Raw genomic sequence first — 144179 nt, 5'->3', positions numbered from 1 at the left:
GCTTAGATGTATGAAAAATACATCTTTGTAGTTATAGTGATAACTGTGGAAGGTCTTAGTGCATTTATTTACATTTATTTTAATATACTGATTCTGTGTTTTTGAGTAATGTGCTTAGAGCATGACTCAGTTACATTAAACCTAACTAAATAAAAGGTGTAATTGGTGGTTAGAGCTGTGCAATGAGATCAATGGGAGGAACCAAATAATTAGGTTCCATACAATGTTTTTCAGAGTTTTATTTTTCAGACAAATCTGAGCACAGACCTAACATACATTCTTTCAAATCCCAGACATAAAAAACATTGTTACGGTTATGAAACATAATAGTCTTAGCCCTGGAGTTTATAGCCTAGAACTGAGTGCCAAGTCTATATTTCTATCTGTGTTAACACTTTAACATCTAATACCATCTGAAATGATTGAAAACTGGTAGAGAAAAACAAATACCCAGGCCAACAACCAATTTGAAGAACAAATCTTTACAATTAGCTGCCAAAGAGGGGATGCTAACAGCTGGATTCTGGTTGAAGGAACTGGCCCACTGACCATGTGCACCAGCTGAATCCCATGTAACAACCCCTTACCCCTTTGCCTGCATGACACCAGGTACTTGAGTGGGTACCAGTGTTGAACATGACACTATATTTATCTTACCGATTTTTTCCTGACCCATATCGTCAAGATGCTTACATAGCTAAAACCTTTTCATAAAATTCTCACTCTCTCATATCTCAGTGCCAACATATATTTTTGTCTAGTTTTCACTAATGAACAGTTTTTCCCTGTTCATTTCCATTCAGAAAGACAGCTAAAAAATTATTTTCCTAGACTGTTATTTCACTCATCTTTCTCTCAGAAACATTCTCTCTGTAGCCTAAGTCAGGGTAAGCGATTTGTCTTTTCTTTTAAGGCGTTTCATAGCTTATCTGAGCTTCTCATTCAGCATCTAAAGGTCGACTCCTATTTTTAACCCGTTAATAATGCCAGTGTCTATTTTCCACTTGTTACATTTTCAAAAGAGCACCATAGTGCTTTCATCCATATATTTGGCAGAAGCGTCATTAAGAACTTCTTTAGAAGTGCAACCTATTTATCTTCATTGCCCTTAGATACAATGCCTACACAAAAATTGCCATCAACAGACTGCTGGGGTCCTGAGACGCCTGTTCCTCAAACTGATGAGTGTTGCTCTGGTGTTCTGTTGAAAAGCTCTCTGTAATTTGTTCTCTTTTATGGAACAGTCGAGGTCTATGGGGCAGGGACTTAGGGACTTTTACTGCTCTGTGTTTATGCAACATTGCTAGGACCTACAGTAATGCTAACAGAAGAATAATTAATAAGTCAGCATCTGGAATTATGACTGCCAGCGGGCAGAGTTATTTGCCACTACCTTATAGCTTATGGATAGCTATGCACAGGAAGACAACTTTTACAATAAATGGAAGATGACTTCTACATGATTTACCTGCTATCTTGAAGACCTGACCTTTCTTTAGCACCAAGCAGGGAGATCTTGTGTGATTAAAGGTGCCGTGACTGAAAACAGACCTAAAAAACTGGCCCCAGCCTATTTCGGTGGCACTGCTCCCTTCTAAACTTTCTCCCTCCTAATCTCTTAAAAATGTATGCATCAACACAGCAGTCTAGCAAGCCATTTTAGGAACTGATTTGATTGATGCTTCTGTAATAGGTTGCCAGTACTAAGTCCAACAACAAATTAGAAAGAAATGGGAGAGCAGGGGCACACACAGGGTCTACAGAGCAAGGGTCAGCTTCCTAAGTCTCACAGAGGATTCAGTGTTTCAGCTGGGGAATGGGTTTGATATACTGTTCTGAACTTCCCAGAAGAACGACAAGGGGATGTGAAGGATTAAACACATATTGGTCATCCACACCTGCCACTGTGATGGTAACAGCAGCCTCAGGGGGGCTGGCAACAAAATCTTTCCTGTCCATTATCATGCCAGATGCCAGAGGTAACTCTCCCTGGCTCACAAAATGGGTGCCAACAGCCACTCCTCCACCTCCAGCCCAGAGGGATCCCAAGGTGCAGCTGCTCTGCGGGTCCAGGCTGAGCTGGGTTTGCGGTAGCTGTGTCTGGGTCATCTACTGGAATGTCATCGGATGGAGAAAAACAACTTTATCCCTTGAAAAAAAACATCAGGCTAGTTTATGGAACAGATAGGGTGTGAATTCTCCACTTCATGGGGAGTACATGGAGCCAATCAAAGGTTGAACTGATTTTATTGCATTTTTTTCAAATTAGTGCAAGTACTGGAGAGAACAAAATGTTCGTGTTGTATGTAGATCAGATCCCTGTATGGAATTTAACAAGGGTACTGCCCTTCAAACTGTGTGTTACTGTCAGTTTCTTCACATCCTTCAGGATACTGTAGGACATTGGGGGGGGGGAGGGGGTTCCAAAACGGTAAAAGAAGGAAAAAAAAACTCTGCCATCACTTCTGGTGCCCCTGGTTAGCATGGAGGGTTGGATTGAAACCACAGGTGTGAAAGCCACCTCCAGCCCCCAGTCCTGCCGCCCTCTGTGCCAGGCGGGAGTCCTCTCCGCGCTCCGCGGTTACTGAGGAGGGGGTGTGCATGTGAGGGGGCAGCGCGGCCGTTAGCGGGGCAGCCGTTAGGGCCGGGGGCCGCGGCCGTTAGGGCTGATGGAGCAGCACGCGGCGCACAGGTGCGCGCGGCGGGGCAGGTGCGGCGGCGGCATGAGGGCCGCCCCCCCACACAGCGCCGCGGCCGTGTCCCCTCTCCTGGTGGTGGCCGGAGGTGGCTGCCGTTCCTCAGCAGGAGCTCGGCGGTACTGGGTTTGGAAGCGAGCGGGGAAAACACCGGGACCGCCCGCTGCAGGTACGGGGGAGCGGTTTGTCCGCGGGCAAGCGCGGGGGGGGGGGGGGGGGGGGGCGGTTGGAGGTACCCGCCGTGCTCTCCGCAGCCCCACGACGTGTCGGGGAGGCAGGCCTTTCTTTTTCTCGTTCCTGCAAAATGCTGTCGCCTTGCATGGGGTTTAAACAACCAAGCCACAAATAAATAAATAAATAAATACCACCAAAAAACCGACCCGTGCGGTGGAAGGGAGCCTTGCCCACCACAAATGAAGTGGAAGGCTTAGAAGTGCGTGAGTGGGCTTTAGTGTGAAATGATCATCCTGAGAGGTTTAGGGGGAAAATAATGGGGTAGCAAATGCTTTAGGGGTTTTCTGGTACTGGAGCTTGTCTTCCTGGTGTCATTCAGCTGGATAAAAGTGTATATAACTATATTAGTAAGTTTTATTGGAGAGGTGACATTAAATTTAAGATTAATAGCAATTGTTGCAGCTGCAGAAAGTAAGTAATTAAGTAATCTCTGGGTTGATCTTTCCACTCTTCTGCATGGAAGGGAAGTCCTGAGCGACTGTAGTCTGGTGGGATGGTGAAATAAAGGTTCTGGTGTGGTATGATGATTTTCACCAGGGATTTGCAAAGGACTGAACAGTTGTAGGGCTTCATCACTCATCTGTTGATGTTGTAAGGCCCATTTGAACCCTGTGTAGCATGCAATCATCACTGTTAGTGTGGTTAGGTATCTTTGTCATTCATACATGCTGGTGAATTATGAAATGGATCATGAACTTGAAGTGTGGGACATCTTCCAGGGTCTTAAAAGTAATTTTAAAAGCCTCAAAACATTTTCCAAGTTTTGCTGGCTGATAGGTCTAAAATTGTAATGTGTGAATTGAGACTTCCTTCTGCAGAATTTTTAGTAACTCTTAAGAAGGGATCATAGCAGGCAGATACAAGCAGGCCGAGATTTAGGGTCTGTGAGGAGCATTGCCATAAGAATCGTAAATGCACCATGTTTTTTCATTTTTTTTTTTTTTAAGGACTCATTCTGGTATATGTCAAGACAACCTTTTTCCCTTTTGAAAAAAATATTTCAACTTCTCCATAATACAGAGAATCCAGCCTGAACATAAAAATGAAATTGCAGTATAGGGAGCCAAGTCAATTCATGTGTGCAGAGTTTTTTGCGTTTTTTTTTTTTTTTTTTTTTTTTTTTTTTTAACTAACTTTATCTGTAAACTCCCAGCCCTGGAGCCTATTTGAAATAAGATAGGAAGCTTCAGTCTTGTCACAAATGCAGCTACAACTTGTCCTGGGGAAGCCTTCGTAATGGGGTCAGGTAAAGTTCAATGAACTACCAAACCAGCACTGTTTCAGAAATGCTAAGGTGCTCTTTCCACTGATCTCTCCACTCTCTCTGCCTGTTATTAAACTGGTAGTTTTTACAACATCAATAAAGAACTTTCCTACCCAATTGCCCCAGACAAAGGCCTGAAAGCTAGGTTTAAACTATGAAAACTTTGTGTTAGGTTCATTTAGATTGTTTTGCTGTGTCAAATACTCACTTGAGTTCAAAAGTTCAGATGAACCATGAACTTTGTCATTTCACAGCAGGCAGTTCTACAAATATAGTCGGAAAGTGAAAAAACATGCAATATTTAAGGTGCATTTGTTGTTCTGTGCAGAACATATTTGGAGTTCTGTGTTTGCAAAATCCTGCTTGATTTAAAGAAACGTTTAACCACTTAAAAGATCGAAAAAATGAACTAAATACAATTAAGCCAAATAATTCCTTGATCCCTGACCTTTTAGGCTTTCAAACCAACACATATTCAGTGACTAATCATTACTGCACAAACTAAACCCAGCTAATCTTCTTAATAAATTGTGAAGTCTTGTATGTCTCATGGTTTCAGTGATGGCTTTTCTCCCTGTCTGGAACACTGCAGAATATCAAAACAAATGGGTCATGGCTTCATATATTTGTTTAAGTTTGAATCTATGTCATCTTATGATACAGTCTTGAGATGGCAGGTTTTACAAGTGTATGTCAATTATAAGACTGTTAGGAATAAAAATCTGTCAATGCAGTTTTCAGCTACATATTAGATAAAAATGTGCCAGCAAAAACAGTTTGTATAAAGCCACTTTTTAAATCTGGAAACTTACCAGGCTGAAGAGCCTGTAATAAATTCAGTTTCTTTTCCATGAAAAGGAATTCCTTATACCTACTATCTCCTTGCTTCAAGTAGGTCTGGAGACTCAATCTATTGAGAATAAGCAACATTTCTTTTTCAGACTTAAATCTGGCATCAGAAACAACAAGTCTTGCTTTAAGTCTGTCATCCCTGACTGTTCAAAAATTGTGATTCATGGCTCCCAGAATTGCTACATATGTTTTAAATAAATAAATAATCAAACCCATGGCATCATCTGATGTGTATTTTTTTAATATAACATTTTCTGATTTTTACATTAGAAACAGTTGAAATCTTTGAATTTCTCTTTATGCTGTGTAAGAGCTTATAATTACAACACTTGAAAATTCTCATTTAAGGAAAATATCACATTTATGATTTTTTTTTGGTTAAAATTGCTATATTTGGTCACCGTATGAAGCATGTGTTCTTTGCAGAAGGCATCATTTAATTGTTGAAACAATTTGTCACTATTGTGTTACTCAGCAAAGAATAGATATAAACATAAGGAAGAAATTAGCAGTCATGTCCTTTGTGAACAACAAAGAGGGGAGAATGAGGAAATGTCAAATTTGGTGGACATCTGCAATAGTTCAAGATCTACACTGCCAAGCCAATCCCTCTAGTTCAGATTGTGATCAAGCTTGTGATGTGAGTTGAGATTGTTACAAGGATCATAACCAAACCTCCTCCCTCTTGCTTCTATTAAATGGAAAAAACTACGTGTTGTCAGAGTGCATTTCAACCTTTCTGAACAGTTGCAAGTGTTCATTGTCTTGGGCAGTTCTGCCACATTAGAAGAGGCTGTAGTATTTTAACTGAATGAACCTATTCCAGGAGTTGGTGGCCCTTATCTCATGGGGCTAGCTCTGCTGCAGCAAGCAGGAGCTTTCTTCCCACTTTCAGGTTACTGTAGGATGAAGCCAGGAAAGGAAAAGTTGAATTTTCCAGAATACAAGCAGTGCATCTTTATGGCACTATCTTCTTATTAATGGTATCAGTATTATATACCTCAGACCTTGTTTAATAGTTTGTTTATAACCTATTTTATGTATATGAATGTAATTCTTTCATCAGTCCTTTATGCTGCATAAAAATCATAGAGTGGTACAAAAAGCCTTAAGAATTCTAGGTCTAGGTGAGGATTGTCTCCTGTGACTTCTTGTGTCCTCTCTTCTACCACTTGTGGGGATGGGTTGGTGGTAGACTTGTTGCTGGAGGTGAAGGATGGAGGCTGTATTGTCACTGAGATTCTGGGCAGCCTTCTTTGATGTGGGCAGCGAAAGATCCCAGACAGCGGGCTGTGGCCCAGCAGCAGGGAGGTCTCACGCACAGATCCAAGTAATTTGGGAGTTCCATCCCTTCCCTGAAAGCTCTAGGCAAGGCCATGCAGGGGTACAACCTATGTATGGCTTCCCTAAAGAGCTGTATAACTTGAGCTGATGATAAAAGCAGGGTTTGTTGTTGTTTATTTGTTTTGCAGTGTATAGTTTGGGCCAAAGTCCTGTATAGATTTCTGAATGAGAATAGTTATTTAATACTAACATAGCTGTTCTTTGCCTCTAGTTGTTGAGGGTGTTTTTATTATCAGTTCTCCTAAATGTTTTAGATATTGCTACACAGTGCTTTTAAAGTATTTTGGAGTTACAAGGAGAAAACTGAAATACTAATAAAAGCAAGTGGGATGCACTTTTTGTTAGAATTTTCTTCCTATAGTTTGTCTCGGTCCTTTGTAAGTACTACACCATATTAATTTCTGACATTCTTTTGACTGAAAATAATTTGATAATTACCATCCATTTTTTCCATTCAGGTTGCTGTTAACTGGAGTGATCAAATCATTTAGTGAACAAAAATGGCTCTAGGATGAGAGAAAGACTGACGTTGATCTTGTATTCCTTGTGAAAGCTTGAATTGCTAGACTTCTCTAATTGTTTATTACAATTTGTTGTTTGTTATAAAAAAAAAAAAAGCTAGACTTATTTGTTATAATTGTAAGAATCATTTTATTTGTTGCTTACATTGATGTACTGGCACTGTATCAACATAAAAAGAAAGAACGCATGACTGTTTCAAGAAATATTAAAGTTGTGATTTGCTAATTTAAGCACCTAAAATGCTGTCAGTTTTTCCAAGCTTCTTGAGACTTTAAATGTTGGCTGGAAAAGCTGAAACAAAAAGTTGATTTCTGGTATTAACCTCTTACTGTCTTTTCATTTGGTGAAGAGAATTTTCAGTGCTATTTTGGCCTTTTGGCTCTGCTTGCAAGGTAAGTAAGATTGAAAAATCATTAAAGTTATTTCAGAAACGTTCTGTTTAGACTTGATGTAAAAACATTTAAAATATTTCTGGATGACAGTGGTGGAAAATTTGTACATTTTTTCCAAAGTGGTTGAACCATCACTAATTCAGTACAATCTTACCCATACAATGCAGTAGAGGTTTTGAGCTTCTTTTTCAAGTAGTATCCTTTAAGAGTAAATATTATTCTCACACTTTTCCTTCATTAATGTTGCATCACTCTGGTTGGTTACCAGATTAACCAGTCTTCGGGGGCTGACATGGAGCTTAAGTTACTTAAAATAAGGGCTGAGCAATAGAAAATCTGAGATGACAGAGAAGGGGCTTGCACGGTAGTACACTTGTTTATTGTATTGATAGCCCACCAAAAGATGTAAGAACCTGATACTCTGCACAAAAGTCTGAAAATAATAGAGTAGTATTGGTGTGATCCTAAAAGGGAAAAGGAAAGAGGTAAATTGGAGTCCTGACTCAGTGATTGTGGTCAAGCTTTGCACTAGTATGGGCAAAAAGCTGCAAGAGTTTCATTTTTGCCATTGGTGTGTAGGAGCAGTGAGATGTTCCTTTTGGTGACTTGCCAAAGCGTTTGTCTTTAACAGGAGTGTTCAAATACATGGCAGCTTACTTGTGAACGGCAAAGAAAAAACACGATCAAAACAATGGAAAGAGAAGAATGAGATTGCTAAGTTGTAGTAATTCATACAAGAAGTTTGTCTTGGTTCTGTCTGCCTTGGGATTCCCAAGTGTTTTCTTTGACATCCTGTTAAGGATACTGTCAAGAGGGGTCTTTGCTTGACCTTACAGAACTGCCATTTTCCTACTAAATGAGAGTCCCTGACAGCAGATTAGCCATAAATTAGCATAGTTCCATGTTTCATATCCTCCTCATCAGATCAGATAACTCACTGAGTTGTGGTTAGCAAGTCTAGTTCTTTGGGTTGTTTGCTGACTGCAAGACTGCGTTGCTTAGGCCTTCAGTGCTGCCTTCTGTTCTTCGATCACTTACTCAGCTGCTGCCCTCTCTTCTCCTATTTTTCTTCTATAGGCTTTTTTTTTTTTTTTTTTTTTTTTTACCCCTCCATATTCTGTTGGCTTTATGAAAGTGAGGAACTGTCAGTACTGGCTTCACAGCCCATAAAATATTCTGTGCTATTGATAGTTTTCACTGCAGTATTTTGGGAGTTGTACTGTTGTACGAAGCTGCCATGTGTTGGTTTATATACCCTGTGGAGCAGCCTGAGGCCACCCAGTAAAGTGACACTCCTTGCCCCACCTTGGTAGGCCATAAATTCAGCTGGCTTGTCCTCTGCCCTGGCAGGTTATCCCACCCCAGCAAAAACTGCAGAAGATTAACTAATTTGCTGCTGTGAGAATGCTGGTGACTTGTCACTGCTGCAGGGTTTCTGATGTGGCCAGTCTTGTTCAGTTAGTTGGTTTTGAAGAGAAGTTGAATTTCAAATGGAGCTTGTCAACATTTTTTTTTTTAGTTTGTTTCACTAAATCAATAGGTCTATCTATACAACTGAGGGAGAACCCATGAATGCAGACTGATGCACTTTGTTTGTATAGATTATAAAAAAAAAAAAAAAGCATCTTTTCAGGCTTTCTTGCAACTGCAAAAAATCACCCCATCTCAGGTGTCTTTTTATGCATTTCACTGCCATTTTATGCAGGCAACATATTTGTTAAGGTGTCTAAAGGACACCTTAAGAGCCTCAAAAGCAAAGCTCAATTGCGTAGAGCTTTCTTCTGGTGGAGGGCCTGTTCTGAAATGTTCTGTGCTAATAGGGACTCTTGGGTCCTTTTCCAAGCCAGAACTTCAAGATTTTCAGGATTTTCTGGAGAGAATTATCTCTACTTGCAGTCATATCCAGTAAGTATGCTAAGCTGTCTGCATTTGCTTGCTTACCGATATGCTCAGAGTAGGCTGAGCCATCCCTGTGCTCAGGATGGCTGGAGCCACCCCTGCTGTATGGCTGAGAGGCTGTTTCAGAACTGAGTGTTCTGTTAGGTGACATGGCCTTGAAATTTCATAATGATCAAAAAATAACTGTGAGTGACCTTTAAAGAGTCACATTTTTCTGGTGTAGTCAGTGACATTATCAACGACTTATTTCAGAGAAGTTTGGTGGGAATGGGAAGAAAACAGGCAGCTAACCACTTTCAAATAAATCTATCACATCTTCTACCTCCCTTCAGATGAATCCATTATATTCAGAAAGGAACTTTGATTCTATTAACCTACTATGTTTTTCTGTATTACTTATTTGAATTTGTTTCAACAATATTTATATACAAATATATATATATATATATATATATATATATATATATATTTCTGTTGAGAACACATATTTTAATGGGTAACTTTTTCCCACTAGCAACTTTAGTATACAGATCCTGGACTTGCCTGTCTTTATGCTTGTATTTTCTTTGGAGCTTTCTATTAGATTGATTGGTATATGAGCAATGTTAACTGACCGCCTTCCTCTGACTACTAGAAATGAAAGATTATGTGGTGATACTTTGTTAATCTATGTGGAGTAAGTATCTTTTGACTTTAAATATAGTTTATTACATAGGTTATTTGTATACCAAATTTGTATACAAATTTGTATACCATATATTTCTTTACCAAAACCAAGGCATACCCGTGTGTCATCTGCTAAAATCTCTGTGCTATAAATTCTGTAAACTCAAGTTCTGTGTGTGTTTACTTTTTAATGTTTTGAATAAGCTCTACCAATCTTCACAGGAATTGCTTCTTTGGTCAGTTATATTAGTGGACTTCCTGATGTTGTTTCCAACTTGAACTGGATAATGCTGTTCATACAGCACACTCACAATTTGTTCTAGCTCTGTGAAGTCAGTCCAAGGAAATCACTTTCTTTATATTATTCTCTGTGTAATTTGTAGCTGGATGCTTCTCAGACTCTAGCTGTTTCGCTTGGTTCACAATTCACTACTGACACTGATTGTCTGTTCAGCCTACATTTTATTCCATAGACATCTGAATTTTTTGTAGGTTTTGTTTTCTCTAAAAGCATAAAGTTGTGGCAGGTAAATCTGCAAGTTTGTGGTAATGCTGCAGAATCAGTATCTATTCCAGGTTCAGATGATGTTCTTTTTTCCTTTGCTGTTTGTTTTCTACATGCTTCTGGAAGGTATTAATTCTTAAAAAAATCATCTGTATTACCTGCAGTGTCACCTATTCACCTTCATATTAGCCTCATAAATACCAGTAAGAAATGACACTGATACTTAGCTGTTCTTTACGTATTGGAAATATGTTTTTCTCAAAAACACTGTATTTTAATGGAATGGTTTTCTGTCATAAAAACATGCAGAAAGCACAGCTAAGAAGAGACAGAACAGACAAAATGTCATTTTTATGCTACCTGGGATCTGGTTAGCTTCTGACACAGATGTGCTTGTAGCAATTTTGAATGACTGTTGGTCAGCTAGTGTGTGGTCCAGAACATGGTAGACTCGGCTCATCTTCTATATGGAAAGAAAACATACAGCTTTATTTCTTGGGCTTCTGTGAGGATGTCTTTATAGCAGCAGAGCAGCAGTGATCATTTTTGGATGCACAGCACTTGTATCTGTTGGTGAATGTGCAAGTATAGGACCTGGCTGAAATATATGTACTGTTTCCTACGGAATATTTCATCTTGTATTGGCACATTTGTGACGTGAGGGTATTAGCAGTATCGTAGAAGACCAGGATTTTTCAGATGGTCCAATATTTAAAGCAGTGCAGTATTATTGAAGTTAAGATTGGGACATTGTAATTTAGTTAAAAGACTGGATTCCTTGATGGAATGGGAAACCTGGGAAAACAGGGATTACGGCTTAGAGAAGTGAAAGAGGGGAAAAGGAAAAGGTAAAATTGGGAGTTGATGAGAAATTGTTTGGCCTGAGAGGATGGATTCATCATATGTCAGTGGCATTTTCAAATAACAATCTACTTTTTAGGTGTTCTTACATCTGTGATCTCTGCTCTGAAAAATCTCCACTTGCATTCTTTCATCTTACAGCTGGAATATTGAATAAGTGACCTTTTCTGACTCAGACACATTGTTTTCTCTGACCTCCTCAAATCATGGTTTCACCTCTGTTTGTGCCAGATGCCCAACTATCTTCCATCTCTCATTTCTCTATACCTCAAAAACTGTCCTTCATTCCTAGTTGAGTCTTTTTGTTAGTCTGTCCCAGAGCTGCTTTTCTCACCACTTGCCTCTCAGATAATTATAATTGACAGGCATTTACATTTTGTTCCACTTTAGGAAAGCAGCTTCCATATGGAAAACACATTTTATTTGATGTTTGATTTATCCAGGAGCTGATCTTAGTCATAATAACTGTTTCTCATTCAGGCTTGCTGCTTTTCTTTCTGTATTTTCCAGCTGGACTCTTTGAGGCATAGGAGGTCAAGTGACTTGTCCCAGACTATGAGTCAGTGCTGTGAATTTGGACTAGGACTCGGTATCCTAATGGCTCTCAGTCTTCTCTGACCATTGCTAGACCGTGCAGCATCTGTGAAAGGCTTGGCTCTGTGGAATAAAAGAAATTAAGAACACAGGGTTTGAATCTTTAATTCCCAGAATGTAGTTACTGAGCCTTGTTCAGATTACAATAAAAACATGTTTTTTTAAGTAAATAAACCATGTAAGAGCTTTTTGGGTTTGGCTTTCTCTCTTTTTCTGCCCTGCTAAATCCATAGTGGTTTTTTTTTGTTTTGTTTTTGTTTTTAAATCAGGGAAAGCATGAAGGAGAAGAAATGTAGAAATATTTGGCCTATGACCATGACTTAACACACATTTCTGACAGACTCCTTTTTTAACTGCATGCAATGGCAGTTGCGTGCCTATTCCATTTAATTGGAGAATACTGCTGTTTAGAGTTTGAAGGTCAAATCGTCTTCCTTATGTGTGATGCATACTGAGTTACTGAGTTTTCTCAAAGGTGCCTTCTGGAATGCTAAGGCTTAACCACAGCTAAGACAATTTGCTTTCAGAGCAGCTCCACAAGGTGACAGGGTACTCCTGCCTTTATGTGAAGTATGACTGAGGTGAAGGGAAGTTGGTGCAAGAATGTCTGTTAAGTTTGGGTCTCCAGTATGACGTGTGTAGACTTGATTTATGAAGGAAAAGAAAAAGATGTTCCTTATCCTTTGAAGGATTTTGATTATTATTGGCTGTTTGTTTTTTTTTTTTAAAGGAAATTAAATAGAAAAAATATTTGTGAACAACATCAGTGTATTTCCACAAGATGTAATTTCAAAGAATCAATCCCACAGAGACTTCTGTCAGATTTTTTGGGCTGACAGCACTTTAGCTTGTTGTCCTCAGTCACTCATGAAGCAGTAATTAATCTGTGGACGAGTCCTTTTGCTAAGGTCCTTTTTTCTGCCTTCCCCCCCATCCACTGATTCTTCATCCTGGTCTTCATACTGAGCTTATACATGTACAAAAAATGGTGTGCTGAGCCAAGTTTTTAAGTCCTTGTTCTTAAACGTGATTGCGCTAGGCATTGTCATCTGCATGTTTTGATGGGGCAAAGTTATTCTTCCTTTCCTAATCTCATTTAAGGGAGCAGTGGTACAATTGCACTGAAGTTCTCCAGAAGACTGTTCCAGGGCAGAGAAGAATGGGAGCATTCAAATTAATCAGTTGAGGATTTGCAAAATTATAGGCAGTTGATAATATAATGTGAAATATTGCATAACCTTAGCTTATGTTGAATCAGCTGTGAATAGAGAAGCTGACAATGGTATGTTGGTTTGGCAAGAGCCACCATTACATTAGCAATCTGGCCATCAGGCTGAGTTCTGAAGAAAAGCAGCAAGATTTGACTCATTGACTGCACAAATTTTGCTAGGTACCTGCATTCTGACAGTATTTCCTGTTGTCTTTTGACTAACATGCAGGCCCCTGACTGCCTCCACCTTCTTTGTTACCTCATATGTGATTAGGTCTAACTTTGCTTTTAGTTCAAAAGCACTGATAAGTGTCTCATCAACCCTTTGACTTGCATATGTGTATTGCTACAAAACCAATGGTAACCCCACTCCTGATGATGCATTAGGTAGTCCTTTGCAAAATAAAAGATAGAAGCTTGTCTAGTTTTGAAAGTACCTAAGTGTGATCATTTCACACTACTTTTGGTCAGCTAAGCATATCACCTGAGTCAATTGGTTCTTATGTCAAATGTTTTTGATGATCTTCAGAATTTATAACACAGTGCTGGTGTTCCTCTCCATTTTAGATGCTCTGTCCCAGGTAAACATAGCAGAATCAGAATTACAGAATTGTAGGGGTTGGAAGGGACCTCAAAAGATCATTGGGTCCAACCCCCCCTGCCAAAACAGGTTCCTTAGAGCAGGCTGCCCAGGTAGGCGTCCAGACGGGCCTTGAATATCTCCAGAGAAGGAGACTCAACAACCTCCCTTGGCAGCCTGTTCCAGTGCTCCGTCACCCTTACTGTGAAGAAGTTCTTTCATGTGTTGGTGCAGAACTTCCTGTGCTCCATTTTGTGGCCATTAGCCCTTGTCCTGTCCCTACAAACCACTGAAAAGAGGTTGGCCAAATCCCTCTGTCTCCCACACCTCAAGTATTTGTAAACATTGATGAGATCCCCTCTCAGTCTTCTTTTCTCCAGGCTGAAAAGACCCAGGTTTCTCAGCCTTTCTTCATAGGGAAGAAAGCAGATTGATGGGCCTTCCACCGCACATTTAAATTTAAAATTTAAATATTGTAAGCCTCTAAATAGGGGGGAGTACAAATGGTACTCCAACTGGCACACCCCTAAGAATAATTAGTAAAGAGGTTTAGGTCCAGTATAATTTAAGGTTGGATTGAAAAAATGGGCACATAAGGAATAGCATCCACATGCTGTAAGATTCCAAGGGAAATATTTCGAGGTTAGCAAGTCTTGTAAGATGTCTGCTCTTTGAAACACAGTCCTCATGGAAATTCATATTCTCATGAAACTTTCAACCAACAAACAGATGAGAACTGGAGCAAATCTGTCTGGTGTTGATTTTAACTGGAATCCAAGCCCTTGGTTTAGTATTGTGCAACTTCAGGGAGTCTGACTTGCATATCTGAAGTCCATTTTTCTGCTGAAATGTTAGGCTGAATCAGGGCATTTCAGATGAGGTTCTGATTATAACTCCTGTCTAACACACTTTCCATTATTGTGTTACACATAACTTTTTAACTTTTTTTTTTTATATATATATTTTTACTAACTTTGTTTAACAATTCATACCTGTTGCTGAAGATGAATGCAGAGTGAGGAAGTATTGTTGCATGTTGTGGAGATTTTGGGAGGGAGGGTGTTGGGGTGCAGGTTCTGTTTGTTCTTGTTTTGTTTAAACTTGAATTTGAACTCTGGAGGTAAAACTTTCCAAAGAGTATCTGTCCTGGGTACTTCTGGGACATAGACACTTGTGAAATGGAGAACAGCTGGTTCAACACTGTTAATCTCCATTTAGAGAATGCCAGTTAGTTATTACTCAGTCTTTATGGTGAAAAGAAAATATCATGTTTTTCAAATTTACCTGTTGTTTTTCTGCATTTGAAACTTTTCTGAGGTAGTGGAACTGAAACAGTACACACTGCAAGTATAACAAATGTGTTATGTAAGCAATGGATTTTTTAGCTCTGCAATTGTGAAATGGATAGTTTTAGTGCTAGCTCAGTCTGGAAAGATGAGCTACTCTAAATAGCGAATTACGATTCTGCTTACTTTATTGTGGAACTACAGTATGCAAACTTGCAGCGTAAACTATTGCATTCAAATGACAGCAAATGAGGGCAAGGGAGGCTTGCCTGGTTTTTCACCTGCTGCAGTGAACTTCTGACTTCACAGAATTTGTATAAAGTCTCAAAAACCATTAAAGTTTAACAGCTACTGGTCTTTCATCGTATCATTCGTAACAACCAGTGCTTGAAATACCAGTTTATCCCCTGGGTTTCGTATGTGCAACATAAGAACAAGATTTTATTTTCACTCTTTCCCATGTTGCTTTAACTCCTATTTAATAAAAATTACCAAACAGTAAACTGCTTTACAACACCCACTGTCAGCCTCCCAGAACTGTAGCTGTTAAGGAGATTAGAAACGTTTCAGTGTTTTTTGCTTGATTGTTTGTTTTTATCTCCCATCTTTCCTCTTCTTCTCTCCTCTATTCTTTCTGCTTGGAACATCTATATTGCCATTAATATTTGACATTGGCATTTCTTTTTTCCTGCACAGTACTCTACAAACTGGGCAGATGATAATTCTGCTTGATGCAAAAATTAAGGTTATGTACACATAACTCACATTCCCCATTTAATGCTGCTCTTACCTCTATTAGATCCTGCTCTTACCTCTTTGAATTTCCACTGTCCCATCTATTGTTCCAGAAACTTTGATCTTCAGGTTAGCTGCTGAACATAAGTAGTTTGCATCGAAGACTCTGCCTAATAACTGCAATAAGTTAGTAATGTGAGAAAGATAGGAAAAGCCTTAACCCGTATTACAATTCGTAGGCTTATTTTTTACTGTGGTCATCCTTGAGCTTTTTTCTGCAAAGAAAATCCTTTGGAGGATTTAAGTAAAAGCAAATGATTTCCACAAATTTTGCTACCTAAAATAATTGAAAGGTAAATCCAGCATGTTCTGGTATTGTTTTGTTCTGGGGGAAGGAGGAAGGTTGCTACATGTGCAAGATCTCCTCTGAAATGAGGAAAAAATCTGTGGGAAATCTGTTTTATCTTTATTGAATTTTCTTTTTAATCAGTTATGACATGGTGCACCAAGAATGGCTATTTCTCTCCCTCCTCCCCCGATGAATTCTTCAACAAGTAGCAAATTATTTAAGATAAATGTCTACTGCTGTAGACAGCTGCCAGAATAGAAGTGAAAATAAACTGGTGAAAGGAAACTGCCCAGTTCATGGAAAGGGCAGCAACGATATAGTGCAGCAAATCCATGACACTTCTGGATACACATGCTGAAAGACTTACCCTGGCTGGCCTGCTACAAATCTCCCAGTAATTCATTAAGGGGAAACGCTCCTTGCAACATTTCACTCCTATTTTAACACCCTTTGTCTTTACCTTCCATACTCACTGAGTTCATTCCTATGTCAAGTGAGCCTCAGTGAAACCAGTTTTTCATTCCTGATAGAGCATTCTGTTTTGCTGGAGTAGAAAGATTAGATGGATGCTTTTACTGTAAGTATTTTAACAGTCTGTGGTATTTTTCAAAGTTTGGGGTCAAAAGAAGGATTTGATCGTTGTGATCCAATAAATAATGTAGACTAAAGTAGCGTGACTAGTGACTGAAGCAGTGGTGAATGTTATCGTGTTTTGCCCTAACTTTGAGAGAGAGCCTTGAAGAAACTGTCATCCTCTAAATACAATGCAATCTGCTGTATATTAAGATGAAAAGATAAAAACATAGCCTGGTTCTTCTGATCTGCTTCAAATCTCTGAAATTACAGAATTAATTTATTTTCATTATCAAAGAGATGAATTTGCTCTAGTTGTTCAGGGAGGAATCCCATTAACCTCACTCTTGAATTTTTCTGAATGCTGACCACAAGATTTGACCTGTTTAAACAAAAAATCTTGCCATTTATTCCAGCTAGTATTTAGTTACATCAAGTGTCTCTATTCTTCCTTATGTAACTTGACTATCCTAAAGAAAGTCATAGCTGAGTCCTGGTTTAGTAATTTTGTATCTCTAAAACAGATCAGAGTGACGGGACAATACTTGAATTTACACAATAGTTTCTGAAATATGTTGGCAGAAACTTTGGTCTGGATAACCTGAGTGTATCCACAGAAGTATAAATGTCATCTTTTGCTCATAGTTTACTGTTTTATGAGAATAAGCAGAATGGGAGGGCAAAGTATAGGAAAGTATGGCAATACTGGTACTTCTGGTATACTTTTAAAAAAAATTATAATAGCATAATAAGGGCACAATGGAAAATTGGTGCATAATGGGATAATAGGAATTGATGTTGTAGCTAGAGCTAATTGGATTTTCTAAACAGCAGTGTGCAGGTCCTTGAGCATAGTTTGTGAATGGTTCTATCAAGAGAAGCTTTCAGAATGGTTTGAAAAAACATGCAATTCAAGAAGTCTGTTTTGCATTAGTGTGGCTCTACCTACAGGTTCTAGTTTTTTAAAGTCATGTTGTTGTTTCTCAGTCCATAATGTAGCTCATCGTTGATAGCCTTCTGTGGGGCCTCTGTATTTCATTCACAAACCTTTACAGTCTAATGGGATTTCCGTGGTCCTGAGATGTGTTTCATTGTGCATATGCACTCATACGTAAGTGTGCATGCTGCAGTCTTATCTCTGTAAAGAAAACTCCTCTTCAGTGAAGGTGTATAAATGAAGCATTATCTATCTGATGAATCTTTATACTGGGCCAAGAGTGGATTGCATATTCACCTTGGTCCCTGATACAGTAAGAAAGCTAACTGCTGTAGTTCTTCGAAGTTTTATTGCCTATTTCTTGTGTTGCTGTTGTTTTAAATGTGTATTTAATGGTACTAATCTGTGTGACTGAAGGTACGAGAAACTAGGCAGCAGTAACTTCTATTAACTCTTGTGGATTTCAACTTGGAATTTCAGTGAGCTGCTGATTCCTTGGTTTAACGCAAACGGTAGTTGGATTTGCTTGCTGTAACTTATGAGGATGGAAACATACAACGCTGTAAAGCAAAAGGAAGCAAACATTGTGTGCTTTAAATATTTTTTCACTCCCTGCATTAAGTTTGAGATATTAGCAGCTATTTATTTAAGTCTGTTCCACCTTTCTAAGTGATAAGAACATCTCGCGTTTGTTTGTGGGTGTGTGTTTTCTGTTTAGCTCTCTAAAAACATTAAGAATCTGTATTTGGCATGATATGGAAGTGCTATTCTTGACATTCTCTTTTTACACACATAGAATGTTATTAAAGTTTTATTTTAATCCTTACATTTTATCATTGCTGTTTTTCCTTTGTGATTTTATGTTGTGTCTAATTATTGTTTGTGCTGTTGTTAGTTTAAGTTTAAAAAAACGTCCCTGCTTTGTTGGATACATGCTTCTCCTGCTTGGTATCTTAACACATGCTTTGTACTTTGAGAGTAGAATGCAGTGACACGGTCTGAATTCCAATGTGAACTCACTGTACAATGTCCCTCTGGATGGTTTTGGAACCTGAAGTTTCCTTCTTGCAAGGTGGATAAATTCTCTGTGTGTTCTTGTAGAGACCATCCCACAGACCTTGTGAAATTGCAAGGCTCCAGAATCGTAACAGGGGAGAGAATTATTCCCTTTGACTTGCATGGCAATATCTATTTGCTTTTTGCCTTTTTTTTTGCTCTTCCAGCTCCTCCTTCTCTGTCTCTCTCACAAGGTTCTAGCCTGGAATTGTAGGCCAAGTTATAGATCTCTCTTCATGGAAGAATGGACTCTTTTCACATACATCTTTACCCAAATGACCTTTGGTTCATATCCATGTTGTGCTAATAAAGAAGGCAGTCGAAGATCTTCTAGCTTAAAAATAAATAAGTAAATAAAATAAATTCAAGAGGTCTTTAAATTAAGCCTGAAGAGCACTGCATGTTATGGGGCAAAATTTTCTAGAGGATATCAAAAAAATAATAAAAAATATATATATAAAAAAAAGCAAAACCCACCATTTCCTCAAGTATAGCCTATATTCTGATCTCAAATGTATGTTTACATTGCTTTCACACATACGATTCTTATGTAAACTTAAGTTTGTTTAAAATTGAAAGTTTTAATACATTAAAATACATCTGGAAGATCTCTTTGTGTACAAATAAGATGATGTATGACCTTAAAATTAGCATTTAATGCATTTCTATAATCCATAAATTCTATTTTTATGGAAGTAATCTTTTCATTGCTGTATGTGAGATGGGAGTGTAAATTATGTGTTCTTTCTACAGGCTTTAAGAATATGATAGAATTTACTCTTAAAGATACGTGTTTTTTTTTGTTTGTTTTTACCATTGAATGCATTTTTTGAAACAATATGTAACTTTTAATAGCGTGAAAGCATTTTAAGAACGTTTCAGCTTCAGAAAAAGGATCTTACTGAGACAATACTAAATGCTTTTCTATGCTCCAAGGCTAAAAAAGTACAATTCTATTTTTTAAAAAATCTCTTTTGGTAGGTAAAAAGATACATTGAAAAACTGTTACACAAATAAATCATTTTTTACAATTAAAGATTATATGCCTTGTAGTTTGGCAATTACATGCGAGCCAATTGTTACTTCTTGTTGACCATTCCTTCTTTGGTAAGAAGAGAATTGCCACCTTCTCTCTGCCACAAGTGCTGCTATGTTCTCCAAATTCAGACTGTTTGATTGTAGCACAAGTCTTATGAATTTAAATTTTACTGCTGGAGTTGCACTGCTCTTTGGGTATCAGGTAAATTGTTACTCCTCTTTTTAGCTAGAGGGTGATGAACAACAAGTAGAAGCATGTTGTTATTTCCATGATTTGAGATATCCTTGACCACAGTGAACAAATCATTCTGTCAATGGTTTAAGTTTTAGAAGTTCTGTTCTTATAGATTTATGTCCTGTGTCCTCAGTTCCCAGCCATACTCTAACTCCATTTTATGCTATAGAGTTTCCTTGCCTCAGACAGTTGTTCCTCTGTTGAAAAACACCTGTGACTCACATACGTTTTTGCTGCTAGTACAAGAAGCAGCAGCATGTCCTTAGTTGGTTTAGATGTAAGTGTACTTATTTGCTAGTTATTTCATGTGTTCAAATTAATCAACAAGCAGGCCATGCAGAATGGGTGGCTATTAAATAAAGGCTACTGTCTTTCAATGATATTGCTGGTGAATGCTTCTATACTCACTTTTTAAATTCATGAAGTATATATGAGTTTGAGATCTTGAGACTGGTACTTAGCTTTCAGAGTTTGCTTAATCCAGTTAACGGTAATAAAAATTATGGGAAAGAATGGCAGACATGCAAATAATACAATTGTAAGAACCTAATTTTATGAAAATGAATTAGAAAAGCATCTTTTAATCCAAAAATTATTCTGCTTCAAGAACACTTGATAAACTTTTAGCATCATTTGGAGAACTTCTCCTACCATACTCAATCACTTCAGCTATGGATGAGTCTTATAAAACAAAAGGGATTAAATGGCTGTTGAAGTTCTCTGCTCCTGTTTCAGCAGCTACTTTGTCATAATCTCTGAATTCATATTCCCTAGCAATAAAGAGTTTTTTATTCTTGTATGCTCTGCTGGAATTACTATCATTATTTTTATTAGTCCTTGTTATTTACATGTCCATTTGTTTTTTCTTCAAATACTTTGGTCTCTAAGCAACATTCTTACTGTGGAATCTGAGGAAATATTCACCCTTTGAGTTTATACCTCAGTATTCTCCTTTTCTTACTTGGTCCTAAACAGAGTTAAAAGGCTCTGAAGGAACCTATTTTCTTTCTTGCATTTTAGCTACATATTTAGGAGTGCTTTTCATATATACTCTGCAGCAGCTCAAAACAAGAGTAGGGTTGTCAGTATCATGTGAAAGGAGAATCCATTTCTCTCTGTAGGATGCTGAGCTTGCATGAGAACTTATGAAAATATGAACTCTGCAAATTTCTAAGCCAGATCAGGAGGAGCTAGACTGCTACAATTTTTGAAAGGCTACTTTACATAGAGAAACCATTAAACATTAGCAATAAAATATACAACTGCACTTGTGCACAGGCAGGTACCATTTTAATAGTCATTGATGATCTTTTCATGAAGATGTCTTCTTTGCATGCCATTTCCTTGCCTGGTATATAACGATGAAAACAGCATCTGGGATAACTGTGTTTGAACAGGCAGAAACTCAAACATGAAGCCACATGTATGTTTTTCTTTTTCTATTTGTGCAGTCCTAGAATATAGGAATGATATGTAGCTTTCCTTAATGTTATCCTGCAAAGGTTTGATTTGTTCACCAGCTTCTATCTCATGCAACAAGCAATTGAAATAAGGAGGGGGAGAAAAGGCCATGTTAATCTGAGTTTGGGGTGCACTGACAGTCTTTCACACAACTGTAGGCTATGGTGGTTTACCATGGAAAGCAGCTTAGTGATACAATGGCTGTTCCCTCCTTTCTTTCACCTTGACATTGAGATTGTTGTGTTAAACTTCAGTTTTTGGCCTGTACTTTCTGAATCCAGAAATTATGTAACTCATAAGAAAACCTAGACTCGAACAGTGATGAGCTGTAGTTAGGGGAAATGAAAGGATCCTTTAAAGGCAAATATTATTGAACCTATTGAACCACAAAGGTAAAGCAGTCAAAGGGGGGTCACATTTAAAGCCACACAAGTATTGTGAAAGGCTAGCCCATCTTTCAATTCAAACGCAAGTGTTCTTGATGCAGCTTCATTAGGAATTTTTAAATCATACTTCCAAAAGCCTGTGCTGTGCACAAACCTTTTTCTCATCACACAGACCTTTTAATCACTGGTTCCCTAGTTATTTCAGAAAATAGCAAAAATTGGTGTTACTTTCCAGGAGTTCATCCCTTGATACTCTGGATGTTGTCTACCCCAAAATTCAGATACCTTTGTTTTTGAAAAATGAAAGTACAGCTTGTCATTTGAAGGGCTTGAGCAACTTCCCTGTTGGAAACCTTACAGCTCCAGGAGTGAAAATTGCATAACTATGCAAGGTTTTTGCACATCTGCACCTTTTAAGTGCCATACCTTATTCCTTGGATTGGCACAGAGCGTTGGTACAGTCATAATTGCCATTCCTTGAGTTCAAAACAAGAATCCCAAAGCTAATTTTTAAGTAGAAAGAGGTATACAGACCTGTGAGATGGACTGTCTGCTTTACAAAAATATCTTAGTTTTGTAAAGGAAAAAAAAAAAAAAAAAAGGAAATAAAGTTTGTAATGCATAGTGCAAGAATGAAGGGACAGCAGCAGCAATGCTTTGCTGATTGTGTGTCTGCTTCAGGAATTCATCTTTACTTTAGGAAACATCAAAAATAGAAAAATGGGATGATACGGAGGAGAAGAATAAGAGCGAATCTAGTTGGATGTGAGAATAAAAAACATTGTGTATTAGAAACATAGGACTTTTTCTCCATTGAAAATGAAGGAAGAAAAATTGTTTTAAATCAGGAACTTGCAGTAATCCAGTGACACATGTTTTTTCTCCATGAATTGGCAAGAATTGTTACTAGGATAGGAGACCTGGAGAGGTCACTTCCATCATGCTATTTATTCTACCTCATGTGTTTTGCCCTTGAATGTATGGCAGGAAGTGTGTCCTGCCAGTCTTTCTGTGATATTTTAAAAAGGGCTAATCAACATGAAATCTGAGCTTAGTATACCTTGACCAGTGAGTTACTTTCTCATCTGGTAATGATGTGAATTACAGCAACTAGTAGAGAGGAAGGAGGACATGTGGAGAGCAACAGGTCTCAGAAATACAAGTTTCCAAGTCTTAGAGATGCATAGACTTGAAGAAAATAACTTTAGAGAACAGTGTATGCGGTAGTGGAATAGCTGCAGATTTTCTGAATTAGGTCACATGAAATGCTGAATTAGCTCATCCCTACCTCAGTGACTTCAGAGAGGAGCCAAGAGCCTGTTTGAGTTATCAGACAACTAACAGTTCAACCATGGAAGCAGACTAAAGGCACAGCCTGATAGTCATGTACCCTTTCACATGTTTAATGTTATTGTTACTTTCCTTCTGGGAGTCTATCTCCATCAACTAGTCCTCCCGTTGAGTGTGTCCTGGGAGATAAGAAGCTATCTACCCCTAAATTCTGGGCACTGACTCATCTAGAACTGGGCTCAGGATTCAGAATTCCTTGTCAGTTTTCCTTAAGGTGAGTTAGAAGTTGCCATAGCTTTGTCAGCTAGGTAAAATAAAACTCTCAGACACGTGGGTTTGGATTTACCTTGCTATCATCGCACTAAAGTACTAAACAAAGAAACCAAACCTAATGCCACTAAGTTTTATTGAACTTTTAGTTATCTACGAAACTACTGCTAGTAATACTCATGCTTGAACTTGGCTACTTGTTAATGAAAGAAAAGAAATAAATAGAAATTCAAGTACATTACAGTTTTAGAACAGCTCAGATTGCTTTGATCCAATGAGTGGCACTGATTTGAGATGAGGTCTCTGCAAGGTTCTGGGGAAATCTCATTACAAAATTCTCTTTGCTTTCATGATACTTCTGGATGAATGCTTGTTCCTGAATTGCATTATGCATATGATCAAAGGCACTCTTTTTGTTTTCTTGGAAACAGCTGGGTATTTAAAGGAAAGACAAGTAAAAGAAGAAATCGGTTTTAATTTTAGTCTTAAGATTTGAGATACTACTCTATTCCAGTTATTGAATTTCTGCAATACTAGCTGGAATACTAGCTGGCTACCTTGAAGAGAGGATGTTCAGTGGGAAACAGGAATATTTATTTATTCCTGGGGGGGGAAAGGTAAAAATCTGCAGGTTCATGCTTAGCCCATGATCATGAACAACAAAACAGTTTGTCTGCTGCTCAAGGGAGAAACCCTAACATATCCATGACGGTGTGTAAGACCTTTAGTAGAACATAAATGGAAAAGATGGAGCCTTATCTTAAAGGAATTTCTGAAGTGAGCATTCTCTGTTTAGTGAAACAGAGCTTTCAGATGTTCTGGGACTAAATAAGGAGCTCTTAATACACAACAGCAAATGCTAAAATATGAAATTAAGAGTGAGCTTCAATGAACTGCCATGAGGATTTCTTAGATGATTAAGAATCACTATGAGGAAATCTTGCCCACAGAGATTTACCTAGGATCATATGACAAGTAAATAGCTGTGCCAGGAATACAGCCTGGATCTCTTGGCTTCCAGTCCAGTGCCTTGTCCACTGCCAAAAACAAATAAGGTGATTAACAAAAAAGCATCAACATGGACTTTGGCAAAAATGGGAAGCCATAATATGTTCGAGATGACAAATGCCAGATGTCTGTTAAATTCACCTCTTAAACACATTCAACTTACAAGTACATTAACAAATCTCAGTTGGACAAATGAGCAAAAGTAAGGAAATGTAAATTTCCTAGGTAATCTTCTCTTAGTTACTCAGTTCTGTAATTCATACAAATGATTCCAGCTTATCAAGAACACTTGCAAATTAGATGGGGAAGAAAACATTTCTGTTGAGATCTTAGTTAATTGTGAGAAATTTTATGTCCAACCGATTTTAGTGATATCATTTGTTTGTTTTTTGTCTTTTTTTTTTTTTTTTTGGCCGTTTTCTATTTTTGGTTTGTTGTCATTGTGAGATATTTTTCATCATATTTTCAAGGAGCCCACCTGATTTACTATGTCCCTTTTAACTTGAGTTACAAAGTTTTAGAAGTTCAATAATAGTTTTTCTTGCTACAAAAAAATGAAGTTCTCAATGAAAAAGGCTTTTATATGATGATTGATAGGTCTACTGTATTTCTGGTTTTGAAATTCACTTTGTTCTTTTTTTTTTTCCTCCAAAGAATAGTGTCAATATTACATTCTATTCAGACAAGTCCACTATAGGTACTCAGATGTCAAAATGTTTCAAAAACATATAAAAAAAATAAAGAAATGAATAGAAGCTTCCTTGTTCCTTAAATTATTACTGTGTAACCCTGAACTGTAAGTGAACCCTTTTTGCTTATAAAAGAAGCAGCTGTTCATGCGATTGAAACCATGGTTCATTACAAGCTGACCTCAAATTCAGGAGTAAAACTTCCTCTATTTTACTACAACTATTCAGACGTGGACTAGAGATAAACAATAATCAAAATCAGGATGAAACTTGACTGGGGAACCCTCTATACTCTTTGGCAGAATTATAGCAGCTCTTGGATCACCAAGAGTGATATAATGTTAAATGACCCTAAAACATTCCCTTCTCAAATGCAGCAGGTCCATGCTGCCAACTCTGTAGCAAACAAAGGCTGATTGTAATGACTCCTTAAGCATAAGAGTATAGAAACGTTAATTATCACATTTTTTCACATTAAACATTTACAGAGAGTCAAGATGTAAATGGGTCTGTTTATGTTCATTTTGCATTTATTCTGGGGTAAATTGTTTTTAAAATAGATTTTCCATGTGTCCTATTTGAGTTTCATATCTTTCCTAAATGGTTTTGCTTCTTAACTATTTTTGTAGTTACGTTGGATTTTAAAACTAACAAAAGTAAGCTACTGTGACATGTCTCTTTTGACTGAAGACATACGTCTAGAATAATGTCATACCATTAAAAAAAGTAAACTAAGTTAATGCTCATTACTAGCCCAACTGTCTTTTATAAATGAAGTAGGGCAGTGACATAGTGCCTTGGATGTATGTTTCTTTCTATTGGTCTGCTGTGTTTGTTATCCCTCTTCTGTAGCTCCCTTGTTTGTTGTTGTTCAATTTTGAGACACAGCAATCCTTTCTAATACTAGTCATGACCCATATAGTGAGACTTAGAGATAAGATCTTTTACTATTAACTGGAGTGCCATATAAGATTCCTTGATTATGTACAAATAGCAGATTCTTTGTGAATGTGTTTGCCATGATACATTTAATTACATAGATTTGGGGTTAAAAGTTTGAGTCAGTGAAATACAGTATGCATCAAGTAATAATATTAATGATTCTTGTTCAGTAATTTGGAAGTTTTCCTTGTATTATATCTGTGTTCAGACAATTCTTTTGGGATCTGACCTCACTTAAGTATGGGGATTTAAAAATTCTGCAATAGGAATATATATCTGGGCTTGTAAAATGTGTTATGAAAATGTCTTTAAAAATTGCAGAAGGAAAAATTTGAGCAGTGTGGGGCAGAAGCTGTTCTCCTGTGTTTAGAAATCTGCTGGCTGGGGTTGTGTAATGCTGTTCTGAGATAACCTATACACAAAAGCTGATACTATCTCCCACTGATGGATAGTTTTCCTTATGCCTTATTCACCCACTGAAGTGCTTGTGGTGTTTGACTCTCATTATTAATGCATGAAATTGTTGATTACCCACAGATTATGAGAGGAGTTTTTTTTTTTTTTTTTTTTTTTTTTTCCAGAGATGACATTTAAATTGTTTGGTCTCTGAATCTTTGGGAAAGAAAAATCACTCTGTTGGAGTCTAGTTTTTAGGGAAGATCATTGACAAGCTAAAACTTCAGACTTCTCAGAAATGTTTTCTTAAGTTTGTTGGACTTTGTTTGCTCATAATGCATGCACTGTATGCAATGTCTTCTTCCCTGCTTTGTAGAATTCTGTGTCTTCTTTGTCTAGGTGTCTCCTGCCATTCCTGTAAATAAGCCAGGAGGATACCAGCAACCTTTCACATCAGTCTTAATAATTGTGCTATGTGGTTTGATCCTAGCACCTTCTGACTGCATTAGATTACTCATGCATGCTTGCCAGAATATCAAGGAGTCTTGCTTGGAGCCACATAGGGAAAGAGGCTAAACTAGATAGGTGGTGTTTGTTTAAAAAACTTTTCTTTCTTAAGCTATTACCCTACTGGTGCAAACTCAGCCATAGTCTAAATGGGGAAGATAAAGGAAAGGAAGGAGGCAGGCTGAGCAGCTGAGACTATGCTGTATGACAGCATCATGCTTAATGCTGACCATAGCTGTCTATTGCAAAATGACTACCCTTCTCTCTGTCCAGACTGTAGGGATGAGTCCACAAGCTGCATATATCCTGTTTTCAGTATCCTACAGTTGGTCCACAAATCTATTTGGCCCATCTTGATTGCAGCTGCTGGACTCATTCCATCTAGTTTTTCCCTCTTTTCTCATGTCTTTATTCTTACAGGCCTTTTTTCCTCTTTGTTTTTGAATTTCTGTCTTCCCTGCTTTCAAGACAGACTTTCTGATTTTCTTTCCAGTCTGGTCTCAGCCCTGGTGATTACTCATTCTATTTTTATTTTATTTTATTTTTCTGTTACAGTGTTAGTATTTTAGATTTGAAATATTTTTTCACTATTAGAAAGTGGTATTATGGTCATTAGCTAAGTATGTCTACCTTGAGTGTAGATAGTACTGACCATACCCAGCAATGATCAAGCTCCTCTGGCCACCACTGTAAGAAGAGTAATGGATGTCCTCATTTTCAGCACCATGTTTCCTTGTTCATCACCACAGAAATGTATCCAATGGACCCATTGCAGCTGTTTGATGTCAGCCATTTGTCTGTACTATACCTGAGCTCTGTGTGAGGAACTCCTACAGAAGGAAAAAAGCAGAGGCTGGTGAAAGCTTACTGCTAGCTCTGGCTTCCACTTAAGGAGGAAGTCAAGCTCGCCCATAATCTTTTGGACCTATCTTTGTGGTCAATTAACTGGTAGGGCAGCACTTCCACTTAATGAAGCTTTAATGGATCAAGGCAGCATGTTGTGGTTTATTACATCCCCTTGTTACCTGACTATGAAGTGAGTCAGCAAAATGTATCAGCTTTCCACAGGGGAGACTTGTTTCTTTTATAGGCATCTGCTCTGCTAGAACTATCTAAGCAATCTTACTGTTAAGATAGGGACCCCAATTACTTAGATGCTTTTGATGAGTGAGCACCCCTCTTGGTACTGGTGTAATCAGCAAATTACCGGACCTTTTGGATATTCATTGGGCACAAGCTCATTGGTCATCACTACTTGCTAAACCTCTAGTCTACTTATTCCAAGGATGACCGTGGGATTTTAGATAGCATCAGCTCATTTCAAGATTCTCTTGTGGGCTGTTTCTAGGCAGAGCAGGTCTTCTTGTATTTTCTATTGATTATTTCTGTTTCTCTGAGAATAGCTGAAACTTAGCAGCAGCTTCTGGAGGTACCTTTCAACAACATTGAAATACATCAGACAGATTATTGAAGAAATGGATTAGGACAGTGTTTTTCAGCTGGAAGAGATATATGAATCACTTGAAATCACTTCATCTGCACTTAAAATAGAGCCATGTCAGTTCCAAGAAAGTACACAGAGGATGTGCGCTCTATTAGGAGAATTGAAAAATGAACAGAATTGCCCAGTGAAATCAGTATCTTTAACCCTATAAATGACCTGAAATCATTAAAGATCTATGATCAGGAAAACTGTTTTGTTTCTTGCTCTGAGCATAGGGTTCAGAGTGCTCCAAAGCCAAAAGGAGCACATTCCCCTTGGCTGGCGGGAGTAGTGTCACCTCCTGGACCACGGTTCCTGTTGCTTACAGCATCCTGGATTGTCCTGTGTGTTCTCTTGTCAGTCCAGGTTTTAACAGGCTGTTGGTAAATATAGGTGACAGTGTGATGGTACAACTTGCAGACAGAGACACCAGCCTCCCTCTTCAATCTCTTAGATGAATTTGATAGATAAAAGAATTTTTGTAGTTTTAACCTTTCTTCCCCTTTTCAGTGGTTTGAGTTTAAAAAAAAAAAAAAAATGAGGTGTCAAATGTAATTTTTAATTTCCTGCCTATTTCATTTTAAGCCAGGTCTTTTTGCATTATTTAATCAGCATGATATTTTAATGTGGCTGGTGACAAGTGACTCTTAGGCATGTTTAAGAAACACAGAAAGTATCTGCAATTTAAAAAGCAAATGATGCCTTGCAAAATTGAAAAGTGTAAAGAGCAAAGTAGACTTGTTTTTCTCTATATTATTAAAAGACAATAAAAAAATGGTTATGTAAAAGCAGCCTACGGTGGACTTTTAAAAAATGACAAATATCATATGTGTTTGAAATATGCTAGCCCTTGATGTGGCTCATACAGATGAGAAAATGGTTTAAAATGTGAGGGACAGTTTTAATTTAAGAGACTTGTAATACCTGGAGACATTAAAAACTGGTAAACAAAAAAAGTTATCCACTGCTATTCATTAATAGTAAAAACAAAACAAAACTAATACATGCCTGTATCAAAACCTGCTATTAGGATAAAGCTTACACAGAATTTAAATAGCTGCTTTTAAAGTTAGCAGTAAGATACACTGTTTGATGTTCTTCATGGCCGCTCTTTTACAGAAGTTAGATTTCCCTGTGGTCATATTGGATTGACTCAGGAAAACATAGAGGGGTCTAAACATCTCAGAGGGAGGTCTTCTATTGCCTGATACAGAGACTGCTCACGTAGTGCCATAGATTATACCCTTTTTCAAAGAGTCAGAACAAAACTACCTCTCCATGACCAAAATCAAAATATAAGGTATCTTAAATGTGTTAGCCTTTCAGTACCTTCTTTGTTCTGGTACTGCACCATCTGCCACATGCTGCACTGTAATTCTCTTGAAGTATTTATTTCTGTAGTGTCTGCAAGTTTGTGCTATGTATGTTAGAAACACATAAGATGGTGAAGTGTAATAAACACCTTACAAGCCAAACAAATGGGATACAAAGGGAGGAAGGCCATTTGAATGTATTTATCCTTGTCCTTTTCTATTATTTTCTTTTGCCCCTTCTGCTGCTTTATGTAGTTACTCTATTTTCTAGCTGCTTTCTGTAGCAACTGGGCATTTAATTGCACACACATGACTTGTCGTCTGTTTTGTAACCCTTTCTTAATCTGTCATGCAACTTTTATGAATTTTTCCATTTACTCTTAGTTTTCTTCCATTTTCACACTTGTGTACATTTATTTCAGCTGTAAAAATAGTCTTCTGCTTCAAATTGTTTGGTTGTCTCAGGCCTTTTGGAGAATCACTCTCTAGCACGTAGCTTTTTGTTAAAAGTGCTCATTACTCTACCAGTGGTCTCACTATGCCAGAACTGCTGGGTGTCTGTTATGGTCATGAAAGATGTAGCTGAAGCAAGAAAGAAAACCTCACTGTGCTTACTCCTGGTTTACACTGTGCTTGCTAGTCCAGGGTGTCGCAGCCTGAGACATCTTTTACTTGCTTGCAAGAGCATGGACAGTGTGATCTGCATGTGTTCCCAAGCACAGGCAGCTACCCCCATTTTCAGGATGCTGGTGTCCCTAAGTAGAAAAGTACAATGGACTTTCATCTCTTCTGTGGTTGAAGAGAAGTTAGCAAAGAATGTAGGCGCTACGTTTTGCAATTAAAATATCTTAAGAGACAGATTATTTGCAGAGGAGGAGGACATAAAATAAATCATTCTGCTCCTGTTATGTTAGCTGGTATTTGTCTCTAATATGATTTTAAAAAATTATGCAGTCTATCAAGGAATACTGATAGCTGGCCCCCAAACTGACAAGCACTGCCGTGTTCTTCAGTGGCTACTCATGGCTTATTTCATAATTGCTTTGCCCCCCCCAAGCCCCACTTCATAAATGTTACACTATTCTGCAAACTGTCAAACTGTTAATGAAATGAACATTAATAGTTTTAGAAGTATCACTAAATGAACCAAAGAACTAGGCTGGCAAAGCCATGTTTCAGCTATAAATTCAAGATCTGTGAACTGGCTTAAATCCAAAGACTTTGTAGTTTTATGCTACTGCACTTAGGCTGCTTTTTTATTTTTTTATTTTTTATTTTTTATTTATTTATTTATTTTATAGCCACTTTTCTGCATGAAATATCAGGCTATGCAGGGCAAGGAGCAGTATGAGTAAAAGGGGTTGGATCTCAGAAGTCCTTAAAAAGATTTTACTAAGTTGTTGAAGTGAAGAGATTTGTCAGTTATCCTACATTATAGCAGTAGGACAAACTTGCTCTGACTCAGGACTCCTGGCCCAAAGCTCTGAACAGCAGGCTTTCAGCTCCTGAAGTTGCAAGTTTTGGCAAGGTCGATGCTTACAAGGTCAAGTCTATGTTCACCATGAGCAGGAAGCCCACAAGTGGGTGCAGTGGTCAGACAGGATAATTGTATCTGGTGAAAATAACATTGATATGTTTGGTGACCAGATCAGATGTACGGTGTTATGGTAAAGACTGGTTGGATAACTGAGAACTGTAATACGCATGTAAATAGCTTGTTTTCCTGACACACTAAGCATCTTGGGTTTATACAGAGGCCTACTTTTGTAGTTCCACATGGATGAATGGTTATGTATATTTTAATTTTATTTTTCTGTCCAGGGTTTTTTTAAGGAGGTGAGGTAATGGGGTTGTCAAGCATGTGAAAAGACTCAAATGCTGCCTTAGTGGCATTTGAGATCTTCATGTTTTTGTTTGCTGTTTTATTGTTGTTTGTTTTGTGTGTGCATGTTTCTTTTGGACTTCTAAACCCAAAGTGACTTGAAAAAGGCTTAGTCTTTAAAAAAAAATATTTTCCTTGACACATCTTAAAAATCATTGACCTTAGATGAGATTTGAAATACATTATTACTTTTTTTTTTTTTTTTCCCCCCCCTACATATTTATTTATTCATTCGTGCTGCCACATACTGCTTAGCTTAAGCAATGAAGTACTCGTACTCATCTTTGATGAGTTTAAGGTACCTTGCAAGACACTCAATCCATCTTTTCAACCAGTGGGCACTTAAAAATAAGAAAAGTCTTGTCTGATCATCATAATCTTGAATGTTTATGATAAGTGATTAAAGATTTTTTTTTCCTGTTGAACTCTAATACCAAACTTAATAGAACAGAAGAAGCAGATCATGGGGCCAGCCATCATCTTAAAAATGGAGGGAACATGTTACCTCTCCCTGGCTTTGCCGTTGCTGGCTGAATGCTCACTCCCTCTTGTATTCCTAGTCTTTATCTCAGTGGAGATTCCCAATCCTATTATCCTAAGGACATGTCTGCCTTGTTTAGTATCAGCCAAGGCTAGTATCATTGAACTTGGTGCATTTGCATAGTTCAGTATAATTTAGCACAAAGATATGACTCAGGTCCCAAAAGGGGAGGATAGTACTGATGATAATGTGGGGCTGCACTCTTTCTCAACAGTTTGTTTAGTTGAGTATGGCACTGGTTTGGCTATGGTAGTAGAGAGTTTTTGCTTTTTTAAATGCTCTTCTCAGGCAATGACTCATTAATTGTTACACTGAAGTCTCAGAGAAAGTTTGTTCTGGTGGATTAACCTTGGATCAGTATTTAAGAAATCTGGCTCCTCTGGTTTCTGACCTCTTTGATGACAATGAGCAAATCATCTTATCACCTTGTGCTTGATACTTAGCTAATAAAGCATGTTCATATGCACTGAAGCTAGATATCATTATTACACACCAGAGCCAAGGGTAAAAGTGTTTCACCAGAATGTGAGATGGCTTAGTCTGATGTGACATTTATCTTCACTCATCAGAAGTGTGATCTGTGGGGAGTTACCCAGGCCTTTGTTCATGAAGATAAATGTCAAATGTTATCTATCTCCATTCTCATATGGTGTCTATCACCATGGTATCTATGTGCCTCCAAAGCAATTAATGTACACAAATTTAGGTCTAAACCAGTCAGCAAATGATGATCATAAAGATGTCTTCTGACAATTTTCTGGCAGTGGCTGTTTGAATCAAATCTTTCCTGTTTCCTTTCATTCTGTATCAGACAGTGAGAGATAAGCTTGTTTAATTATTTGAGGGGAGGGGGAGGGATTAAAAAAGGATAGACTCAGACAGTATAATGGAATACTGAATTCATAATAAATTCTTTCCTTCACCTTCCTGCTAGTTTGCCTTTCTGCCCAGGAGGCTAAAGACATGTTCTCTCTTCTGAAGTCAGTCTTGGAGTAAGCACTGCCAACAAGACCAGGTGTAATTTAAAAATATTTATGCATTGTCAGTTCTGGAATTAATCTTTCTTAATTGAATTGACACGAACTCATGTCTGCAGGTAATGTAAACTGTCAAACACTCTGCCAGTGACAGCATGTTGGTCAGGGTGGTGAAGTTAATGAGAGATCTAAATTGTGATGGAATATCTCACTGTTCGCTTTGGAGCCTGGTGTTTATAAATGCATTAGTAACATCACATTAACTACAGGCTGCAAGACTCGTGAGTTCAGAAAGACTAATTATTTGTTTGTGGTTTCTGAAAGAACTGAGGATGAGATACTTGTACCTCAGAAACGTTTTGGTAGTGTGTTTGCTGCTGTGAAATCTCTTTCCCTTGAAACGTATATAATGGCATTTTTAAGTAGAATGTATTTCTTTTGACAAACTGTTCTTATAGTCTGGAGATACTATTTTAGAATACGCATATAAAAGCATTTATCAGCCCTCTCTGGGAGGGTCTTAGCCATTCCCACTGATCAATAGTTACAGCTGCTACAGTTACCTGTTAGCAGGGCATGTAGCAGTCTAATAATCATGCTTCCCTTTCCTTCCTCTCATGGCAGTGTGGAATTGCTGTTAACTTTCCAACATCCAGAGTAGTGCAGTGAGGATACTGTGTGTGTTGAAAGAGCAAAATTAGCAGATGAACCATTGCTTGTTGTAGACAACCATTTGTAAGGTATTCCCAGGTTCCTCCAAGCTTAGTGAAGTATGCACTCTGCATGACATGCTCAAGGGCTGAGGCTGCAGCCAAGTTTTTCCGAGTGAAGGTAGGAGCTTATGAATCCACAGCCTGAGTGATCCATCCCTTGAGAAAAATACTCGCTTAAGTGCCATAATAAATACTAGTAAGTATCACACTGCTTTCTGTGCTAATTAGAGTTCAGACCCTCTTTACTGTATGCAGGCTGAGCCCAGTGGAGATTTATAATGCAAACAGGATGGTGACTGGATTTTAAACAGCAAGGGGTTGATTAGGGCTTTTATCTTGACGTATGTGGACCATAAGAGAAGACCTGATTGACAAAAATAAAACCAAATTCAGTGATCCAGTCTTCCAGACCAAAGGCACTATGTTCTGTTCCTAGGTGGAGCCCTGGGAACAAAAAGCTAAAATACTTGAATATGAAGTGTCTGAATGTTTGATATGCAGACAGTCAGCCTATGGATTTGAGTGCAAGTGAATTATGTTTCCTTGAGACATACCATTTTTGCTTTGACATTAGTTAAAAGTACACCTCTTAAAGTCATGCACAGTTCTTCCAGAGATATGTACTTACCTGAAGGAACTAAGCAACACAAGTACAATTTTAGGTTTGGAGGTTATTTTTGACTGTCAGGAATGGTTAATAGCTGATTATCCACAATAAAAGTGGTAATGGAGACAATACAGACATCTGTGCAGGCAGATCTGCTTTGCCATGAGAAATGCACTGCATGTAAAGAACAGACAGGTTCCTTCTTGGTGTAGCTGTCAAAGTGGTGTTATATTAGTGAGAAACTTGGTGTGCTGTGATCTTTCTTGTTTTAAAGTCATGGATGAGTAGTAAAGTAGACTTTTGGAAATGGAGATTTTTGAGAAAGAGTCCTTTGATAGCAATCCACAGAAGCAGTCATGTTCACTGATAAATATTATTCTTACTAGACTGCCATTTTCTAGTGCGTTTTTCCTCCTAGAAATGTAAATTATTGGCCTTTTTCCTAATATATTTTTAGTTGCATCACAAAGCATGAAAATTCTCTGAAGACTCCATCCACATTTTTACAAGGCAGTAGTTCATATGGCATAATTCAATACACTGCTAATTTGTGTCTCCTTTTGATTCCTTCCCTGTTACTCATTCTCCTGCTTATTTAATGCAAAGATGAAAGCAATTTACAAATGGCTCATCTGAAAAATGCCAACCCAATAAGACTACAGTTCACCAAGATCTCTTCATGTTAGCACTTGGTTTCCATGTCAGAGTTTATTCTATGGTGTCATGTCTGCCAGCTATTTCCATATGTTTTTTCACTGTTCTCTTACAACTGGGGTAGTACAGGAAGTGTTAGAGTAGACCAGTTCAGGATATTCTGACCAATGTTTCACATCATTCTTCTGAGGCCCAGGTGATTTTCTGGTTGAAATTACAGTAAGATTACAGTAAGTAGTTTAATCATTTCACATTTTATAGGGTGGGCAATAGTGTGGGTAGTTTTTTATGTCAGATTTTTTTATTGTTATTTGTTATTTTATTTATTTATACTGTTATTTTTATGTTGCTATATTGTCAGATTATATATATATATATATATATATATATATATATATATATATATATCTGTACTCTTCAATATTTGTCCAGCCACGATCCTGGGCATAATCCTAGTTAAAAAAAATAAAAAGAGTAGCACTTAAATCAGCAGTTTGCATGACATGGCCTTGTCTGTATGGGCTAATAGAAACAGTTTCTACTTTGCCCAAGGCTGGGAGTAACTTACTTGGGTTAGAAACACCAGTAGTTAAAACACCTTTTCTAAATCAGCTAAGAAGGGACAGTGTAACCACTTCGTTTTAGGAGGATTATGCGTAACAGAAGATAATTTATTTGAGCTTGAAATTTCAGTTGAGGTAGCGTGGGTATGTTCATCTGTTGTAATAATGGCACAATGTACTAATACAGCTTGTAATCCTAGGGTCTGTACAGCTCCAGCACCACATGGGGCTTGTATGTTCTTCTGCCTAGTTCAGATGTAAGTTACTATTACTGCAGGCAATTTGGGTAGCTTTCTGCAGCTTTTCGTGGAAATTAGTATTTATGATAAAAATAACTTGCATGTTATTGTCACAGATGGGCAATAGATTTCTTTCTCCCTCTTTAATTCCTTTCACACCATTATATAATATATATGTGTGTATGTATATATATATATATAATTACATTCAAACCAAAAATATTGGAAATGAAATTTGGGAGTTCCAGTTTCCAAACCAGAAACTCAGCTTTTGAGGTAGAAGTGACATGCAGCAGTGGAAATGTGCAATATAGTTGAAGTTTTATGGAGCAGTTGGCCATATGCTGAACAATTGCTGTGGGAAGGTGTTTTAAAGGTAATTTCCTCACAGAAACCCTGCATCAGCATCTCTACTGTGTGAGCAAAGGTAAGGCTGACTGAATTGAAGACGTTTTCCTATGTGCTCCAGAAGGGACAAAGAGCAGATCAGCAGTTAGAACTGATGCTAACAGCAGAACTCTTCGATATTTTGCCAGGCTGGCCTAGCTTTTGCTGTGCCAGATGGGTTTGGGGTTTCAACTTTTTTTTTTTTCTTTTTTTTTTTTTTTTTTTTTCTAATTGCCTCGAATGCAAAAGTTTGCTCTTGGGTCTTTTGATAGTTTGGGGGCTACGTTTCTCTATTATTGCTTTGGGGGATTTCCATTCCATTTTCCTTTAATTTGCTCCTCCCTGTTAATCGCATAAGAGAAGCTTAGAGTGTTAAGTGAACAGATAATTCTTGGTCTATGTATATGAGCGAGAAGAATTTAGATTTACATGAAAATAGCTACCCTCAGGTTAGACCTTTACATTTGGAAATAAGCTCTTTTCAGGTCTATTTTCCCTCCATTGTTATGTGCTTTATTTAATGTGAATGGTGGATGTTTGGGGAGGGACAGCGGTTTGTTTGACTATTCAGATTCATTGGCAGGGTTTAAGTTGGCACAGCATGGATCAGAGCAAGATGAGTGGAGACATCTGATTTCTAATTAAAAACACACGCAGCACATATGCAATTGAACTAAATCAAGTAAATCCTTTCTCAGAGCTGATTGCTTCTACCTGTCTACTTTTTTATTTTATTTTTTTTTGTGTGTGTGTGTGTGTGTGTTTAAATTCTCAGCACAGTGGGACCATCACAATTTTATTTCAGGATTTTTAATGTGCAAAACAGATCCCAAAGGTACAACAGCTCCCCAGTGACAGAGCCCCTGTATGGGAACACCAGGGTGAACATCTGCCCAGGTGTTCCAGTACTTTTGTTTATTGTATAAATACTTGTTTCAGTCTATTTTTCTTCTTAATTTTCTAGTAGTATCAGGTACACTGTGCAGGCTTCCACATGAGGGCTGATGGGTTCTGTGGTAGAGTGTATGTGTTTTGGGCTAGGTGGATCTGATGTGGGCAGAATTGGTTTAGAAATTTCATTTCAGAATTTTCATTTCTACTAAATGGAAACTTGTAGTTGTGAAAAAAGCCCGCTGAAGTTGATCTTTTGTGCCAGGCCAGGGAGTGTCAGAGATTTAGAGTAGGAGCTAATAGCTATAGAGTTCCCAGAGGTGCTGAATTCAGTGTGTTTCCTGCACCCTACTAGAAAGAGCATGGGGCTGAAGTGAGGGCACTGATTGACTGTTACCAGTTCTCAGACAGAAGAAAACTTTCAGAAAACTGTCAGCTGTCTGAAGTAAACTTTTATTAGGCATGTTAATTAAAACAAAGGCTTCATGTATCCAGGAGAGCAGATTAATGTACAGAATAGTTCTGCAAAGCTTCTCCCCTTGAAATCAGGAAGAAGGGTGTTGGGAAATCTGGAATTTTGCTGCAGAAGCCCTGATGCTTTTCTCCCAGATAGTGATGTCTAAGGGTATGATACAAACTGGAGCTTTAATTGTGTCAACATACATTTATATCTGTCTTTTACATTTAGAGTAGCTGTTGAGTGTCTTAAAGGATTCTGTATCTCGACTGCTTAGTTGATATGTTTGCAATGTCTGTCCTCATTTCTAGTATGTATGGACTGGTGGCTCAGTACTTTTTTGCTGTTTGATTTTTGTTTTCCCATGATATTTGTCCTCCTATGAGTAAATTAATTCTTCTGAAGGTCATTCCTATGTGATAGATGTATTCTTGTCCACTGAGTTTGCCAGCAGTCCTGAAACAGAGCTTTGGGGCAAGGGGACCTGCTAACTGAGGACTTGGTTTGAGAGTATCTTGTTTGATGTCTAAATCAGCTTAAGATGCTATTCTGTAGGCCATACCCTCCATGATTTGTGTCAATACACTATAGTACTATGGTTTGAAGCAAATAAGAGGATAGTCACACATTAAAAAGAAACAAAAAGGGTGTAAGAAGTTGGTGGTGGTGGTCTGATTTTGTTGGTTGAGGGAATGGTAGTGAATAGGAATAAATAGTAATGCTGCCAGTATACTGTGAGGCTGTGGCTCCACTAGAATGGTGACTCTGAAGCTGATCCGTGGTCTTTAGAGAATTTTATTAATTGCATCTTCATGGTATTTTATCTGATAATCTGAGTAGCAAGAAGGAATATACACTCAAGGCAGGAAAGCTTGAGAATTCTGCAAGGAAGGGCATCTCTCACAGCTGTGAGTATATCCTGCTGCTCCCAGTTGTGCAGTGCGGCGTGAGTTGAATGCCTTCCTGGGGATTCCTGCCAGTACGCATGGCATGCAGTGAAGTGTAAGAGCTTGTTTGTTTTGTAGTGTTGTCCAAATATGTAAATGTAGGGAGGTTTTGCAGCTTTTTGTTCTTATCGAATTATATGGTCTGATGGTTTGTTCCAAGAGTTTGTTAAAATCTGCACTAAAATGTCTCCTCTAACCTTTTGTAATTTTTTTTTTGCCTTTTCAGTTTAAGGTTTTGAGGGGAAAGGAGTTTTAATGTGTGCACATGCATGGTTTTACATGGTTTTAATACATTCCCTGAATAAAAGCATCTGATTTCTATGTTCTCTACCTCTCTATAGCTTACTTTAGATATATTTTCTTGTTACTCTGTCACTTTTCAGACTAGTGCTGACCTCTTAATCTTTTCTTGTACACGAGGCCCAATTGGTTATTGTCATTGTCAACATTTAAATCTTTATTCCTTTTCAGTGTGACTTTTTTTTTGAAACCTCTGACAAAATCAAATATGAAGTTTGAATCTAAACTAATTATGTTGGATAGAACTTTGTAACAGTATGACATTGGTTTATTCATTGTTCCTTGTTTGATGATGGCCACTACTTTGTTTCTTTCATTTCTGTTTCATATTGCTCATCTGCATTGTTTCATCTGCTCTCACTGGCAGATCCGATTAGAGGTCATAGCTGTTTAAAGAGGTACTACTGAGAGGAGTTTAGGTGCAAATCTGTAATTGTTTCATTACTGCCTAACAGCAGTTGCACTTAAGGTTAATATAAACTCCCCAGGCACTACTAGTTCTGCATCTCTTCCTTTCTGGAAGTGTCTGTGTCTTCTTACAGCTGAGAAGCGTGACACCTAAGCTTAGTCATGGTCAAAAGATTCAGTATGTGTGAATGTTTGTGCTTGAGGCAGTACAGTCAGAAATGAGGTCTGTACAGGTTCGGTTCACTTCTCTGCCTGCAAGGTTTAAGCCTGAATCTGTTACCTGGCTGAGCGTGCCCTTACTGGTGGGGTGTTGGTGGGGACCACCTCCAGCACCACTATTGTGGTAGCAGCACTGATGCAGAAAAGAATGGAGAAGAGGTGGTTTGGTCCGTGGGTCCCAAATGGATGCTGGCACCTTGCTGCAGCTCTGAGCTGTGAGGTGGGAGGCTCATTGTCCCTCACTGATGATGAAGTAACTCCCCTAAAGGAAGTCAGTGAATGCCCCACTCCTCTGTGCTGGCACTTGTGGATCCCTTTGAGGTGGCTGGCAGTCCCACTGCTCTGTTCAGGGCATTCGTGTACCTCCAGCGGTGCTCTGAGTGTCCCAGTGCTTTTTGCTGCTAGTTGTGGCACCTGTTAGGGCTGGGAAAGGAATACAACTGCCTTGGAATCTTTCAAAAGCAATTGTAGTGTATTCAGAGCTTTTAGGTGGATTCAAGGAAGTATGTGTTTTCCCATCCTCTGTTCTTCATCTTGCGCTTGTCAACGGATTTCATCTGTTGGCCGTAGCAAAATCTTACAAAAGAGACAAACTTTTGAAGGGTAGATTTGTGGTCAGAGTGCTGTTGGACTCAATGGACACAGTGTCTATGTTCCCTCTTTTTTTTTAATATGAATTTTTAAAGAACTTTTATATTTTTCCTTCTTTGGAGAATTTACTTTCTCATTCAGTTGCCTGTCTATATGACAGCTTTCTTCACACACAACTTTACACAAGTGTAAAGCCCTGAGTATTATTTACTAGCAGAGAAAGCTTATGCAAGATTCAGAAATGAGTGCTGCAATCTAACTATTTGGTTCTGCTTTCAAGTTGCTAGTAGACACTTTGTCATCTAGTGGCACAGAGTGGAAACTTTCACAGCTGCAGCACTAGTCAATGGGGACCAGCCTTCCTCTTTCAATCACTTTCTATTTGTATATATTTGTATTTAAATTATATATAATTATATAAATATGTATGTTATATAATACCAATATATATAATATATTGATACATTAATATATAAAAATTATATATATTTGTAGAATTGGGAAGTCCCAAAAGCATTTACAACTGTGCTTGCTAAATACACTTTGTAGCAATGGACTTTGATGGGATTGTGTTTTCTCTTAACTATTAAATAATGTTACTGTTCATATGTGAACCATATTCAAGATAGGAATGAAACTGGAAAGTCTTTGTGAACACATGAGACTTGGGATGTCATCTTGTGGTTGTTCGAAGAAATGCAAGAACGTTGTGGGTGTTCCTGAGTTTACTCCTTCTTTATCTTACCCCGAGCTGGTTTAGGTGCAGATTTTTTCTCAAGCTACATGATGATTCTTTCTTGTATAATCTGTGCAGTTGTAAAGTACGTGACAGCAGCTGTTAACCTTCTTACAGCCCATTTCAGTAGTCAAGGTTTGGGGTGAATATAGGAAGCATTTACCATCATTTGAAGGGCATCTGATAAGAAATAGTATGCTTTTTGGAAAGCTGAATGTATCAAAGAGTGCAGCTGCTGCTTCTTGAACATAACACAGTGTCAGAGCCAGAAGGACTCTGATGTATTGCTGGCAAGTGAGATAGTGCTTTCATTTAGCCATTTTTGTTAAAAGTGCTTCCTGTCCAGCTTTAGCCTTTCCCAGGCTGTTTCAGCCAGCTATCATCTCATGTTTTATGGACACTCAGGTGCAGAGAAGGCAGCCTCATCAAATGGATTTTTCCAAAACAGAAGTCACTTTGGACCCAGATAATCATCTCAGTGGAACGTAGAGTCTGTGCACTAAGGAATTGTGACAGGAGTGCTCTTGAACTGGGCACATCAGCTCACAGCCCAAAATATTTTGGATGACAGTGCCTGTGGAATTGCTGAAGTGAAAAACGGTTTATTTCACTTTGTTCTCCTAACTTCTAAGGAAGAAACTGAGTATTGAGCATCTGTTGCAACCTGATCTTCTTTGTCATAGATGAAGTGTGGATTTGACTTTTTTGATTGTGTGGCTGTTTTAAAAGGTTGTAAACTTGAAGTGCACAGCTTGTGGAAAGAGTGGCATAGACCTGTTCCAGGCATGAGGGAAAATTTGATCAGAAAAGTGTGCTACTTGTGACTCTTATGTGCCAAACCACAGACTGAGGGTGAAGATCAACTAGAGATGTATGCCTAGTTGTAGTACTGAAGATAGTAACACAAAAATCTTATATTTTTATGGAGTAGTCAAAAAATCATGGACATTTATATTTGACAGGCTACTATTAATTGAGGCAAAGCAACCTCACATGAAGAGGAATTCCTAGGGTTAATTTATTTCCTATTGTAAGGAAGAGTGTTAGGTACATCTATACCCTGCCCTTTTTTCTGTATCCTCAGAGGGTGTTTCCCTCAGTTGCTGGTAACTGGAGCAACATTGGCCTAAGTGTGTGTCCCAGTAGCCAGGGCTCAGCAAGTGTGGCATGAAGTTGTTTTTCTATATAGGTCTAAATCTTTGCTGCTGTTTGAGCTAGGTAAAAGGCTACTCTACTTCGGAGTCATGCATAGTCCACTACACTGTTTTATAGACTACACTGTATTACAGATCTGACTAGCATTGTATGTAAATGATAATGCTCACATTTTCTTGTGTGTGAACATGTGTTTTCGTTTGTTTGTTATGGGAACAAGCTGGGAGGCAGAATGGCTTCTCAAACTTTTTCTGTTATGTTTTTAAGTATCATTTGAATAATTGTAATGAAACTATCAAGCCTATGCATGCTTACACAAAGAGGCATCTGGAAGACAGCGAACTCAGAAGGGGCAGTACCTGCCCCTCTTCAAATGCTAGGTGAAGAGGCTTGGTCAGATCTCTACTCTGCTTCATAATTGGTTTCTGAGGAATGTTGTTCTTAAATACCTCCTTAAAGTTAAATGCTGGGCTAATGACAACCATTACAAGTAACACACTTTCTTGTTATACAATGAAAATAAGGCTGCTGTAATTTTTTACCTTCTGTCATATTTATGGCATTGCCTGAGACAGATTTTAATAGTGGATGATCAAACATTAGGTGACACAATTACTGATTATTTCTGGAGTGCTATATCATCATTAGTGAAGGGACAATCCATCTGGATAGTGATTAGTTCCAGCTCTGAGCTTTCATTCATAGGTCAAGATGCCTGACAGTTTCTTAACCAAAAAATAAGGGTGTTACTGTCTTTTTGACAGGATGACTGCTACTTCTGCCTCCCCTCTTGTAAAGGACTTCACATTTATGTAATACCTTTACTATAGCTTATTCTACAGAATTAAATAAGTAACATTTTTTTGTATTTTGCCTGAAAAGTGCATGGTTATTTCACAGTGCTGTAAAAAGCATTGTGTGCCATTAAATACACAATAGTTTTTTTTCAAGATTAATTAATTCTTGCAGTTGTTACTGCCATACTCTTAAAAACAGCAGGAATCTTAATGCAGTTAAGAATGTGACTATCATACAAAACATTAATTTCAAGTTCTGCTGCAGATTTTTTTATGTTTAAAGCACTGGAGCATGCTTCTGCTTTGGTCCTCCATAAAATCAAAGTGGAATTCCAGACTATAAACCTGAGTTTAGTGCAAATTATTTTATATTCTATGGTAACTAGGAGGAGGAGTCTAAATAAAATACTGTGTGTTCAGATCATGTTTCAAACCAGGGTTGATCTAGGTTGCGTATCCTTTTATGTTCTGATTCAAGGTCATCTCTAAATCCAAGGAGTATAATGAAATTATTCAAGAAGTTTCATTTCTTTATTAATTTCCTCATTAATGAGTAAACTCATTAGAATTTTGTGCAGAAGTATTTCCTTATTCTTCACTGTGAAGACAATAATAAAATAAACTCCAATTAATAGGCTTATTTCCTCTGATTGCCACTATACAATACGTAATGCATTGTAATTTTGCAAAAGGAAATCTGGAAACTTGCATTTTACTTGTGGATAACTTTATTTAACTATTTTTACATTACAGTAAGTAAACAGTATATTCATGTACTTATTTCTGTGTGCATGCAGTTGTCAAGATACATACAGTGTTGTAAAGTCTACAGTGCAATAACTAAGAATTTAAAGCAGAATGATGCTGGAGTATTTTCTGAAAACATCTGACCCATTATTGTTTGCACTGTGAGGTTTCTTAGGCATATGTAATTATAAGTAGGGTTTGTTTTTCATTAATTTAAAATGCAAAGTTTCAAGATGTAACCAATACAGAGGAATTCTCAAAAGTATCCATAAAAATTAGAGATAGCAAGAGCAGGCAGTCTCCTGAGTGATTTTCATATATATAAAAAAAATAGTTTAAAAGCAATGTAAGATAGAACCTTACCATGTGTAGATACTACTGAAGTCAAGAAATATACACAAAAGGTCTTGTTTGTGTGTTTTTTTTAAAACACCAGTCATGACCCCTTGAACCTTGGCTAACCTTGGTTAAATTCTTTCTTCTCATCCTTTTTCCAGTTCAAAATAGTAGCAGACAATAAGCATGCTGAATTTGGTCCACAGCCTGAGGCAAAACCTCACTGCTATTTAAGAAGATGAGGTGAAAAAACTCTTTAAATTGGTTTCACAATCTTCATTGACAAGTAGTTCTGTGGGAGTGAGAAGGGAGGAAACAACAGAAGTGAGAAGATTTGTATGAAATATTTCAGTGTAGTTTTCTAAAAGATACTTAAGATCCTAGACTGCATCAGAATGTGTTCAGGGTATGCTAATTTAAGTTTAAATATGGTAAAGATAGTAAAGTAAGATATTTCAGAGTAAAATAGAATGAAATCCAGACACAATTTTAAATTGTGCACATTATTAACACCTCTAAAGCACATTTTTGCTTCATCTTTAATTTTAACATAGTTCTTACCTCTTTCTCATTAAAAATCCATTGGAACTGTTTACAGGTATAAGGATATAATCCCTATCTCCCTGCTAGAATTGAACTGACTAGAATCTCTTGTCTGAGGAAAGGGGTGTATGCTGTTGGTGACACTCATAAAAGCTAGCCTCACACTACAGCTGAACAACAGTAACACTGAAAAAATTCTTACCGGCAATGAATAGAGGAGCACTGCTACAAACAACAGTATAATCAACAAGATGATAAGGCCTATGAAGAGCCATTTAAACCTGCGCCACACAATAAATTTCATTGTCTTGCAGGGATTTGTGAACCAAAGGAAGGAAGTGTCTGGTCGGCTGCATTTTGAAAGAAAAAAATATTAATGATACTATAAATACACAGAATAGTTGTGTGACAGACTAACACAGCAAAACACCCTGGTTTTAGAGTTGAAAAAAATATAGACAGTTTTTTGGTGTAAGATAGCAGTTTCAGTAAATGTGTGCCATTATAGTGAAACTACCTTGCTTTTTTATCCTTACATTTGCAGAAGGAAACACAGATGGCTTTTATAAGCATAGTTTTGCAAAGGATAGTTCAGATCTAATAGGTCATTTGCTGCATGCAGATCTTGTCAAGAACATCACAGTTGCTAGATGCATATTTCTCAAGCTAGTAAGAGGAAAAACATCCTACTTTGGTAGATCTAGTTTGGGATTCATGTTGGGTTCATCTCTTCCTTTACCAGCTGGCCTTTCCTCAGCTTCTTTTTCATTGACAACTTCCAATGTCATTTCAACTTTACCCTTTAGAAAATATGTGGCATGAAACAAACATCTTACTGAAACAGCAGGAAGAATACTTGTTTGATACTTAAACAGCACAGTCTTGTATAAGCTTCTTTTGTGTGTGTGTTTCCATTTCAAAGTATACTTGTTTCTGTCCTGTGGCAGTGTCACAATACAGTCGTAGAGAATGACAAATAAGAAAAAAGATAGAGTACGTAAAATGGTGTAGCTAATTTACTAGCAGTTCAATTTTAGGCTTATGTATTGCTTTTTCCAATTTGGCAAAACATAGTTCTGTTTTTCTTTCAAGAACAATGCAAGGACCGCATCTTTCCCTAATGACTAAGTGAATGACTAAGCGTCTCATTTTTATATTGCTGTTGGATTGTTTTTTTTTTTCCTCCAGATAGATTAGATCCTTGGCAATAAAAAAAGTCAGGTTAAATTGCTTTGGGTCTTCTGAAAATCAAGAAGCCAATCTGTCTTTTCAGTATAGAAATTAAATAACATATATATATATATATAAATATATGTATTATTTATAATACAATATATTATATAATATATACAATATACATGCATATAATTATATATATTAATATATATATATATATTTTAAAAAGCTTTGGATTTAAACTTTTTATTCTTTAATTCATTTAAGATGTCTCATGTTTCTCCTAAGCAACAACATGCTAAATTCATTCAAATAATAACTATAATAATAATTGTTGATTTGGTGAGATAACCAGACTCAACATGGTGCCAGAGTCCTTCAAGGTAAACAAAGTTAAAGCCAGAATAAGTGAATTCCAGTATTTAACTCATAGTTTAATTGTTGATGGAGCAAACTTCCTGGATTTGTGCATGGGACAAAGTATTTACTCCTCCTCTGTCTATCCACCGAGAGATAACAGCTCAGCAAGGGTCTCTTTACAGTCTTTCTTGGTTACTTGAAAAGCAAAGTAATTTTTAAAGTAGTAGTAATCATACCGCTAAAATGCGTGAGCCATCCTTTTCAACATAACATGGCCACCACCCTTTCATAGATTTCTGTTCAAAGAGAGAGGCAGTCTTGGGAGCCTTCTGAAAACTGTCTGCCTTGTATTCTGGAATCATGTCGATATTGCATTTCTCTGGAACTTTTGCTGGAATTATTGTTTTATGTAAATCAAGTTCCACAAAACCTACAAGACACAGATTAAAAAGTTGGCATTGTGTAATATTACCAACCAAAAGCATAGTGGTTCAACATAAACCTTATCTCCAAGCATGTTCTAGAGAAAAAGTGATGAACAAACATGTTACATTCTTATTTATCTAAGCATGTTGTGAGGCAGGTAAGAGGCTGTGTTTACACCTGTCCTGTTGGTATTGAAAGTCCCGTTGGTATTGAAAGCATTGGTGTTGATACAATGGACTCGGCAAGCTGCCCCCTCCTCCTTTTTAATGCAACATGACTTGATATTTAATAGTGTTTTTCCCCACCTACCTAAAGACAAAATAACCAAGTACAGCAATATAAGGCTCGTGTATTTTCTGACAGTTAAACATATTATTTAGCTAACTTTAATGATGGTTATAAATTGATGATTTGTTTCCAGTTTTTGAGGGCTATACGGTTTGCATGTAATCTAAAGATTTATCTACCTTAACACAGGGTGGAGAATTTTCTGCAGGGCAGTATCTCTATAAAGTCATTTTTTTGTGTAAGCTAGGATATTTAACTTTGAAAGTCAGTATTTGTCATTTTTAGAGCAAAACTTCAGATTGGTCAAAAGTGACTAAGTAGAAAATTTATTGCAAGACTTCTTGCATGACATGTCTTATTGAAAGACTTCTGATTTCCTGTGTGTTAACATAGTTGAATAAAGATACCATCTATCCTCTGGTGTTAAGAAGTCTCAAACAAATTCTCTCAATCAATGCTTTTCTGAACGTAATAAACGTAAAAAACGTAAAAAATGTAAAAACGTAATAAACGTAAAAAACGTAAAACGTAAAATTACGTTTCTGAACGTAATAAAGGCCTGCCTCAGCAAGGACACTGTACAAATCTGAATTAAAAATACCATGAAATAGATTCTTTAATCTCATTTACAGCATTAGGTCACTACCTTTACTTAGAATTGAAGTACTCTCGTTTTAAGTTTTCATACACTTTATGAAATTTCATCCACATTTAAAGGTTGGACTTGGTGCTTACGGGCATGGTTTAGTGGATGACATCGGTAGTAGGGGGACCAGATGATCTTAAAGGTCTTTCCCAACCTTAATGGTTCTATGATTATCTTGCTGTTCACATTTTGTGATAAGACTTACATGAATACAAGGTATATTGTGTTACCTCCACGTGGGCTTTTACTGAGTGAATATCCACTCATTTATTCATGAGCACTAGTTACAAACACTGTATTGTGTGAAGGCAGCAGTGTGCTTGCATGCTCAGTAGATAGCTTTGAAAATATAGACTTTAAGGCAATAATTTAAAATTGTTTTCATACCCTACTTTGAGATGATGATAATTCTTAAAATCTTACCCAGATAGTCATCCAAGGAGAACTTGTCATTATCCCATATCTGGATGATCAGTTTAGGAGGGATTCTGAATTCTGTCTTGTCAAGACTCCAAAAATGTTCCTATTTTAAAAAACAAAACAAGAGCTTTTTAAAATTACCTCTGAAAATTCAGTTCTGTGATCTGTTAGTAGTTGTGAATTCTGGGGTAGGAAGGGGGAAAATTAAGCATCTCTTGACCTTGCTAAGAGGAGACTGCTGTTGTTCCTTTCTCAAAGGAAAAACTGAACCTGCTTGCAATAGCAGCCTGAGAAAATTATGCTGCCTCCATATGTACAATAGACAAAATTAACAGACTAATTATGGTATGTATTCAAAGTATTGAAATCTTTAGAAATACCTACCTTTTTGGAAACTATACAGAGTTGCTCTGCTGGGAGATAGTCAAAAGGAAAAACAAATCTCCAGTTAAAGTTCCCTTCACCATCCAATGATCGATAGTGAACATCTGTCTTCTGCTTATTTTCCTCATTACCAGGCATCCATCTGAAAATAGAGAAAGACATGTTTACTGTTTGTAGTGGAACTACCTTGGTACTCGTTCATATTGCAACCATGGTTTTGAGTGGTTGCAAACAAGCCATAGGAGTTGCTCATGGATGGCTAAAGGCTTCCATAGACACATAGATGGAAACTTTCCCATGCTTTCTATTTGGTTCAAACTTGGTGCTGCAAATACAAACATCTGAACTGAACTTTTGATCTTCTAAGACTAGTACTCCATCTGTGGTGAGGTTTTTTTATTATTTTTTAGGAAGAATTAGATCAATAGCCTAGTAATATCTTGCTGTGTATTTTTTTTTTTTTTTACATTAAAACTAGGAAATGTAACAAGATTCCAAGATATGTAGCACCGAAGCTAACACGCTAGCTTGTCTGTTGCTTCTCTTTTATTGAAAGGCTGAATTTTTGGATCTTCCACAACACATTAACTGATCATGCTATATCTCATGATACTTCTGTACTTATCTGAGGTTAGCACTACTTCAGAGTAAACGGTGCACTGACTTGGCTGAACCAAATCATCTTTGATATCCATGTTCTAGGCAGTTCCAGGATATTCTGAACATCATTTATCTGCAGGTGTTAAATTAGAGGGTGCTCCTACCCTTTCACATAAATGTCACTCATTTCTTCCCCTGTGATGCTCTTTTCATCAAGAAGGACATCTTTGGTGTTCCAGACAATCACACGTAAAACATACCTGGGAGAGAAGATGTTTGGGGAAAGAGAATTGAATTGCCTCTGTCATGGCTGCTAGATGATGTGCATATATATACATATATGCATACATATATGTGCATATATATACATATATGCATACATATATATAAGAATATATACAGATACTCACTTCTTGGCTTTTCGGGGAGTGATGTTGAAGGGAGGGCCTGGAGGCCCTAAGCTTTTGGGGAAAACATCAACCCACATCTGGAGCTTTCCCTGTATTAGTAGAGAAGATGAATGAGGGATTGTTTGCTGCATACATGTTTGTCATGGTAATTCTATGGAAATGCCTATTGATTAGTACTAATTTCTTGCTCACTCATGTTAACAGTGTCAGAACTTGTACAGGCTTCAGATAGTGGTAAGCCCAATCCCTCACATTATGAACAATGAACAATGCCAAGAATTCAGAAGATGGTAGGGATGTTACCTCCTGGTGAATTCAATGCAAGTTAGGTGCCTGTAAAGTTCTCATTCTGTAGGTCCCAGTTTCTTCTCTCTCAAAGACAGTATTAAGTGCAGTGTGATTCTTGTGTCTGGTTGTTTGCAACTGATGGCCTATAGTTCCCCTTAACTAGACTGAAGTAATGGAACAACTGCAGATTTTGTGCTCCATTTCAAATATAATCAAAATTATTTATTTTGACTTCTCTGCTTGCTACCGGAATGCTCTATTTCTGCATTCAAGAAACAGAAGTAAAACCAATTCATAGTACCTGAGGGATGTTGGGCTGGAAGGTGCTATATAAGGTCCTCGTCTCCACGTGCTCAGGTACCAAACCCTGGGTTCTAAGGATATGAAGGGCTAGCCGCTCTTCACCTGGACCAAGATGCTGATGCAGTACTTTGTTAGCTTCTGAAACAAAACAAATTGAATAGAGCAGAGGCTTGTGACTCAGAATTTGCATTTCAAATTTTTTAATAAAAATTTAAAATTGAGCACAAAACTGCGTAAAGTCAAAATACCTGAAGAGTTTTATATTTGTGCCAATGTGAATTTAAGAGGGAAATTTAAGTAAACAAACTCACCAACTTCCTCCAAAGTATAGTCTCGTCCCCCGTAGTTAATTCTTCTACCATTTTCAGAGATGACAGGAGGAGCATAACCTTTAAACCTGGCTATGTTTCCCAATAACTGGGTTGGTTTCAGTTGATCACGCCAGGTATTCACACCAGAACTTTTAGGAGAACAACAGAAACTTATCTTAAAATTTTTCAACATTCAGGGCATTTATGAATTATCTTAAAGTTATTTATTAGTTTTAAAACAATTCAGAAAGGACAGCAACATATCTGCTTAGATTGGCTGCTTGAGTATGATACAATGACACGATTTTGTACGAGCTCAATTACCTTTTGAGACAATGCTTTTTGTTTACATATCAAAATAACACATTAACAGATACTTTCATATTAATTAGCATGAATAGGTCAGAAAACTGTGTTAAATGTGTGTTCTCTGTATAGAAACAACACACATTAGCATATGAAAAGAATACTAAAATGTTTTATGTCATGGTTTTCAATCAAGGCTCTTTTGAAGACTTTGAAGCTTAACTTGGAATTCAGATGATACGGTGAGCTCAACAGCAAAGCATCAGAAACCATACAATTGTTTTAACTATACAATTAAGATGAAGGAAGTCCAGATTTGTTACAGACAGTGGAGACTAGATGTACAGATATGACTTTTCAACAGACAGTATGACTTACATGCAGTACTGCTGCGGGATGCCACAGTGAGATCCATAACGAGAAAGAAATCTGTTCTCAAGATCAATTGTAGTTTCTCCCACTTTTTCATCACGAGTCAATGTGTCATAGTCATAAACTGAAATTTTCAGATCTTTTTCTTGAGGTAAGAAGCAGCAGAGTTCATACATTCTAAATATAAAAGTGTCCAGTTAATACTATCACTCAGAAAGTTTATTTTTGATAAATGTCCTTTATAAGATACTAAATGGATGCTTCCAGTGCTGATAATTCTAGTAGCAGTTACCATTGATAGTCTACTTCGTATTTGTAATTATTAATAATTCTGTTTTCTACTGCTATGGATATTTCAACATTCCTTTCTACACAATGCATTACTTAGGGTTTTCTGTGCAGCAGCTTGAAATGAGACTTGGAAAGAAGCTAGTGTGGCTCTTGTTAATCACACTTAAAATCTACATTTTTTGCATGATTAGAACTTCTAAATTTTTAAATCATGATACACACAGCTGGAGCTTTAATAAATATGGTCCAAATGTTCAGTGTCTTACTAGAAGGGATTAGTCATCTTGCTGTCCTTTACAAAAAAATACTGGAGAATTTCCTTAAATTAATTCTCTGAATCTGCTTTCAAAGTATTCAGCCTGATGTTTGTCACTGCTGCTGAATCCATTACCTTTGAGTATTCTAGTGGTAAATTTATTCTCAGTATCCTTTTTTGATTTAATTTCTAGTCTTACTTTTTAACGTAGACTTCCAGATTCATTATAGAAGAACTTGGAAGAGCTGGTTATTCATCGTGACACCGAAGTAAATTTCGGAGCTAAAACTTTTTCCATATTTTCTAAGCACATTTCATTATTCTTGTATGTATAACACAAGGCAGTTTTAAGATATATCGTTTGCATTTGTGCAGTGTACCCGTGTAATACAAAAACTTTAGACTAGCCAAACACCTACACTGTACATTGATTTCAAAAGGAAATACCTTATGTAACTTCAATCACAATTGTCAGTATAAAACTGTGAATACAGCATTGGATATTTAAGATAATGGTTAATCTTAATTGCATGTCATTCTCAGAAAACATGAAACATTCTAAAATGCAGAAATGGAAAATAAAATCTGTTACCTGCCAAAAATTGGGTTGAGAGTATTAGGCACGTAATTATCTCTGTCTTCAATTACTTTTTTACTTAGGGATATTTTTATGTAAGGATCACACTATTTAAAATAAGAAGAAATGTTATTAACAAGTAGTTATAAGACTAACTTTATGTAAAATATACTACAGCAGTTAGCTCACAGACATTCCAAAAACAAGAAGTCTCACCAGCCCATTATTATCCTGGGGTTGAAGCTGCAAAGCTCGAACAATATAAATGCGCACAATACACTCCTGAGGCCCACTGTCTGGTAGCTCGCGGAACTGGCGAGGAGGAGCTGGAGTAGTGGGATCATCAGGTAATGCATAGATTTTGAAGGATCCCTAAAAAGTAATACAAAGACTCAATCAAGATAAATGTAGAAAAATCTGTATTTTTTTTCTTACTTATCCTATGCATACACACAGTTTTACATAGAAACAAGAAAATTATATCTTTCTTTAACTTAAGAGTTGTCACTTGGAAGTCATTTGACTTTAGTGGGTTTTGTGTAAGACAGCAAAGGCAAAGTTACATCCTTAGCTGACTGAAATTGATATACTTTTTAAAAATTTAAACAGTATTACTTAATGTGCTCCTGCTAAGAACATGCAACGTACTTCATGTTTATTTGCCATACCAAAAACATAATTTCTTCTATTTTTAAACCTATGTTAACATTATTTTCACCTTTAAAACTCATAAAGTCACAGATACAGTACAAAAAATACCGTTCAAAAATTTATTCTACAAATGTACTTTGCTGAGAATGTCTGCAGGTGAAACTGTGATCCTGTTCAAGAGACTATCTGGGAAGGTTCTGTTCCACAGACAGGTTCCCAGAGAGATTGCATCAGCTGGAATGATATTTCTTTGAACTTATCATGTATCACATTTAATGTGAGCCATGTGCAGCTGTTCCTTCTGTGAAAAAAGGAAAGACCTATACCTAAGCAGGTAAGAGCATCTGTATTTAACTCTGCTGAAATGCTTGCATGTAGATTTACTTAAATGATAAGCTCTTAAGTACAAAAGACTGCATCCAGCATTTTGTTGCTGCCCATTACCTGAAATTTACCTTAAATTCTCCAACAACTGATGGATCATCACCATCCTCAGTTTTGCCTCTGTACAGCTTAAATGTATCACAGAAATCTGTTAGGTTATTAAATTCAGGTACTTTCTCCAATTCACAGTCGTATACCTTAGAGAAAAAAAAAAAAAGGAAAAAGAAAACACAGTTTAGAAATTATCATATCTATCAGCTCCAACAGTGTGCCACTGCAAAGGGTACTGTATATTTGATGGAAAACTTAAGGAACTAAAGCATTAAAAGCTCTTTTTACTTTTACATCTAAGTGAGTGGAAGTGATGCAATATTTGGAGAACATGCTATCAGGCTTTATGTAGGCCTTGTTAAAAACAGAGTGAATAGTATTTCACAGCCTTATTTTTACTTTCTTCATTAAGTGTATTTAGATGAGACATGAAAGTGATCTGGCTTCAACTTTCAACAAAGGGACAGTAAAAGATACCGTCCTCAGTCTGTTTATACTTTTTTCAATCTGTAGGTTGAGTTCTAGGACCTGACTGGCAACCAAAAGATTAGGAGTAAAATTCCATTTGACTGAAGGTTAGACTAAAACACTTAACTACAATTACTAAGAGAGGTATTAAGTAGAAAAGCAGCAAAGATTTCTTCTTACAACTTTCATTTCACCATATGAATTAATAGCAAACCTTTAAATGAAATAATGTACAGCTACATTTTGAAAAGTGTTTAAAAAAAAATGAAGGGATCAGCTCTGACCAGGTTTTGGGTTTGCAAATATTGACAAATATTCATTTATTTTATCTACAGCAATACCTTTAAAGTGTCATATCCTTTTTTAATATACTGTCCACATTTTTCATGTTCTCCTGTTGAAGCATAAAATTTGCTCCACCAATCCACAATTTCCTCCTCCTTAAAAGAAAACAAAACCAAAACCAAATAAGTCTTTTACTGGGAGATGAAGCCTGTCATATCATACAGTACAGCAGAAACAATGCACAGTTAATGGCAGGAAAGGCCAGAATTCTCTAAAACTCATTATCAGTTAAATATTATTAAAAGTTCATCTGCAAGAGAAATAGAATGCAAATGTTAAGGCTGAAAAGATGGAATTTTTCTTACCCAGGGTTAGACATCTAGCTAGCTTGTTATTCAACAGAGCGACATCTCCAATAAAGCAATTAATTACTACTGTCTAGATAACCATTTCAAAGGACTGCTTTCTGGAGCTGTATATGTTTTTCTCTTCCATCTACCAGCAGTGCAGCACAGCCTAACCACCTAAGTTTTAGATTGCTTAAGTCACAGGAAGCAAATGTACACTTAGCTGGTGCAGTCATTGTTTTGCCTGTTAAGGAACACCATCAAGTCTGGGATTCATTGCAAGAATTGCATTCTTGTAAAAACTACAAGCGAATGTGTTTGTTTATTTCCCCTGAAGGGAAAAATATGCTAGATTGCTTTCAGCATTCCCATTTAAGTAACTATTGTAACTGCTCTGACCATACATCATTCCATTAAAACCAGTGGACATCATCTGTACCATGACAAAGTCTAGTCAGTTAATGGTCTTCCTTAGTGATTACCAAATGCGGTTAAGAAGAAGGAGCAGTGAAATCTTAAACTCTTAAAAACATTAAGTCTTGCAACTGCTACATGTACAATCTACACATTCCACTAAAACTGTATTCCTGTGGCTTTTTTCTCTTATCTTTGTTTATTTATTTAAAACTGATACCACTTTTTTTTTCAACAGAGTACTATTTTCTATATTTTTCCTCAGGGATTAACATAGTAAAACCATATGCCCCTGAAAACATACTCTAATTGGTAATAGTATTCATTCGCCATGTAATCTTTGACTGTTTGAATTTAAAGAAATTCTTAAACTACTATACAGATCATTGAATGTAAATTTTTTTTTGACTGTCTAGGGGTTATTATTTCAGTCTTACATATTTTTCCTAAATTTACGATTTTACAAGTTGATGGTATGTTTAATGTCAAATACTGTCAAAGATTGCTGTCCTCATCCTAATGATTAAAATTTAGGAAGTAATATTGATATGCTGATTTTCACCTGAAGTTCTCACTCACAAGAAAGCATTTCATAGATTTTGAAATATAGTATACATTACCTTTTCTGTTAGCTGCTCATGAGGATCAATTTATATATATATAAAAAAAAAGAACAAAATAGGAACAATGATAAGGACATGTTTCGTAGAATTGAATAAATTAAATGAACTCCAAAAGCTTTGCTTTTTTGTATATAATTTTACATTTAAAGTAACTAATGTCAATAATTTATAACTTTTTAGGGATATTTAGACACAGTATAATTTATTTTTTTTGCTGCTGTCATTATGGCCTGGATGTTAAGACTATATATATATATATATGGAGCAGATATATCTATATGTACTCCATATATATACACATATATAGATACATACATTTTTATCCAAAATCAGAGCACTTACAAAACTGAATTTATTCTTTTCCAAAGTTCACATACGTAAATGAAGTGATTTTTGCACCTTTTGAGTATCTACTTCTTTATAGAATAATTCACTAAAACAAGAGCATTTTCCCTTTTTATCATTTTTTAGTTGTTTGCAGGCTATAGAATTTCAAGAGTCTGAAAAAAATGTGAATATAAAGTACAGCAACAATCAGTACATGTGCCTACAGATTATCAGTGTAAGTGCAATAGCAATCTGCACAATCCAAAATGCTTCATTTGTTAAATCACAGATACTGCAATTATGATCAGATATTCCATTAAGAGCAAGAATCATGCATCCCATTTGTAAGCTCTAATAAGCTAGCATAATTTGTGCTAGTGTTTACATTTTGTCCATTGTATTTTAATTTAAAGGCATAATCCATAATTTTTTTTATGCAAAGCAAAGCAAAATATGCAAAACATTTTATGAGTACAAGCCAAATATATCAACAGGTCAGGACATCATTGTGATGTATCATATTTAATTACTTCAATTTTTATTCTGAAAATAATTGTCTTGCAGTGATATTCAAGCCTGCTACATTTAGTAATCTTGTCTAACTTCAAAACAGAAATACATTTTTTTTTTTTTCAGGTTAACATGACACTGTTGGTTTTCTACAGGCAATTAGAATGATTTATTCTTAGAAGTCGTACCATTACTGATTTGCAAAATTTACAAGCAAAATTCAGGAATTAAATACTTTGCCATATTTAAATTTGACTTTGTTTAAATGGTGTTTTTTAATGTTGACAACCTGAAAGGTAGATTGCATAACTGTACAATAATTGTTTGAAGTGCCAATTAGAGCCTTTACACAAAATATAATTGTGTAGATCTGTGAGTCACACATAAGAGCATAATACTTAAGGAGTTGGAATTAGGCGTTTTTTGCCAACCCTCCTCCCCTTTTTTTTTCTTCTTCCCCCTTTAATACACCTTCAAAAGTCTCTTCAAATAATGCACTTGGCAGCTCTGGGAAGAAGAGGTTATGAAAAAAGACTAAACCAGAACCTTCAGGCCATCTTTAAAAATTCCCCAAACAAATAATGAGTCTTCTGTATTTGGATACTATTGCTCCTGAAACGGGTAAGCAGGATGTGCTCATAGAATGGGGGGGTGAAAGCCATGATGACAAATTTGAGATTCTGGAGTGAAATATTCAAATGGTAATAACTATGCACCAATTACTGTCCTTTTAAAAATCTATCAATGGACTTCACTATGGATTGTTATATGTGCAATTTTTGAGGTACTGTTAGCTTTTTGAACATGTTATATTTATGGAGGGGGAAAAAAAAAAAGAGAGATGTAGTGGATCCCTACCATAGTACCATAGTTAGAGTTAGAATTTTATTTACTGTAGATTTATTTTATTCTCCACAAAGCTGACTTTTGAACAAAGCTTAAATAATGTGGCTCAATTATTCCTGTTAATTTTGGTGCTTTTAGTATATAGATTCCAAATAATACAAAAAAAAAGTTTTAATAGTTCATAAATACCATACAGACATAGTATGATAATTATGACTTTCCAAAGAAGGATACCTTAATTTGTAACTAATCGTACTATATTTATAAGCATCATTTCCTCCAAAATCTCTCTATGGAATGTTTGTAAGAGAAGCTCAACCTCAAGACTACATCCCATTATCATTCTTTCCCCATCTGCCCCCATTTTGGTCCATGCATTAGCTCTGTACATACATACATGCACTGTGGTTGGAGAAGCCATTTTGCTGAGTGCTGTTGACATACTGCTTAAACACTGGAAATTGGAATGTAATTGATAAAATTTTGGCCTTTTGTGTTGTCCTTAGGGTATTGTCTGCATATCATTTATGCCTTCCTTACTTATTTCAACCTGAATTGTTTCAAATATTGTTTCCTTCTCTAATATGCATGTTATCACTGTGTCTAGTATTATACTATATTTGGGTCAGGTGATGTCAAACTCTAAAAGAAATTGTTTCACCTTAGAGTAGCATTTAAAATTTTCCTATCATAGATTAAATCAGGTATTAAAATTCATAGCGGTTTTGCCAATGGGTTTAAAGTGCTAAGTTTTTTATTTAAATCTTTTTTCTTAAAATTTCTGAAGAAAATAATCATCTGTACCATCTATAAAGTTTTTGTATTAGAACAGAAGGCCTAATTCAGATGAAAATTAGGTAAGTCTTTTTTGCTACTGTTATAAATTAAATATTCATGATACTTTCCATGTATAAGGAAAGTAAATATAAGAAAGTGTTCTGTAAGACTTTAATTATAGTCTGAATATCATGACACTAAAATAGCGAGGAAGAAGTAAAGGAAGAACAATGCAAACAGTAATGTTACAATAGCAGTGAGAGTTTGAAAGTAAAATTCAGTAGTATTTATTTTGGGACCTCGATAATTAAAAAGTCTGTCTCTTTGAAAAATCAAAGTTGTGGATTAAGAGCCTACAAAATTAATATATTACAGTGTATAAACTTAAAGCTTCCTTTATAGTAACAAGCTATTAGACATTTATGAAAACACCTAACATTGTACAGTCCTAAAATGACTGAAAAAAATCCTTGATAATATATTGTCTGGAATTTGCCTTCACTCAGGTTTCAACTCAACAGCAAAATTCTGCAAGTGGAATTATTTTTTTTTTACCTGTAAAGTAAGACTGTACTGTGGTGGTCCTGAAAGAATCAGAGCAGTAGTGTAGAGAGATTCACAAGGCACAACAGAACAGGAAAGAAAAGAGGTGTTAGCACAGGAAAAAATGTTTCAGTGTTAAAAGTTTTGGATGACCATATGGTAAGAAAGGCAAAGCCATGACTGTGGAAAAAAAATGGTTTGGGGTAACATGGCTTTGATTCTGTACTCACCAAAGCATAAAGCTTACTGCCAGCTCTATTTAAAGTTGTTCAGTCTGTGTAGGATCAGACTGAGAGATTAGACTACATCACCAGTGGACAAGTGGGTAACATTCTATCTATCACATGCTTTCAATAGCTATTGTATGAATTCATTCCTAAACTACTGGGTGAACTTTATCTTGCACAAAAACCTATAGTTTGATGTTTACTATACAAAAAAGAGGTAAAAATAATTAATGCATTTCGTATGCTTTCCTGACACAAAGAAAGTTTGCTTCATTTCTGAACATTTTGTCGTCTAGATAGTTTCTCAGAAATCACAGATTTGAAGAAAATCAAGCATAAAATTTCAAGCATTACCTGGGCTGCTAGCAGTGGTTGTGCATCTTCCATTTCAATTACCGTATCCTGGCGTGGTGCAGCAGAGAGTAGACTAACTGTAAGATAAAGATTTTGTTAAGGCAACACAATGTAAGAAAAAAAATACCTTACAGAACATTTCTATAGAATTTGAAATACAGTTACATAACATGAATACAATTCATTGCCTACATGCTTGGTCCTCTAAAGAAAGCAATTAATTGCCATGTTCTGCTAAAAACAGATATACACTATATTTCTGTGTAGTATGCACAAACATTTCTCAAATATATAGAATTACAAAAAGTAAATTTTGGAAAAAATACAGTGGAATATCTCAGCTTTACATTCAGAGCATTCTTTCTGGAATTGTTATGTCGGTAATCAGAGCAGTAGTAATCTCCAAGTAGTTAAGTTCATACTAAAGCAGAACTTCAGGATTCAGTACACTCATTCTGACAGCAGACTTTCCTTTGCACTCTTATACCCCTTCAGAGGTACATTGCACTACTTACTAAGTTATATGTATTTTTTTTATTTCGGATCATATTATCTTCAAGTAAATACTCAACATGAGATGGCTGTTCAGTACAGTATTCAGAGTAAACACAAAAGGTTGGTTATTCTAGGATCTCATAAGAAGCATAACTTTACATTCCATCTATTTACCTTTCATTTGTGGTGCAATGTCTTCTTTAGTAGTGTAGGGGTCACAGCGAAAACTTTCCAGTAAATCAATAGTACACTGTCCCACAATAGGTTTCCGTCCGAATGGTCTGTGGTCTATTACTTTAATAACAAGAGATGGGCTGTACAACTCCTCTTTTGGCAAAAGCTAAAAGTGAAAGGTTAGATTTTTTTTTTTATAATACAGACAGAAGGAAAATGAACAAAAAAGATTTTTCTCCTAAATTAGATCTGTTACTACATTTATTTAATATTAAACTATGATATTCTATGGGCATTTGGTAAATTACATGTCTAACCTCATATGTATGATTCAATAAAAGTCAGTAAGTAAGAATACTTTTAGTTACTGTAAATTTTTAGTATTGAATCTTACACAGCTCTCATCCTAGCAGTAGGAAAATAGCCACACACATATAGGTAAATTGGTGTCTTCTCAAATAAATATATCTATACACTGCACTGCAGCATATAATTTTTCAACATATGTACAGACATATTTACACTATCTTTATCAGTCATGCTCAGTGCCTTGCTTACATTAAGTCAAAAAAGGACATGCAAGTTTCTGTTCATGCTTACATACACAAATCCTTCACCTTTAAAAGTATGGTTTTGCTATAGATAGCTGGTATATAGTTTTTAGCAACGTACAACTTTCATGAAGAGAACAGAAGATGGAAAATTCGGTGTCTTTTTGAGATTTTTGATCACCACAGATTCCACCATTTCACCCCCACATTCCACAATTAGACTAGGAGACATAACAGGTGCCAGTTGGTAGTTTTTCATGTTCCGCAGCCCCCAGGCCAGAATCTGTAAAATAAAATTCAGTATAAACAAGACAGAGAGAGACAGATCAATATGCTTAGAGTGATACTCAAAAAGATGCTCAAAAAGTAGGAAAGAAGAAATGAAGTCTTTTCAGCAATAAAGGGTGACTGGCAAAATATTTCAAGGTTGTTTCACTAGGAAAGCTAATGGAAAAAAGTCAAATTCAAAGATGCTTATAGAAAAAAAATCCCACACATAGTTCTCATTATGATTTTTTTCCCCTCGATGCAAACAAAGTTGCTATCTGCAAGATGAGATGACTGCACTTGTATTCAGTTACTTTAAAATTAAACAGTACCTCAACAGCAGTGAGTTGAACTACTGGTCTGATTCCTTGAGGTACCATGTAAAGCTTAGGTGCTCTTTGTGATGGAAGAATTGGAAGGTTGGTGCCGCCCTGTTAAGACACACACATACGTACAATTTTCTCTCCCCTTCCTTGAATGAAATATCTTACAAGTATTAAGACAATTCTTCATATTATAACTCACTATGAAAGAACGTATATATATGATATGATTTTATATATACATACATAATATAATAAGAAATATATACCTTGTCCCTCAAAATAAGTTCTGCAGCAAAAAGAATGTCTCCGCTAGCTTTGCCGTTATTTATTACAGGATACCAGAGCAGTTTTGGTGTGACATCCTCTTCTGGGATCAGCTTCACCAGGGGAGAACAAACACTTCTTCCAAGGAACTCATCTTTACCCTGCAAGCAAAAAATAGTAATTATAGGCATTAGTGTTACTGTCAAATATGATAGGACCAACAACAATAATAATAAAATCAACATAAAAAGCTGTCACGTACCACTTGGTCACTGTCAAACAGTTCAATAACAACATTAGGTGGATTCTCAGCTACTGTCTGTGGGTCACCATAGATCTCAATTTCATTAAATATGAGAGTTTGGTCCCATGTAGGATTTAGAGTTGAATGAATGATCTCAGTTGTTTTGCTTTGATGGAGGAAAGAAACATGAGCATACGGATCTGAAATATTATAAAAAGATTGAAAGCATATAGTTACAGACAACCAAAACCTTATGAAGTTGTAAGCCACACAAGCACAATTATCAAATACAGTACCTTATTTTTCTTCTCTTCTGTCATTACAAGTTTTATAAGCCATTCTATATAAAAAAGCCCACTGTATACTTTATTCACATTTAGTAGAACAAATTCTACTTGATTACTAAATAGCTTCCTTTATACAAGTCATTATTAACGGAGTAATAAAGGAAAGTCATTAAAATACCTTGCAAATCACAAAGTGAACTTGAAAACTAAAATGAAACATTAACTATATGAAGCTCCTCTTACACACAGTCTATAGAAGCTTATCTTGCATCCATTGTTGTATCCACTGATATACAATTGTATTGACCCATAAATAATACAAGGAGATCATTTCAGTTCTGACTCGTTAATGCCAAATCACATTCTCCCAGGCTCTATTGCTGAGATCAGACTTTGATTTCAAACATGCTTATTTATAGCAACCTCTTCCTATGAATCAGCTGAATGATTAAAGTGGTCTTGGTCCGCTGTTTGGCAAGTCTTTAAATCATCAGGAGTTGTATAGAAAGTATCTTATTATTAACAGTTCCTGTACAAATTTCAATTACTGAGGACTTGAGGTTAATTTAAAGATTATCTTTAGATTATTTTCAACAGCTTCTGGCTAGGTACTTGACCAGAACGTTACAAAATTTGGCTAACTCTTCAAACTAGTTTTAGAGGAAAATGGACATCTTGGTTCATCTGTGGGCTAAACCTAAGGTACCCATCTTGAATTCTGCATACATAAATTAGAAGCATTTATCATCTTCTCTTTGTATTTTTCTTTGTATTCTAAACATTCATCTCAGTAATTAATTAATATAAAATACTGGACACTGACAGGAAGTTGCTGACATAACAGCCACAGAGCTTTCTTCATCCTTGCTTTTGTACAAGTTTTCTGCAGGACAGTTTAGAAACAGCATGTATGCTTTAGTTATCAGGAGAAGCTAAGGCATGGGAAAAGGTTGGTCATGGGCGATTCAGACCTCCATGAATTCCCATTCCCTCACTGAGAATTCCATTGGCAGCAGTAGGTGCTGCACATTCAGACCACTTATTTTCTTGGCAGCATCTGGGACAGTACAAACTAAATCTGGTCCATACATAATGAAGCTGAGCCGTCTTTCCTGGCATAGCTTCAGTAACTGGGACCTATGCACGGAACTTACAGATGTAAGATACTCAGTAAGTAAATCAATTTAATAGTTCATTGCAAAAGTGTTTTTTTTTGCACCACTAGTGGGGTTTTTCCATACCTGAAAAACTGTCTTTGTCTAAAGCCATGAGATTTCTGGCCTGGTAGACGTAACAGCGAAGGTGGTAAATATATACTCCTGTATTAAAACAAACAAACAAACAAACAAAAAAAATGTTAAAGTTCAAATGCATTACAGAGCCATCTTTTCTGAAATAAAGCTATTTTAAGATATACAAACACTTTAAGCATTTTCTTAACTAAAGCACAAACACTGTTGTAACATTTCTGCTTTTCTTTGCTAGTGACAAGTGTACGAGTACCAATGCACTAGCACCTGTGAAAATTTGTTTAAACGTAACTTAAAACAGAAATGGGAAAAAAAAAGACGACACACTAATGCTATTCAGGCTTTTTTAGTGAATGATCATCTAAAACTCTTTCTGCTCAAAAAATCATTTGAAACAGTGATAATCTAGCTCCTCCAAACAGCAATAAGAACTGGGCATTCCTGTACTTAATTTAAGTATTCACTACAGCACTTGTAGGGACCTAGGGTTTCACACTTTTTGCTATTAGCTCTAGAAAATTATTCTAATTGCATCCCTCTCTGACTAAAAGATTAAAAATAAATAGATAAATAAACTTGTTGCAGGCACAGTGGAATAGCTCAAAATGAGGACATGAGGGAGGCCCTGACCCAGGACAACATGTGGCTTTGTTACTACAGATTTTCTCTGAGGATGTTATCTACAACCCTTTCAGACCTTTGGGAAAAACTGACCCACTCTATCCCAATGAGCTGAAACCTCTGAACTCTGGCAGGAAAAAAAAGACTATTTTCCTCCCTATTGTGATCATTACTTGAAAGAAACAGCAAGATTACTTCCTCAGCTTCTGAAAGACAAGAATCTGGGCACTTGTTCCCAGAAGGGAGATCAAGTTCTGTAGACACAAAACAAACACCAATGTTCCAGTTAGAGATCCTCAAAAAGGATTTTGAGTCTTAGAAGAAGCCTTGGATTGACCTCTATTCCTAACACTGGTGGCTCCCACCTCAGTGTTCCCACTTCCATGAATCCTATTATGGGGATTCCAAGGCATTTTTAGCCAATGAGCGTGACGTTATGGTTCTGTTTGCTTTGCCAACCTGTCTATGTGGTCTTTCTGCTTACTCTGGGTCAGGCATTGGTCTGATCCTGGAGTTAGCTGATTAAGTGAGTTATACCAGCAGAAAATTAACTGTACGTATATTGTCTTTGCTGGCTTAGCTCCCTGCATTGTTATGGAAGGATCCTATTGCTAAAATTGCATCTTTTACGAGAACTTAATATTAAGCTGTTGCAATATTTAGCTTTAGAATTCCTGCCCCATAGAGGTTTTACAAATGTCTGAGTGACACTGAACAAACTGAGATTACTTGATCCATATAACATTACCTTATTCCATTTTTATATTAGAACATGAACTGTATATAACATAAAATATATAAGCATTTATATAATAATATGAACTGAAGACTGACATATTGAAATGACCAACTGTATTTTTTGTTAGTAGGCTAAACAGAGCCTGATCAAGAAGTGGATGGTAAATATTGCAGGAGGTTTATAAACCTTGATGTAAAACACAAAGAATCACAACTCTATTTGAGATCGAAGAGAAACAGACCTGATTTATTAGAAAGGAATTATTTAGAACTTACTGTCAAAGTAGCAAGAAACAAGTGGTGTATTGGCACCAAACACTTTCATAGCTGACTCCTTGGTTTTGTCTGAACTCTTCGCTTCGCCATCGTCAGTACTAGTGTCTGCTCCCTAAAATTATGTAAAGAAAAAAAAAGTCACTGCATGCTTACAAATGCAGAAAGCACTTCATAAAAGTGGACTGTATGTGAGAATATACGGGTGTCAGTCTTTTCTCCAGGATAAGGAAAAATTTACCTTCCTGAATAGATGTACTGTAAAAGATGTTTACTCATGCAAATGTAATTTCTTGTTGCCATCAAAGTTGTGCAGAAATCAGATCCAGTCAGTTCATCTTCCTTGCCAGAATATCTTACTGCTGGAGATACACTAGCTACCTCTCAGCTCTTACTGCAGGAGAAGTTGTAGGTCTTTCTGCACTGCCCTGTTGCAGAGAAGTTCTCTAAGGCTACCCTAGCAGTAGGACAGCCACTTTGACAGTGGCTATTTGTAGTCAGAAATGGGAATTTTTAAACTCTGTGGCACCAAACTAAGTGGAGAAAGAAAATACTATCAATGAATCATGGGTTGACATTTGGAGCAAAAAAAGAGAAACATGTTGAGAAAAAAAAAAAAAAAAAAAAAAAAGGCAAACTTTCGTTAATACTGTACTCAAATCATTAGCTGAGAAAAAACAAATGAGCCTTCTCTTCTAAGGCTGTGCCTTACTGTTACTCGCTCCAATTTGTATCTTGGTAAATAGAGCTTACCTATGAAGCTTACCTATGAACCTGGAAACTTGAGGAATATTTGTATTTTGATGAAACATGACTGACAACATTCTGATTTGTCCTATACTTTGCTATTTTTTTCCTTGTGCTTGGTTGTTTATACATGCAAATACACTTAAATTATGTGCAGGGAAAGCTTGAGCCATCTTTTCACTTTACTTACACAAGGCTCATCTAGTCATTTTGCCTTTTGATTGAAGTCTCACATAATACAATAATAAAAATAATTTTTAGAATCAAGTAATAATTGTGTTATTCAAAAGCCTCGGTAGTTATTTCAGTGCTCCATTTCAGACTTTAAACTATTTAAATAATATAAAATGCATTTGTTCCCCAGTTATATATTAACCTATGATTCAGGGACTAAAATAGCTGATTAAATTGTTATTAATATTTAACTGCTTAATTACTGAAAATTAACATATTGACCTTTTAAAGACTATTGATACTGTGTTCCTTACCAAAGCACCTTCAAGTTTAAAGATAGCTGCTGCACCGTGTGTCTCTGAGGGAGCCATTTTTCTTCTCCATCGTCTTCGACGAAAAGTGTCAGAACTGCGTTGTTTCCAGTGAAATTTCCAGCCAATCAAGGAAGCATATTCCCATCCTTCTTGATCTTCATATGACGGCAACCCCTGGGAAATGTAAATCCCTGTTATCTACAGTATTGTATAAATGTCATAAAAAAGGGGGGGGGGAATTGCTCTGGCAGACACTATTGCAATGTGCAAGAAATACAGTCTGTGATTGCATTTCTCTTCTGCTTACCCTTCCTGTTGTTACTGCTTGAGCTGGATCCCTCTTACGCTTCCGCACCAGTCTTCGTCGTCGGTGTGTATGATACATTTTCTCTGCAGCAACCCATGACTTCGGTTTAGAGTCTGGAGGAATAGTAATTCCATATTCCCATCCTAAAAAAAAAAAAAAAGAACTGAATAGTTGGTATATTTCTAGAAACACATTCAAGATGCAAATAAGAAAAGCAGGAGAAGTAGTTTAACTGCAGAGGGTGAAGATTTAGTCACAAAGAGCTATTTGATATGTCCTGTGAAGACAGGCTGAGAGAGTTGGGATTGTTTAGCCTAGATAAGAGAAGGCTCAAGGGTGACTTTATAGCAGCCTTCCAGTACTTAAAGGGGGACCACAGGAAACATGGGGGAGGGACTCTTAGTTTAAAGCCTTGTCCTATCACTACAGTCCCTGCTAAAAGAGAGTAAGGTTATATTAGACATTAGGAAGAAATCTTCACAATGAGGGTGGTGAGGCACTGGAACAGGCTGCCCAGAGATGTCATGGGTGCGCCATCCCTTACAGTGTTCAAAGCCAGGCTGGATGGGGCTTTGGGCAGCCTAGTCTAGCAAAGGTGTCCCTCCCCATGGCAGGGGGGTGGAACTGGATGGTCTTTAAGGTTCCTTCCAACCTAAGCCATTCTGCACTTCTATAATATTGAAACCTTAAATGTCCAATAGCTAGGGAATGATCTTCTCCCACAGATGGCATTTTATGTGCTCTTGCAACTCCAGCAGCTTGGCTTTTAAATAAACAACTATTTGAACTCTGATTGTAAATATGTAAGAATTGGTGAAATTGTTACTTTATTTTAGCTCTGCATGTTAGAATTCAGTTGCCAGGTATCTAGGACTCTGATTTTTACTGAGATTGATCTCTTACTAAAATGTTGCTGCAGAACCGTATCAGAGGTTCCAGTCCCATGAGTACTCTTTGATAAATAAATTCCTCTAAATACTGTGCTATGAAGGATAGACTGCTTTTTCCTATTGCTATAGAATCCAAGTTATGGTCTTATGAGGTTGTTTACATTGCAAGTACCTAAGCTGGTAACAGGTTTAATTTAGTGTAAGTAACAAACATATAGAAGTCAAAGCAAAACCATGAAACTTCAAACAGGGATAGGTTCTATTTCCAAGTACGTTGTTTATACATCCAGCTTTCCAAAGTGGAACCTCTCATGTTAGTAGACCAGTGTTCACAGTAGCCTTTTTACTTGCTTAATTTTTTTGAGCTTTTGGCTCAAAACTGTCGTCTGCTGCTGCAGTCAAAACCAGCGTACAGCTTCTTAGATTATACAATATGCTCTCTAGTAGACTCTTACAAATACATTTATTACATAGCACATGAACAGTAAATCTTACCATGCTCATCTACTGCTCGATTTAAATCTGATTTCCAAGCATCATCTTCCCACATCCATCCATGAGGACATGTGAACTCACGTGGTGGTGGAGCCTTTTCTCCATTCTTTTATACAGAGGAAACACAACAGTTCTGTGCTTTAATAGATGAAATATACTTTGTAGCAAGTCATAGAACTCTTTCTCTTAAACCTTCTTTTTTAGTGAAAAGTATTAACTTATAAATCTCACCACATCTGTGTAATTCTCTTCGGCTGCTTTCCATTCCCCTCCAGGATAACGACTCTCATTTTCATATACTTCATCAGTAAACTCAGTATGACCAGCATCAGCTTCAGTCAACAAACTGCAAGCTCAAAGTAAATACAGTATTACACCAAAAATATGTAAGTAAGCTACAAAGAATACCTAGAAACAATGTATATTCTGGAATTCTGGATTGTCCATCTTTGCTAAAGTCTGTTTATATAGCAATAGGAGGAATGCTACTCATGGGCAACTAGCAGGAGTGTTTTAACCGCTGTAGTACTCAAGATCTGCTTTGAACACTTCTTGGAAAAAGTAAACGTATCATACATTTAAATGCAGAGAAAAACAGACTGCATGACAGCTACATGCATTTCTAATTTTTATTTAAGTACGCACTAAAATTGGGCAGTGTTATTAATTTTATCCTCTTTCTACTATTGACAAGGTGAGTAATCCATTGGCTAATACTTTTCTAGCTTGCAAGTTAAATAAATGAAAAAACATTAATTTACACAAAATAGTCTGTTTCCACTTGTGATTAACTGGGATTCAGAAAGCACTAAAATATGTTCTGAAATGCCATCTGCTGTTCAAATAAGGCCATGCAGATTATTGCCCGATAAAAACAGGTATGAAGCATAAACATACTTGAACATTTTAACAGTAGTTTCATTCCAATTATTTGAGAAAATGAGCTATTGCTTTTATTCATCTTGGACTATTAACTGAAATAACACGAAAATAAATACATCTATACCTACAAACTCGTGATTTTTAAATGGATCAAATAGCATACATATGAGACACACATCCTGCAGAGTGTTCCTATAGCAACTGTCCCATGTATCCTTACCATCAAAACAAGAATTAAAAATGGAGCGAACCTTTCATTTTAAGAAAAAAGCATCTTTTTGGAGGCTGGATTTTGTTTTTTAGACAACTTGTTTACCCAGTCCACTTCAAAGTGTGGCAGTGCAAATGGCTGAACGGGCACAATTTAGGCATTGAAAACTTCTGTCTGAGCAAGACTGAATCTGCTGTAGCTGAGGAGGACAGAGACCTCATGTATGAGATCTGCCAGGAGAGGAAGGGTCATATGGCACCACAGCCCTGGACTCTGAAAATAACCCCTACCTTAAGTCACTCTGAGAAATCACTTGCGATTTGTTGTTCAATAAGGGTCATGGACCTTTGCAACATTTAGTGAAATAAACACTAAAAATCTTATATTGTACATGAACAACCATACAAATACCTTAATAGTGTTGATACATGGGCCTCAGATTTATACCAGATGTCTGAGTTCAGTTTCTATCTATGGAAGATCAATTTACCTAAGAGTCTTATCTGATACCTTCTCAGCAGGACATGAGAACCTCACACAAGTGATCCTCACAATAGCTTTCTAGGCAAAGAAAAAAATTGTCCATTATTTTAAAGATGGGGCTCTGAGACACTGGGAATATAAAAGCAATATGCCTATTATCACATGAATACTTTTAAAATGTAACCTGGTTCCTAGGAAGTCGAAGCATTCTTTTTGTCATGTGATTTACTTTTTAAAAACATAATAGTATCTTTAGAGTTATTAAATAGCTTTGACTATTGGCTGGCTTTTTCTGTCCTAAAAAGTTTGCCTTAAAAATTTCCCAGTAAAGAAAACAGAGAGGGGATGTTTTCCTCTACACTTTGAGGTCAACTCCTTTATTCCTGCTTGTATAAAATTAAAAGAATCTGACCTTCTTTCAGGATCAACCATCCATTCTCCTTCCCAGTCCCAGCCCTTTGGGGGTAGAAAATATTCTCTTTTCAATTTGATTTTTCCTGTGACATCAGAAAACTTGTGGCGACCAACAAGTCCTGAGGTACCCCACTTTCCAAAAAGAAGAGCCTGATTTTCATACTGTTTGAGAATAAAGAATAAAACAATACTTTAGGAACAACAAAGAGATTTTAGAAGGGAAAAAAAGATGTATGTAACTGTTACAATTGAAACATTCTACTATATATTTTCTTTCTCTGAAATGAAGTATTTCCTTCCCACGTTTCCCTGCACTGCCTTCATTAATTTCTTCCTTTCATTTTCTCCTATGTTGTCTTACAAACAACTCCCTTGCTAAACTACACTATCTTGTCAATTTAATGCATCTCTACAACTACAGTCAAACTTCCCGCAAACTAAAGGCTTGTTAAATAAAATTACTTTTCATTATTCAAACAAAAGTTTCTTTCATTCCCTAAATGTACGATCCTCTCATCCTTTTACATCTCAAACCTCCTACTTATACCTTCTTCCTTTGTAACATGCCAAACTCAAGATAATGGTCAGTCTTATTATGGAAATTACTGGGGGAACAATTCCAATGTCAGCACAGTTTATATAGTATATTTCCCTTCCTGCTAATGGTATTATTCCTAGTTTTTGATGGTCTTGAGTTTTCTGCTTTTATCAGTACAAAAATTTTGGATTGCTGTATTAAGAGGAAAACAAGAGGTATTACACAGCCTCTTAAAACCCTACACTTAACTAATAATGGCTTTGAAAATCCATTGCCTATTGTAAATTATTTGCTATAGAACTACTAAGTAATTTAAGTATAGGTGTAATGGCGGCACAAGCCTCTGTAAAAATGCCTTGTTTCATCAACTGATACAAGATTACATGTGCCATTAGGCAATGAGGCAGAGAATAGATGCTTACAGCTTATTATCATAGAAAATATGTATTATATGTGGGACTACTTCAAGTATTTTTATTCCAAATTTTGTTAGCTTTTACCATTGACTTGTTATGATACAGTCTTTTGTCAGCAAAATCTACTGCATTTGACCAGTTTTTCCTTCAACAGTCAACTTTTGGTAATTTTTTTGCTCCTACAAAAGAGCCATTATTAAACAAAACCACTTGTATCCATGTATCATTTGTAGAGAATTGAAGTTATTAATACAGAAAGTTATTTGCATGCCAAAACATTATGTTCTAGATCTCAATCTTTAATTAATTACACTGATACCAATCTAAAATAAGCATTTTGAAATCACCAGTTACCCAGATTTTCACTTGATTAACCAGTTCAGAATCTGTTCTGCTGAAGTTCACCTGGTAGGTACAATGAACTTTATAATTAAATGCCTTTAATGTGGTCTACTTGTTTCAGTGCATTTTTCAAGATAATAAATTCTACTCTCCCTTTCTGCCAAGCATGCAAAACAATTTCAGAAGAGCTCAAATTTCACTGGATTCCAGAAGTTCATATCCAAATTTAACGTAAGAAAGCAATGACGGACATACCATTTCTGCAAAAACACTGAATGTTCCCTCTGCAAAGCTATTGAACTTCTTTTCAACTGCACTCAGCCCAAGCCAAATGTTAATTCGCAACTCCACAGGCATTTTGACATCTTTCGTCTTGTCCTGTGGGTACTGGCACACACACAAGGTTATTCTTTATGTTACACAGGTATTGTAGCTTTCAGTAAAATATGTACAATAACACAGAAATATGAGTAATAATAGATGATTTACTGATCTCTTCCTGTACTGCATTTCCTCAAAAGGAGCTAATAAAATAGTTCAGGAAGAAGACATTCTTTAAATGGTACCTCGCTAGGACATGTGAAAACCAAACACAGTAACCATTAGCATCATCCCTGCTCCTGTATATCCTCTCCCAAGTTTCATCCAGTAATGAGTTTTTTAATTGGGATGACAACTTTAAATTTTAGTGTTTTTTGTCAGGAGAGTCTAGAAATGCAGCAGGCAATCAGAATGGTTCACTAAACTTAGAAGCAGTGCGTCATAACACACATGATTAAGGGGCCTGCACAAGATCATTAAAATATGAACTTGTCTGCAGTGTAACTAATAGTACATTAACGGACTCTAAATGCTATTGTTTCACAGTCAGATTGCCTTTTTTCTGGTCAAGTTCATACCACTTAGAAACAGTATCAACTAAATGGAGAAAGGCACTCCTATTCAAGAATAAGACTTAATGCAGAGAGATGTACCAAGGAACTTCTGAGTGTAGACATGCTCTACAGTACATGCAGAAAAACATACAAAATTTTGAATAGGTTTATGGAACTTCTCTGACTTACACTAATTCTTCCCTCTCAAATTCTCCATTCATGTCCAACCCAAACCCACCAACTCCAATAGTACTTTAAAAGCCCTATCAAAATTCTGAGCTTCTCCAAAAAAGCATCACAGTTAGGGGCCAATGATTATTCTAACTCTGGCTTATGACCAGGTTTACATTACAATTTCTGTCATTTGTTGAAGAAACTATATGCATTTATCTGCTCAGAATTTTGATACCTCATTGTTTGGAATTTGCTCGCATGTTCCATGTGCACGTCACACAACATTGCAGTTTAGGGAGTTAAAGTTACAAAATGATTGTGAGAAGAAAACAAAAAAAAGACAAAACAAAAAAAAACACCTACCTTTAAGAAGATTGTTTGGGTCTTTCCGCAATATTTACCAGATGATTCAGGGCTTGTGGTGGAATACAGCACTTGGTGTGCAGGAACACGAGCATAAGCCAGTCTTTTCTCCCCTCGGATCATCCATATGATTACATCAGGCATACTGTTTTGTGGCTGTGGATTATTTGCGTGGAAAAGAAATTTGGTAATTAATAGGAAGTTAAATTAACCTAATGCTTAGACAACAGAAATGTAGACTGGTTATGGTCAAATGGATCTCCCATGTAAGAATCAATACTAAACATGAATTAGTGATAAATGGAGGAAATGGTTTTACTTTGCAAGTAATGTAATACATAGTTCTGAAACAACCATTGAAAATACCATTAAGATTGCTGGAAAACAAGATGCTGTTGTTAACAGATTTGTTTCCTACATCTTTTGAAATTTTATCTAGAAATATGTTGTGACCCAATTCATTTACAGTGACTATAGTGACTGATTCCAATTGCTAAAAATTTGACTTGATGTGGTTCACATTTAAATGCTTGTAATGCTTGCATGCTAAGGGTAGATGATCTTAAGACTTTTAGCGGAAGACAAATACTACCTTTTTTTTTTTTTTGCAGCTTTGTCCCCACCTTTGTACACTACCTTCCTAATGAAGTTTTTTTTTTTTTTTTTAAATAAAAAAATCAAAGCAGAAATGACAAAGAAAAACCAAAATATTTCTATAATGTCATGAAAACCAATTATTAGAGAGCATAATGCAGATGTTTAAGACTTAATATGTTACTGAAAATTTAAAAAACTCTGTTGGAAGTTATGAGCTGCAGAAGTACTACATATATCCTACAGTTCCCGAACCAGCAAGGTCACTTGAAAATCTGGAGGAAAATAAAGGGCAAAATACTGCCACCTTGTCCAGGCAAGAGTCTATTCTAATTCTACAAGTCAGTGGTTATTTCCCAACATACATTCTCAGTGAAGTCAGATAACAGCCTAGAATAATACATTCAAGTAAATCCTAATTACAGAGGTGAACATATTTACTTTCACAGCATCTAAAATTTATGTTCTAAACAGAGGGGATACTGCTTGATCAGCAGTGAACATCACACCAGTTTGCACTGGATGGCTACTTCTGAACTACCTGAATTACTGATATTGTATAGTACTAACCTCTTCACTCAGTTGCAGTAATTTATCCAACCAATCCTCAATTTCTGTCAGAGTGGCTTTCACATCAGTAGCTTCATTTCTCATCCTTGTTGCTGCTTCTCCAATCTGTTTGAGAGACTTCAGGCGCAGTTTTTCTATCTGAGTGTCAAGGACTGTAATATTAGATTTGCCTTCTATGAGGGGAAATGGTTTACTAAAAAGAAAAATTATTATCGTGGTTAATAATCTAAGTGGATTTTATTTAGCCATACACTAAACTTAGACATGCATAAAGTGGCAAGAGGTTGAGTGCTACAAATTTCTTTGATTGAAAACCACCAGAATTAGAAACGTCTCTGCATCTATTTCTGCAGAGATTTCCAACTGACAAAGCATTTACAGTAAGCAATAGAAATGCTGTGCTTACCTAGGAAGCATGAATATAAAATAGCTTGAGGTTTATGCTTTAATGTATTTTTTGCTAACCAAATCAAGCAAAATCCATTTCCCTGTATATGCAAATCAGAAAACTGTCTCAGACAGTACACCTCAATAAGTTACTTCAGACCAAGATTAGGATCTTTTCTTTCACTGAAATGTAAATTCTCAGAAATTCAATATAAAAATACAGCTTGTATTTATGATTATGAGAGCTATCTCACTCTATGGCAACAAAACATGGAAAAACCTCTAAAAACCTCTAAAACAAATCCATGACACAGAACTCACAGAACTTTCAGTCACTAGAGGGCAGAGTACTCTTTTTAATGGAATCAAGAAATACTATAGCATTGTAGTAGGGCCCAGTTTTTTTTTTTTTTTTTTTTTTTTTTTTTTTTTTTTGAGGTGGTGGTAGTTTGAGGAAAAGGCAGCTTTTCAAAGACCAATGACTGTGTTCCTTCAATAGATTTCATTAAGAGTTCTCTAATATGATTATTAAAAAACAATTAAAAAAAATCCAGAGACACTGCCAAGTTTGGAAAGGATGATACTCCTTTGACCTAGTTTTAATAACAAGCCACGTATTTCTGACTGACTCAGGAAAACCTTATTACTGACTGTTGCACTTACCAGTATAGTTAGTTCTGCTAATCTGAATGCAAATGCTACCTGCCCTGGGTTAAAGTATTTACACTTGATTCAAATCTACCAGATCAGAACTTCCAGAAAGTCATCACATTTCAGGTTTAAATGGTGCACTGAAAACTCTTTCAAACTCCTACTCTATTTAAAACTTTAACATGACAAAGAACATTTTTAATGAATTCAGCCCAGGGTATTATACCTTTGGGACTGCTTTCATGTATTTCCTGAAAACACCATGAAGGGCACCATATCCTGCAAACAATAGGAAGCTAATGTGGTTGATACATCTGGATGCTAATGCTATTTAATAAAATAATATCCTGAATAACAGTGAAGACACGTCAGAGGATGGCTTGTTATAACTGATACAAGGCCTCAAGTTCCTACATTCTCTAGACGGCTCCATATAGTTTGCCCTTCACATTTTGCTTTCCTAAAGTATGTCAATTCTTTTTCTGATTTTTCTGTATGAAAGCATGCATTCTATGAAGTTACTAGTTTATATTTTGACATAAGCTTTCTATAATAAAATTATTTCCTAATGCATATCAGCTTCCATTGCATTTGCTTTTTCCTATGTTCACTTTTGTTTTGGCTCTTCAGCTTGATGAATTAGTTCTCTCATTTCATGTTTTCTGCTATTTTCTCTAATGAATAATAATTGTTCTCTCATTTTTCCTTTCCTTTTCTCCTTCTTTTTCTCATACAATTCCTTTCTCCCTCCTTTTAAACTCTAAGTGGTGACTCGTGTTGCCTTCTCGGACCACTCCCATACATTGAGACATGTTGACTAAAGGATTACTCAAAAACGTCATCTTTATGGCCCTTAAGCTCTAAACTGCTTTTACATTTTTTTTTTCCCGTGCTTACCAGTAAATAATGTAATTTCTTCCTTCTTCAGTTTCACAAATAACTTTGAAATTTAGGTAAACAAAATGTACACGAGGAATTCTAAAGGTATGGTGACAGACAGCAGCCACGATTTCACATTTGCACAATAACTTTTTGTTTGTTTCCTTCAAGATATGCTGTTTTACTACTGTCATTGACTAAGAATGGAGAATTATAAAACTAGACAGATGACTTCACTGGCAATATCTGTGCTGCTTTACTACTTTCAGAGACTTGGAATTGCAGTTTTGAGGTCAGTTCATAGCAGTAATCAGTTTTATAGTCCTTATATTTTGTTTTCTGACTTAGTAAAGGCAACAGAGAAGATTCCAAGCAGGCCTAGAATGATAAGGCAAGAGATAAAAAAGAATGCGGTACTTTTACCCTATATCTTCTGTAAGTTCATCAATCAGCTTCAACCACTTCTCAGCTAATCGGTTTTCAGAAATTTTAGCCTGCATTCCTGATTTTAAGGTGGTTAAGTTGGATTGCTGTGGAATTTAAAATGAAAGGATTTACACTTACAAACCTCCATCGTGATATTATAGTCAACTCAATTTTTAAGACTTTATTTGATCTCACTTATTTGCATGTATAAATCCCAAATCAAAAAAGACTAAAAATGTTCAAACCTGATACATATTTATATACTCAGTATATTCTTTCACACTGTATTTAACACTATATAATGTCGCACCTAACTTCCAAATCAATTACAGTTCTACAAAAATTAACATGCCCTTAACTAAGAAGAGTTCCTTCCTGTGGGACTTTCCTGCAGATTCAAGCATGAGAGCCTTGGGCCTTGCCAGAATACACAACTATGATTAGCAGTGCCATTTGTGACACAGTTCTGTTTAATTTTGAAGAGGAAAAAGGAATTAAAGAAAAAAAAAGTTATGTTCCACAATTTGCTTACAATGTCACTTTTGATTATATCTCTTCATTTTATTTTTTAAAGAGAAAAACGAAAACCATATCAGCAAAAAGAAAGTTACTTACCAGTCTTTCAACCATATTAAGGATTACATTCACAGGGTCTAATCTGTGACTTATGTCCTCCCAAAAGGAAGTCAGTGTTACCACTGGCTTTGTGTTCGCCCATGGCAAATAGTAATAATAATTACCTGGTGTGAAACATCTGTATGTTAGAACTCATGGCAGGGACACATACTATTCATTGTACAAGTTGCTCCTTTTTCACTTATGCACTATAATTCATGATGAATGTACATGCTTGTCCAAACTTATCAAAGGATCTACATTTTTCAGCCAACTCAGCATCTGCTGAATGTTAAGCTTTTACCTCAAACTGTTTCAAAATCCAGTGGATTTTTTAAAATCAATAAATCATCTGTTAATATGTTAATTATTCTATCGAGTAACTTACTGATGTTGACAGAAAATTGATGTGTTTCTCCGAAATAAAATGTTCAAATAATCATTTTACCAGAGTAAACATGATCACTTCATTTAATAGGCAGAAAAAATTATTCTTACTGTTTGTATTTAATAAAACAAAAGTTAAAGCCAGGAGATATTTTTCTGTGATCTGGGTAGGTTGTTTTCTTCTAGGCTGCCAGACCCTTGGTTAAAAAGATAAGTTTTTATTATTTTTAAAATCAGAATGTTCTGATGGTGTTTTCCCATCTTAATCCATAGCTTCTAAATACCTGTAAAATACTGATTTTTTTTTTCTTGCCAGTTTTCCTGTCTACATCTAGTGCATAGTCAAAGATCTCACTGAATTCTACAAAAAAATCTTTAATACCATCAGTAGTCTTTGCAGTGTTTATTAAAATGTAACTTTTCATCAAAGGCAATGAGGAACCAAGCATTATTTTCTGTCACATTTTCAGTAATTTTTACTGGGGTAAGAACTGTCATTCCAAAGCTAGAGAATAAACACCTTGCACCTTCAAAGGAGACTTTTACATGGCTTTATCCCCATACCAGCAGCATCCTTACCATCAAAAACAGCACGACTGTACTGAGTTGTTGATGCCAAAGGTTTACACGTGGTATCAAACTTGTTGCCATAGTTACCAATGCTAACTTCAAACTGGATAGGCTCGCCAGTGTCTTGCAGCATGGTAGCAGAATGAAACACAGCAGCCAAGCAGAACTTTCGTCTGCGCTGGTATTTCTACAATAAGAACCTTTTTAGTTGTATCGACATATGTCTAAAATAGAATTAACTATCACAGAAAATGGTAATACTTTTTTCAATGGAAATAATGATTTCAATATTTTTGCTATTTTCTGAGATGTACCAAAAATATATACGTTGTATAAAAAAATATTGTTTGAGATTACAAAAACGTCTCAACATGTCATGCTACCAGGGTCTGACATTTTTGTAACCACACCATAAAAAAGCACCTCTTAATTCTAAGATTCAACTTCAATTTTTAAGTCAAACCATTCTCCAAAACTAACCAGACGAGGCACATCTCCATTACCAACAGTGACAGTAAAACAAGAATTTACCTCAACAACCAGTATGTCATCATTAGGAATCATATCTAACTTTTTATTAACAGGTCTGCTTTCAAGTACTGTTGATAGCTCAACCAGAATTCTCCCTCTGTAAGCAACTCCTTCTCCCTGTAAAATAACGAGACATTTAATCCAGTTTTATAAAATGTAGAGATGCAGATAGTGAAAATCACCAAAACCACTGCTGCTCCTTTAAAAAAATACATTAAAAATATAATATTATGTCATGCTATCTTGCTAATCATAAATACAAATTATTATTCAAAAAGAAACACCAAAGGTAGCATAATGTGAAACAAGCATTAAAATGAATGGATTCATTAATTAAAAATAATTGGGTTTAATCCTTTTATTAAAAACAGTGAATAAAGAAACTGACCTTTCCGAAGTTCAATTCATCATATGGATCTGGAAATCCAGTGTATTCTCTTGGACTTCCATAAAAGTTTAGGTAGCAAGGCCCAAATGTTGGTAAAAAGCCAACTTCTGTTTCTCCAGTGTTTGCTAACAGGAAAACATCAACATTTTATTTTTGTTAATTATCATTCAGAGCCAGAAAAGCAATCACCATTACTTTGAAATCCAACAGAACAAATGTTAGATATTAGTCAGGTATTAGTTATTAGTGAAGTGAGAACACTATTTCTGGGTATGCAATATGAATTTAAAGTAGCTATATCAATGACTGTATTTCTTCCTAACTTCCCCTGTCCTTGTACAATATTTACTATATACTATTTCATGCAGTAAAAAACCCCACAAAATAGATAGAACTTCTGCCCCACTCCAAATATCAGGTTTTCATTAACGTGAAAGAGTAGTATACTCTTATGTTAATGGAAAACCATCTCATACAAATAAATGAAATTGAGTAACATGACATTTGCATTCACTTAAGTGCACAGATCATTATTGTTCTCACTGAACAGCTACAATAAAGATGCACACCGTATCATAAAAATCTAGTATTTTTCAATGCAAATCATGATTTAAATATTTTTGCTATTTTCTGAGATGTACCAAAATTAAAAATTAGCAAAATTAAAATTAACAAAATTAATCCTACTGTTTCTAATGTAGTATATTCATTCTGTGGTTATACTTTATAGTAAAACAGACTACTATAGACTCTAACTGCTACAATGCAGAATAGTGCACAAACTACCTTTTAAATAAGTTAGAATTCATGCAAGACTGAAAGTCTGCAAACTCAGTTAATTCTCAGTTAATTACTAATAAGCTCCATTTTATATCCTGTTTTTATTCCACAACTAAGAAAAGTACTGCATTGTTATGACCGAACAGGAAAGATTCTATATTCTATTTCTTGCTGTTTCCTAACTCGTCCTGTTTAAATGATCCCAGTGTAAAAAAAGATCAGAGTCAGGTTCTAAACCTTGCAACATAAATCACTTAGAATAATCTGCAGCACAATGAATGACACATTTATCACAGCAAAGGATAGCTGACGTAAGAAAGGGAAAATAAAAGGTTATGCCTTCTGTGACTGCCACGGGGACAGAAATGAATAATAAAATTAATGTCATAGCTTGATACAATTTTCTGTCAAAGACATTTAAAATCTGCAAAATATGAAATAAAGATTTGCACTTCTCTATCTTGCATCCTTTTGCCTTTTTTTTTTTTTTTTTTAGAAAGCTTACAGTCTCATTACAGAAAGTAATTTCAAAACACTACTTCGATCTTCAATATAAATTACTTAAGTAAGAAAGAAAAGTTATAAAGTATTTGGGTGGATGAATGTGTTTGTTACCTTTGAACTGCACTCCAACTGTATTTATTTCTCACTATATCAATATTTAACACAAAATCTTTCAAAACTGGATGTCAATCTATAAAGTTACATCGAGCCATCTCTCCACAGGTTGTAACAGAATCAGATTTCATTTTTCAAACTTATACAGTTATCTAAGCATAAGCAAAGCAAGCACTAATTATTTTATGCAGTTATTTACTTCTATAGGGCTTTGCAGCTGGAAACATAGTTTTGATCTCATTGCTATGTTAAAAATTGCAAGCTATTGTTAGAGCACTTTAAAATTGAAGCGACTGCATAGTCAACTCTAAAACACAGCCTGAAGCACCAGCCAAACTGAAATATTTTCACACCAGTTCCAGTGCCAAAACTGTAAAGTTAGCAGTGTTTGATACTTTTTAATAACAATGGTTAAGCGCTTCACAATTTTTTATTTTATTTTTTAAGATGATACGTTTTCTCAATCAATACTTCTTAGTTTGGGCAATGGAAAGAAAAATCAGTAACAGACCAAGATATAAACCTTCATATGATGAAGCCCCAGTTCCCGAGGATGAAAATTCTATATTATAAAAAGAGAACATGTTACATGACAGGAGACAATAGCATTTAAAAAATAAATACAACAAAAAGCCATCTGCTTTAAAAATACAGTTGAAGGCCTGAGAAAAAATAAAATTCAACGGGCTAGAATTTTGTTTCCTGATTACAATAACGAAGGTACTACTTTTCTTGTACCATTTCCAAATAATAAAAAAAGAAAAAAGCATATAGCATATAGCTAACACAAGGGATACTGTTTTGTTGCCTGTTTCAGATTTGTACAGTCCTCCTCTCCAATTATAAAAAAATCTTAAGAACATTTCAGAAAACCACTACATTTCATAGCCCATTAGGAGCTTCAAGCGTTGACCTCCTGGAAAGATTATCAGCTGTGATTTTATAGGAAAATGGCCATTCCAATGTCAGAACTTCAAAACAGAGATAATCTATTTAGACTCATAAGCAAGGCATGACTCAGCAGCAGTTCAAGTTACATACTCGTGTGAGTAGCACAAGTGATTCCTCCACAACTGAATTTTCCCCAACAGCCCAGCCCTTCTATCTTTAACTTCCCATTGCCTTTTTCTATAACTTTTGCTTTTGCCTCTCGTTGTGTGTGGGATACACAAAAACAATGTTTGCACAAAGTTGTACTTTCAACAGCAAATACTTCGAAGGGGACTGGATTATAAGCTTGCAGTTACCTGACTGAAAATACAGTTCCATCTGATAAGATAATTAAATACCTGTTCAAGTCATTGCAGAATTGGAGCCACTCCTTTTGTTTTTAAACTCCTGACATAGCTACCACCTCAAGGACAAACTAGTCTGTTTTCAGACAACATGCACATAACATACGGGTTTCATAAACACAACAGAAAAAAACAGCAATTTAGATCCTCATTGTGGAAATGGTTTTGAGTCAGTGTCCTACTAGCTAATGTACACATATAAATAAATGTTAAGTCTGTTTAACCATGTACTTTATCATTATGTACGGACACCTAATATGCCACACTATGTATATTAAAAAGACAACACAATTTTTTTTCTGGCAAAGTAACACAATCATTGTCATGGAGCTGGCTCAGTTGTATGAAAGATCCTGATATAAAAATAAGATGGGATTTTAGAAATAGATCACCAAGAAATTATTAATAAAACATTTACAACATTGTATTAGAACAGGAAAATAACAGGAAATGTATTATTTAATATTTCCCCAAAATTGCCTAACAAAATTTGTTTTCTTGCAGTTAATCAGTTCTGCCTTTTAATATTTATGAAATTACAAATCTAGTCACCTAAACTGAAGCATGTAAGCTAATTCTCTGCAATCATAGTATTGCAGACACTCCATTAGTTCATTGAAGCTACTAAAACAAGGGCTACTTAATAGTTACGTGGAGCATTCATATGATGAGAGGCAGTGGCAATTTCTATAAAACTGCTGATCAAAGCAGTGACTGATCCGTCTCCTCCTACCCCCCCACCCCTCCACCCCCCCCCCATCTGAAAGCAGTACAAAGGAAATGCGGAGATGGTTCTAGATCACTCCTGCAGGCTAACTACTCAGGAACATTCTCCTGTTTATAGGTTCTCTGTCTGTAGCACAGACAGGCTTATAAGGTGGCAAAAAAAAATCTTGTCTGCTAGTACCCAATGAAGTAGTGAGTATGAAAGAGTAACTCTGGATTGTAAATGTTGTACTAAGAATCTTAGTAAATGTATGCATCTCACTAATGGCACTGTGATTACATGGTTTTCTGAAGCTGGGAAAGAACCGGTTTGCAAACTTAATTAATTGATTACCTTTATAAATAAAACTGATTTTGAGGTAGTTACTGCAATTTGATGATGATGTAGTTTAAATGTTAAAATTTTACTACCTTGAAAAGTCCCACTGTATGTTTTCTGTGTGCATTGTTTTGAAAACTCTGGAAATAGACTATCTTGTTGCCATAGAACTGAGAAACTATAGGAAAGTATATTTTCTTAGGAGCACTGACCCTTGCTATTCCCAATAACACAAGAGAAGATAGCTGAATCAGTTACCTTCAACTTCTCCTCCAGAAGAAGCAATTTTTGAGAGACTTAAATATGTTGTTCCTACTACATCATTTTTTGTAAGACGATCCCTACAAAAAGAGAAAGATTTTAGTTAAACATAATGCTGGCCATCCTACATAGAAGCAAGCCAAAGGCACTCCAAGATGGTATATTCACATTTAATATCACTTGGAATGCCTTAATATTACTAACAGAAGGTATTTGAGGAAGTCACATGAAGTACTGTAAAACGCTTTAAAAACCTGGTAGAATTTCAGTTACCAAACGCGAAGCTCTGTTGAAAAAAATAATTTGTTTCTCAGGAGTACAAGTAGTCTGCAATGTGTAAACCAGAGCCCTGTGATATATTCTGCCTTCTCCCCAGAACTATGCTTAATAAGTGCAATCAGATATACAGAAAGAATAGCAACTCTGTGACTTACTAGTATTTGAACCACCTAAACCAGAACTCAAAATATGCTTAATGTTCTGAATAGCATTCAACAATACATGAATAGGAAGATGATATGAGCAAGACAAATGTTTACAAAAGCAGACATTCGAGTTTTACTTGAAAATATAATGGAATTAACTTTTTTAAAAAACATTGATGAACTAGTTAGTGGGCACAAAACTAAGAAAGAAAAAATGGTAAGCGCATGTATTAGAAACATTACATTATCACCTAACTAGCAATAGTGCTCAGTGTTCACTGTACAAAAGTAACAATACTCCCATATTATGCTAATCACACCTATTGTAAATAAACCATATTATTAAAATTAAACACTTGTTTATATACTCTTGTAGACCGAGACTTCAACAACACCTGACACAGAACCAGACTTCACTTAATATAATTCATCTTGTCTAGTGCTTTGATTAAGTCATAACTCACCAGTCAACAACTGCAAGCTTTATTTTCTCACACATTGAAGGAAACTGAAAAAAGCAATGATAATAAAATAACCCATTACTTATTTCAATTCTGTAATGTTAATGCCCTAGATCCCAAAAGAATGCAAATCTACTGAAGAAATGAGAAAAAAATGACCTTGACTTGAAGATAAATAATTTGGTTCCACTCTGGGTTAGCATTTTTCTCAATTATGTTTGTGCAAACCTAAAAAATAAAAATCAATTGTATAGCACAAAGATAAAACAGACAGAAAAGAATATACTAGCTATGATTTAGGATCAATCATATTCTAATCAGTGAGAGAGTAGTAGTTAATGATGAATGCTGAGAGGTTTATGCTCCAATCAACTTTCATTTGGTAAATACTGCTAAACTGACCTACATATACAATGTTAATGGCTATTGGATGGAAAATAAAATTTTGAAACTGTGTTTAAACCTGAGGCTGGAGTCACTTTAAAAAGAAAAAAGCTTGTTATTTTCACTAGCTACCACAAAGATGCTTTCACACTAGTACTGATCTCTTATCACAGCAGAGAAGTAAGACATAGGAATGACTTGAGTCCAGATTATTTTATGTAGATTTTAGAGAGGATGAAGAATATACTCTATGAGAAAGACTATCTTAATTACCGGTAATATCTGCTGAAGATTCCCTGTGTTACTGGGGGTGTTGACCCGATTACATAACACAACAAAGGACTGACATTTTTCCTCTTGAAGACTGTCTAGCTATGAATATAGGCTGTGCAATTGGGCTTCAGCTCAAATTTGGTATTCTGAGGAGCATATTAGTCATAAAATGCACAAATGCTGTTAAACTGTCCAGAAAAATCTGCACCATGAGTTACAAAAACTGATCAGGAACAACCAATAGGTAAGCAATCTGGCATACATAATTTCCTAGCGTTTAGTCATACATTCCTTTTATTAGTCATCAACTTTGCACCCATTCTACTATACCTCATAAGTTTGTCCTCATTCTACTAAGTGAACTTTAGGGCTAATACTTTTTTATTTCCGTAATTTAAGTAAGCTTAAAAATGTATATTGGCATATAAATTCTGTTCTGAGGACTATGACTAAAATAAAGTAATTCAGGTATTTACTCAGTTACCTTTTTTCCAGCAAAGGAAACTTCTACAAAGGGATCCACCAGGTTTTTCTTGTCTGCTTCTCCTCCAAATATTTCCTTGACAGTCTGTGCAAAAGCATCATCCACTGCACAGAAGTTTCAAAACAGAAATAAGTGTTTTTCCTTTTTTTTATAAATAAAAAAATTATTATTATTATTTTAAACTTGCCATAGCAATCCCACCAAAATCAACCAATTTACAGATCTAGGTAGGGTGAAGTCTAATCTGATGAAGAAAGTTGTGAAGAGTAAGAATCTATCAGGGAAAATGGAGAGTTTAGGCTTTGGTGAAATTTCAGTAATATAATTTTTGGAAATATCCTAAGGAGTGCTAATGTGCTCCTGAATTTAGGGGCATAGTTGTATTGGAAAAAAATTACTCAATTACCTGTAGACACAATCACTTGTCACAGATAAAGGGGAGAAATCATGCTAAGATGGATGAAACTGAAACATGCACTATATACTCAAACAAGACAGGCACAGAACATCCAGTGTACCTGCAGATCATCTGGACTCGAATGTTAACTTCTGTGATTGGACATAGTCTAATGAAGATGACCACCACTTGAGGCTATGTGGCCCACTCAGCAACAGAGGAACATTACTCATCTAGTATGTAACATTAAATTATCCATTACAAGAATTAAGTAGACTTACTGAGTATTACCAAAGAGCTTGAAATAGGCTACTTAAACCATCACAGAATTATTGGCTCAAATAACAATGTAAAACACTCAAGATGTGTTATGTTCATGGAATGTTTACAAACAGCTATCACAGGTATTTCTAATGGCAATCAAATACACCGATGGACAAGTAATAGGAACTGATGTACTTTGTGGAATATCCTCAGCTCTGTAGATTTTGAGAAGGAAAGTGACCCATCGAAGTGCAATTCCAGCTGGTAATAACAGATTGCTCTCCACATCATCGCTTTCATTATCTCTTTCCCTTTTTTCGACCTGGTGGGAGACATATTGGCACATAGTATCTGGTATGTAAGAAAGAGTAATCTACAAATTTAAGGTGATTAGTTGAACTGGTGTCCACAATACCTTACAGGTAGAAGACTCTGTCAGTTTCATTATAAAGAATGAGACTTCATTGAATTATCAAACTATAAAAATTAGTTCTACTCAAACTAGTTTATATTTCAATCTCTATGCTATTCAACAGTAGAAGCCTACTATAATAATACTTCTAAAACCATCATCTGATGATCATTATTGCACTCATGCATAAGGCCAACTTTGTGCAATTTTCATACCCATCTCAAGATGAATATTGTGGTAAGGAATCTTACTGTAATTAGAAAATACATACAACTCTCATATAATTTACCAAAATTTACTGCTTCCTCCTTTAGAAATAAACAGGAGATCAAAATTGTCACCAAAAATAACTACAAATATCCTTATATCCTTGTGATGTCAAGAATCATGAAGACAGCCTGACCTCTAAAAGTCCCTTCCAATCCAAAACATTCTATGATCCTATAATATTGAACAAGGAGGATATATTCCATGGTTGTATTGACATTACATTTAACTAAGAAGTAGTAGAATGTAAAAATCTTAAGCAGGAATAACAGCAGTATTGGAACTTCAGACAACAGTCAAGTGAGAAAAAAGTCACACAGAGGGGGCTTATTATTACCTTGACATGACAACAGACAGTTAAAGACTGAATTGTTAAAAGCAGTAGTTACTCTTACCAATTATATGCTTTCCTACACATCAAATTAACTCATGCCTAAACTGCAATTATTGATGGGCCTGATTTTCACCTGGTAGGTATTAGGAGCTTTCTGGTACTCAGGTTCTCTGCAGGCTTGTCTATATTACACAGTAGTCAAGACATCCCTGAGTTAGTTCTGGAACTGGTATCAGTATGCTGCTCAGCCTGATTAGATATGCTAAGAGGAATTACATATTAGCTTGCATGTGACATCAGGCTAACACATCTGTGCTTCTTCCGGTACATGGAAGTTATATACTGCTTACAGAGGACATTATACAGAACTGTGAAGGGAAACATGAATTATCAAGGGTGGATAAAAAAGAAAAGCACGTAAATCAAACTTACTGGTGGCTCATCTCCAGTTCCCAGGACAAACATGCTAACTTTCATATAGCCTTTAGCTCCTGAGCTTGTATCCTCAGGATCACTCAGCAAAAGCCATTTTCTCATGATTGCATGGCCTAAAATGAAAGTAAAACACCCCTAGTAACATCCATTAAATAAAGACAAAAATTAATGTCAAAGTCAACTGCTCCAAAAAGCTTACTTTATCCTATAACTAATTATTTTAAAAAATATCCTTAGACAGGTCTGAACATCTCTATTCAAAACAGGAAATCTAGTGGAGTTAAAACATTAAGTGGCACACTATTTCAGTGACACAATTTACAAATACTTTTGCATCATCTTTCATTTTTTTTTTTGTCTTTGATACCAAAGTTAATATCCAAATTTTATGCTTGTTCTTCATCTTAAAACCATTGAAAGGAATTACATATTGTTGGATTTTTTTGTTGTTTATACTTTAAGCAGCAATTTCAACTTTTCATTTACTTACATTTTTACTTTAGAAACAATAATGAAAACGTTTCAATTCCAAGTTTCAAGAACTCAAGCACGCTTTTCTTAAAGAAGCTCTGAAGTAGCTGTTACTTACCAGGTTCATCATAAACATAGCCAATGTCAATCTGCAATAAAGATTAAAGGCATTATATCTGAAGAAATATCAGAACAGGAAAACACTAGGCAAGTCCTCCACACTTTTTCAAAAGTTTGTCACAAACAAGAGGAAATTTACATAGCATATTCTTGGGATGAGATAGAGAAAATGCCATATGTTTACAAAAAAGGAATTCTGAATGTGCAGAGCAATCAAGAAGAAAATGCAATAAAAGGTGGGTGCAAACTTATAGCTTGCTCCTTCCTTCCTTGGATCCCCAGTTTTCCCATTTATTGGAGACAGAAGATGGGGCTAATTACTTCTTCTTGAACTCCTTATGTTGCTCAATTATTTTATGTTCATACAGGCTTTTCAGAATTCTTTTTTCCCCTATTTCTTCCTCAGCATCTCATAGTTCAGTTGCAGATTTTTTTTTTTTTTAAATGAGTAATTTAATTTCTGTTTTATTGAAGATGAGCAATTTTTCCCCACTGTGTCAAACCTGGACAAGTTTGCACATGTACCCCTACTGTATTGATTGTATTAGGTTTCAAACACGCTTAGGAATGCAAGTATGTTTACTCATGGCAACTGGTCTGAAAAGGTCATTTTCTAGAGAGAATTATTCTTGAGGTTTCTTCCTGGAATGCATGTGGGAACAGAAAGCATCTGAATGACATGCTATCACCTGCCTGTTCTGATTAGTCCTTCAGTCCTTCATAGAGAAATATACCTGTCTGGATCATTAGAAATTACAGGGTAAATACGCAGCACAGAGCGAAAATAAGCAAGCTTCATCTAGAGAAGAGTGCTCTTCCACATGTACATATTTTCATGAAAAGGTGGTCCAGAGATGTATTTAATTTTTGCAGTACAAAATAAGCAGACACAACAGACAACCAACACTGATACTGGAAATGTTATAACACAGGATCTCAGCAACTATTACAATTGCCATGTGAATACTTTGTCTGTACTGCCTTACGATACCTTCAATGGGCAGATGTTCATCTCTCAATAACGACTTGTAATGCATACAAACAAAAACAACCTCACCAATATCATCAGAACCACATAAATTAAGAAACTTTTCCATGATTTTTACTTAACAAATTTCTGACAAAATGACCTTTCCACATGACTTGAGAATGTGCGCCTTTATGCTGCCACGTGCATCACTATTCTGCCTAATAAAATTATTTCTTCAAGCTCTACCTCATACCAAATAATCACCTTGCTACTTTTCAAGTGAAACACTTACCTTTTGGAAAATACATTTTTTCTCTTGGGTACAAGTGAGAGATCTTGATATATAAAACACAATTTTCTTTAGCAACAATCATCTATTCAAATAAGAACCACTGATTATCAGTGGTTAGAACAAATAGTCTCTAGCATAACAAGCAAGACATCACTAGGTAACCTTTGGACCCATGGTAAAGCTGTATAAATTTAAACATTTAAAACACGGACTTCAAAAATTTCTCTCATTTTCTTTAGTCAAGATACGGAAGTTGGTTTCATACCCACCTTAAACTCTCCCATTAGACAGTCTGCTCGTAGAGAATAAGAATCATACACCTATAAAGATAGGTATGAAACAGGAATGATCCTAAACTTCACAGTGAAATGGCCAGACAACCCCATATGCATCCAGCAGCCCCTTGGAACATGCACTATTTTTTCTTACCCGAATGCTAATTGTTTCATCAAGCAACTCTAAAGGAGTCATGTGGACATTGTAGAAAAATAGCTGTTAAAGTAAAAACAAAAACAAAAAAACATTTTGAAACAGAAAATGCATCACATAACTCTCTGTATAGAAAATATGATACCATGATTTTTAAAGGCTTGTGAAGTATGCCTGCTAAAATACTATCAGCCTGCCTCCTTGTTGGAAACATTATCTGATATTTAGTGCAGAATTAAAAACTGAACTAGGTAAATAAACTTAGTATAAAATAGAAGACAAAGTCAAGACTTCCATTTGAAAGAATGTAGTAGTAGGTATAGTCCTGTCATAAACTTTCAGCATTGCCCTTGCTCTGCACTTCATAGTCTTCTCAGGGGAACAGCTTCTGCAACTGTAAAAGTTATTTGTTCTCTGGGACATTCAATCCTGGTCTAGTCATCTCTGTTGTACCTGTCAAAATGGTCTTTAGTGATCATGATGATAAGCGATTGTAACACATCTGTGAAATTCAGGCTATTGTAACAAACCTGATAGTCTGATAGCATGAAGATAAATATTCTATTTAATAGGTTATTTTCTTTATTGATAGTATATGCTTTACTAAGTTTGGTCTTTGAGACCAGAGATATTTCAGTCAGTACTCTATCCAACAGAAAGTAGTACATAAACATGGTGCCACCTCTGAATACTGAGACTGACTAAAATTTGATTTGATACAAGGTGCATATGGTTTTCTCCCCTTCCCTTCTCCCTCTTTTCTTTTTCCCAACCAATGTTTAATAAATCTTGAATGCTACCTACAGCTTAGTTCAAGTCTCAGTCTTTTCTCTACATTCCTTATTTTTGCCTGCATGAGTTAAACACCCATATGTTTACTGTTCCAGACACAGGATCATTTATTTTTTGTGCAGTTTATACTACTATAAATTCCTTCCTGCCATTTCCATACGTTTAATGTACAAATCCCTGTCTGGACAAAAATCTAGCTGTGCATTTACAAATTATGTGTAGTAACACAAAAGCTTTTCCAGATTCTGTGTAGAAGTCTTACTGACCCAAAGCACTGTATGGAAAGCTCAACTGCAAACACCAAAGAAGTCTAAAGTGATTTCCTAATTTTTTCTGTGATTTTATAACCTGCACACAACTATTCAATGCCCTTATGTCACATGGCCAATCATATCAAAGAACAAGTTCCATATGTTTCAGTTGAAGTTTGATTTCTTTCTAGATAGTTTGCTAGGACTGCCAGAAATAGTGATGTTGCATTTAGTAATGTGTATACATAAAGAAAGGGACTGGGTACTTGGAAATTACGTTAGTCACATTATCCTTAAATATTACAAAATTATTATTTATTGACTATAATGAAAGTTGTGATAACTATTTTTTCCTCATTTGATGGCATTAACCTTTCAGCTGAAATTTTCTTACAACACTCACTTCATCAAAATATGGGTTGTTTCCTCTTTTGATTCTTGTTCGGTGTGTCTGACCACAAACATGAACTTTGACAACTGGTTTTATGTTATTTCCAGACAACTGACGACCTTCGATGACTCTAACACGAATCTGAATAAATATAAACAAATAATAATGAAAATCAAACATCTGTATTAACTCACTCCCTATGCTATCTCTGTTGACAACAATTTCTCAGTACACCACCAAAAAAGTTAACCAGCACCTGGTTGCTGGCAGATACAGACAGACTTTTTAAGCATAAATTATGATAGCAAGTATAATTTTACTTGACATTTTCAAGACAAGTTGGAGATACGTTTTTCAGCAAGGGTTTTTTTACATGCTTTTACTAATTATTTTTAAAGGTGCTATTGTAGCTTGGTATCTACAAATGTATAATAAATAAGGTTTACCTAGATTTCAGTCAGCTGTTCAAAACTGGACATCTCTGTAACAGGCACTTTTGAAAAATACTTTGGAAGTATAGGCTTTCAAACAAAGTGGTTAATTGTTTCTACAGTCTTTGCATGATCTGACATTAAATTATACTCAAGACAATGTGAAAAGAGTGATGTCATGCTAAGTCAGAAAAAGGCAACATGCAATATTTAATAAATCTATTACCTGGAAATCTTGTGGTTTGTTAGAAAGGATTCTCCGTGTTTTCTTTCCTTTGGTGATGCGCCTAGCTAGCTGGGCTTCCTTTGTGCCAGTTGGAATTGTTGATGTGATGTTACCAACAGGACCATCCATGCCATCCTCATAATCTCCATCATCTTCTCCATCTGCTACAGTTAAAAAACATTGCAGTTAACAAACAGATAGTACAGCTTAATATTGAAGTTTCAAGAATAAGAGTCTGATATACAAGAATTGTATTATTATTGGAATTGTATTATCATCTCATTTTAACAAATTTATTTATTTATTTATTTTGCTGACCACATGCTTCCAACTCCTTTTGAAAGTTAGTCATTTTAATCTGTTTAAGAATAAAGGTATATCCTAACCAAGCTAACTGTAGGTCTGTCCCACTTCAGGATGCAGATTATCTAATACAATTCCTATATACTTTTTTGAACCAAACCACTGCAGTTGTAGCAAAGTGCAATTCAGTTGTAATTAATCATCATGAGAATACCACCAGAAGCAATTACTTTAATTCCAGTTAAAGCTATTTTTCCTAGAAGCAAGACTAGGCTCTAGCATAGCATCTGAAGTTTTTAATTCAGAGCCTTGAAAATATGAAGACATTTAGGGTTTCTCAAGGGTGGATACTGCCATCTAAAATAAAAATCTGAATCCCCCTCCACAGCATTTAACTGTGGAATAAGGGAAGTTTTTTAGTAAGCCTTCAAAGACAGTTCTGAAATCACAGTAGCTGAGTGGAAGACAGTTCTACATCATACAGTGAAATTCCAGCACTGCAAAACAGGATCCATAAATATCTAGACCACAAAATTGTTTAATTCCTTTGTGTTTCTAGTTTCTTTTCTTAAATGGAGGACAGTGAATATGGTAAAATCTACAGTAAGAACAAGCTGTGCATCTGGTGGCTAGCATTAACAATGTTTATTAACTTCATGAGTTAAATTGCCAACACAGGGTGATGAACACTTTGCATAATGAATTCATCAACAGTCCTTGTAAGAGATGTGTAAAACCACAAAGACTGACATACCATCTACTTGATAACTGGAAGACTCCACCTCCCTAACATTTTTCAGATTCATCTGCCCTGATGGATATATGCATCTGTTTGATTACACATCCTGACTTAGCACTTCATTTTTAATTTCTGAAAAGGAACTGCAGCAGCCATAACTGGGGAGGTGACTTCATTTCATGGGAAATACGTATTTACAATAATGAACTAAGGTGTGTTTGCACTGAAATAATTTTCACACAGTTGCTGGATACTAGCTAAAAGCCTGCTGTGTTCTATTTATCTGTATTACCTTATAGTTCAAATATAAGTGCATTTTTAAAAGGCTATCAAAATAATCTCATACAAGTCAATTAGTATTTTTAAACTGCAAGTCCATATTTCTATATAATATTGTGAAGTTTAGTAATTTAACAAACAACTTTTCTGTTTACACTACCTAACCTTCCACTCCTCAAGTACACCTCTCAGTGGAATCAAAATTTCAGGAGACTCTTCATTTCATTTTTTTTCCTTCTTATGTAACTCTCTATCAGCAGATAATGGCCAAACTGATTTACTTTTTCTCAAACGTATCATTTTTTTTTACATTTATTTCTTTCTGCACAAGCACAGTCTGGCTATTAGGGTAATTATATGCCTGTCAGCTGAAGAAATCTGTTACTTCACAGTTCTCTGATGAATCTGAAAAAACAGTGGATCTCAAAAACATTCTCAGAAAAAGACTGGGTAAAATTATATATCAAGACCAAAGAATATTCCCTACTGATTACAATAATTATATGGACTACTCAAGTATCAAGCATAAATTAAGATACAAAAGTGTCTTTCAAAACTTACTTATTCTACAAAAAAAACAAAACACATTTAATGCTTAAAGAAAATCTTTTCATAAAACTCCGACATAGAAATATATTTTTCAAAAAGCGCAACTTCCCTGCATATTTTGCTTACCTCTGCAGTATTATGAAAGATAACTGCTATTTCTTTGAGCATTAAATATATTAATATTTATACTATGTATAAAATATAATATATAAATAATATAAATATTTATATATTTATATATTTATATTTATATATAGAAATATATGTATATTAAGCTTAAGCTTTTAAGCAAATTTATTCTTTTGTAATTCAATTCCACTGGAGAAAATGAAGTTAAAAACATTTTGTGTCAGGAAATTCCAATTTTCCTCCTAACTGTAGTGCTGAATCATCCTTAATTTCTTTTTAAATCACTATTTGGCAGTCATGGCATGCTTGCTTCTGGTTATTATTATTATTGTTATTATTATTAGTATTTTGTGACAAATAATTCTGTTTAATCTCTTTCTTCCCTTATCTTACGTATTTCCAAGATCTTTTAGCAATGTTCTGAAAAATGGTTTAAATACCTTCCTGTGTATTGGTCCCTCCTGGGTCATTTGGATTTGCAGGTCCAGCTGGTGGCTCATATCCTACTACCAAATCAATTGTTGCCTATAGAGGAAATACACGGTTTTGTGTGAAGCACACAGTATTCACAACAATTCATTTAATGCCCTAGGTCATTCTAACACTGTACATGAGCAGTAACTATTCATGATCACAGCAGAGTTTATTATAAAGTTTCAGTTTATTAGTAAATGAGTAAATAGATAATAAGCTATACACAGATAATAATCTGTGTATAATAATCCTTTATTATAATAATAAAGGCTGAAGAATTTGCAGGTAATGGAATAGGCTCTAAAATTATATTTAAAAATGGGATTTCAGTGTTTAGAAAATAACTGTTGCAATGCAAGTATATAAAATGTTCAACAAATATTAATATATTTTCACAATACTGATAGAAGATTAGGTGACATCCTAAATTTACAAATGAAAAAGGCAGAGAGAAATAACACTATCTAACCAACAACTTAACAAGTCTGAACCATAAGTAAAATTTCCTATCTGGCTCTTCTAATTGCTTGTTCATACTTCCATCCTGGAAAAAAAAAATGATGTCATTTTCCATTGTAATTATAGAATTGTTTTTTAGTGCTTGACTGTGTTTTTGCATTAATGAATAAAACATTATTATTTCTAGTTGCAACATTAACATGAGGAGTCAGCAAAACCACCACAACCCTGTGACCAACTAACCACGATATTAAACTGCAGCTGAAGAGATACTGAAATTACCCTTTCAAGCCTCTTATTAAGAGGACTGGAATGTAGCATGAAGTGGCTTAGCAGCCAGTCTGTGCAAACAGTAAGGTCCCAGTTCTAGACATTACTTTTATCAGATATCAGTTAATTACTCTGTTAAACTTAAACACATGCTAAACAAAGTTAAGCAAGTTCTTGCCTAATGTTCTGAACTGAGCTGGAAGTAAACATGCATGTGATTATGTGCTTCTTAGAATCAGCATTAGGACACAGGTAGGTATTAGAAAGAATACAGAAAGAAGTGAATATGAACTATCTGTTATTTAAGAAAATTCTTTTTCTTTCCTTTTTTTTTTAATACCAGGCTGATTTTCACAGTATCTATAACACATGTATACAAATACATAGTTCATACAGAGAAAACTGTTTCTTTAAAGAATTATATTTGATATTAAACTCGGTGTAATTTATAACACGACGTAATTACGTCTGATGCTTTTGCAACAAAATTGCAAATAATTTATTCTATACAGTAAAAATAACTTGGAAGTATACTTATATCACTATTAGTTCTGTTGCTGCAGCATTTTGATCAAGAATATAGGAAAAGAAGGAAATGTAAGCCACTCACTCCAGTTTCTTGTCCCCTTTCGTTTAGCAGAGGTATGAGTTTGAAGGGAAAAGATCTGCTTTGGTTACCTACAAGATCCTTAAGTGCTATGGATGCACTGCCAATTAACCTGAAATGAAGTGAAAATCATTATTATAATTCAAACAGAAGTTTCATTTTATCCTTTGCTTGTGTCTGTCAACCAAATGATTCCAGGCGTGACCTGAAAACCCAAGACAAAAGATCATTGCAAATGTTATCTAATGACTGAGTAGTATGTATCTATGATACTAATCTAGTATCTATGATACTAATCTATGATACTATCTAGATACTAATGTATCTAATGACTGATTTGTATTTTTGTTTCACTGAACTTAAACATGCTTTCTTTCCTGAAGATATACCATTAACCTAAAAGAGGTTAAACATCTAAATTTAAAAAAAGATGTATGTTTTTTGTAATTATTTTCTGTATAACCTTTAACAGCCATGTCACTTGTTCCATCCACATAGTTCTCACTGGTAAACTACAGGATATAATACATTCTTTACCTATGTAGTTTTGCATTCTCTCAGATGAGAAGTACTGTATGAAGATATTACAGCTGTATCACACAAAAACCGACAAAAAAATACATACACGCATCTCTGTTCTGAAAACAATGAAACAGAACAAACACAATCTACTTGCTTACTACATTCTTCGCAAAATTAATCTTCTTGCCCATAGTCTACTTTTTGCAATAGGTTCATCTGTTTGCCTCTAAATTCTCCGAAAGTTTAGACATGGCTCACGGGAGTGCTACCAACAGAAGACACCCAGGAGATAATGACTCCTGTGGCAGACCCTTCTGAGCTGCTTCTGCCTCCATTGGGACAGCATTTGTCACCCTCGTCCTCCTCAAAAAGTGAAAATTGCATGCACTTTCAACTTTGGAAACTTCTTTTAAGCAGACTTTCTAACAGTGTGGCATTGGCCTCATGATTTCTGGCACTGCCTTTAGTTACCATGCAGTAACAGTTTACTCCAATACTAAAGTGGATTATTGGAATAACTGAGATTGTTGCCAGTGAGAAAATCCTGAGATAATTTCACCTTGTAAATATTATAGAGAACTTTTTCAAACAAAATACCAACTTTGCAGATGAAGTGTGGAAAAAAAGACCCATGAGCATAGAATTTAAGTGAGGTCCCTTTGAGCAGATTACAGTGCTTTTTTATGGAGAAGCTAAGGATTCTCTGCAACAGGATTATGCTGGGTCTATGCAGCTCTCGCTCTCCCTACTTCTACAACTCTCTCCATGACAGATGCAGAACTTCTCTCTACTTCACTGCTGACCCTTCTCGTTTAACTTGTGACCCTCTGGACATCCTGTTTCCCAATCTAGCTTTCCTCTCCTTGTCTTAACCTCCCTCTTGCCTGTCTTTCCCTTTCTTTGTTGTATCTTAAAAAACACCCAGCTCTGTTTTCAACCTATTGTCAATTCATTTTTATCTCCCAGTTCACTGAACACATCATTTACATTTGACTGGGGATGTTCCACTTGAGCTCTGAGAACCTCTTCAGTCCATCCTGTTCTCCCCAGCTAGATTGAGAAAACTTGTAAAAGTCTCTAATGAAGTCTTCTCAGCTGAATTTCAGGGTCTACAACAGTGTCTTGTTTGAGCTATCAGCATATTGATACCATCATTCACACACTACTCCTTCAAGCCTTAGCCTTCCTTTAGGTTCCATAGATCTTTCTTGCCCTCCTTACCTTTTTCTGTCTAAAAACTTTTTTAGTTTGCCACAAGACTTTAGAAGTGAAAGGATATACATAGGGTGTGGAGTTATGGTTAAGTGAGAAGGGGCATGATTTAATTACAATGAGCAACTCAGGCTTTGAAGGACCGTGAAGATAATATAGGCCCAGGGCTGATAACTTTGAGTGATGTTACAACTAAAATATGCAGAACTATGTTCAGGAGGAGAGACGACATCATTGTACCAATTATATTAGTGCTAAAGACGTGTGCATAGAGAAGCTAGACCAATCATAAGTTGTTGTCGGCACGTGCTGTAGGGAGTAGCATATATATACCTTGTTAGAACATTCAATAAAGGGTAACGATTATACTTGAATTGAGGTTGCATCGTTACTCCGGGTCCATTTCCCACTCCAACAATAGGACACTAGGCTCTCATAGGTGTCAACATAATCTTAGTCCTTTTCCACACAATATTGTCATTAAATTAGGTTATGAATTAATATTCACAATTCTCTCTTGCAGAGCTTTTTACTCTCTGAAATTAAATTGCTTTTGGTCCTGTAATTTAAGTGACATGCTACATAAAGTAGTCATTGTGTGCTGGCACATTGGCAATCCTCAGCCAACAGCCAGTCCCTATACCAGCTGGAGGACTTCCACCAGCCCTGCCCATCAAAAAAAAAAAAAAATAATAATGGTGAAAGAGTGGCCAGAGCACAGTGATATTCCAGCTATGCCTCACATTTCTCACACAGGGGATGGGTTAGACATGAAAAGCAGTTTAAGATCAGGCTTTGCTGTACAGGTACTGCATGAAGCTGTTCTAACCTTTAATTGACCCCAACTGAAACTGATGCCATTTCTGACACCTGCCTTCTCTTTACTGAACAGACACCTTGATTCAGTAGCATACCCTTGATTCAGTGTCCTTTAGGAGCTATGGAAAAATATCAGGTTATTTCAGTGAGCATTACATCAATCCTAGATACATCTTCACTTTTTACAAATTGTTGCACAGAGCTGCACGTTAGCTGAAACTGACTCCATGCATGCCTCAACTTCAGGGAGCTTAAGAAACTATTTCTCCTGTTATGTAACCATAATTGCATTCAACCCACAAGACAAACCTAGATTTAGAACATCAGATATGCCTTATTTCAGTGTTTATGTTATTAAATTATTTAGGTTATTTATACCTCCAACTATAGGATTATTTAACATTGCGATTTGATGCAGCAAATCTTGACATCACGGAGTAATGTACACCCAGCACAGGAAACAACAGCAGATGACCTTTCTCAAACAGAGAGGCTTTATTATTTTTTTTTTTTCCTGTGGCTTGAACATTCCAAAAAGTGATGTTCTATACAACTCATGTAAGTCTGACATTACACACCAAAGAAACATCTCCCTCTACATTTGACCAAACTTTTCTAAGAGCAGATGTCCTGCAGACAAGCACTGATATTATTCAACAAAGTCCAAAAGTTTCATTCCATATGACTGCAAAGCCCAAAGTGCATAAGCCAGAAGAATACTGTGTAGCTTAATGCCTTTTTCTCTTTATCACATCAGCTTCTAGAATGTAAATATCTTTGAGAGTAACTATACATGAACAAATTGGAAACAATTCCTACAGGTGAAAGGAACAAATGCTTCAATGTCCTTTACGCAGTTGGATTCTGAAAAAACAACTTCTCTTCACTTTTTCCATCAATGCAAAATTAATCAACAAAAAATGTCTATTCCAAATTTTCTTATTTTCCCTTACATAGTTCAACCACCAGTATGACTTCCTATTTCAGAACAACAGATGGAAACATACGTAGTTTAAATAATAATGGAAGGGGAAAACAAACAAACAGTAAGACTACTCAAAAGACACCTAAACAAAATCTGATTCTAGAGAAAGGCAAATAAAATATTTTCTGATGTACATTTTTAGAAAAAATTTGCAGACTCACTATTTTGTTTTGATATGGAGCTGGAGTGACTTACATTAACTCCCAAAAGAACTTCAGAAGTCTCAAATCATCTGGATGACTGGTTCAGCAACCACACCCTCTTACATGGTGACATTAACTCATGAATAGCTCATCAACAGTAGTTCTTTCAAAATTTTCCAGTGTAAATTTGCACTTCCACATTTTCATCTGTCCTGAGCAAATGACAGCAGTGTGTGCACATTTGAATACATAGTAATCTTTTTTTAAATTGCAATTACCTCAGGAAGGGTGGGTCAATTAGACAGTCTACTTGCCTGCTACTAGTTGCCTCTAAAGTCCTATGTTTCCCCCGGCTCTAACAGGTTGGACAACAATAGCCTCCCATCTTTTCCCACTCTAGCAAGAGCAAGACATCTAATATTCAGCTGATATACTATCTCAGACTAATTCTAAGCTTTAGCCAAACTTCAAGCTTTAGGCAAGTGGTCTTTTGCTTTCCCTAAAATGGTCCTGTTCACAGGATGCTGGATGTTTCACTCCTCCCTTAACAGAATGACAGAACTGCTAAGGTTGGAAGGGACCTCTCAGGATCAACTAGCTCAACTTCACTGCCCAAACAGTCTCAGCTACAACAGGTCATCCAGGACCATATCCACTCTGGTTTTGATCACATGGCTACCCAATGGCTGAAGTAATGTTTTCAGATGTAATAAGGGTGCTTCAAGGTCATCGCTAAATCTCATCTGTATGACTTCCAAGAGTCTTGAATAGACCCCTCCACCCTCCCATCATGTCTTTCAACAATTTGTTGCTGTTCAATCCTTTCCTGCAAGGTCTTCTACTCTGTTTGCTTCTGATATGTATTTAGACACCCAGTTTTCTGCACCAGGACTGTGGATGCCTATGAAGAAGTTCTGTTCCTCTGAACTCTCTAGACTTTTTTTTTTAAACAAACAAACAAACAACAAAAAAACACACACACACAATAATAATAATAATAATAATAATAATAATAAACACCTTGAGGCAAAATTGCCTGCAATCTCCCTCTGCAGTCATGACTTTAAAGGTGACAGGGAGTCCTTTTCTTCCCACATAGCTGTAAAGACCTTCTGTCATCTATTCATCTTCAAAGGACACTGCCCTTTGCTGGGGTTCTTTCAGCCTTCTTGCTCTTGCCTGGGCAGACAATATTTAATTCCAGCTCAGCACTGGTCTCCTGACACCAAGTGGCACATCTCTAGACATAGGATAGTTTCTGCTTTTGAATGGCTCAATAAATGTTCTGACTTTTTTTTCAATCAGGTGTTTTGGCTGTAAACAGCAACTGAGTGTTGCTTCTTAACTCTGCACATGTACCTTTCTGACCATCCCCAAGTATTGCACACGTATGGTGCTCAGTCAGGCAGGTCTCAAACTTTTCCAGCTTTGCTGAAGTAAAACAACAACAACAAAAATCCTGTCCTGCCACAAACAGTCCTGTTATATCACTAAATAAGACATCAAAAGATAAATGTAACTCCTACCTACATTCAGAAGCAGATTTTAAATCACTTCAAGTATACTATATCAGTACTAGGCCTGCGATACTTTCTTATCAGTAATCAAAAAGGAAATACTTAGTTGATCGCCATGAAGTGACTAATCTACTGATGACCAACTATTAAACATAGTGTTGCATTTGTGCCAAAGCTAAATAATCTGTTAGTGCTGTGGTTAGCACTTCCTGTTAGCTGCCCAAATAACCAAGAGAAGTGAAACTTCACACCCATTCCTGGATCTGAAAATGCTAACTCACATTACCAACCATTCTATTACTCCCTCTCTGTTAGCAGGTAGCAACTTGCACTGAACTCCTTAGCATATCAAGTCCTCCATCCACTTACATGCTATGTCTACTGAGTTCCAAGGAAGCCCAGTGATTTTAACCAGGAATTTTAACAAGCTGCGATTCAAGCCATTAAATTATTTTAGCTTATTTTTAAGGGTTTATTTGGCAGAGATTTATATTTATTATTCTCATCAGCAAACTTGATCCCACACAGTAGTTATAATTTCTATATTCATCTTTTCTTTATCAGTATATATATTCCATTATAGTTCCTATGCTATATGACCTAACACTGACCTTCTGTTATTTGCTCTGTTTGAATTTTTTTATTAAGAGCAAACCAATTATTATCTTTAGTTATTTGATAATAATTATGGCACAAACAAAGAAAAAAAGCATGGATGCTATTTTGTGCAAAGCAGAAAACCCCCAAACTGAATCTTAACCTGCCTTGATCTTCCAGTACAAAGTACGTAAAGGAAAGCTTGCCACCATGCACAGCTACACTGACTTAGAAAAGAAGTCACACTAAAGGATCCAACTACAGAAGGATTCAAACAATCTAGGAATTATTTAACTATGGAAAATACTTAAACACCATTAAATAATCTGCTGCACTGTTAATTTGTGGTCGCATTTTGCTGCTTGAGAAAAGGGTGTGCACAGTGTTTTTTCTGTTGTTGCTATGTTACTAACTACGCAAAATACCTGGAGAAACACATAATCACAACCCTTTCCTTCAAATAGAATGAAAACCACTTCACTCAGACAAGACTAACTTCCTGTTAATTTTTGTTGTTCTTTTAACTTCACAGGGAAAAATGAAGGATTTTTATTGTTTTGATTTTTTTTAGACTGCATAAAGATATGTGTTCTGAGAGTTTGAAATCTTTTAACTAACATTATTAGACATAATAGAAAACAGATGTGTTCTCTTTTCAGACATCTTTACACTGGAAAATCTAGCTTAACACAGATCATGAGTTCTCTTTTATTCCTATGGTGATCCATCTGCATATATGTGAGCGCGGTTTGCTTTATTTATCTTTTCCAATGACTGTCTTTTTACCATCAAGAGCACACATTTAATCTATCTGCCAAAGTTTAGTGATCTTGTAAATGAAGCAGCAAATTCTATCTCCAGGAAAAGAGGAATGGAAAAAATTTCAAATGTTCTCTCAAGCCTGTTTTATAGAAACATGCCAAAGCCATGAGTCAAGTGTTTTGGCACAGTGTAAAAACAATAACAGCCACTGTGGTCCTTCTCCTGCGTCAGTATAGGAAAGTTCCTCCAGAACAGAGAAAATAAGGCCAAAGACGGTCTAGTTTCTTGTCAGTGCTTTCTCAGGCAACACAATCCCCTACACATACCTTTTACAATCAAAACCTAAATCCCAGCTCAATCTAGACTTTAAAGTGAAGTAAAATAATAAATAAAATCACAAACCTTTACAGAAAAGATTTTTGATTTAGACTCAAATCTTATTACATTAAGCGCAAGACATACCTCTGAAGTTAATGGATCTGCTCATGAATAACATCAAAAGCCCATGACAAACACTGCTTGACTGAAATAATGGGCCTTTAGTTCAGTTAGCAATATTACATCTAAATATTAATACAAAATAACCCTGTTCTGCCTTTATTTATTATTTTTTCGCTGTAATTTATAATGACAGTAGTGAGAACCTTAGGTAGACATTGAACTCCATCTTTCCAATCCTAAACTAGCATGTAGACAATGCAAGGCAAAGTCATCTGCACGCCCCTTCTGCTGAGTATCTTTTTGAAATGCTGCACCACTGTAAATATGTGCTGGACTGCCCTGAGGTCTGTGCAAGACAATTTTGTCCTTACTTTGGCTAACTGCCTTAGTGAGCAATAAATTAATAGAAAAATTAACTGGAGAGGTTTTCAACATAAATTCTCAAAGAAATGTATAGAAAAGTGGAATTGGCAGGGTGACCTCCTTTTAGTACAAGACTTCTGCAAACCTTTTGAGGACTTCAATAGTTCCCTAATTATAAATGTAGTGTAAAACTCCCTCTTCTTGTAAATCAGCAGAAGCTGACACTAATGAAATGAGAAAGTAAGGCTTAGTTTTGGGAGCAATGCCTCATTTATTCTCTTTAAGAACTAAAAATCTGCATTCTTCTTTATTACATATAAACAGGTATAATAACCTGAAGAAAAAAAAGGCAGCTATAATTTCTAGCATATTTATGCACTTTGAAGAATAAATATACCAATATTACCGTGCTTGGCTGAGTACAAGATCTTCTCTTTAAAAAAGAGATTGTTATTTAAAGAAAACAGAACAACTCTTATTTTTTAAAAGAATTCTTAATTCAAGTACGTTTTAGTCCCATTAGCCTTTAAAGGCATTTAATAGTATGTACACCCTATAAAACCTCTTAGGCTATCATTGAGACCACCTTGGTACAAACTATCAGACTATTCTGAAGAATGGATGAATACCAACAAAGAACTGTTATTTTCTCAAGTGTTTAGACCTTAAGGTTCACCTGCAATACAGGTCACATAAGTCTCTGAAGTATGAGCCAGAAAAATCACTTTGACTATTATGAGCAGCCCTAAAACAAAACTCCCCAGACAAACCAACTCTCTCTACTCTAGGAGATATATATTGAACTAAAGCCATGAAGAAACAATAAACAGAAAACCTCTCAGCAAAATCTAAAAAAAAAAAATAAATGAATATTTGAAATGTATCATTCATGTTATAGAATGGGATAAAGTTGCTACAAAGTGTTTTTTTTATTATTTTTTTTTATTTTTTATTTTTACTAACTTTCTTCCCTAAAAGTGTTAGAATAGGATACTGTGAAAGAATGTCAAAACAACATGGTAGTCCTAAAACATTCCCCAACCCAGTAAACAGAACCAATAACTCTAAAACCTTACCCAATTCAGTATTAGTAAATAGGATCCGCAACTCTCCAGAAATACAGGTTATGCATACACGCAAGTAGTATCTGGGAAACTTAATGCAGATCTTTTTCTACCTCTTTCATATGCTCCTTTATCTAAATGTTCATTAATACCCAATCTATTCTGCTGCTACAGTGCTTCCTGTCTTTAAAAGAAATCTGAGATGACATTTCCTATTATCTTCTTACAGTCAGGAAAGTTGCTCATGTACCCCCACTTCTAACCCCCCTTATCCTGCTTCCCTGCCAATAGCCCTTCCAAATACATCACATGCTACAAATATGTTCAAATATTTTTTGTTGTTGTTTAGGATGTATTTTCAAAGAGTAAAACTTTGTAGATGTTGCTCTGTGTTTGGTCTAGATTATACACATCTCTGCACTGTTCCATGCATGGAACTCATTTTCCCACAGAATTTTACTGGTTTACTTTTTTTATTTACACAGAATAAGTAAGTGGCAGACAGTGCATAAACAAAAGAACGCAGACAGGCATTTGCATAAGCTGGGGGTTAAATTCTACAGACATGAGTCCAGGTGACACAAACAGGGTTTGGAAAACAAACAAACAAAAAACAACACATTTGCTTAAGTTTGAACCCATGTACAGAGCAGAACATTTTAGGGCTTCAGATAAGCACCTTCTCTGATATAGTGATATTCTGTAAAATCCATTACAAAATTCTGATTCCTGGCAAGCTTTCCTCTACCAAGTTCTGTAGTTTCTGGGATTTTCCTGAAGTCAGAAGCACACAATATATTCCTGCTTTACTGACTTAATGGAATCTCAGCAATGAGAGACCTGAGGGCATCTGCTTGCCTAACGGTGATTTGAAAGTCAAGTCTGATGAGGTACTGTAAAAACCTCAAGCGCAATTTACATGTTGGGAGGAGGCACAAAGCTGTAAAGAAAATCTAGAATGGAAGTGGACTACTATCAATAGACGTGAACATACACAGCATCATAAAAAAAATATCCAAATTTACCACAAAAGAGAAGATGATGACATCATATCATAATCCCTTTCAAAATAGCAACAGGCAATGCTACTTTGCATTCATGTGGAGGAACAGGACTGACCAGAAGAGAAATGAATCCTTTTTCAAAAATCTAGTACAAAGTAGTAGGGAACTGGCATTTCATTATGGATAAGTTGTGGGTATTTTTTTTCTGCATATTTTAAAAAATCCTCTCTGAGTTGGAAAGTGGATGTTTGTCCAAATGTACATACTTAGTTTTTTAGAGAAAAGCAGAGATCAGCAGAAGAGCATACCCACTACAGGACAGATAAAGATTAAACATTCTTAAAGCTTTAACTTGCTATGAGTGTTAAGAACTCCTAGGCTTTGCCAGAGCTTTTAGAACAACCATGTTTGGACACAGAAGTATACACTATATCCCTACTACAGATTCTTTGAAAGAAAAGCTTTCCAATAGCTTACCCTCACTGAAGAACTTAACCTTCTCCTGCAACTGATTTTAGAGAGCAGATTTATTTCTGTGTGACGAAAAGAAGGCAAACCACAAGAGGTTCCCAACAACTTCACCAAACTTTCTGTAATTTATGTCTTCGTTACTGGAATGATCTGTGTGCATTGCTTTAAGTTGTCCTGTATACCACTAATTCTAATAATAAATTAAAGCTGAATTTCTACAAAACAACTCATAGAGATTTTAAAAGCAAACAAACAAAACAACCAAACAAACATAAAAACCCAAACAACAACAAAAACAAATCTTATGTTCAGGACCATATAAAACTTTAGAGTATGTATTATGCATTCGCTTTTCCACAAATACAGCATGAACCTCAAATTCCAGTTTAAAATCATGTAAGAAATAACCTAAACTTTACTAAAGTTTATATAGTGTGCTTTTTAAGAGAATCTGAATTAATTCCATTCTAGCGTTGCATGTATAACACTTTAGTTTTCTGAAGCAACAATTTTCAACAGCCACCATAAAATAGTCCCATCCACTGAATTCATAGGAACAAAGTTAATTAAAAAAGTAAGCTTGAAAAATACATGAATTACTTTTTAAAGTTAGTAGGACAGAATGCTTTGTTATTTATACATTTATTTACTACATGTTCCTATTCTGTAAGAGTATAAACCTATGAAAAATGTTGAAATCCCAACATGGATATCTGACAGCTTTTAGGTACTCTAAAACATTTTATGACATCCTCTCCCTTCACATAAAGATAGCAGCTTCAATTTAATTCTTCATGAAGAGTATTTTTGTCTGAGCACTGGGTACTTAATCAAAAGCCTAAGAAAAACAACTTTCCTTTGACCTCTCACAACAAGAAAAAAAAGGAAGACCAGCAGCCTTGGATCCCATTATGCTTGATTTTTGGACTCCTGAAGAATGCAGAAGCTGATGTTAAGTATATGGATACTCTACATACTGCATTAGGAGAGTTTATGCTTCTAGAGCATGATTTGAGCCTACCAGCATACATTAACAGCACAGACCCGAACAGAAATGTAGCAGGAAGGAAAAAGCCTTAAATAACTACCACTAAGGTTATTTAACTTTTCTCAGAAGACTACCAGAAAATACTTTCTCTTCCTAATAAAAACAAAATAAAAAACAGCAAAATAAACAAACAAACAAAATCCTCAAACTGTTTTTAAACAGTCATTTATTTTGTAACAAAAATGATGTGGAGGTAGCAACAGCACTGCCAGTCTTCCATGTATGTGCTGAGCCTGAGGCTTGTAACATTCACCCAGCAGTTTGAGGCTGAGATTCTGTTCCTTGCTCAGTGTGAGGGAATTTACCCTCACATTAAATAGAGTTCTACAAGTTGATCTTAGGGAAGTTACTCTTGTTTTCAAGTTCAAGTCTTTTACTGACTGTCTAGAGAACTCAAGATTCACTGAGTTAGGAAGAAAACAACAGGAACATGACCCCACTGGCTAGGATATTCAAAAGAACAAGAACATGGATTTCATTCCCAAGACAATTTTTGTATGTCATCCAACATATTAATCTTGATGGTTAAGTCACTCTCCCAGGAGACTGAAACCTAGCACTTCAGTCCTAATCTCTTCAGACAAGGTAGGAAAATGAACTTAGGTTTCCACTTTTCTTTGACAAGATTTTAATAAGTGTCATAAAATATATCTTTAAAAATCTCACCTAGGGGCTATGAGACTTAACTGCATTTTGTGGGGTTTGTTTTAGCCACTCTCTGAGAATGCCTAATTAGGGCTCTTCAGGGCTATGTTTTGACATTTTTAAACTACAGTAGTCTTGGGTACTGCAGTACACAGTTATGCAAGGTGATAACATGCTCCAGGTATCTGGAGTGACATAAATCTAGGTACACAAGAACCATAATTACAAGGAAGCACAACTGAATCACAGCAGCTTCAAATGACAGTAATAGCCGTAGGGATCTATTTTTTTTTCCAAATTCTGCCTTAAATGCCTTGGATTTAGCTCTAGCATTTCTAAAATTAAGTCTAAAAGGATACCTGACACTTTCATTCACATGAGCAGTCAAACTGATGAAGGATGGGAAACCTGCTGGATTACTGGCTACAAGTAGTTACTACATCAGAAAACATTTAATTGCATTCATCATTTCTCTCTAGCAACTATCAGTTCTACTTTCTCCCTGGACTTCTGCAGTGAAAGTTGTGTTTGATATTCCAAAAAAAATACATACTTGTTTTGTCCAATTGTTTCGAAATCCTTCACAATAATTGTCAGGGAAGATGAACTATCCAGAGCAATTCCTTTCAAGTCAAATTCAAGAATCTGAATAAAAAAGGTGAAAAACAAAATCATAAATTATACATAAGTTAATTAACAGTGGGGTAGCATATACGATAAAATTATTCAGAAATAAATTTTGCATTTAGTTAGAAACAGATCTGTTTGCGTTTGCAAAAGCAAAATTAAAAGTCTTGGAACGTGCTCATAGCACATTCTTGAGTTGCTAGTTACTATTAACAGTAACAGAAAAAATAGCTCAGTTGTTCAATACTGAGCTATTATTTCTTTTGCAGTTCCACTTCCTCATACTAACATAAGTATTTTCATTCACAGGCTCTGATACAATTCTCCTTCAAAACCGCTTGAAGCCAGTTGTTGTTAAATTTAGATGAGTATTTGTAGGTTCCCTTTCTTTGAAGTGCTATCTATAACATGTAAGAATAATCTTTCTCTCTGGACTTCTGCAGTAAAAGTTGTGTTTGATATTCTAAAAAAAAGGACATACTTGTTTTGTTCAATTGTTTCGAAATCCTTCACAATAACTGTCAGGGAAGATGAACTATCCAGAGCAATGGTTGCAAAAAACATACTAAGAAAATATTTTCCCCAATAAAAATATTATTGAAGATGCAACATAGCAGCCCTACACACAAACTACACAAACTATTCAATTCATAATTCATTCTAATTTTGTGACTTTTTTTCTTAGTGTACATTAAAGGATCCAATTATGTACCCATATATATGACTAAGTGGCTGGGGGAGAGGGGAGGGAGAAAAAAAGAAAGCAAGCCAGAAATTCACCAGATACTCATTTACTTTTACCTAAAAATATTACTTAATGCATTGTAATACATGGAACAAGACAAATCCACTCACCTGAAATTGCTAATACGTTGTAAGAACATACATCTCCTGTTTCTTATATTCATAACTGTAGAAATTGACTTACAAATTTTACAAGTATTTGTATTATAAAAGACCAAGAATTAATTAAAATAAAAATTACCTCATTCCAAACAGGATTGAGTTCACTGTCAATTTTCTTTGTTTTCTTTTTTTCATCTGTAAATACAAATAAAGCATTATGATTTGCTTTCACTAAAGCATTACAAGTACCAGTACATTTTCATTTTTCAAAAGGAAGCTTGAGCTTTAAACCAAACTTTCCGATTCTTTTTGCCTCTTCCAGTACTTGCACATTTTACAGACAAAAAGTTCCCTGGGCAATTTGAGAGGTTGTTGAGGTTGTTTGAGGGGCCTTTTATTCTGTTTTGTTAAAGCACATCTAGATGTACTCCCATAAAGAAAAAAATTTGTTTAGGTACCTCAACCTTCTGTGAATTTTGACTACAACTTCAGTACTGATTTAAAAGCACCAACTTAAAAAGCCTGGAGACATCCAACTGAACAGTAACCTCAAAGGCATGAAGCCAACTGTATGAAGTTCAACAAGGCCAAGTGCTGGATCCTGCAACTGGGGCACAACAACCCCAAGCAGAGCTACAGGCTGGGAGATGAGTGGTTAGAAAGCTGCCAAGTAGAGAAGGACCTGGGAGTATCGGTTGATAGTCAGCTGAATGTGAGCCAGCAGTGTGCTCAGGTGGCCAAGAAGGCCAACAGCATCCTGGCTTGCATAAGAAACAGTGTGGCCAGCAGGACTAGGGAAGCGATTGTCCCCCTGTACTCAGCTCTGGTGAGGCTGCAGCTCGAATACTGTGTGCAGTTTTGGGCCCCTCGCTACAAGAAGGACATGGAGGTGCTCGAACAAGTCCAGAGAAGGGCTACGAAGCTGGTGAAGGGTCTGGAGAACAAGTCTTACGAGGAGCAACTGAGAGAGCTGAGGTTGTTCAGCCTGGGGAAGAGGAGGCTCAGGGGTGACCTTATCGCACTCTACAGGTACATGAAAGGAGGCTGTAGCGAGGTGGGGGTTGGTCTATTCTTCCATGTGCCTTGTGACAGGATGAGGGGGAATGGGCTAAAGTTGCACCACGGGAGGTTTAGGTTGGATATTAGGAAGAACTTCTTTCCTGAAAGGGTTGTTAGGCATTGGAATGGGCTGCCCAGGGAAGTGGTTGAGTCACCATCCCTGGATGTCTTTAAAAGATGTTTAGATGTAGAGGTTAGGGATATGGTTTAGTGGAGGACTTGTTAGTGTTAGGTCAGAGGTTGGACCTGGTGATCTTGGAGGTCTCTTCCAACCTAGATGATTCTGTGAACCTAATTAGTAAAGAAAACATGCTACACATTTTCCGTATCAGTGTTACACAATATTTGTAGGTGCCTAACTCTGAAATAGCATCACTTAAAAAAAAATCTTCATAATGTATTACAATGCCAACATTTTCTGCTTTAAATGAGAAATATTAGCAAAAATAAAGTAAATGCAGTCCTTCCTTAAAAAAAAAATAAAAAAAAAATAAAGGCTTCCAGAGGTCATGTAAATGTATCACTTTACTATCTTTTACTATAGCCTAAACGTTACAATTTTTCCATACTTCCATGATAAAACTTGTATTTGGTCAATCTACAAATGACAGAGGAGGGTAGGATTGTAAACTACTTAGAGAGTGACATTTCTATTCAAGCTCCTTCTCCTGAGAACAATACAACCCTAAGTGCTGCAGAGGCTATTTGCAGGTCCTTCTCACCTAAAAACAAGCAAAACACAATTCTGTTGTTACAACGGGTTCAAAGCAGGTAACGCATTATAGCTTTATTTTTAAGTTTTAGTTGTATTATACACATACAGCTCCAATGGAAAACGTCTTTACCCAACACTTGGGAGCACCGAACACCAGCAAACAAGCAGATCTCTGAGCAGAAATGTCATGTATCAGTGGCAACAAATGAGGATATCTAAGTAAAGTTAGTACACTAGCTGAGTTTAAGGAGTACAGTAAATGTGGTAACATTTTTATTACTTGCAAGTTATGGCTATACTTTGCCAGGAAAACTTTGTAAAAGCCTGGGAAGCAAGAGTAAAGATACACCACGTGGGCAATGTCATTTCATACACACTATTCAAGCAGGAGACTGTGGTGACTCTTCCTGTTGGATGAGAGTGGGATGTACAAGAGAAAAAAAAAAATTAGTCATCCCAGACCCAGAATGCAAATGGTGAGAACTGACTCACATTTATGTAACAGGAATTGTCTACAATTTGTACAGGATATTGACTCACATCATACCACAAAGGAAAGAGCATTCATAACCTACCATGCTTCAGACTCTCATTTTGCGGAACAAAAATGTAATTATCATGCCAGTAAGGGAAATCCAACTTCACATAAATGAAAGCTATCTAATAGAAGTTAGAGCACTCTCAAAACCGAATAACCTGAACACCTGGGGTTTGAACTTGGTACTCCAAGTCATCCCACAAATAGAAGCTGACAGTCAGAGAAAAGACGTTCTCAATGCTCTTGGAAAAAGGAACAGTTGCAGCTGTTTGTAATGGAGACAATGAATCACAGACCTGATCCTGAGAGAACTCATGAATAAAAATCCTATGATCCCCTGCATAAGCTCAAATGTAACTGTAACGTACGGAAAGCCCTGGCTTTAACAGCAGTTAAGTAATTCTTGACAAGGAATAACATTTTCCCACTGTGGACTATCAATTTTCATAAAAACAAGAGAATAAGATTTATGATTCCACTGACAGTATGCATATTCTAGACTATACCATGCAAAAACATTTTGTGTTGCGCGCTTTCATGAAAGTTGGATGAAAAACACTGGAAAGCAGAGCTTACACTGGTATTCAGCTGTAATTTTAGTCAGTCTGAGTGTAGCATTCTTATTTCTTAAGCACATAACTTGCATGTATTTTCTCCACTTTCTTTTTTTTTTCTTTGCCAACTTTCTATTTATTATACTTTAATCATTCTCCTAATTAACTGTTTTTTTATTTGCTTTTAAAATTGTTGGCAAGTGCCTTCTTCTTCCCTCCAAAGGTACCTTGCTAAACATTTCTTTGCCACGCAGGATAAGATGGACTGCCCAGTTTTCCTGGGGGCTCAAGTTAAACTTTAGGTCCTCAGGCTGTCCCTTTCTACTGGTAATGAGCCCACGTACAGTAGCCAAGACTGTAAACCAAATCACAATAAATGTAAGACAGGGCCAGTCCTTATTTTTAGTTTAGCCCTACCAAGAATAAGTACAAAATGATAACGGATATAGGTAGGACACTTTACACATCTGCTTCATTAAACAACTGTGATAACCTCCATACTGTAAAATAAATCTTTCTTTGCTTTATCTTGATGGAGGCATCACACTACCACAGGTTGTTCAATAGTCTCCACTGGAAATATTTCAACATAAGAACTTTATTATAGTCAATGAGATCGCAGCATTCAAAAAAATTCATTCAGAGGTGATCTGTTTAAGAACTGTTCCATCATTACAAAAGTAATTACAATAACCAATGGTTAAATCTTAAATTTACTCTATTTTAAACATTGTTTTTATCAATTTCAGCAGGTGAGGAATAGCAGAAGCAAACATTATCTGCTAGAACAGTCCTAAATCTGAAATTCACAAGAGTGTCACATTCTAGTACACTAAGTTTTCCACAGAAGTATTGTTAATGAAATATTAAGATTGCATTGTTTTAGCAACTGCAGGAGGAAACATGGAGACCTCCAAAAACCAGGAAATGCAAGTTAGGGTAATTGAAATCTCTGCAAAGCAAAAAAATATGTTTTTTTGGACAATTACACTCTAATAGTCCTTTCTCTCACACACTGAAATATGAACTAACATATTGCTGCAGGCCTGTTGGAAAGCTCTTAGATTTAAAATTAATGGAACAAGACATTGTGTTTAGGTTGACCCAATAAAACTGAATGCTGTTTCATGTCAGTTTTTAATGAAAAAAGCTAAGTAATAGTCAAAAAGAATGAACAAAACACTAAATATCCTACTCCTGACTGCACATATAAGCAATTATATCATTTTTTTGCAACCAAAGACATGAATCTTACACATTTTTCTCCAGTTTGGTATATCTAACTGGATTAATCATCACTTCATGCCACTTTAGCAAATGGCAACACTTTTTCTTATTAATTTGACGAATACTTTGTCTCACTTAAAGTGATGACAAACTCTGAATTCTGCAGTAACAGCACTGAGTTTCAGATGGCAATACTAGTTTACTCTCAAGGGTGTAGCTCTGTTTGAACAATGACTTGTTGCTAAGGTAAATAAATGAAACGTTCCAATCCACTGGACTGGAGAGAAATGTGTTAAAAATGTCAAATGCTTGCACAAAAAGCCTCTATTGTAAATAAAGCATCCAAATGGAAACGGCTGCCTATTTCCTCTTAATACATACTTAGCATTACATTGTGCTGACTATAGATAGTCTATAATGAGCTTAGCTCTACAAGCATTGATGAAGTCTGTTCTATACTTAAATAAAACTATATTAACATATGCATGTTAGCATATGAAGTGTTCTCAGGGTCACTTACATACTAATATCTGTAGGTTCATGGCCTTTTTCATGATATGGCTGTGAAGATCTAATCCTGAGAGATACTAAGTATTTTCATTGAAGTCTTAGATTACTTAACCTTGACATCAGGGGAGGCTATGTAAACTCAATTTTTAAAAAGTTAAGAAGAAAACACTGTTTAACAAAATGTGAACTTCCAGAACAATTTTCTGTCAGATAATTCTGATACTTCTCCAAGAGTACTCCACAGCATTGAGTCAACAAAGAACATAAAAATGTACGCAGCTACAAGCCTGATGCTTTCTGCTCCCTTTAAACAACTCTACAGAAAGCAAAAAAGCTGACCTTTGCTAGGTAGTACAATGACATAAAAAAAAAATAAAAAAAAATTGGCAGGTGCAATGATAAATTACATATTTTAATTGGAAATCTGTCAAAATTATGAAGTTGCATTTAAGGTAATAGTTAACTATGTTTGTAAACACTAACAATGCCAGTGTAGAACATAAAAGATAAAACATCTCATGCAAAATTCCTGTGTCAAGGTAACTGCAGGACTGAGAAATCCAGCAATGCATAAATAAATAAAAACTGTAAATTATACTTCCTGGGTAAAAATAATTGTATTAGAGCACACAGTAGAAGCAAAAGATTATAGGCAGGAATTAAACAGATGCTTGAGGCATAAAAAAGAGATAGCATGAGGCAACTCTAGAGCATAAAACTACAAGAAATAGAGGTGACACAGAAAGGCAAAAGCGAGACAGGAAAGAAAAAAAAGGACACGAAATTGAAAATAAAATATGAATGCTTATAATACAGCAGCAACAAATGGAGCAAGGCAGAGCAATTACAGTACACCGATTTTTTAATGGCAATTTTTGCAGGGCAAATTAAATCACATTTAAGAATTGGGAAGCCCAGAAGCTCCTGAGACAGGCTCAGCCACTTGCCCTACCTGAAAAAGCAGGGAAAAAATAAAAAGGAAATGAAATGATATCATATCTTTTTTTTTTTTCTGAAATAAAGTATCTGAAATTATTTTGCAAGTTAAGAAATTGGATAACCACTACCTCTTCCTCTACCAGCCTCCACCAAAACGTCATGATTTCATACTTGGTTTCTGAAGGTGGTAAACCCTTGCAATGCACTTTCATACTATAAGAAACACCAATGTCATTTCAGTGCACAGTTAGGAAACTAAGTCCCCAGGAATTAAGATAAATTTTTCACAGTTCTGTTTAATGTATTACTTGATCCAAAATTGCATGGATGTTTCTGCACCTTTAAGATAAACCAATACCTGAAATGAAATTCTTTTAGTCTACACGAGAGGAAAAGATGGCAACAGGTAAAACACATAGAAAAATATCATTACCTTTACATATTACTTATAAATACTATTTTACATTTTCTCCTTCTCCCAGATGCAACTAACAATTAAAAGCTCAAAACGTATCCCCCCTTAATCTTTAAATTGTCTTAAAAGGGAAAAAAATAAAGTGCAAACCAGACTGTAAAAAAATAACCCTAAGATCTTCAGTAATTGTACTACTGTTTTTCAACATGATGGTAATACAGCAATAAACCACTCAAATCAAAGGTAAATTGGTGTAATAACAGCATTGTTAGTGAGCAGTGGCTGGACAAAGTAGTAAGACAGAGGATTGATTTTTCAGATAAACAAGGAACAAAATAATTAAAACAAATCTATACTGCAAACGTATTTATCTATGCAGTATAGTTGAGGTTTTTAAAGCAAAGGGCTAATCCTTTGTAAAATCTCATAAAATTTGGATTTTGCAACAGAAACGCTCCAGGCCAGAAAAAAATAAGGCACTCCACCCAGTACAAGCCCCATCCAGGTAACTCCAGTCTCTGCAATTAAAAATACTTCCCTGACATTACATCAGCTGTAACTTCTTGAAAACGTTTTCACCGATTTTCAAATTCTTACACAGAACGTTATCCTTAAAAAAACCTCCCTTCCCAAGTACGTTTATGACAGTTTTCCTTACCTTTAAAAATAACAGAAACAATAGGATCTGGTTTCCCAAACTTGGTTTTCGGGATATTTGTAGCAGATTCCACAATCACCCGAAGCATTGTTTCCAGCCTTGACTAAATGTTAATTGTTACCAAAGAAATTGAAGGAAGTCTAAGTTGCAAACTCCATAGTCTCTGGACTGAACTGCTAGCAGGAAGAGGAGGCAGGGAACAGCTCGCCCACAGTAAAGAAAGTCTATGGGTGGATCTATGACGGACTAGCTCCTGAAGGCTATGAAAAAAGTAAGTGCCTGTAAATTGACACCAAGTACTGTACTGTTGCATAAAGGGACTCTGACTGGTGAGATCCAGTAACAGAAAGGGCACAGTGTAAAAACAACTGCAGATTTCTTTTGTTGCTTTGATTCTTACACTGGGTGACAAATATCTCGTAAATTACCAAGGCAAGAATAAGCTTAAGCAACACATTAAGCACGACTCCAGTAGTCGGGATACACCCACATCTGTCTCTTGCAACACCGAGGTATTAAATTTCATGACCGCTTACGCGTTTTTCCTCTTCATTTTTAGAACTTCGTCATTGGTAAATGTTTTTAGCCTGCCTCTGTGTTCGCCTGTAATCAGAAACACCCGTGTCTGCAAAATCAGGCTAAGAGCTCCCCCTTCAGCTGCGCTCTGGAACAGCCAGGTTTTAATTACTGCAGGTGCCGCATTTAACTCGGTGTGTTGAGTAGATTTCTTAAGAAATGGCTAGAATACATATTCGTAAGTAAAGAAGATACAAAAAAGCAAATACATGCAAAACAATAAGCGGTGGTAAGAGCCTGTGTATCTGTAACACGTACTTACTGCATGCGCTTGTGTTAGGATTGCACTAAAATGAAACTTGGTGAAACTTACATGGCAAGAACAAGAGCTCCTTGTGCAGAGCTGCCCCGTCGCCAACATTGGAGCTTCTCTCAGCGGTGAGCCAGCCGTAAAAGAGAAGCGGTTCACACCACTTCCACAAAGCCGATTTCAAGCAGACGAGAGAGGAAGATGGAGCCAGGGAGACAGAGCACAAGGAACCACCCACGGACACAGGGCAGCGTTTTACCACGGGCCCCACGAGAGCCACCCTCAGCTTATCATCTTCGAAGCAAAGCCCGCTGGCAATCATATTTTAGACAGCTAAAGGGATAGGGAGGGTGTCAAGGGAAAGAGGAGGAATCTGAAAGCAACGTGCCCAGGAATGGAGAAGGACGAGGACATGGAAGCAGGGCAGGGCAGAGCAACGCCACAAGGCTTGCAGCCACCGCCTTGCCCCAGAGCCGCCCGTCGGGCTGGCTGCCCTGTGAGGGCGCTGCGGTCCCCTCCAACAGCTGTCGCGCGAGGGCAAACGAGCCTCGTGCACGCGGTCGAAGGCTGCCCAGGCGGCGTAGCAGAAGGAAGGCCGCGCGACATTGGCCAGCCGGGCTGCTCCACCGCCCGCGCTAGCCAATGGGATGCCTCCTCTCATTCGCCCCGCAGAGAGCCCAGCCGCACCCACCGGCCGTTAACGGTCGCCTAGGCCCGAGCAGCACGTGCCCCCGCGGCCACGCCCGCCCGCCTGTTTTAACCCCCGGAAGACGCCGTAGCTCCGGCTTCGCGGCGTGGGCAGTGCGGGCGGAAGTGACGCTAGGGCAGGCGCGGGATTCAAACTCGCGGAAGCGGCGCTGGGCGATGAGCGCCTGGGCGGGCCGGGAGCTGTTGGCGGGCCGGTGGCGCCGCGGGCACGGCGACGGCCCCGGGAGGGGCGAGCGGGACGGTGCGGCGCCGAGGAAGCCCCCAGAGGAGGCGCTCGCCGCGCAGGGCCCGCTGGCATCCCCCGAGAGAAGCAGCCTGCTGCAGGTGAGCGCTTGCCTGTGCTCCGGAGCCTTGCTCCGCCTGTCGCGTCTGTCCCCAGGCGTTTTCCGGTGGTGGCTGGCCTAATGCAGTGTAAGTCAGCTGGCCAGGCACGGAAACGCTGAGCCTTGAGGCCCAGGCACCCGTTAGCCCGTGAGGTCCTGGTGCATGATGTGCAGCTGATCAGCTCCTGCAGAACCGTGCTGAACGCTGCCCTCACAGGCAATGAGGGTGCTCCAGGGAGTGCTGAGCGCTTATTTGAACCAGGCTCCTAACCAAGGTCCTACTTGGCTGCAGGTGGGTAAAATGGTAACTGGTTCCCCGGTGATTCCATGGCATCCAGAGAGCAGGTGCTGAGGCACTGCAGCTTCCACGCCTCCTGGTGCATTAGAGGTAAACCTGTGGCTGCGGAGACAGAAGTCAGACTTCTTATGTGACACTATCAGGCTTTCCAGGACAATTAAACTTTAAACGGAGTCTTTTAAAGGATGTAACAGACTAAGCACAACACTTCTAGGCTACTTCTTTTCACAACATGGACCCTGATACATCTGTGCTGCAGCATCAGTTCCTATGTGCTAGTCCAAGTACCAGACACGGCTTAGTGTTAGGGCCAAATTCCTTAGTGTTTCCTGTGTATGGTGGAGTTTCCTGATTAGCATTCCTTAGCATTGGCTACTTGGAATCTGGTTACTAGCTTGCATGTGGAAAATGACAGGCATTTTTAGATAGCATGTAGTGTCAGTGTTTTAGTTCTAGTAAGCACTGTGTGTTGTCTTCAACTCCCTAAATAAGGTCCTGTAAAATAAAGCTGCTTGGTTTCTCTGCCATCTTCTAATGCTTTGATAGCCATGTGCAGGATTTGAACTTTAACCTTTCTAATGGAAAAGAAATGCTATTGTAACAAACTTATGTAGAGCTCCAAGGTGGTTAAGTTCTAATGCTATTCAATAATTAACAGTGCTGGTGGCCAGCCTGAAGGAGTCACTGAAAACACCTAGTAAAGCACAGTTTGAAACTAAAAGGACAGGTAATTTGGAACACAAACAGTGTTATTCTTCTGAATATATTTTTCTACAAAATATGATGTGAGGAAAAGTATTACCAATTTTCCCTTGTAACTAGAAGTTCTTGTACTGCTTGCATTTTCAAGTCCATATATTGTAGTGATTCACATTCATATACAGAAATACTAAGCCTGTGAAATTTGATTTTCTGCATTATTTCCTTGTTTCATCTGCTGTAGACTGTCTTACCATCATCTGAAATGTTTCAGGTGATCATTGTAGCACTGTCTGTCTTATTAAAAAGTAATATTCTAAGGTAACTAAAGGTGAAGAGAATCTTTCGAAGTGACTTTTTTAAGCTGTTGTAAACTTGCTAATGCTGTTCCTGTATACAGACACTTACTCATTTGTGCCACTTCTTTGTGTTTCATTTAGAAGATATTTTCTCTTGAAAAAGAAAAACAAAAACACAACCATCTGCTTGGAGAGAAGGACAAAGAAATCCAAAACCTAAAAGACAAACTTAAGTCCAAGAACAAGAACAGTGAAGTCTCCTCATTACAAAGTCAACTAGAAGAAAAGACAAAGGAAGCAGAAAGGAGAGAACAGTTACTTAGTTCTCTATCAGAAGAAATGAACCGGTTAAAGTGTAATTTATCCACTGTTACCGCAAAATGTTCTGAGCTTGAAAACAAAGCCAATAATTCTCATGCATCCGAGGTAAGCACTGAAAAATAGTGTAACTGTTTACAGGTTAGGGCTGGAACTTGCATCCGCTAAGCACCAGTATCTGTTATAGAATGGGATGAGTTTTTACTCTTCTCACAAATATTCATACAAGATTTCAGCATGCAACATGACAAGGTATCTAGACTGAACACTAAACAAGCAGTCAGAGTACAGCTTCAGATAACACAGCTGAGGAGAGAATTCTGTATGGCAAGGTCCCTTCTTCAGGCTGGCATGCATGCAGGTATGACAAGTGGTATGACATGGAATGGCCCACTGTTGCTAAGCAGATATATGCCCTTCTTGAATTCATATGCTCAGTGGTTAAGCAGACTGAGAAGGCAGCAGTAATAGAGAGATAGGACCTTAAAAGAACACTAAACTCATCACCTAATTCGTGTTCTGTGATGACAATACCTCTCTCCTCCCTGCTGTTATGAATCATCATTTGTTCCTTGGTTAACACTGTCTGCAATTTACATGGCATAATATGTGGTAAATGCTTCAATGTAACAAGATAGGAAAGGAATAGTGAGTTGCTGACTTCATTTAAAATGCTTAATAGCTAAGGTGTCAGGCACTTGGCTGCTTTTACAAGTGCATTTAGTTTCTACAGTTGCTTATTCACCCTGCCTGTTCTGCCTGTTCTAATGCTCAATGGGAAATGCAGTACCCCGGTAGGGGACATGGAAACTGGTGCTTTACAGGAGGTGCAGCTAAGTCTTTTCCAGTTCTAACCTATGGATGGTGCTAGTTACCCAAACTACATAATGAAATTAAGTTATAGAAATTCAGCTTTAGTTGATAATACTGCATTATTCAGTGTGGTGCAAATATGGATCTTGGGAAATATTGCTACTTCAAATGTAATGTGCTTACTTCCAATTTCAAGAGACTTTGAACCTTGTTAGAGAAAATTAACATATTTTTATGCTATCTTTGTCAATGGACTTATCTTTCTAGTAATCACTACAGGAATTTTTCTTCTAAACCACAGCAATATTAGAACTGCATCTCTGAGCATGAAATTAAAAGCCTCTTGGTTCACTTGAAAATATCAAGTTGCTTTCTGTATGGACATTCCTTATTGCATCTAGCATAGTGAGCTGCAGGTAGTTAAACAGTACAGAGTTAAACTTCAGTAGCAATACTATATAATATTCTGACTTTGCAGAAAGGTCACGTCAGAATAATAGGTCATAAAAAACAAACAAAGGCAAAGAATCCTGTAGTCTACAGAATCCTTCCTGGCATTGAAGGATGAAGACCACCACTTGCTATCTGTACAAAGTCTCCAACACTGATGTGAGAAACTCCAAGTGGTCTGCTAGATGGAGGAGGTGTATCTTTCTTTCAATCTGAGGTACAAAATATGAGGATTCAAGAGTGTAATTATAATCTACCTATTAGACAAGGTTTCTTTTGGGTGACATTAGAAATTGGGCTCTTTCTCTACCTTTAGAATAGCTTCCTTGCTGTCACAGTGATAAAAAGAAAGAAGCATGAAGATAGCAAGATATACTGGACAGTTACAAATTGGATTCTGATTACCAAAATATCTTTTAAATTAGAATTTTATATTTAATTTTTACTGATGTATCAGTGAAGGACAATAAAACTTTACTGACTTTTTCACTGAATGTTTTGGGAAACTTGAAAATGAGTTTAGCAATGTTTCTTAAAACTGCTAGGTGGCATACAAGTAGCAGGTATACTCTGAAGTGGAAACAACAGTTGTATGACTATGAGGAAGTGGGGAAGTTTTCATTGATGCAGAGTTCTAATATTTACAGAAATATCTGAGCAGTTGTTGTGGATCTAAATCCTATTAGCACTGAACTTGAACTGCATTCAACATGCAAAATCTCCTATTTTTCCAGCTGTAAAACTGGTTCTAGATATGCTCTAAAACAGGAAAACTTTGGGAAAAATGTAGCTTGGATTTAGGTAGTAATCTAGATTTGTCTTTGAAGTTATTTGTCTTTAAAGTTCCCTCTGACTTATCTATGTAACTTAAAGCTTTCTATTGAGTAGTGAATAAACATGTCATATTATGAATAAAGTTTAAATGTTTAACAGCTCTTTAGTTCTGTGGGTCTAAAGAATTCTGAAACTCAAACTTCAAGCATTCTACTTTGGATCAAGTCTTGGAAACCCAATCAATGTCCTTATGGTTCCAGACAGGCTTGCATGGTTTCCCAGTTATTTATAATTATATGGTTATCCCAGTGAAGCTGTTGAGTGCTCTAGCTTCCCCCAGTGACTCCTATAGGTCTGCTTTATTGTCATACTGGTATTCTGAGGATATGAAAATAGAACAAACACATTTTCTTTCATTTAAATAAAACCCTATATATCTACATTTATCAAAAGCTCCATTATACCTTTCAGTTCTCCCAAGACAGAAGTTCAGTGAAATGTTCTTAGAAAATATTTTAATGTAACTGAGCTTTAGGATTATTGAATAAACAAAATTTAAATCTGTCCCATATTTTCCAGGAGATTTTTCTATAATCTGTGAAATGGTTTCCTCCATAACTTAGGTCCTTCTAAACAGATTATGAAGATCTCCAAATGCAAGTATCAGATGTACACCTTTTGAACTACACTTATACTATTTATGAAATTAATAGTTATATAGAACTAGTTTTACTGTTTCAGTCTTCTGTTTTAAACAACGTTTATTGTTCTTTGTTTGCAGGAAGCTGTAACAAACAGCACTGGATCATCAACTAATCTTAGTGAAGTAGAAAAACAACTGAAAGATGTAAGCTTTCTGTACAACATTCCAAGGATAAATCATGTACTAAAATCTATAAGAATGGGAACTATTACCAATGGTTTTGGTAGATTGGAACCTCAGAGTATGTTTTCCTCTAAAATATTGTAACTAAAATTATTTTGTGAGAAAGCAATCAAATAATGAAGGGCTTGTGAAAGACATTTCTATAATATTGCAAGTCTTGCTTTTTTTTTTTTTTTTGCAAAAATATTTGCAGATCTAAATCTATAATTGTTGAAAACAGTCCTTGGAACAACAGAACATAGTTGCTGCTGACAACAGAAATCCCAAGGAACATGGTTTGTCCACAGAACTGAAGTTGCCTGGGATAGCATAAGGTTAAATTATAAGCCTCCTGAGGTCCCTTTGAACCTGAGTAATTCTATAATCAGATATAAAATCAACGTACTGGTTCTTGGAAACTTTAAGTTGTAATTATACAGTTTTAGTTACATACAAAATAATAGGTCCTGATGATGAAATAGAAAATGAAAGGATAATTCTTCATTATCTGGGATGTGTTTCATGAAAGCGTTTAGTTTTCAAAGTGTTTAGTTCTGAGTCATTTCCCTATTCCTGCAAATAAGCCAATCAGAATTTAATATTGCTGCAATTTAACTTATGTTAAAGGAACAAAACTAATACTTTCTAAATCTGATAAACTACTACAGGCTTTTCTGTTTTTCTTCTGTTCCTTTCCATGAAGGCTCTTGAGAAGAACCAACAATGGTTACTCTATGACCAGCAACGTGAAGTGTATGTCAGGGGACTGCTTGGAAGGATCTTTGAACTTGAAAAGAAGTCAGAAATAGTTAGCCAGCAACAACCAAAAGAATCTAATACAGAAGGTATTGATTTTTTCCATGATTGACCTAAACTACAATTTTCTATAGAATACATTTTCCATGAACTATAGCATATGATTGACTTTTTTCACAATATTTTGCTTTCTTAATGAAAAATTTCTGTGCTTTATCTAGCTGTTACTTGATCAATATTTCTTGTTCCTATCTACTTCACCAAATGTTTTTCTAAAGTCTTGACAGTCTATTGGCCACCTTTCTGTTTGCAGGAAGCGTTGAGGTAAATACATGTATATACCATCCTTCAAAGTACACTCTCAGCCTACATAAAGGAAGCATTAAGAATTTACTGGCTAGGTGTGGATCAGTCTCTTTTCAAAATAAATATTATAAAAGTGACTCAAGACTGGCACGTTCTTTATCCATCTGAGAAGTTCTTACATGGCATGAAAACCTGTGATAGATTTTGGCACCTATCCAAAACAATGCTTTGCAATATGGATATGGTAATCTCTAGCTTGCTTCTATGTGACGCAGTTCCTCATTAGCACCCTCTCAGTACCATGCATTCATATTGACTTGAGTCATGCTTGACCAGCATGTGGGATAAAATTAAAATAATCTTGAACAGAAGAGCCAGAAGGAGTTTACTTCCCTTTCTTATCAAATTAATTTCATATATGCCACAACTGGTCTACAAGGTAAATTCACGAAATAGAACTAGCCTCACCTAGAGTAAGAGTATGCTAACAGGTACTTGCTGCTTAGTAACTTGTTTGCAGTGGCTTGGTTTCTCTATTGCTGCTGGTATCCTTATGGGAAACAGTAAAATATCATCTTAACCTTCAGTGCTGTTTTAGACATCTGTTTTTCTAGTATTTTAGAAGGAAGAAGATTGAAGTAGCTCACCAGAAAAAATAACTCAGTTACTGCAGTCAAAGCTTTGTCATCAGAGCAGCTAGGAAACATGGAGTAAGAGGATGAAAGTTCCTCTTCAAACAGACAGTAGTAGAGATCAAAGATGAAAAAAAATCTAGTTGAACAAATTGAAAGTAGATATGACAAACTTTTTTCCAAGGAAAACGTTGGTACCTCTCTGAAGACCTTGCTACCTTACAAAGAAGTATTGTTAACAAAAAGCTAAGCCTTAGCTTATGTTTTCCTTATCTTGAAAACATTCAAGCAGGAAAATTTGCCTAGTAAATTACACTTTGAAGGCTTCCCTCACATTCTTCAACAAGAGAAGTACCAAAGACAAGAACTTCGGAGTACTGTACATCAAAGCCTTTTTAAGACAGCATTCCTTGTTCTGCTCTAGGTATACTTAGTATTACTTCTGAGTTCTTGCAGTCTGCCTCTTCTTTCTAGCTGATAAGCTTTTCTTGGGTCAACAAGCACCAACTTCATGAACATTGGTTTAAGCAATAGTCACTAGCCAAGAAGCAGATGTTTTTGATCAAAAGGCCTATCCTAGGTTGCTTTAGTTGAAATTTAGAAATAAGCGATTGCATATACTTTGAAGACAGTCTGTAAAAGACAAATATTCTGTCTTCAGTCAACGACAGAGACCATCAGAACCCCAGGGTATCTCTGGAGTGAGAGTAATGCCAGAACCTTGCCTAACATGCCTAAATCTGGATGTGAGAATCTAGTGTCTTTAGGCATCTATTTCAATGCCTCAATATAATGTGTGAGGTTATATAAGAACTGTTTGCGGGATCATTCAGTTTGTGTAGTCAGGGCAAATGATGTAACATTGCTATAACAGTTAGTCAAGGAAGTAGCTAGAGCACAGTATGGCATGTGAAAGCAGAGCTACTGTTTTCCTCTATCTTCAGAGAAGATTTTTCTCCTTTAGAAGTATTGAAAGTTGTTTTAAGTCCATCTTGGTGATAATCTGAGCTGATTTGGTGCTCTGATTTTTAAGTGATTTTTTTTTCAATGTTACTGTCTCCATGTTTGTCACATTAAGGTCATCTACCAGAAGAAAAGCAAAAATATTATGACCAGTTGTTGTTAACTGCTAAAAGTGATCTTGAGACTGAAAGACGCACTATAACCCAGCTGAGATGTGAACTTCATGAATTCAAAAAGAAGTATGAAGAAACACAACGAGAAATGATGAGTTTAAATGACTTACTGCAGTCCCAACAGGCTGTTGAAATGAAGGCTCTAGAAAATGAAAACAAAATAAAAGGAGAGAAAGTGCAGAGACTAAAACAAGAAAATGAAAGTATTAAAGTACAGCTAAGAGAAGAAAAAGAAAAGTCTGAAGAACTGTTATCTCAGGTAAGTGGATGCATTTGGAAATTGAAGATCCTTAGCAAAGATTCAAGAGCTGAGAAGTCATACTTACTCTGGTAACAGCTCTTTATGTACATCTAGACTCATGTCCTTGTGGTTAAAACTGAATTACTTAATATTGATTTAGGTCACAATCCAAAGTTTTGTGAGATTTACTTGATAAAAAATGTTCTAGCTCACTTATCTTAAGAGTCTTGTGGGGTGTAAGAGGAAGCGAGAATGCATCATTAATTTTAATCTGGCTTCATCCTCAAGGCTATTGGTGAATGAGAACAGAAAAGGTAAAAATTAAAATTTATACAGGCCATTTTATCATATGGTCTGAACTGGGATGTTGCTGTTTGCTGTCAGCTATAATTTCATAATTGCTGGATAAGTAGCCATGTCCCTGGATAGTGCCCCCACCCAACGGCTGTAACATGCACTGGGTTATTTCATTCAGATGTGCTGCTGCAATAGGTTCTCTGTATATTGTTGCAGATAATAAAGCAAGCACATCAGACTGCTAAAAAGAAATGGCCAGATAAGCAAGGGAAGTTATCACTGTTTTGGACAGCTATGGTAGAAACCACTGATAAGAGTCCTGGAACTTGTCACAAAAGTCAAGAAGTTGCATGTGAGGCAGGCTGTTCATTATGCCTGGGTTTCACTGTTACCACACCTGTTTTTCTATTAGGTTCTAATTGTTTGCAGGGCTTGCCTGTCTCCCAGGGAGTAACTTCATGACTTCAAGTTAAATAGTTCTGTTATTCGTACATGTAGTTCTTGATTCTTCCTTCCATTTTCCTGAGCCCAATGACTTTTAAACGCTTTGGATTAAGAGTTTTCCCCTCAAAATATGGATAACATGTACATACTGCATGTTTGGATTTAAAAAAATCACTGTTTACTTCTCTTTTGGAGTAGTCATGAGGACTTTGCTACCTTCCCTATGTGGACAACTAATTACTGTGGTATCATGAAACAAAATACTCTTGTTAGCATCACCATGCTGACAAAAACTTTCTCTTTCTGGGCATGAAATCATGATTACCTACTGATTGAAGAGAATGTGGAAAGTTCTCCTTGAAGGTCTGTCCTCAGGGCGTCCAAATAAGATACTTAGAGAAGCTACTTAGAGAAGCTTGCAGTCAATAGCATAAAACAGCATAGAACTGAAATTTGAAATAAGAGGATATAATTTACTAGGCACCGAGTTAAGTTAACACTAGAGCATCAGTTTAACTCTCTAAACAGAGGTTAGTGTCTGTCACTGGTTAATAATAGTTACTAACTTTTTTTTTTTGCAACTGAACAAAAGCATTCACTATAAAGATTGGTATGTCCTGCCTGGAGGATATTTTTACTTATGCAGTTACTTAATCCATTATTGTTGAGCATTTTCTAACTCTTTCACTTATATTTAACTAGAATATCAACCTGCATTCTTCCCCCTCAGTGCAGTGATAACACTTCCCTGGGTTTTCCCCAAGGAAGTATTTAAATTGGGCTTGGCTGTTGCATAACAGGCATATGTTTTCTGCTGGCACTGGCATAGAGAAACTCAGCTCCATTCCTCTCTAGACTAATTGCTTCTCAAGTTTATTATCTATTGTGTGTGGAAATTGCTTGTTACATGTTCTTCTGCCTTGTAGGTACAACTTCTTCGTAAATCATTGCTCAAACAGCAGGAGGAACACACTAGGATAGCTTTGCTGGAACAACAGGTACCAATTATATGTTCAGATACTGAGTTGATTATCCAAGAATCTGATACTTAAATTGTGTTATATGCAGAAAGGTTTTCTAGACTAACTTTTCAAGCTTAAGTGGTATATTAAAGTAATATTAGACATAAATATGCAATTATGGGTGATCCCTTAGTGCTTCTAAGAATTCTGACACTTGTTGGAGGAAATCTGTAACCTTTTACAGGTAAAAGGTTGCAACTAAACCTGATGCTACTACAGGCAATTGCTTGTTCAAATAAATAGAAACTGTACAGCCTCAAATTAGGTATGGAAGACATCCTAAAACCACTCAGCTCACTGAAATGTGTAACATACTCTTGATAGTTATACAAATAATTGCATTATCATCTTTCATATTACTGATTTTTTTTCCCCCAACTATGTTCTTACAGATCTAACTGATGTCCTTGGAGAAAGTTATATCACACTTGCTAAGCTTGGGTGTAGTGTTACTCACGTATTCTTTTCAAACAGCTACAAGAAAGATCCCTGAGTAAGAACTGGCATTTTTATTGAGAACATGTACTACATGGTCTTCCATGTAAAATCTTCAGTTTAAGACTGAGATAGCTCACATGCTCTCTAACTAAAGTTACCTTTGACTCCACCTCTACGGACTTCCTAATTGGGCATGTATGAACTTTACGGAAATGAAAGGAACAAATAATTTTATTCCATTTGAGGATGTGATTGCTGAGTAAAACTTCAAATAGATAAATGGGAAATATTCCCCTCACACACTTAATTCTGCATTTAATTCTTCAATTTTCCCTCTGGGGGGTTGCCAGATCCAGATATGCACTACAGACTTTGAGAATGAAAAGCTAGACCGCCAGAACTTGCAGCATCAGTTAAACCAAGTCCTTAAGGAACTACGCAAGGCCAGGGAGCAAATAACCCGGCTGGAACCTTTGGTATGTACTGGTTAACTTGCAGGAAAACTTGGTGATTTTGCATAAATGAATACTTCTTCACTTCAGAGTGCGGTTAATGTCAACAGATACTGACTGCAGGTGTTTACATTTCTTAGATACATAGCCCTAAGGTGCAGAACCCTATGTTAGCTAGCAAGCTATAGCTATTTTCTCTATAGCACCACCGGGAGCTTGTACTGCAGGAGATATAGAAAGAAGGAGATATAGAATAGTCAAGGTCCCTCAGCAGGGAACATAATTGTACTTTGTATCACCACATGCAACAGACAAAACTCCATACACAATAACAAAGCTGTAGCATGTTTCTACTGGAATTTGCTGCTAGTGGACAAGGCACTACCCTTAAATGTAGTTGAATTCCTGCCTGACCCCCATTCAATACATCCACGATATAGGATGGGTGTGCCACTAGAGCGGATCTGCCTACTTCCTAAAATGAAAAAACACTTGTATTGAGGGCAGTGGTCTGTTTGCTACTTATATAAGCCCAAAGAAAGCCACCTAGATTTGACCATCTGATTCAACAAATTTATAAGGAAGGATTATATATCAAGCAAGCCACTGTGGAACTCTATGATACAGGGTCTTGTAAGATTAGGTGATAGCTAAATAGAATTGTCAAGACTGCAGTTATGGATTTATTTAAATGAGGTTCAGAGCAGAAATCAGATGCCTCTGTCCTTCATTAGATCAGGTCTGAGGCTTCTTACAAAGAAGATAAATGCAAAAGCTCCTAACTAGTTGCAGAGCAGAAGAATTCTTCTGACAAACTGTTCACCCTCTTAGTTGCATGCAACTTGGAAGTACTTTCTCGAATGAATCCTGAGATACTGGCGACCTTTGTGTTCCTGTCCCTGTGAGAGACTCACTAGCTATAGGACTGTAGTTGCCGCTGCTGCCAGCAGAGGCCACTAGAAAACCTTCTGGCTGCTAGGAGCAGCAGCTGTTCAGCTGAATTTCGTGCAGAGGAGGGGGAAGCTGTAGTGCTCTTTCCCTGTGCTGAGAAGCTGGCTGGCTAACTGCCAAATGGAGAACCGGGTGACTTTGTCTCTTCCTGCTTGGAAACTGTCCATGGTGTCTAGTGGAGATGAGGAAAAACATGGAAGAATTTGGGAAGGAAGCTAGGCAGAGGCAGGCAGCATCCCCTATAGAGGGGGCTGAGGCCTTTTATTAAGGGGAGACAGTGTGTATGAGTGCCTAGGAAGATGGTTGGGGAAGGGTTTGTTGCAAAGGTGAAACAAATTTCTTTTATATAGGCACACCTGTACATCACATTGAATTCCTGGGTACATTTATGGACATAGTTTTAGAAATTTCAAAGGTAATTTAAAACAACTTCCAAAATAAATGCAGCTTAGTTTTTGTTCATTGCACTTTTTATGATTTTAATATTGATATTAAGCTTGGGGTCCTGTTGTAACAAGGTTTCAGTTCTTGATCTTTATTTCCTTCCCTCCCCCCCACCCCAAAATAAATCCATAGAAATGCATATGTAAACAAATGTATTATAAAATCCTTAAAATACCTGTATGCAGTACCAACATTTCTAAGAGCCATGCTCAACTGTTTCATATTTAGTGTACAGAAACTTTGCTTTCTTATTAGGATGTATATGAAAGCTGTAAGAAGCCTAAAATGCTGTGTATTAGCAGTGATAATGCGGGGGTCTGAGGCTTTCTGTCTCAGCTTTCACCATAGCTTCTTTCATTATACCTTATGAACTAGCTACAGTTTAAAAGTGGCAGGAATCACATTCAGTGGTCCATGAAGGGAAAACTACTTCAAAATACGAATGTGCACTATTTAGTGCACATAATGTAAGTGATGTACTCTTATTTGTATACTTCATCAGACATTGTGGAAAGCTTGCTTTAAATAGCCTTCAGAAAAGCTACCTGTAATCTAATTTAAATGCAGTGTTCAAATTATACAACAGGCCCACATTGCTCTGTTTTTAATGCAAGCAGCATAATTGCTTTTAGCCATATTTAAAATTCAATCCTTAGTGCTGTAACACACATGATTTGTGTGCCATTAAACATCTCTTTCCCTACATCTATTTGACTGGGACCCTACATGTTCCAGTCCCTCACTAAAGGTTCTCCTTTTCCAGAAACTCCAGGAATCTGGATGTGTGGAACCACAAGAAGACTTGCAAGCTGCATTCGAAGAGAAGGTGACAGTGTATGACAGAAGTCCTTCCCAGAAACATTCAAATCTCCTTGATGAAAGTTTTCTTGAGTGTCCCAGATGTAAAGTACAATATCCAACAAGCCAGCACAGAGAATTACTAGCGCATATTGACTTCTGTACAGCTTAAGCTCCAAATGGACTTAATATATTTGGTCTTTACACACTTCCAGCATACTGTCCTGCAAAGGCAAAAGATTTTTGTAAAGCTCTTCTCTCAAGGTTGTACAAAGGACTGCTAGCTTTGCATTTCAGTTAAAAATAAAAATAATAGTAATTTATTTGGTCTCATATTTCACCTGACATTTGTGGAAACAGCTACTGCATTTCTTGTTGCAAGTGGAAATATTTGTAGAATTAGGAATATTTTCAAGTAATAAGCTACTGACATTTTATTGCACTATTAAAAATAAGTAAAACACAGCTTTTGTGTCAGACTTCAATACTTGGCATATTCAGTTCTTGGCTGATGAATCCTGACTGCTTGTAGCAAAAAGACTTTGCTATAATATGTGCACTATACACAAATGTATGTTATGTGTCACATCTATATGTACAAACTCAGGAAGGTCCATGTTAATGTCTTTGCTACTTAAGATTTATGTTGAAAACATTGTAAGTAGCGTTTTTCTGAACCACAGTTGGGGTGACTTGGAGCTCATACAAAAATGCTGACCATGTGTAAGTTCTTCTCAAAAACATCATTGGGTAAACAATTTCTTAGCAACAATGGATGTCATGAGTACTGAAAAAAGCTTCCATATCAGATGCTGTCGGAAACCAAGTTGGAAGTTTACATATCCAGTTAAGCTGAAGTGAACTTCAGTTTGCGCTTCTGTATTTTACTGGTTCAAGTAGGAAAATGTCAGTTATTAAACCTGTTTTAAGTCTTCCAATTTAAAAGTGCAGGTTTTAATAAGTAATAAAGAGGTGTAGGTTTTAATAAAGTACTCCACTGAACTGGAGTGTCACTATTTCATACCAGTACAGAAAATGCCTTTTAGTGTTCAAGAGGCATTTGGATAATGCTATTAATAGAATGCTTTAAATTTTGGTTAGTCCTGAAGTAGTCAGGCAGTTGGACTAGATGATCTTTGAAGGTCCGTTCCAACTGAACTACTCTCTTCTAAAACAAGCTGGCAGTAACTTTTTGCAGCTAATTAGAAACTGACAAAAGCTGAATTTATTGATTTGCAATCACATCACAATCACATCATTTTCTTCTAGTGTCTACTGTAAACCTGGGTCTGTTGCTAGCATTTTCTTCCTTGTACCTCTAGTAAAGTTCAGCAAGTACTCCTTTCATGAGAATGATTAAAGTGAAGAATTCTTAAGAAAGCACACTAGCTAAGGTGTTTGCTGCTTTTACAACTTTATGGCTTGCTGAGGCCAGGAAATTACCTACACTCAGCCAGACTCCAAGGTATAGCTTTTTCTGGTATATTGAATTGAATGGCTACCTGGTGTCAGTTTTTTCCATTACAATTTACTGTAAAATTTTGTGCCTCTAACCCATAACATTCTCTCTACTCTTTAATGGTTAAATCCTACTTTTACATATAAGGGTGTTTTCAAAGTTTTTTTTTTTTTTTTCTTTCAGTTACTATCATGATACTGAATTATGTTGTTGATAAAGCCAGTGTTTGAGACAGAGATTGTATTGCCACTTTTCAATTTTACTGTCTCTCAGGCTAATCTTTGTCTTTGACAATTTGGCCAGAAAACCTGCTGCTGCGATTTAGGGAAGATGTGATGAACTATCAAGTGAAGTAAATTACGCTTTGGAATTGTAAGGTCTTGCTATGATGGAAATTCCCTTAATTTCATGTTCTTCTAAATAGCTTTTAAATGCAGGATAATAACTACACTTTTCATTCCAGCCTTTGACTTTAATCTCTTATTAAACTACTTTTGGAAGTTTTAAGTTGTCTTTTAACAGCACATTAATCAGCTAGTATTCTATTCTCAGTTGTATAGTCAGCATGGTTTCTGTAAGAAGAAATTCTGATCTTTTATGTATTATAGATGAAATAAGTTTGCCTGCTACAGGTCAGCAGTCTTCTCTGAAGTAATTCTGAGGCTTTCTTAAATTAGCCTAAAACACTTGCTCATTAGAAGCTGGTACTGTAGAGGAGGACTGAAACTCTGCACCTCATTAGGTGGTCAGTTGTTGAATATTAAAGTGAGTAGATTCAGATAAAGTTGATGAATTAATAACCTTTAACATATTTTGTTTATTCCGACACCTCTTTTGCAATCTCTCAACATGTTTAGATGTAACTAGGCACAAAAAATGTACTGATAAATTTATGCATTATCAACATTGTGTGTGTTGAAAACTAGTAAAATGACAATCTTGAGTGTCAAAAGTCCTACTTTGAAGGCACAGCCACAAATATGTCATCACTTACAGGATTACAACCAACTACAGAATGGAAGTCCAACTCTTTCATAAAGCGTGTGGGTCATATCACTGCCTCTTTTTTTGACTCTTTAGAAATGAAGGAGTTTAGGATTAAAAGTAAATTTTAGTCTTAAAAGTAAATGGACAAAGGAAAGGTCTGCTGCTCCTCTCTGATTGTATCTAAGATAAAAGGTTTGTGCCTAATGCTCATCTTAGTGCTATGAACTTAGCTGTGAATTTCTTTGTACAACAGGAAGTAATAAAAAAAATGCTGTTATTTCATGCACTTTGTATTTTCAATTTCAGTAGTCTATTCAGAGTTATGTCCCTTTCAAGTAACTGAATTTCAACACAGTTACAGTTCAACCCAGCAAAAATTCTCTGAAGTCTGCCTCATTTGAAGATGCTGGTCTAGGGAAGCTTTTGGATTAATACACGGGTTCACCAATACCAGCATAGTAATAAATCCTGGCTTTCACATCCAGCGTTCTTTGTAAGTGGCAAGCAAATTAAGAGGTTTTGATGCAATGTGGTGTGGTTGGAAAGAGCCATACCACATATAACAACTGACTTTTAACATGAGGACAACTTGTGAAGTAACAGCAACTGAAAGATGGCTCTGTTCTTTTTTCTTACATTAAGTTAATCAAGTTATATTGAACCATTCTACCAACTCCTCATCGTTTAATTGCTTGTGCAACTTTATCTCTTACTCTTGATTTTGATAAAAAATCTTTCACATAGTTATTTGCCTATGACTGTTCTACTGATGTTTAGGCAAACTATATAATAAACCACTTCAACTACACAAATAAAAAGTGGCAGGGAAGCCATAGTGCCTGTTACGTTGTAAAAGCATCGTGCTGAACAGCACAAATATTTAGAGACAACTGTTCATCACTGCTCTGCAGATAACACTAATGTAAACGGTACAGTGTCTTCAAAGCAATTAGGGGAAATATTGCTCTCATGATATCTATAGACCAAAGCAGATGTAGGTGAGAGATTACAAGTAAGGAAAAGGTGGCAGTACAGGAGTTTTAATCTGCTAATCAATCTAGTTTTCACCTCTTGTAATGTGATTGAGCTGTGAAGATTACAGTGACAGTTGTGGCTATGGTTTTATCTTAAATATAATCAATTATCATACAAAAATATACAATAAGAGATTAACACTATATTGTAGTACAAGAAATGTTACATAGTTTGGGACTACACAACTCAGAATACTACTTACAGCAGTTCTAAATCTTTTCCTTTCTCTAATTTGGAAAAATATGACAGAATCAAGTAGCCAAGTGGATCTATTCCCTGCAGTAAGGGAATGTAAGGATGATCCTGTTGAAAGTCTCTGGGTGTTAAAAACACAGAAACATTGTCAGTGTGAGGTTCTGTGAAGGCACCCATCCAGGCAAAGCACATTACCACGGAATGACAGTGCAGAACATCCCTGAAGTCATCCATGCAGCTATGATGTTGTATGCTATGATGTTTGTGGATTCTGGAGTAGGCAGGATTTTAAAAGACTAGGAGGGAAATACAGAAAAGCATGATGACAAAAAAAAGGAAGAAGAAAAGAAGTCAAGGAATTTTAGACCATATCAAACTAACAGGGAGAAAAAAAGACTATCATAGAGCTGGCACTACAAATCTCGTCATGTATCCTCTGTTTCCTTACTGAACAAGTGCTATGGATCAGGAAAAAAGCAAAAGAGGTACTAACATGGACCTTCTGTTTCAAATGCCAGTTTCTTAAAAATGCAGGGAAATACAATTATTTCCTGAAGCCTATACTGTGGATGGCACAAGTGGCTGAAAAGCTGTGTTACCTAATTAAGTATCAATAAATCATAGTCACAAGAACGTTAAGTGCAGCTAAAGTCAGTCTTCAGACTGACTGACGTGGTCAGAACACAGTGTCTCTGACAAGCAGCCTCAAGTGGATGCCTTGTGTAAGGATAGGGGATGCCTCTACGGAACCTTCTAATCATCTCAAGCTTTGACAGCCAGACATGGTTCCCATGTGTCAGTAGCTCTCAAGGGATTTCTCTTCCCCTTAAACATCCTCTTAAGCTTCTGTGAAAACAAGACATGAATAAGTAAGGACAATGTATTAGGCAATTCCATGGTAGTCTATTTGATTCCAGAACTATTTAGTATTTCCGCAGATGATGCACATGCTTCTGGAATAGGGTACACATAAAATCCAAGGTAGGAACAAAGAACTCGTTAGAGGACAGCATTAATTTTCAATTTGTCAAGACCAATGAACTAAATAGGATGAGTACAGTAAGTATTACAGGTAGGAATAATCAACTGCCCAAAAGCAAAATATGTAGTATGACAGTTTATCAGCTTTAAAGGAAAGTTTCTTGGGATCACAGTAAACAGAAACTGAGCATGACTCAATATCCCACTTGCATAATTGTGGGATAAGTTTTACAACGTCATGAATAAATAGACTCTTACATATTTTACACATAATATTGCATTTCTAGTCAATACTGTTGAGTGTTTTAGCTGAAATACTGTAAATTTTGAGCACTGTACTTCAAGAACAGTTTAGGCTAATAAGAATGTAATAAGTCTTTCAGATTTCTGATCAAAATCATCAAAGAATTGGGGTTATGTGTTCTACAAAGAATGCATGCTGTCATGAGAAATGACATTTCATACAGAGGAAAAAATAAAGTCTTCCTATGTTCAGTGAGAAGAATAACAAGCTTAGAATTGGAACAGGGGAAATTCCAACCTAAGGAAAAAGTTTCTGGTGGTTGGAATAGATGAGCAGTGATACATGGTGCTTATGGAGGCTGTACAACCTCCACCACTGGAGATTTACGAGGACAGTTAGATAAAACAATCTAAACCATTCCTGACAGGTGACTGCCTTAGGTCATTGGCATTGGCCTGATGTTTTCTCAAAGTCCCCTGAAGCCCTAAGTCTGATTATACACATAGGCCTGTAAAACAACAGACTGTAACCTTCAAAAAGGAAGCAGTTAACATAATGGTTGGCCTTTCTGCACTGACTCTCCATGTTATTTCACAACATATGAAATTACTAGCTACTGCACCACAAGTCATTTTAACAATTTAACTTCACCTTGTTTCTCAACTGGAAAAAATATTGGCATTACCATGTCTGTATAAACTTCTAGTCTGAGCAGGCAAAGCCATTTTAAATCAGTAATTGCACTCGCACATCTGAACTCCGCTGGTGCAACTTGATGCCACTGCATTCCCTAGTGCTGGGAAGCGCCTCATTCCCACATCATTTTAATAAGCAGAGTTATGGTGTCTGGCTCTTCCTCACTCTGTGGTGTCTGGCTCTTCCTCACTCTGTCGCTTTAAAACTTCCAAAGCTCCAAGATGGGAGTTTGGGATTCAGCCCACAGGTTGCCCAACAACACAAATCAGGAAGCCATGTACTGAGAGGAGCTACCCAAGGAAGCAAGAAACCATCCTTGGGAAAGGTTGAGTGTGCAAAAAGGAGGTAGTGCTAAGGATTCACAGATGTAAATTTCCTTCTAGCATTGATTGCCCAAGAAAAATGAGTCTTTTCTTGCAAAAAAGTGGACATTGTCCATGTCAGATACCCATGAAGCGAGGCCTGCTATTGCACCCAGTCCCCCTTCCAAACTGCAACAGAGCTCCCCACCAGTAGGCAGGGACCTACATTCACTTCTTAGGTCTCCGTGTAATTGCTGCCTACGTGTTTTATACTGAATAAGTATTCTCAAGATGAGTGAGCAAGACAAAGTGCCTCAGAATATCCTGTAATAAACAAGTCTGGGACCTTATCATAATGACATCCAGTTTGCTTCTTGACAGAAGTGCAGCCAGGTTTAATTTCCCTGATCTACTCAAAAGTGGTGTATACGCAGACTGCATCCACGAGAGCACAAATTTTATCAATGTAACAAGTATGATCTGGTTAGCATTATCTCATTTAACTAGACAGAAAACTACACATATCATTTAGGTATCCACGCATTCTGGACATGGTTTATGAGAAGCTGTAAGTCACATCTCTTTAATCATTTCATATTAAATTATAATGTAACCAGACTCCCAAACAGCCACTGATAATGAAAAACATGAACAGTGTGGGAAATAATATGATTTAGTGTTATGCTTGGGAAGTTAGAGGGTTTTACATCATATCTTAGAGTTAGCTGTAGTTTTTCTTATTGGTGTTGCAATATTTTTTTAATTTTTCTTTCTCTAGTCATGGTTTAATGCTAGCTGAGTACAAACCCTGTCTTCCAGTAAAGACAGTTTTTCTTTGTTGCAGAGAAGCACCCTGTAGCCCTTATTTCCAAAATGCCTGACTTTCAGAGGCAAATCTTTTATCCTGAATTTGACCTGAAGGATCACTGCTGCTCTCAACAAGTTACTCTTCTAAGATGAGATGTAAGGGAAATAAAGCAAGCCAAACCATAACTAAGAGCATTCTCTGATCATTGGGCCTGGAATACAAAGGAAGATGACGATGTCTGTGACCTCCGCACTGTGTGCATCCCAGTGGACAGACATACTCAGACAAGGTCCAAGTACATTTCATGAGCAAGACAGGTTGGTGACAAGTTTTGTTTGTAAATCCTTCAGAGGAACAACATGGTATTTGCTTTGATGGCCCTGCATCAAAGTTCATCAGCAGGTATGTAAGTAACATTATGCACACCTGAAAATTAGTAACAGAAAGCTGTGGTGGGGTGGGGGGAGGTGTTGATGACAAAAATCTGACCGAGCTGTTTTGGTTAAGCACATCCACAGAGCATGTTATTGGTGACTTTGCTTTAGTTTGAGGCATTGGCCAGTAATTCTGCTGCAGCAGCTTGAATCTACAGCACCACTGGCACACAACCCAGCCTGCTGGTGATGGATACTGAGCACAGGAAAACAAGACTCCCCTGAAGAAACTGGGACTAGTTCTTGACATAATCACACAGATCCAATGAGATCTGGTATTTTCTGTGGACACTGGAGTGGGTGAGCTTGCTACTATATAAAGACAAACAGATGCATTTAAATTTGCATGACAAGTTTAAAATAATCCCTTAGACATTGGTGTAAATGCTTCAGCTCATTTTCAGCTCATTGATAATGAAAGCATACTGTGCACGAGCAGTTAGAAAACGCCGTAAAAACACAAAATAAATAAAAATAGATTTGTACTTGAAACAAATATGACAATGGCATAACTGCTTTCAAGTGCATTATTAATAGTATCTAGAGGAAGAACAGCTACAAGTATGGTAAGTGAAAAAAAAAAAAAGATGAAAATAGAAAGCTAATCTGTGTTGCAACTTGTGCTAAAATCCTTATTATATAGACACAGCTTGAGTCACCTGCCAGCTCGGAACCTCTTTTGTGATGACAGAGTCAACATTTCTAACACAGTGAACTTATATTGCTTAGCAAACAGTAAATATACAACGCACCTGTTACAAAAGTGAGTACTATTTACTCATTGTGACACAGGTGCAGGGAAATATTGCCCAAAGACCTACACAACAATCTACAGGCAAGAGCATACGTAAATAAGGCAAAAAGCTTTCCAAGGTCATGTCCAAGTGGAACAAGAATGCCCACCTCCCAGCATCACCTAGCCCAGGAGGTCTCTCTGAGATGTCTTTCTTATGCCCAAGAAATAAATAAGCTGAACTATCCCCATCTGTCCTGATAGCTCATGGTTGTCAGGGGAACAATCTGAAAAACAGAGCCTGGCTTATGATATCAGGTAACAGAACCTTTATTTGCCATAGAGAAGGCAAAGACTTGGGCTTTTATTCAGGACAAAAAGCACAAAAAAAGAAACTAGATATTTTTCCCCTTAGGCTGGCTAACTAGCTCCACAGAGGGCCTCATAAATTCCATTTAGGCTAGAACTGTGAAATCTGAGTTGACTCTGTGTTGCATCACTTCTGAAAGTACAAGAGCACGTAGGTTGAACAAATGATATAGGTTAAGCAATTGTAACTGGTTTCCAAGCATTTGGTTAATCACTTCCTTTGCATAAGCGTATGTGGACTATACACTGCACACAGCATCCACCTATTACAGTAATGCAAGAGTGCTATATTGAGGTTATGGTTCCTCCCTTCCTCAGCTTTCATGATGTGATGGTTGCTATGATTGCAGCTATCCAACAGCAAATGCAGCTTTTCTACTTCATGGGAGGGAAAAGAAAACTATTTTTTTAGGTAAATGGATCCATTAAACCCATGAATAATCAGACTGGTTTTTACCAGCAAGGAGCTCCAATTCATTTGATAAAGCCCCACTGAAATGTGCTTGTTTCTTCACACCTCTGCAGTCTCCATGTACAATATTCTGTACACAGGCCAGCCTGAAGCTCTGACAGCATATTGAAAGCAGCACTTTGCTTTGGTACTCCTGAGCAAATAACGGGTTTATATCAAGTAAATAAGGTTCTAATTCACACCTAAGACCAAAGGTAATGGTGACCCTTTCTAAAGAAGATCAAAGACCTATCCCAATACTTCCACATTTTCAGATCTTCTGCTCCTCCACAGCATTTCTTTCCTCCCTGACTGAATGTACTTCTTTGATAACTCTGCTTTGTATGTTTCCCTATTTCTTTCCCGCAATCAGTTTCCATTGTGTTTACTTTACCCTGAATTGATAGTATCAGTTTCCAACTTCAATTTTCACTTATGCCTAAGATCATAAAGATTTTATTCATAACACGATTTGCATTGATCTGTGCTACCAGTGGTCAGCTACCCTCTACAGGTCCTGTTAATGCCTTATTAGTTCTTGCACAGGCACAGCCAGACCTCTGACAATTGCCCTTTTCCACATCCCAGCTTCTATTCAGATCTGACCTCATCACTGCTACTGCTACTTGCCCACAACTTTGGGGCTACTTTGTCAGCTTGTATCAAGTTCCAAGCCTGAGTGATTGTGGCACCAGGAAGGTATTTGCTGTATTTCAAGATTTGCTATGCATTTTACAGAATCAGTCCATGGGACAGTCAGTATAAATTGTGCCTGGATATGGCAAGCTTTGCTGAACCTTCTGCAATATAGGTGCAGTTTTTTCTCCTAGAAAATGATACGGAATGTGTTTTGAGACACTTGCCAGTCACTTGTGTTGCTGGCTGCCAAAAATTCATCTTTCCAAATTTTCCCATTGTCTTCTTTTGAGGTCATTGTTCACAGCAGCCACCCACTTACTAGCCAATCTGCCCACATCTGATACAGTCAAATAAAAATAAGCAGGAAGGTGTAGGAGCATCTCATCTACCTGCTTAAGTGGCTCTGCAAACTCTGATGAGACAGAATAGAGAGTTTGAGCCACTCTAGCTCAAGAGAAAACATGCTAATTAAATGAAATGTAAATTCTGCACTGGCAAAGACGTGGGAAGTGGTCCAGTAAAAATCTCGCTCTTGTCAGTCCTCATTACATGATCATCTCCTAGAATGACCAAGTTTCTGGAATCCCTGCTAATGCCATTACATAACAGGTTCATTTCAGGGGTCACATCCAGAATACTGCAAAAACAATGCCCGCTTACGAAGCCCTGCTGATATACCAGTACAGAATAACTCTCATCTAGAATACAGTAGATAAGAAAATCAAAAGGAGTAGCTCCATATGGCAAAGCCTCTAACAGAAACCTCAAGCACCTACATTGGCACTGAATCAAACTAATTCATCCAGAGCTGTCTGAAGTTATACAACTGTTTACACACTTTCTGAAAACATTTTATCTTCTTTTATGAGGCATTATCTGCTTGTTTGTGATGATTTATACGTTTCATTCCCCGTCCATTTCTAAATCATCTGGAATGAAGAGCGTAAGCAGGAAAGCCTCCTTTACAGTTTGAGCAAACACTCAGAAATTAATGTCCTGAAAAAAAGACAGTATTTCCTACACGTCTTGATTAACGAGGCTTCTTCCTCAAGAACTCGTAGCACAGAAAGGTAGGACTCTGGATCAAACTAGTACAAGGCTCCCCAAAACAGTATTGTAATATCTCCTCCCCACAGTGAACCACTGTCAGCACATGCAACGCACAGGACCGCTGTCTCCAAAAACCATTAGCAAGACCTGAGGCAATGGATAAATCCCTCTTTTTTACCTTAGAACAGCACTTGTTATCCTGGCCCCTAGAAGAGCTCTTGGAGCCATTCCTCCTTGAAAGCCCTTTCTGGAGCTTTTGCTTTACCCTGTGCTTTACCACAGGTGCTCCCAGTGGAGGGGAGCATCATGGCGCAGCCTGGGAGGCCTCCCCAGGTCACTGGCATCCCAGGGAGAGCGGGGAGCACCTCTGGAGAGTGGGACAGACCAGGACCACCCTGAAGGATGTGGCCAGGCCCAGTCCCGTTGGCACGGAGGTGCCACTGCTCTGCCACATGCCCTCCCAGGGAGGTGTTGGGTGGCCCCACTCGTGCCCAGCCCCTCTCTGCCTCCCCACACGCACCAGCCTCGCCTTTGTGTGAGCTGCACTGTGTTTACCCTCCCACTTCCTTGTTCCACTCAAGGGCCATAAACCACACGGCTGGCACGGTCAAGCCCTCAGCAGCACGACCAGGAGGAAGGCGAGGAGGGGGATGGCGGCCAGCCCCCCAACCCATGTCAGGAGGGCACCCCGGGTGCCGCCAGGGCGGCTGGGAGCGCAGCCCTTCCCCTAGCTCGCTCATGCCCACCGGCTGCCCTCATGCCCGGGGCCGGGGCCGCGGGGGGCCACAGGACCTACTTCCCCTTCTTCTCGGACTTCAGGGGCCGCAACGTGACGGCCCTGCGTGTCGGTGAGTCGGTGGCGCTGGGCTCCATCTTCCTGCTGGCCTTGCTGGGCAACGTCTGGGGCATCTGCCTGCTGGCCTGGCGGCGGCACCGACTGTGCGTCGCCAACTGCCTGGTCCTCAACCTCTTCTGCGCCGACCTGCTCTTCATCACCGCCATCCCCTTCATCGGCGTCGTGCGCTGGACCGAGTCCTGGGTGCTGGGCGACGTCATCTGCCACATGCTTTTCTACGTGATGACCCTCAGCGGCACCGTCATCATCCTCTCCCTGTCGGCCGTCAGCCTGGAGCGCGTCGTCAGCATCGCCCGGCTGCGCCACGCCGCCTGCCGCCGCCGCAAGGTGCTGGCCGCCGCCCTCCTCGTCTGGGGCTTCGCCGCCGCCGTCACCCTGCCGCTCTGCTGCTTCTTCACCGTGGTGCGGCTGCCCGCCGCCGCAGGCGAGGTAGGGGCAAGCGGGGGAAGGCTCCAGGCTCTCTCCTCCGCCACCGGGGGGCGAGCGGCGCCGGGGAGCGGGCGGCAGCGGGCAGTGAGGCGGGCAGCAGCCGGCCCCCGGCCCGTCCTGAAATGGGGCTCGGCAGGGGTCAGGCTACTCCTCTCTCTTCCGTAGGTCGAAAATCCCCGTTCCGGCACACGTTAGTGTGTACAAGTTGCCGTTAGCATACTATCCAGAATTGATGGCAGTGACTAGATTGAGGACAACTTACCTATCTGTACACGTGTGGGCTTTTAAAAACATAAAGTGATTCATGAAAGTTTTCACAGGTTCAGTTTAGTCTGCAGCCATTTTCCCCATAGGCATAGGGGGAGATAAGGACAACGTTGTGGTAAAAATAACAACGTTAATTTTCTTCTTTATTCTTTGCAAACAGGAGGTTCAGATTTGCACCTTGGTTTGGCCCAGCACTGCAGGAGAAATACTTTGGGATGTGACCTATGCCATTGTTGTCTTTTTAATACCGGGATTAGTCATTGTCATCAGTTACTCCAAAATCTTGCAGGTACTTTTCTATTTTGTTATACAAGTAGGAGAAGTAAACAGTCATTCACAAGGCATCAACATATCATCATTGTATACGAACACACTTAAAGAGTATAGACATTATTAGCTCTGGTAGAAAAGTGTGTGATATAAACTGAGACACGTCAACATGTAAGCCTGTACGTTTCAACTAAAGACATGCTTGAACAGCACATTACCAGAAGCCTAACACAAAATTTGTCATCATTTATATACAGTATTTAATACCCTTCTCCAATTATGTGTTATGCATATTTAAAGACTCTCAATCTCCTCAATGCATGCAGACCTAAGCATCTGAAATAACTGAAAACTAGATGTTGCATTTCTTTAGCTTAGACCCCACAGACTTGCAAGGGAGTTGTAGGAAAGCAAAGAAAGGCAGGATTGGAAACAACAGCCCTTTCCCTTTTAAATCTACTGATTTTTCTGCTTTCTGCATGAATTTGTAGTTCACAGATTTTATTAGAACACATTTATTCCTCCACAACTTCTGACTTTGCAGACAGAGTGTAATCCGAACACCACATCCACATTCTTTCTGAGTAGATGTTGAAATACAGGCACCAAAGTCTGTATCCTAGCAAGCATGGTACTAGACACCTAAATTCATTTAAAAAATCTGATTTTATAACCCCTCCTCTTCCAAAAACAGTGTGAGAAAAGAGCTAGAAAACTTCAAACTAAGTACAGGAATGTATGATTTTAGCAACTGTCCTGGAAAGATTCTTGATTCCTGTATGGGCTAATTAAATTTCTCGTAATATTTTACTAAGGAAAAGTAAAAGCTTTGGAAAGGAACCTCAAAATATACCAATTATTGAGCAGGGAATTAATTGGTAAAATGGTTAGCACCAGAGGCTGTGGGTACATGAACCGGAGATATATGTAGGTGTACTTGAACCTGGGACCTAGGCTTTGCATGGACTGCTATTGATCGGACTCAAGCTCATTGTCAGTCATCAGTGCTAAGTTTCTCTACACTCTAACCTTGTTACAATCTTGAGGTAAATGCATTAGGTAAACCTCTTCTAGTGAAGTAAAATACTTGCCTTTTGCAACCTCATACTACCTGTTGGTGAAGAGCATACAGTAACTCAGTGGGGAGTCCAAGCCCTTTGAAAAAATTGCAAGAAACTGCAGGCCGAGGAATGCCACAGTCCTTGCTCAGAGAGCAGGACAGGAATGGTGTTCTGCTTGTCCTTGCAGACTCCACATTATTATAGGTAGATTTGGAAAACACAGTGGCACATATGGATCTAGAATCCCCAAAAAGCGTTCAGAATAGTGGATTACAAAACAACCCTTTGCTGCTATGCTCACATTTCTTTTCCAGCTTGATAACACAGACGCTGAGTTGTGTTACCACTTCTCCTGAACTGAAAAAGGAATAAGGCCTATAGCAGATTCCCATATGTTGTAATTGGTTCTTTCTCACACAGCTCTCCAGGAAGCACCCAGAACTCAGATGGAGTATATCTTTATCCTTGAGTCATTCCCAAGAACAGATTCACTCTAACTTTTTCAGAACACTCCACAGTGCCAGTACTCACTGGGTACAATTCTAAGTATTAATGGAAGCAGTTCAAAGCATTAGTGTATTCATTTAACACAGCATCTATGAGGATGATGCTTTAAGTTAATAAGAAATAAGAAATATACTCTACAAATGTAGCTCAATTTAATCTGAAATGGAACATTATTTTTATAGAACACTTCCCAGAACACTGGCAAAAATGACAGATTAGAAGGCATGTTTAGTTAATGGAGTTACTTGTTTTTGCAGTGTTCCCCCCTCAGGCAAGGCCCAACCCATATGAATTTAGATAAGAGGCAAGAAATGGTACTTACTTGTATATACATGACCTTTAAATTACTTGTCCTCAGAGTGTAGTCCAAATTCCCACTGTATGTGTCTAGATTCCTTATGCTGGGCACACCAGGAAAAGATCCAAAACATGTCACTATCACCCCATTTCAGCTGAGCATTTCATTAAGATGCAGTTGTGTCTTACTGCAGTCCTGGTGATTCTTTTATTCTTAGTTCTAGACTGTGCAGTTCCAACAGGAAAAATGGAGGGTACTTTTATGGGAGATACAAAGCCTGCTGGCTGAGGACATTCTGTAGACATTGCTTTGAAAACTGGAAGCAGAGGAGGGTACAGAGCTTGTTTTTCCTACTTTCTGGACAAATGCTTTAAATCCTGCACACTTATATTTGAAGTGCGCATTAGTTCTTTGTATTTTATGCAATGCATATTCTTACTGAGGTGGGTTATGTGTGCTCTCGGAACAACTCTTGAATCCTTCAGCGTTAGCCTGATTTCTGGATGTCAAGAAGGTACAGCAGGAGATGATCAAGCTGGAATAGCTTTACATATTGAAAATATCAGGATTCTCTGCCCCTTTTAAATCAGGGAAGCGGCTATTGATATTGTTGGTAGATGTCTAGGTTCTTATGGAATACTTATTCTAGGACATCAATCTCTGTGACAGACTCAGAAAACTGCAGAAAGAAGAACAAGTTACTCAATGTCTATAACCATTTCCATCTTTACCTGAACCAGGAAACTATCAAGTATTACTCATACTAGTGTTACCCTTCTCTTAGTTATTGGTAAAGGAAAATGCCACACATAAAAATAGCAGAAAGAATCTTATGCTTTTGACTTTCCTACTTAAATACCAGATTGACTGAAGCTTTTGAAAATAACCATGCATGCGATAAAATGGCATCTTGATTATTTAGCTTTTTTTTTTCCAATTTTTTTTTTTTTTTTTTTACTTTGCATCACATATATAAATCTAACAGACTTTAAATGTTCTGTGCAAACTATAATGAAGACATTGTGAGTAGAGTTCAAGATTTAAAGTTTTCTGCAAGGCCTTAGGATTCAATATTATATCTAATAACAGATGATACACACCCATGAATAGCAGATTCCCAAACTAGCCATCCTCTGGTTTATTACATCAGACAGTAATTTTACAAGACACAGAGATTTTAATAGTGATGAAAGGATCTGTAAGATTTCAGATTAATTCATAGAAAGTGATTCTGATTACTGACTGAAAAACTAAGAGTTTGCACAAAACCTGAAATCCCATTCAAAATTATAACCTACCATGATTTAGTTACTATAATAAATTCATGCTCCCTCTAATACCTACCTTATAATACCAGCATGGCCATAAGAGAATTGGATTGTGTTCGTTCTTGTGCATCAACAGGATTGTTAGCTATGTTCCAGTTTGCATTTGTGGAAAAATCAATGGGATTATTTAGATAGAGAAAATGAAGTCGTAATTTGAAGTTAATGGGATTTCATGAGTAATTAAGGCCCTATTTTATGCTGAATAGTATTTATGGCTTCAGGAGAGCCATGCAGAGAACAACCAGTTTCATTAATACTGAGGTGAGCTCACAGCTGAGAGGAAGAAAAACCTTGGTAGTAAAGTGAAAATGTTTGAAATGAAACCATTAACAAAAAGTAAACGTGGTATTCTCCAATGCCTTTTTAGTAGTCACTTTTCAAAACAGAAACATGCGCAGAGACTTGCTTTTGCAACTGTAAAAATGTGTTAAGAATATTTATAAGTTTCAGTGAAATCTACTTTATTCTCTTTTACTGCAGATTACAAAAGCATCAAGAAAAAGTTTAAATGCTGGTTTGGCTTACTCACATAATCATCAGATTCGTGTTTCCCAGCAGGACTACAAACTATTCCGAGCCCTCATTGTGCTGATGATCTCATTCTTCATCATGTGGAGCCCAATTATAATCATTATTTTTTTAATTTTAGTCCAGAACTACAAGCAAGATTTAAATATTTTACCATCAGTTTTCTTTTGGATAGTGCTATTCACTTTTGTCAACTCTGCTGTCAACCCGGTTTTGTATAATGTTGCCCATTTCAGACGTAAATGTCAGGAAATTCTTCTCTGTTTTACAGGGAACCATATAGGGAATGGGGCTGGTACAGAAACCACTGCAAAAAGAAGTAAACGTGAACAACCTAATTTGTCTTACATTACCAGATAATTACTTA

The 144179-nt window shown here is 36.9% G+C and overlaps 3 protein-coding genes across 13 annotated transcripts in view; 2 read left to right on the top strand and 1 right to left on the bottom strand.

Annotated features, from left to right (window-relative positions):
• Nucleotides 1–43347: 43347 nt before the first annotated feature.
• MYOF (myoferlin) lies at nucleotides 43348–114951 on the bottom strand. Of its 10 annotated transcripts, none has more exons than XM_035330022.1 (55): nucleotides 114485–114951; nucleotides 107120–107175; nucleotides 106061–106152; nucleotides 93918–94026; nucleotides 92545–92629; nucleotides 90106–90269; nucleotides 89461–89589; nucleotides 88015–88077; nucleotides 87855–87905; nucleotides 86322–86352; nucleotides 85730–85845; nucleotides 84480–84606; nucleotides 83624–83727; nucleotides 82642–82710; nucleotides 82486–82529; nucleotides 81594–81676; nucleotides 79519–79557; nucleotides 77598–77722; nucleotides 77210–77326; nucleotides 76688–76865; nucleotides 75722–75846; nucleotides 75104–75210; nucleotides 72764–72956; nucleotides 71600–71755; nucleotides 70443–70574; nucleotides 68890–69053; nucleotides 67133–67247; nucleotides 66902–67007; nucleotides 65517–65659; nucleotides 65210–65383; nucleotides 63978–64089; nucleotides 62334–62411; nucleotides 60824–61005; nucleotides 60564–60722; nucleotides 60304–60402; nucleotides 59826–59987; nucleotides 59154–59319; nucleotides 58485–58561; nucleotides 56981–57037; nucleotides 54898–54909; nucleotides 53573–53671; nucleotides 52784–52909; nucleotides 51894–52049; nucleotides 51693–51784; nucleotides 50560–50730; nucleotides 49876–50024; nucleotides 49563–49702; nucleotides 48974–49062; nucleotides 48728–48823; nucleotides 47964–48105; nucleotides 47583–47682; nucleotides 46036–46229; nucleotides 44954–45063; nucleotides 44466–44613; nucleotides 43348–44012 (listed from the first exon to the last, which is right to left on the bottom strand). In XM_035330022.1, the coding sequence occupies exons 1-55, from the start codon at nucleotides 114741–114743 to the stop codon at nucleotides 43977–43979; spliced, it is 6408 nt and encodes a 2135-aa protein (XP_035185913.1). In that variant the 5' UTR covers nucleotides 114744–114951; the 3' UTR covers nucleotides 43348–43976. The 10 variants fall into 10 exon arrangements, with proteins under 10 accessions (XP_035185913.1, XP_035185914.1, XP_035185919.1 ...); XM_035330023.1 differs by having other exon boundaries at nucleotides 90106–90266; XM_035330028.1 differs by lacking the exon at nucleotides 114485–114951 and adding an exon at nucleotides 113596–114119.
• A 101-nt stretch (nucleotides 114952–115052) lies between these two features.
• CEP55 (centrosomal protein 55) lies at nucleotides 115053–128365 on the top strand. Of its 2 annotated transcripts, XM_035330020.1 has the most exons (8): nucleotides 115053–115453; nucleotides 116890–117174; nucleotides 119885–119950; nucleotides 120672–120813; nucleotides 122741–123057; nucleotides 124707–124778; nucleotides 125591–125716; nucleotides 127851–128365. In XM_035330020.1, exons 1-8 carry the CDS (start codon nucleotides 115064–115066, stop codon nucleotides 128055–128057), a joined length of 1605 nt encoding a protein of 534 aa, XP_035185911.1. In that variant the 5' UTR covers nucleotides 115053–115063; the 3' UTR covers nucleotides 128058–128365. The 2 variants fall into 2 exon arrangements, with proteins under 2 accessions (XP_035185911.1, XP_035185912.1); XM_035330021.1 differs by lacking the exon at nucleotides 125591–125716.
• Nucleotides 128366–138838: 10473 nt separating this feature from the next.
• FFAR4 (free fatty acid receptor 4) overlaps nucleotides 138839–144179 on the top strand; it is a 5438-nt gene continuing 97 nt past the window's right edge. Inside the window, exons 1-3 of the mRNA XM_035330359.1 lie at nucleotides 138839–139553; nucleotides 139981–140109; nucleotides 143765–144179. The exon at nucleotides 143765–144179 is cut by the window's right edge and continues 97 nt beyond it. Of these exons, the coding sequence (XP_035186250.1) occupies nucleotides 139026–139553; nucleotides 139981–140109; nucleotides 143765–144172 (1065 nt within the window). The 5' untranslated portion in view covers nucleotides 138839–139025 and the 3' untranslated portion in view covers nucleotides 144173–144179. The remainder of the gene's footprint in view (nucleotides 139554–139980; nucleotides 140110–143764) is intronic.

Source organism: Oxyura jamaicensis, chromosome 6 (genome assembly GCF_011077185.1).
Source record: "Oxyura jamaicensis isolate SHBP4307 breed ruddy duck chromosome 6, BPBGC_Ojam_1.0, whole genome shotgun sequence".
Lineage (NCBI taxonomy): Eukaryota > Metazoa > Chordata > Aves > Anseriformes > Anatidae > Oxyura > Oxyura jamaicensis.
This window is presented reverse-complemented; position numbering and strand designations above follow the sequence as displayed.

Excerpts from the sequence above, each read along its gene's own strand:
- MYOF (XM_035330022.1), bottom strand. The coding sequence starts at position 114,743 with ATGATTGCCAGCGGGCTTTGCTTCGAAGATGATAAGCTGAGGGTGGCT. Across the intron at positions 76,866-77,209 it reads ATGACATACTGGTTGTTGAG|AAATACCAGCGCAGACGAAA; the intron begins GTAAATTCTTGT and ends TTCTTATTGTAG. Across the intron at positions 60,723-60,823 it reads TGTTTGACAGTGACCAAGTG|GGTAAAGATGAGTTCCTTGG; the intron begins GTACGTGACAGC and ends TTTTGCTTGCAG.
- CEP55 (XM_035330020.1), top strand. The coding sequence starts at position 115,064 with ATGGGATGCCTCCTCTCATTCGCCCCGCAGAGAGCCCAGCCGCACCCA. Across the intron at positions 117,175-119,884 it reads ATAATTCTCATGCATCCGAG|GAAGCTGTAACAAACAGCAC; the intron begins GTAAGCACTGAA and ends CTTTGTTTGCAG. Across the intron at positions 120,814-122,740 it reads AAAAGAATCTAATACAGAAG|GTCATCTACCAGAAGAAAAG; the intron begins GTATTGATTTTT and ends TGTCACATTAAG.